The 144,179-nt window shown below is 39.5% G+C and overlaps 1 protein-coding gene across 3 annotated transcripts; it reads right to left on the bottom strand.

The window, feature by feature from the left end:
* Window positions 1-24,683: 24,683 nt before the first annotated feature.
* Window positions 24,684-101,911, bottom strand: LOC121297095 (SH2 domain-containing protein 4A-like). 3 transcript variants are annotated; one of them, XM_041223125.1, is made up of 6 exons: window positions 101,627-101,911; window positions 99,980-100,297; window positions 85,076-85,220; window positions 84,601-84,682; window positions 50,543-50,684; window positions 24,684-25,824 (listed from the first exon to the last, which is right to left on the bottom strand). In XM_041223125.1, exons 2-6 carry the CDS (start codon window positions 100,158-100,160, stop codon window positions 25,589-25,591), a joined length of 786 nt encoding a protein of 261 aa, XP_041079059.1. In that variant the 5' UTR covers window positions 100,161-100,297; window positions 101,627-101,911; the 3' UTR covers window positions 24,684-25,588. The 3 variants fall into 3 exon arrangements, with proteins under 3 accessions (XP_041079059.1, XP_041079057.1, XP_041079058.1); XM_041223123.1 differs by having other exon boundaries at window positions 101,631-101,911; XM_041223124.1 differs by lacking the exons at window positions 99,980-100,297; window positions 101,627-101,911 and adding an exon at window positions 98,221-98,567.
* Between the last annotated feature and the right edge of the window lie 42,268 nt (window positions 101,912-144,179).

The raw sequence follows: 144,179 nt of genomic DNA, 5'->3' as shown, positions 1-144,179 counted from the left end.
TACTGTTATTTAAATCTGTTATTTAAGTAGTCTGATTGTGGTAGTTATATGTTTGACAGGCTATCATCTATTTTTTTTTTTTTTTTTTTTTTGCTATGTACTGTTCTGTGTATAGATTTTTTTTTTATATAAAAAGCACTATATCAATGCAATAAATACATAAATAAATAAATAAATTTATTTTATAAATAAATAAATAATTCTAAAATTATTTTTCTAAAAAAATCTATCATAATACTAAAGTTAAATGTTAAGCTAGATTTTGCTATGCAAGTTGTCAAGTATAAAGTATTGAAACCTAATTCAGCACCCATATGAAAAAATCTGTGCTGGAGTGCTGGTGTGTGGCGTGTGTCGTCAATTTTATCTATACCCCAGAGCTGGTGTGTGGTGTATGTTGTTAATTTTACCTAGACCCCGGAGCCGGTGTGTGGTGTGTGTTGTCGATTTTACCTATACCCCTGAGCTGGTTTGTGGCGTGTGTTGTTAATTTTACCTAGACCCCGGAGCTGGTGTGTGGTGTGTGTTCTTAATTTTACCTAGACCCCGGAGCTGCCACCATACGCCGCTTCCTTCAGTTGTATTTGGTAACACCAAGCTAAGTTATAAAATACTGGAAATGCTGCAGGACTTTAAATGGCCAACTGTCGCTAGGGTGGTGGTTATGGAATGGTACCCAGCCATGTTGATGCTGAATCCCTGGGATGCTTTAAGACCAACTTGACAATATTTAAACTAGGAACTACTAGGAACCAAATGAGCACTGATGTGCTGAACAGCCTCCTGTTGTTTGTAAATGTTCCTATTATTTTCAGTTCGGAGACACCACAATACTTATGGCTTGATTGGTGCTCACCCCCAGTCATTCCTGGAAATGGAATACATTTGCCTATATTTGAAGCAGATCATTATCCATTCAGGGAAACAAGATATTTAGCAAGCAACTGGCAGAAAGAGGATTGAGATTCAATTATTCATTGCAATGTTAACCATGTTTAATTTGGGGATGAAATGATCAGGTAACCAATGAAATATACAGTGCCATGAAAAAGTATTTGCCCCCTGTCTGATTTTCAGCATTTGTTGCGTTTCTGACACTGAATGTTATCTGATCTTCAACCAAAATCTTATGTTAGATAAAACAGACCCTGAGTGAACAAACAAAAGTGCAACCAAATGCTTCCTCTAGTTATTGATCAGTCTCTTAAACACCTTGGAGGAATTTTGGCCCACTCCTTCAGGCAGAACTGCTTCAACTCAATGACAATTGTGGGTTTTCGAGCATAAACTGCTCCTTTCAGATCCTGCCACAACATCTCAATGGGGTTTAGGTCTGGTTTATGACTAGGCCATTCCAAAACTTTAAATTTCTTGTTCTTCAACCATCCTGATGCAGCAAAGCATCCCCAAATCATTTTTGCCCAGTGTCTTTCTGATGGTGGAACACTGACCTTAGCCGAGGCAAGAGAGGTCTACAGATCCCTGGATGTTGTTCTAGGGTTCTTTGTGACTTCCTGGATGATTTTACGTCTTGCTCTTGGAGAGATTTTTGCAGGACGGCCACACCTAGGAAGATTCACTACTGTCCCAATCTTTCTCTATTTGGACAATATGGCTCTGTCACAAAGATGGCTGTAGTGGTTTACGTCAGACCAGAAACAGGAACCACACAAAATAAACAGAGAGATGGAGTTTTGGTGAAGCTGAGCTGTGCTCAGCATTTAATAATTGAACAGACAGAAAATAAAAGATTGTAAAAGACAAACAAAACATAGGACATGGCACTGGCAGCCAAAACAAAGAGACAAACAAAAACAAACTACAGAGACAAACACGGTGAGGTGAAATTATCATATCTATTACTATTTCCTCCATCCCAATCCTGTTCTCCACTCACCGAACACACAACCCCGAGTGAGTGAAAACATGCAGCTTTTATGCAGCTATACCGAGACTCGATTGCTAATCAATCATTCAATTGGAGTCTCGGTACAACTGCACATGAATTAATAAGTGCAATTCCCCATGCTCACATATTATTACATTTTACCTGCACATAAAGTGCTGTGCAATCCTCGTGCCTAAATGCAAATATCCATTTTAAACCACTCGTGTTACACAGACCCATTTATATCTCATGTACCAATGACTATACACCAACATTAACACACTCCATGTAACATACAACACAAATAAATGGGGCACTTTGCCACAAGCTCTGACTGTGATTTCATGGAGCCCCAGAGCCTTAGAAATGGCTTTGTAACCTTTTCCAGGCTGATAGGCATCAACAACTCTTTTTCCAAAGGTCTTCAGGAATTTCTTTTGATCATGGCATGATGTGCCTCTAGAACCTGTGTGCTGACAACTTCACTTTGATGGTAAGGGCCAAAATGAGTCAGATTTATATTGGGCAGGACTGGACAAAATCAGGCCTGATTGTTAACCAAAGTATTGAAACAGCTGACCCTAATTATCCCTTTAATTGGGTTGAGTTAACTAGGGGGGCAAAAACTTTTTCACACTTGAAGATTGCATGTTTGATTATATTGCTCACCAAACAAATGAAAGAAGCACCAAACTTTAGTGTCATTTTTTTCTCTAAGACTCCCTCTGTATACTATGACAACCCACAAAAAGATCTGAACAAATTCAATGTGAAAAATGTGCAAAAATGCAGAAAATCAGACAGGGGGCAAATACTTTTTCACGGCACTGTAGGAGTATTTTTAAATATTGAGCTGAATTACTATCTTAAACGTGTACAGCTGTTACAGTAATAGACTTTGATGCAAGGTAAATGGCATGCCAATGTTACATTTTAGCTTTAATGGTCCATTTATTCAGCGCTTGTCAGGCGTGTCAGGTCCAATTTATTTTCACACGGACTGTTTATTTTACACGCACTGCTTACATTTTTTTTTTCAGAGTAAAACAGTTTTAAAATGCACTGAATCGCAAAAGTACACTCAGTACTGCATCTCCAGTCAAGCCCCACCCATTGTTCGCTGTATTTTTCACATACCTCTTTATAGACGTGCATACTGATAAATCCTCTCCTGATCATTTGTTTTACCACCAAACTCTTCAATAATGTGATCCAAGTTATTATTTTATTACTATAACATCTCAAAAAGCTCTGCAAATGCCTGTGATATTCTTTGAGGGCTGGATGCAGAAGCAGCTATCTCTATATCTCTGTGGTGCAGTTGCTCTATGTATTACTCAGATCCACCCCTTTTTTTCAGCTTCTTTCGGCTCCTATCGGTCTCACCCGGCCACTGAACAGTTTTCTCTGCATTTTTCAGAGAAAAACGACTAGAAACCTGTGTGGTTGACATCTTTTGATTACATCGAACCGGAAAGGGAAAATTGTAATGATGGACCTGGTCCGATATAGGATCACAAAGGGTTAAGAAAGCAATAGTAGACCAACGTTGTGAGGGTTGCCAGTTGACTTAGCGCTGCTGTACTTGTTTAACTTTAATTATATGTGTTTACTGCATGCATTATTCTGCTTGGTAACACACTGTTGTGTTTTAAAATATCTATTAGCGCCCTTTCTCATTCACTAGTACCTGGGGCCGCTTTTTCAAAACTTCTGTAATCGGATTTTTGCATTTGATCTGGATTATATTGTGCAATTCGGTTTTTCAAAATTTACAGAGATCAGGATTACTTTGATCCAAAATACCAGGATTATTGTGATCCTACTGCGGAGGTGGATTTGCTTTTAAATGACCATAGAACATCAATATTTTGTTTAAATTGTCATAGCAAACACACGTTATATGTTAAAATTGAATGGTATAATATTATATTTACATATTTATTTAAATTTTGTAGCCATGTAAGTAAAATGGAAAACACGTATTTTGTGGAATAAATAAAAAAGCATAAGCATGCGCCTTCACATCTGACAGATGCTGGACTACTTACCGACGAGGAAGACAAGGAAGATGTCAGACACACATATCCTTTTTTCAAAAATGTAATTTTTTTATTCAATTTTGACTTAGTTATTCAATTTCTGCTAAGTAGGCATACAATAAATAACCATTATTTGCATGTGTTATATGTGCACTAACATTAAAAGTTTTGTTAAAAAAAATAATATAAAACAAAATCAATAAGATTGTGTATTTAATCATTATTACTACAATCTTATTTATTTTGTTAAATTGGGATATATCATAAATAAGGCCTCTTAAAATAAATAAATAAATAAATTAAGAACTAGTCTATTCAAAAAAATGGATTTCATAATCGTGATCATTTGCTGACTGGATAAATGTAATCCAGCAGTGACATTTTCTGAAAAAACTGATAAAAATGATCCAGATAAAAGTAATCTTGATCACAAAATATAGGTGATAGTAGCGGTGTGATTTTGAAATCTTACAGTTTCAAAGCTTACCTTACTTGCAGCTGAACTGCGCACAAACTTCTTTTTTTTTTGTAGTTGAACAAAATGCTGCTCAACTGTTTTGTTTATTTTTTGTTCTGATTATTAACTAAATCATTTTTCTTAGTACTATCAGGTAGGATCTCCAAGTTCGGAAAGGGTTAATAGTTTTCTTCTCACTTGCAGCCTTCTGCCCTGAGTCAAATGAATCGTGTACTGAGACACACAGCAGGCGTGCGCTGACCCTGGGCTTTGTCTGTCATGCAGACACTGGAGTCTGTCACATGGAGCTCTTATTGTTCCGCACTCAATTGATCTTTTCTTGCTTTAATACTGTGTTTAATTGTTAAATTGCCTGGCTGCTTTAGTTCAGTCAGGCTCAAGCTCTGGCCCTTGCCAGACCCGTTTTCAGACATCCGCAATAAGACAACAGTGCTGTTGTCTCTCAACATACAACAGGGCCTTTCTTTCACATCATGGTAGCTGTGGTGTGCTCACTATAGCCGTCTGTTCCTGACATCCTGAGCGGCATCAGGAGGAGGTTTAATTGGGTTAACTTTGAAGAAAGCCAGCCATTTAGTGTTGGGACACTCTTTTAGTAGCTGCAAAAACATTATATAGTGGTAGCTACAATTATTCAGATATTTTGCCTAAGTTTTAATATGCAGTTTTATGTTATAGTTTATTGTTTTCAACAACATGCACAAAATACAACAATATTTGACTGATATTGAAGAAGGTACATACACAGACATGAATACATTTAATTTACATATGGCTTAAGAAATGTTCTGCATGTGGCGTGGTGTGCAGGGTGAGTCATACAGTCAGGGGAGCACAGGTTCATGACTTGGCTATGTGTAGTCACCGGTCTTTGATGGAGATTCCTGAGGGAGTGTAAAATTGGCAGGCAAAATCGACAGGGACTGTTTCCCCTCATCACGCTCCAGTGGGCTGTGCCAGCCAGGCACCTGGTAAGCTCAGACAGACATCTGCAGGGCTAACCTTTGTCTTCCAGAGGCCAGTAACTCACTGACACCTGTGCTTGAGTTCCTAGGTGTAAAAGAGGAAACTGACTTGGTCGTGGGATCGGAGGAAGCCCACTGAACCTTCAGTTCTCCTGAGCTGTGTGGGGCAAAAAATAATTAGACATCCTAAATTAGGGAGAAAATTGGGGGTTAAAAATTGGGGGCTCTATAATTATAAATAAACAGATATTAATAAAACAAAATGCACATGTTGCTAATTAAAATAATTTATATGAATAATCTTGTCTATGTATGTCAGTATTATGGACAAGATAAAATATGCAATTAACACAAAGGAAGTCATACAAGCTTTTTATTTAGATGCTCTAAATGGGCATCAGCACTGATCAAGAATGTTCTTTACTAAACATCTGGAGTGTGCCGAGTAACAAGTATACTTTACTGGGATAGGTTCTGCATTAAACTACACACACTGTCCCAGCACGTTCTAAATCCATGCTGTGATAAAAAAAAAGAACAGGGTTAAAACAATCGCGCATGGTATGGAGTTCTGCTCTGACATCAATCAATAGTTCATGATCGTTGAAACGGAGGAGTCATTTTTATTGTACTAAATAGCAGGCTGTATATAAAGGTTCTTGCATACACAGACAGAAAGTCACTGCTAGAATACAGTCGGCAGGTCGTCAATTCTTGCATTGTACCTAAAATTGCATATCACACCAGAAAGCACTTTTTCATGAATATTAGTTTCATATTGTGTTTCATAACATTTGCATAATCTACAATATCAAACAGGTAGGCATGAAATAAAAAAGCCTAGATCTGGTAGTAAACACAGTTTGGCAAATAAATGGACACCTACCTGTATGACAGGACATGTAGCACATTTGTTCCCAAAGATTTTTAAAAAAAAAAAAAAAAAAAAAAACAACTTGTAGTTTTGTTGGTTAGAGTTTACAGATTTTTACCTACAGTCCCGTAGTTAAAAATGAAAGATGTCAATCTTTTTCATGTGTATTAGCTTGTAAATGTAAATGTAACATAGCTTTAATGTTAACTTAACCATTTGAGGTCCTATGTTGGACCAGCTCCGACATTACAATTTTCCCTTTCCGGTCCGATGTCAGACTCTGTCCAACATTATCACAAAGACGTCAAGCACAGGTCTCTAGTCATTTTTTCTCCAGAAAGCTGAGAAAACCTTTCAATGACCGAGTGAGACCGATAGGAGCCGAGAGAAACCGGAAAAAAAGACGTCAGATCTGAGCAATACACATAGGGCCCGATCTTCGCGCAATCCCCTCGCTAATTTGTGCCTCGCAAAAAATAGTGCTATGGCACAAAATGAGAGATATTCCAAAACAGCACAAAACAGTTGCAAGACACTGGAATATAGCAGTATTTTGAGCAATTTACAAATCGTGTTTGTGCCTCGCAAAACTTTCTGCGCATTCACTACCAATATAGCAACTGCACACGACAGCCAAGCGAGAATGCAGAGTGATGGACAGTCACCATTAGTAATGGCATTACGCTAACACGCTGCTATCATTGGTGTCGCCACAGTATGTATCGATATGACAGCAGACGAGTCCACACAATATATCATGCACACATACGTACGGACCATTCAAATACACAATTGGCACCATAGCTAGGCACCGAGTTTTCAAATTAATGAACTGATAATGGCAATGTTTTATTGAATACGGACAGTATTGTATCACAAGGAAATACTATATAGGTTTCTTTAAAGGGCACCTGATCCGACATAGCTGTATGTTTTTGAAGCATTTTTTTTTTTAAAAAAGGCTTTGAAGCCTGTCTTTTTTTTTTTTTTCCTAAATGATTATTTTTTTTAATATAAGTCATGCCGTGACAAAGTCTACTATGGTAGCGCACTCTCTGATTTGTAAATGTAACGAGTTCATTCAACTACAATGACATATTTATACAATTAATTTACAGATGTGTAACAACACACAACAAAGGACCCTCCCTCTCCCCTCTTCATCCTTCTCTCAATCTTCATTTCTACACTTTGATGGTAGACATTGGATGGGGATATGCCTGTGGAGCAGTGAAGAAAACATATAACTGTATATGTAAACACACTACCGCTGTCCATCATATCAATACAATACTCAGTGATAAAACACATAACTGATAAGAACATAAGAACATAAGAAAGTTTACAAACGAGAGGAGGCCATTCGGCCCATCTTGCTCGTTTGGTTGTTAGTAGCTTATTGATCCCAAAATCGCAGCAAGCAGCTTCTTGAAGGATCCCAGGGTGTCAGCTTCAATAACATTACTGGGGAGTTGATTCCAGACCCTCACAATTCTCTGTGTAAAAAAGTGTCTCCTATTTTCTGTTCTGAATGCCCCTTTTTCTAAACTCCATTTGTGACCCCTGGTCCTTGTTTCTTTTTTCAGGCTGAAAAAGTCCCTTGGGTCGACACTGTCAATACCTTTTAGAATTTTGAATGCTTGAATTAGGTCGCCACGTAGTCTTCTTTGTTCAAGACTGAACAGATTCAATTCTTTTAGCCTGTCTGCATATGACATGCCTTTTAAGCCCGGAATAATTCTGGTCGCTCTTCTTTGCACTCTTTCTAGAGCAGCAATATCTTTTTTATAGCGAGGTGACCAGAACTGAACACAATATTCAAGATATGGTCTTACTAGTGCATTGTACAGTTTTAACATTACTTCCCTTGATTTAAATTCAACACTTTTCACAATGTATCCGAGCATCTTGTTAGCCTTTTTTATAGCTTCCCCACATTGTCTAGATGAAGAAATTTCTGAGTCAACAAAAACTCCAAGGTCTTTTTCATAGATTCCTTCTCCAATTTCAATATCTCCCATATGATATTTATAATGTACATTTTTATTTCCTGCGTGCAGTACCTTACACTTTTCTCTATTAAATGTCATTTGCCATGTGTCTGCCCAGTTCTGAATCTTGTCTAGATCATTTTGAATGACCTTTGCTGCTGCAACAGTGTTTGCCACTCCTCCTACTTTTGTGTCATCTGCAAATTTAACAAGTTTTGCTTACTATACCAGAATCTAAATCATTAATGTAGATTAGGAATAGCAGAGGACCTAATACTGATCCCTGTGGTACACCGCTGGTTACCACACTCCATTCTGAGGTTTTTCCTCTAATCAGTACTTTCTGTTTTCTACATGTTAACCACTCCCTAATCCATGTACATGTGTTTCCTTGAATCCCAACTGCGTTCAGTTTGAGAATTAATCTTTTGTGCGGGACTTTGTCAAAAGCTTTCTGGAAATCTAAATAAACCATGTCATATGCTTTGCAATTATCCATTATCGATGTTGCATCCTCAAAAAAATCAAGCAAGTTAGTTAGGCACGATCTCCCTTTCCTAAAACCATGTTGACTGTCTCCCAGGACCCTGTTACCATATAGGTACTTTTCCATTTTGGATCTTATTATAGTTTCCATAAGTTTGCATATAATAGAAGTCAGGCTTACTGGTCTGTAGTTACCTGGTTCAGTTTTGTTTCCCTTTTTGTGGATCGGTATTACGTTTGCAATTTTCCAGTCTGTCGGTACCACCCCTGTGTCAAGAGACTGCTGCATGATCTTGGTTAGCGGTTTGTAAATTACTTCTTTCATTTCTTTGAGTACTACTGGGAGGATCTCATCCGGCCCAGGGGATTTGTTTATTTTAAGAGCTCCTAGTCCCTTTAACACTTCTGCCTCAGTTATGCTAAAGTTATTTAAAACTGGATAGGAACTGGATGACATGTGGGGCATGTTGTCAGTATCTTCCTTTGTAAAAACTTGTGAAAAGTAATCATTTAACATATTTGCTATTTTTTTTTCTTCCTCTACGATTTTGCCATTTGTATCTCGTAAACATTTAATCTCCTCTTTGAATGTTCTCTTGCTGTTGTAATATTGGAAAAACATTTTGGAATTGGTTTTAGCTCCCTTAGCAATGTTTATTTCTATTTCTCTCTTGGCCTTTCTAACTTCCTTTTTGACTTGCGTTTGCAGTTCTGTGTACTCTTTCTGCGTACTTTCTTTTTGGTCCTTTTTCAATGCTCTGTAAAGTGCCTTTTTTCGCTGAATATTTTTTTTAATTGATCTATTAAACCATTTTGGCAATTTAGTTTTACATTTAGATTTGTCTACTTTAGGGATATAATTGTTTTGCGCCTCTAGTACTACATTTTTGAAGAACAACCATCCTTCTTCTGTGGGTGTTTTCTCTATTTTACTCCAGTCTACTTCTCTTAGTCTCTGTTTCATACATTCATAGTTTGCTTTTCTAAAATTGTAAAGTGGTTCTCTGACCTCTGTTTTAGTTATTCTATCTTCGTTATTTGAAAAGACTAAATCAAGACATGCCTCCCCTCTAGTGGGTGCCTTCACAAATTGTGTTAGGAAGCAGTCATTTGTCATTTCCACCATTTCTATTTCATCCTTCGCGCTACCCACCGGGTTGTCCCATTTTATTTGGGGGAAGTTGAAATCCCCCATTAGTATGGCTTCTCCTTTGCTACACACATTTCTAATGTCATTGTATAACAGATTATTGTGCTCACCGTCTGAATCTGGCGGTCTATAGCATGCTCCTATTATTATGCCTTTTGAATTTTTGTCTGTTATTCTGACCCATATTGATTCGGTTTTATTTTCTTTGTCCAGGTTTAACACCTGGGCTTCAAGACTGTTTCTTATGTATAGCGCTTCCCCTCCTCCTCTTCTGTCCTGCCTGTCTTTCCTATACAGCGTATACCCATAAATATTATATTCGACCCCATCACTCTCAGATAACCATCCGGTGTGTGCGGGGGGGGGTTGTGGTTCTGTAATATTGTACGTTTGTACTATCGTACCCAACTCCAGAGTGGACTGTTACTCCGACACTATTTGAGCCAGCGGTGCGCAGCTATTGGAATTAGCGCATCGCAATTATCACAAAGATATTGGTATATTCAGACGAAATAGGGCTTTCGCCCAACTAATTTGATTGCGCTATGTGCATATTGAATGTCCACCTAGAATACATTTGCATCTCATGTTTCTAATTACCGACGCATTACCATATTCTAATAGGACCGTATTAAAGGAACAGAAGGAAGGCGGTGTGTTGGACAAAGGTGAGTGCATGTTTCCACACTCGTCTGTTGGGCATGGGAATACGCTTTAAACGTCATTATTATATGAACATGTTATATATGTTATGGAAACAAAAAAAAAGAGGCTTATTTCTTGTATATTTTTGCTGCAAATTGACTATGGTGATGCAGTATATAGATTTGCATCACCATCAACTTTAAATAAACCGGACTTGCTATATCATGCAGCATCGAGGTACAATACAAATACAAAATTTAATACTCATCATTGCATATTATATGATTTGGTAAGCTGGACTTCTTTGGCTTTACACAGGTTGAAGCACTGATATATTCTGGTATATAAGGCTATTCAATGTAAATTATATGAATACCTTATTGCTTCCCATAGTAACCATAGCCTCAGATCTCATTCTTTTTTGCATTTTAAAATCCTAAATGTGCGTACTGAGGCTGGGAAAGGATCCTTTGCCTATTATGCTCCATCGTCCTGGAATGAATTCCAGTCCAAACTAAAACTGCAGACCCAGATATCTTTACTGCAATTTAAGAGTCAACTGCATGATTTTGTGACTGAGACTTGTAACTGTTTTAAGTAGTTGAGTTACGTACTTTTGTGTATTTTGATTATTGTTTTAAATGTGATTTGCCTGTGTCTTAATTCTATTTTATTGTGTACTTGTTCTTGTTGTCCAATTGACTTGCTGCTACCTGCTTGGCTAGGTCTCACTCGTAAAAGTGGAAAAAATTCCGAGTTAACTTAGAGTTATACCGGAAACAAAAAAATAGGGTTATTGCTTGTATGTTTTTGCCGCAAATGGACTATGGTGATGCAGTATATAGGTTTGCATACATATTTATAGTATAAATATATATGATAATGTTTCCAATATATATTATTACATTCAACTCGGTCGAGTTAACATAATTCTAAATAAGAGTTAAACTTTGATTGGCCAGATTACGGTATCCATGGTTTCCAAAAGATCTTTAAGGTATGGAGGTGTGAGACCATTTAAAGCCTTATAAGTTGGCAGCAATACCTTAAAATATATTCTAAAACTAACCGGTAGCCAATGCAAAGATGCCATCACCGGGGTGATATGCTCTTGTCTCTTGACCCAAGTTAAAGCTCTAGCTGCAGCATTTTGTACAAGTTGAAGATGAAAAATAATGTTGTTGTTAGTCCCAATGAAAATACCATAGCAATAGTCAATCGTAGATTATATAAAAGCATTCATTCATCTCTGCATCTTGTCTGGAAAGAATACCTCAGTTTTGCAATATTTCTTAAATGAAAAAAAGGAAATGTTTGTGACATTTTTAACATGTGCTTCGAAAGAAAGTTCTGTATCAAATATAACACCTAGGTTTTTTACTTCTGCCCTAAAATCTGTACAGTACTGATTGTCCTGTTGATATGCAGTGCCTTTTAAACCTGTTTTACTTTGAATAAAATAACTTTTAAGCAGCGCATGTAAAATAAACAGCGTATGTGAAAATAAATTGAACCTGACGTGCCTCACAGGCGCTGAATAAATGGCCTGCTAAGGGGGTCCCGGGGGCCCATGGAGCCGACCTCCGCAGTACGAAGTTCATGCATTACAAAGTATGGACCCTGTCCTTTGTCCTGTCCCGCAGGCCATCATCACTCCCTCGAGGCTAAACCTCTAAATACTAACCCCTATTCTTCACACAGCTCTAGCTCCTGCCCGTGAATTGACTGCAACCTTTTTTTTCTGTTTGCCTATGGTTATAGGTTTGATTATAGGGTATTATTTTTTTAGGGATAGTTTTGTTTTCTGTATATATAGATAGTGGTTGAGAATAAAAAATAAAAAAAAAACCTGCTTACTGAAAAATAATGTATAATATATAAGAACATAAGAACATAAGAAAGTTTACAAACATGAGGAGGCCATTCAGCCCATCTTGCTCGTTTAGTTGTTAGTAGCTTTTTGATCCCAAAATCTCATCAAGCAGCTTCTTGAAGGATCCCAGGGTGTCAGCTTCAACAACATTACTGGGGAGTTGATTACAGACCCTCACAATTCTCTGTGTAAAAAAGTGTCTCCTATTTTCTGTTCTGAATGCCCCTTTTTCTAATCTCCATTTGTGACGCCTGGTCCTTGTTTCTTTTTTCAGGTCGAAAAAGTCCCTTGGGTCGACATTGTCAATACCTTTTAGAATTTTGAATGCTTGAATTAGGTCGCCACATAGTCTTCTTTGTTCAAGACTGTACAGATTCAATTCTTTTAGCCTGTCTGCATAGGACATGCCTTTTAAACCTGGAATAATTCTGGTCACTCTTCTTTGCACTCTATAGCGCACTTTATAGCTAGGTGACCAGAACTTAACGCAGTATTCAAGGTGAGGTCTTACTAATGCATTGTACAGTTTGAGTATATTGTTGAGTTGCTCTATAGTCAATACAATATAACGTATTCTAAAACATGTTACTATGGTTAGTATAATCTAAAATAAAAGGCGTATTCCTAGTTGTCCAAATCTCCCATCGGAATGCATTGGAATTCATTGGAATTTTGACTTAGTTGTAATTATTGGAGCCCCGTAGCAAAAAATAAGCGTCTTTGCTGAAAGTCTTAAAGAATTGTGACCGTACAGCTATAACGTAGTGCTTGCCTTTCCATGCTGCTCATTTGAGGAACAGTCCTGTCATTCTTGCTGTATTTCTGCTCTAAACGCATGGCTGAAGACGTGGTGCACACGAAAAGGCTTCACCTATCTTGATCATTGGACCACATTCTACAACGAGGACTATCTGTATAGACGGGACGGACTGCACTTAAATAAAAAGGGAACCAGTCTACTTGAAGAAAAGATCCTCGAGCAGGTTCAGAAGCATTTAAACTAGAAAGGAAGGGGGGAGAAATCAACCAAAAAAAAGAAGGGAGACCACATCAAAACAAGGACAACAACTCAGGTAAGACAACCATTAAATGTATTTATCTAAATGCTAGAAGTATCAGAAACAAAAATTTTGAACTTGAAGCTACTGCACTAACAAGTAACTATGATGTGATAGGTGCTACAGAAACTTGGTTGTTTGAGAGTGATGGGGACGAATATATTATTTGTGGGTATACACTGTATAGGAAAGACAGGCAGGAAAGAAGAGGAGAAGGGGTAGAGCTATACATAAGAATCAGTCTTGAAGCCCAGGTGTTAAACCTGGACAAAGAAAACAAAGCCAAATCAATATGGGTCAGAATAACGGACAAAAATTCAAAGGGCATAATAATAGGAGCATGCTATAGACCGCCAGATTCAGACGGTGAGCACAATAATCTGTTATACAATGACATTAGAAATGCGAGTAGCAAAGGAGAAACCATACTAATGGGGAATTTCAACTTCCCCCAAATAAAATGGGAAAACCTGGTGGGGAGCATGAAGGATGAAATAGAAATGGTGGAAATGACAAATGACTGCTTCCTAACACAATTTGTCAAGGCACCGACTAGAGAGGATGCATGCCTTAATTTGGTCTTTTCAAATAACGAAGGCAGAATAACAAAAACAGAGGTCAGAGAACCACAGGCACTCAACATGGTCTCATTTGAAGTGCTTTTTTAAACCCCAAAAGTAATGACTAAAGCTAAGGTTTACAATTTTAGAAAAGCAAACTATAAAGGTATGAAACAGATACTAACAGAAGTAGATTGGAGTAAAATAGAGAAAACATCCACAGAAAAAGGATGACTGTTCTTAAAAAATGTAGTACTAGAGGCACAAAACAATTGCATCCCTAAAGTAGATAAATTTTAATGTAAAACTAAATTGCCAAAATGGTTTAATAGATCAATTAAAAAAAATATTCAGCGAAAAAAGGCACTTTACAGAGCATTAAAAAAGGACCAAAAAGAAAGTACGCAGAAAGAGTACACGGAACTGCAAACGCAAGTCAAAAAGGAAGTTAGAAAGGCCAAGAAAGAAATAGAAATGAACATTGCTAAGGGGGCTAAAACCAATTCCAAAATGTTTTTCCAATATTACAGCAGCAAGAGAACATTCAAAGAGGAGGTTAAATGTCTAAGAGATACAAATGGCAAAATCGTAGATGAAGAAAAAAAATAGCAAATATATTAAATTATTACTTTTCACAAGTTTTTACAAAGGAAGATACTGACAACATGCCTCAAATGTCATCCAGTTCCTTTCCAGTTTTAAATAACTTTAGCATAACCGAGGCAGAAGTGTTAAAGGGACTAGGAGCTCTTAAAATAAACAAATCCCCTGGGCCGGATGAGATCCTCCCAATAGTACTCAAAGCAATGAAAGAAGTTATTTACAAACCGCTGACCAAGATCATGCAACAGTCTCTTGACACAGAGGTGGTACCGACAGACTGGAAAATTGCAAACGTAATACCGATCCACAAAAAGGGAAACAAAACTGAACCAGGTAACTACAGACCAGTAAGCCTGACTTCTATTATATGCAAACTTATGGAAACTATAATAAGATCCAAAATGGAAAAGTACCTATATGGTAACAGGGTCCTGGGAGACAGTCGTCATGGTTTTAAGAAAGGGAGATCATGTCTAACTAACTTGCTTGATTTTTTGGAGGATGCAACTTTGGTAATGGATAATTGCAAAGCATATGACATGGTTTATTTTTTTAGCTTTTAACAAAGTCCCACACAAAAGATTAATTCTCAAACTGAACGCAGTTGGGATTCAAGGAAACGCATGTACATGGATTAGGGAGTGGTTAACATGTAGAAAACAGAAAGTACTGATTAGAGGAGAAACCTCAGAATGGAGTGTGGTAACCAATGGAGTACCACAGGGATCAGTATTAGGTCCTCTGCTATTCCTAATCTACATTAATGATTTAGATTCTGGTATAGTAAGCAAACTTGTTAAATTTGCAGACGACACAAAAGTAGGAGGAGTGGCAAACACTGTTGCAGCAGCAAAGGTCATTCAAAATGATCTAGACAAGATTCAGAACTGTGCAGACACATGGCAAATGACATTTAATAGAGAAAAGTGTAAGGTACTGCACGCAGGAAATAAAAATGTGCATTATAAATATCATATGGGAGATACTGAAATTGGAGAAGGAATCTATGAAAAAGACCTAGGAGTTTTTGTTGATTCAGAAATGTCTTCATCTAGACAATGTTGGGAAGCTATAAAAAAGGCCAACAAGATGCTTGGATACATTGTAAAAAGTGTTGAATTTAAATCAAGGGAAGTAATGTTAAAACTGTACAATGCATTAGTAAGACCTCATCTGTTCAGTCTTGAACAAAGAAGACTACGCGAAGGACCTAATTCAAGCATTCAAAATTCTAAAAGGTATTGACAATGTCGACCCAAGGGACTTTTTCGACCTGAAAAAAGAAACAAGGATCAGGGGTCACAAATGGAGATTAAACAAAGGGGCATTCAGAACAAAAAATAGGAGGCAGTTTTTACACAGAGAATCGTGAGGGTCTGGAATCAACTCCCCAGTAATGTTGTTGAAGCTGACACCCTGGGATCCTTCAAGAAGCTGCTTGATGAGATTTTGGGATCAATAAGCTACTAACAACCAAACGAGCAAGATGGGCCAAATGGCCTCCTCTCGTTTATAAACTTTCTGATGTTATGTTCTTATGTTCTTACTCATATGCCTCAGGATGCTATTTTGCCCAAGGAACTTAGCATTCACTCCACTGTAATGTCTTCATCTACACTGAATACACATGTACACAGGGGTCAGCAGGTTTTGTATTTATTTTCACTTGTTTGATCCTTTTTAAATGAGTATGCTCATCAAGTTTCAACTTACAGGCAATGACAAATGAAACAATCAACATTACATTAAATCAGAGACTAGGAAATTAATATATGCAAACTTACCAAGTCTACTAAATGCATAACTGACTGAGACTGACTATAGGTACATGAACTTGCAGGTAAAATTGATTTTTAGTATAGTCTGTTCAACATAGCAGAAATTTCTGCAAGCCCATTAGGAAAGGGGTGTGGTGTTCCTTGACTAGCATGTATTTAATTATTTTGTGTTTAAAATTACATTTCACTTCAAGTAATAACATTGGGCATGAGTTACAAACAAAGAACCTTTGAAATAAAACACTCTAAATGACTCATTAGTTAATTCTTTGTTAATAAATCCTGTTATCTGTATTTGTGATGAATATTGTTTAACTATTGTCCACTAGGGGGGAGTACTGACCCTCCCATTTACACCACAGCGCTCACATTTCCATTTGAAACAAACAAACAAACAGGCAGTTGAACAGCTACACTTATTTGTAAATTGGTTGTTTTAGTTCACCTCTCTGCATTCACATGCTGATCTAGTTCTGTTGAACAGACTGTACGCAGCAGAAATGATTAAAACAAGCCTTCATTTGAATCGGGCTACAGTAGGTGATCAGGGGACCTGAAGTCACTATCATCTCATGCCATTGCCCTCTGGAGTCCTTCAGTGAAACGATTTGGTTTCAAAATAGACCTCAGTGGACCCACAACTGAAAAACCGTCTGTCTCCACATGAGAGGCCCAGGCATGAATGGCAGGCAGGGAGTGTTCAGGGCAGGATTGATCTTACAGAGTTGTGAGGGGAGGCTGTCATGAGACAGGGAGTGTTCCTGGCAGGATTGAGTTTACAGAGCTGTGACGGGAGGCTCTCAGGATGCCAGGGTGTCGACAGTGCCATTGTCCTTCGCCTGTCATGAGACTCTTACCAAAATATTAAGACAAATAAAAGAAACATTTTCTTTAAAAGCACAAGGTAGATGAATATATTTTTATTTGGTTACTTGAGTGCATATGTAAAAGATATAACAAAGCTGTATTGTATTTGCAAGGCAGTACAGTTCATATTTCTATAGCTAACATTAACCCATTGTTCCACTTCTAGATTATAAAAGTGTACAATTAACCCAATAAAATATTTACGACATAAAACCAACAAAAACATTATTTACAGTTTGTTGTTTCCTTTTAAGATATTTCAAGTTCGATTTTTTGTGTAATACCTGGTCACTAATAGATGTTCAGGGGTGGCAGCAAACAAACACTTAAAAGAGTTAAACCTGGCCCTTCCCAGCTCTCTGTTGTAGTATTATAACCCTAGACACTTGGCAGACAGGTATGTTGGTCACTGACAGTGTGGCACACTTACCTTCAATTGCACAGAGCGTATCATTCATATATAACCCTAGATACTAGGCAGACAGTGTGGTACTGTTCACAGATTCTCCACCCTTCCTTATTTTACACAATGAACTAGTCCAAGCCTGTGAAACTGACATGCCTCATTGCTTGCAACGTGTCATAGCGAGCTACCTGCAAAACAAAGAAACAAACATAACAATATAGTGCAACAACTCGATGGTAGCAGTGAAAAACTGACAGAAGTTAGTGAGGTAGATTTATATATATATTATATATAGGATATACATATATATATATATAATTATAAATATATAATATATATATATATATATATATATATATCCCCTAATCATATATACAAATGATTTGGAGAAACTTAGTGCAGCTTCTGTTATTTACCGAAAACGTTTATGATAGGAATATGTTTAATTAAGGTGACAGGTGAAAACACGCAAGGTGAAAAAAAATTGATAGAAAAATGTTTTGGTGAAATGTATCGTTTTGCGACGGTAATCACCGAGACTGGTGTCATTTCAACCTGATGGTTCCAACTTGTATTATCTAGCTAGCTACAGCGCATATGAAACCTATGCATAGCTAGTGGTGATAAACTGTTTAATAAAGAACTGTGTAAAGCAAGAGAAAGAGTAGATATTTATTTTAATACAGAGTCAGCTATATTGACTACTTCTTAGAAAGCTGCTGTATATGCAAGTAATGAAGACATTGGTAGCAAAGTGAATTTAAGTGAGTTTTGCAGCAAAATCTAAAACAACCTGCGCTATTTACAAGTATTATACCTATTTTTAGCAATAAAACAATGTTTTCAAGCAGACCGGTTTCAGACGTTATCCCTGGTTACACTGGGAGGACTCAATTATGGGAGTAAAGTACTGTTCTTTTTCTGTGCAAAGGCATGATAGATGAAAGTAATATATAGTTGTGGTTTTGGCAACAAACAAGTGTGTGTGTGTGTGTGGGGGGGGGGGGGGGGGGGGTTTGAAAGAAACATTTATCGCTACCGTTTCAATTCTCGCCATCTGTGTTTAGAAGAATTTGTCATGATGTTACTCCTTATTTTCCTAAACCCCCGCCCCCCCCCCCCCCCCCCCCCCCCCCCCCCCCCCCCCCCCCCCCCCCCCCCCCCCTTATAGTAGAGATCGGTGCCCCAGTTACTGTTATGTATCATTCATGTTTACTACTCAGTAATTCCCTTAAATGTGTCAGCAGGTTTAAATAAAACTAAACAAACCTATTAATTAATGTACATGAAAAGCTGCTGCCTCGCATTACAACTGAGTACCAGTTAATGTCAAATAACTTCCTCACTGAATGATTTAAAAGCCTTTCACCCTGGCCGCTTATATTTTTACTGCTGTACCAATGCCGTAAACCGACAATGAAAATATCAACTAGCAAATGCCAGTGATTCGTCACGTACACGTGACCTTTCTAGACCTAACTTGAGCTTCTGCCGGGCAAAGTGGATTTTCTTTGTCAAGTTTAATCAGAGGTTACATCTTGCCCAGTAATATAATTCCACATTTCACTGCAGAGATGACGCAATTCTAACAAAACAAGCCAATTTAAATCAGAAGGATTTCATGTCAAAAGGATAAATGAAAGTGTGACAGGATAGTCAGGAGGACAGAGACTCTGAGACAATAAATTGCAGTGAAAGCGCTGCTGTGCTGTTTTAATCCACAAAAATGTCAAACGAAACACAAATCTCACACACAATACACTTACAAAATAACTGGCACAAGGGCCAAAACAAAAGTTTAAACAAAACTGTTCAGGCTGGGCAGAGCGTCACTGAAATTCGTAACAAACAAACACAGTAACACTCACCCCAAAACACCTCCACCAAACAAAGGATTTTCTCCTCTTTTAAAGCATGTGGCTGGAGCCTAATTATCAATTAGCTCCAGCCACATTCTCACGTGTATTTTGGCAGGGATAGGAAATTAACCCCATCCCTACCAACCACCAAAACACCACACAACAATATTTAAAAACAGGGCCCTGCCCTGCCACATTTTCCCCAACTTGTGCGTAGGCACATGGCCCCCCCCTCTGAGGCAGGGCTGGTACCTGCTGTAACGATCAGGTATGCCTCCACTGGGCTCCTCTCAGCAGCACATGTAGAGGCTACTGTAGAGCATCAGCCTTCTGCCCTTCTGGCTCCTTGGTCCATGGCTCCCCTCTGGACTCTGGGAGCAGCGGCTCCTCCCTCTCTGGCTCTCGGGTCGGCGACTCCTCCCTCTCTGGCTCTCGGGATGGCGGCTCCTCCCTCTCTGGCTCTCGGGATGGCGGCTCCTCCCGCTCTGGCTCTCGGGATGGCGACTCCTCCCTCTCTGGCTCTCGGGATGGCGGCTCCTCCCTCTCTGGCTCTCGGGTCGGCGACTCCTCCCTCTCTGGCTCTCGGGATGGCGGCTCCTCCCTCTCTGGCTCTCGGGATGGCGGCTCCTCCTCATACTGCGTGGGGCAGACAGCCACCGTGTGTCCATACGCCCCACAGCCGGGGAACAACTCCGCCGCAACTCTGAGTCTCTAGGGGGTGCTACCCCACTCTAACACCACATGTGACAGGATAGCCAAGAGGACAGAGACTCGGAGACAATAAACTGCAATGAAAGCGCTGCTGCACTGTTTTAATCCACAAAAATGTCAAACAAAACACAAATCTCACACACACAATACACTTACAAAATAACTGTCACAAGGGCCAAAACAAAAGTTTAAACAAAACTGTTCAGGCTGGGCAGAGCCTTCACTGAACTTCATAACAAACAAACAAACACAGTAACACTCACCCCAAAACACCTCCACCAAACAAAGGATTTTCTCCTCTTTTAAAGCATGTGGCTGGAGCCTAATGATCAATTATTCAATTAGCTCCAGCCACATCCTCACATGTATTTTGACAGGGATAGGAAATTAACCCCATCCCTGCCAACCACCACCAAAACACCACACAACAATATTTACAAACAGGGCCCTGCCCTGCCACAGAAAGGTATGACAAATAACAACATATTAAATCTATCAGGTTGATCTCAACAGTTGCTATATTAAATCAACTGTAAGACTGGCGTTGATTGTGACTCAATCGAGGGCTGCTTGTTTTGTGTTGTGCAATCAACATGTTTTATTCCATTTAATCAATACCAAACAACGTAAACTTTCTTAAGGGGAATTACTGACAAAATAAGAGCACCAGAATTCCGTTTACACAAATGGCAGGTAGAGTGCACATACATTGTTCTATGCAGTAGCTGCTCAGATTAAGCCTTAAATGAAGAAAAAAAACCTCACTAGTGCTTTTAATCATTTTGATGTTTTTATTCTTGTTGGGTTCGTCCACTTTGTTTTTCTGTCTATTTGTTTGGCCAAAGCGCCCTTTGTTTTGTGTCTTTTGTTTTGTTTAAATCTTTTGTTTATTATTTAATAAAACTCTGGATGCCATAGCGTCACAGATTCACCGCCCAACCTTTGTTGTTCTTTGTTCTTCTTCTGGTCTGACATTACCCCTGCAAAGCTAGCCTGATCACAAGTGATGTCAGCTGTGGGATGACAGCGCCTCCAAGTGTCAGACCAGAAATACAGCGAATGAATTTATTAGTTGCAAAGGAGTGTTTTTGTTTTGTTTGGGAGAAAAAGAAAAAAAATGTGAAAAAGTGTCCAGAGAAAGCAGCAACCTCCCCAGCAGCCAGAGCAGGTGCTCTGGTTTGAGATGTCTGCGTCCATGGAAATTCGTGACAAGGACCTGGATGCATTTGTGGAGGCCTGGGAGAGCCAGGGGATGGTGCCTCCTGTGCAAACGCTACAGACATGGAGTGGTTGACTGCCCTCTCCCAGATACAGAAAAGGGGCAGTCTCCATGCCAGCAGCTGGAGCCAGAGCGCTTGGAGGTCCAGGAGAGGAAAGTGAGGAGAAGGAGACAGAGAGAGGAAGAGGTGAGGAGGAAGCCGAAGGAGCCAGAAAGTCCTACGCCTGAGTAGGAGGAACCCGAAAGTCCTACGCCTGAGTGGGAGGAGTCAGTGTATCCACAGCCTGAGAAGGGGAATCCCACGGCCCTAAGACCCAAGCCACCAGCAGAGGGAGAATGTCTGCTATTTCTACCTCCACCAGAAGAGGAAGAATGTCTGCTGTTTCCACCTCCACCAGCAGAAGAAGAATGCCTGCTGTTTCCGCCTCCACCAGCAGAGGAATGCCTGCTGGTTTCACCACCTGCAAATGAGGGAGAGCAGCAGCAGTCCCCTGCAAGTGAGGGAGAGCCACACCAGTCCCCTATAACAAAGGTAGACTACACGCCTCTCCCACCTCCATCGCCATGAGGCTACACACCTCCTCCACCTCCACTGCCAGAAGTACACCAGCAGGAGCTGACTCTGCTTCCTTCACCACCATGGGAGAACTGGTTGCAGCTCCTACCTCCACCAGCAGAGGATGAATTCCTGCTGGTTCTGCCTCCACCACTGTGGAAGGACTGCTTGCAACTCCCACCTCCACCAGCAGAGGATGAATTCCTGTTGGTTCTGCATCCACTACCGTGGGAGGACTGCTTGCAGCTCCCACCTCCACCAACAGAGGGTGAATTCCTGCTGGTTCCGCTTACACCGCCCAAGGATGCCTGCCTCACACCGCTCAGGGTTGCCTGCCTCGCATCGCCTGGGGCTGCCTGCTGCTTCGCATCGCCTGGGGTTGCCTGCTGCTTCGCATCACCTGGGGTTGCCTGCTGTTCCGCATCGCCTGGAGTTGCCTGCAGCTCTGCATCGCCTGGGGTTGCCTGCTACTCCACATCGTCTGCGGTTTGCCCACTGCTCCACATCGCCTGGGGAGCTACCGGTTACAGGGTACGAGGGAGAAGTGGAGCTCCCACTGACGCCTCTATGGCCAGGGGCTCCCCTCCCGAGGGTCCGCTGCTGCTGCTGTTGCCTCCTGAGGGTCCACTGCTGTGCCGTCGCCTCCCACGGGTCCAATGCTGGTGCCGTCTCCTCCCGAGGGTCCGCTGCTGCTGTCATTGCCTCCCAAGGGTCAGCTGCTACTGCCGTCGCCTGGGGTTGCCGGAACTGCTTTGCCAGGGGTTAGTGTCAGCCTTGCATTTTCCCAGGAAATACTGTGGCCAGAACCCAACAAGGTGGAGCTGCCGGCTATGAAGAAGGGGGGATGGGTCAGGAGACCATCTCCCCCCCCCCGCAGTACTTTTGCTGCAGGGAATTTGGGGGCCCGAGCCCCACAAGGGGGAGCTGCTGGCTACAAAGAAGGGGGGGAAGGTCAGGAGACCACCCCCACAGTCAACCGGGTGGCAGCCAGGTTTGCCTTGGCCGGAGGAGCAGGCCTGGGTACAGTCGGCCTGGCCGCTACAACTGTTGGATTGGGACGAGGACCTCCCCCTGTGGTCGCCACCTTTGGCCCATTGCTGCCCCTGTTCCTGGGCTGGGACTATAAACCGGGACTTTGGGACTGAGAGGGGAGGTGGCCATTGAGACCAGGTGTGCTGCGCAAAAAGGGGGGGGGGGGAGTGGTGGAGTGTCCCATCCCTTTATGTTTATAAGTGTTTTATGTGGTATGTAGTGTGTTAATGTTGGTGTTTAAGTATAAAATACACTGGATATAAATATGGGTTACGAGCACAAGTGTATAAAATGTATATTTGTATTTAGGCACAAGGATTGCACAGCACTCCACGTGCAGATAAAATAATATGTGAGAACGATGAATTGCACTTTTATTAATTCATGTGCAGTTGTACCGAGTCTCTAATTGAATGATTGATTTGCAATCGAGTCTCGGTGCAGCTGCTTAAAAACTACGTTTTCACGCACTCAGGGTTGTGTGTGTTCATGAGTGGAGAACGGGAGAGAGAAGGAGAGTAATAGTTAACAATTGCTATTTTGTGCTGGAAGCTTCAGCATGGTACTTGTCTGGTTCATCTACTTTGTTTGTCTGTCTATTTGTTTGGCCAAAGCGCCCTTTGATTTGTGTGTCTTTTGTTTTGTTTAAATCTTTTGTTTATTTATTATTTAATAAAACTCTGGACGCCGTAGCATCACAGATTCACCGCCCCATCTTTGTTGTTCTTCGTCCTTCTTCTAGTCTGACATCACCCCTGCAAAGCCATCCTGATCACACAGCCACAAGAGTCGCCAATTCCAGGTTGGCAAGTGCAGTAAAAATAAAACTTCGGACAGCTGTGCCCTGTGCAGAAAGGCGGCATGGAGTACATTATCTGTGTTGACTGTGAACAGCCTTATACTCAGGTAAAGGAATACCCTTTTGTTGAAAAAATGAAAATAAATTAGACTTCGTTGTTCAATTGCTTTTCCTCATCTGATAATAAACCTATTGCTGTTGAAAAGTAAAAAAATGTATTTCTATTGTTTCAGTTTTATAAATATGTACCATATGTTGTAAACCAATGTCTGTTCAGATGTTTATTTATTCAATTAAAAAAACAAAACGAATTACATTAGACTGTTTCTCCTTTCGTTATACTATTTACAGTATTTAGAATACAGCCGTCAGAAAGACTGCTGCGGGGCTTCTAGGTATAAGTATAAGGCCATTTGTGTGCTTTAAATCAGTGTAAACAAATCTGTAATTAGACCTTTTTCATTGTCATGAAAATCTGCAATAGGATATAAGGAAATGGATCTGAAAATCTTTATCATTACTTTCATACCTGCACATGTCTGTAGTCTTTATGTGTAGTTAAGGAGCATGCATTGCACAGTGCTTCTATACTGGCCCTTTACCCCGTTTCAGATCAGATTTGTGTTGTCCCGTGTGTTCAGGGCTCACTATATAGTATTCAGTTTCTGCCTCTCTTGTCTCTATGGTGACCACTGCTGTGCACAGCGGGTTTCATTTGTTCACACTTCCTGAAAGCTGGACCTGTTTTTGGTGGTCAGAGTGTATTTGGTGCTTCCCTGGGGAGGTGACCTTTAACCCCAGGAATAGAAAGATGTGCAAAACAGAAAAGCCCCTCTACTGTTATTACAAGAAGACTTTTAATAATAACGGTGTGCTAATCCTTCCACCAGAGCATTCACATCAAAACTGTCGCAAGCAGCAATTGCTGTGGTTGCAATAAAAGCAGGCATTTAGAAACACAGGGAGGGTGCTTACAATACAACATCATATCTGGTCTCTTCAAAGATTGAAAGGGAACATTGAAGTGAAATTACAGACAGAACAGAACATCCCCTTTCTGCTGTGTGCTTTAAATTAGATCTTAACATCTGAAGTGAATGATATTATCAATAGCACAAAAACACCAGAACAAGACAATGGCCCCAATTTCAAACACTTTAAAGTGTAGTTTTTAAGAAGCACATCACTTGAACAATCACTTCTCATATGGATTACAGGCATGCTTTTTCGGCAAGTGACATCATTTATTTTAGATTTTGCCCAAACAATATATTTTTCAACATTATCCAGATTGTTTTGGTATTTTTATTCACAGATCATGGGTCATAAATCAACTGAAACTAAAAGCACTCCTCAGCTGTCATTCAACTGCATGGTATAGGAAATAGGAATTGTAACCAAATGATGCTGAAATATATACCACGAGACTCAACATAGAAGACATCAAATGTAAAATAATACTCTTGAAACTTCTAGTAACAGTCTAGAACAATTAATGTTATTCATAACATAGACTTTCTTTAAATAAATGGTGTGCTAAGCTTTGTGAAATCAGCCCAGTATAGACAGACAAGAAGACACAGTTGGCATCCATTTCCCCACAGCGACTGGCCCTCATTATTGCATATTCTTTGTCTTTGAATGCAGTAAATCTACAGATACACACATTTATTCCCTTGTACAGTTGGCTGTTGTGAGCCAGACCTTGTAAGGTACATAAAGTCCTTGCTTGTGCTATCACTCTGGAATCACCTGAATCCAGCTGAAGATATTAACTGAAAGGTGGTTGGTTTTGCTGGAAGGGGTGGCTTCACACGAGACAGAGTGTTTTTTCCACTGGTTACTTGTAAATGGTTGAAATTCTTCCGCAGTTCAGCTACCCGGCCTTGGGCCATGGGGTTGTCTGGAGACTGATTGGCTTCTTCACTGTCAGAGCTGAGCACTGGTCTCCGAGCCGCTGGCACAATCTTGAAATCTCGGCCTGCTGTATTAAACAAATAATTATACAATGTAAATACACAGCCATAACTTCAAAATTCTAACCTAAAAGTAAGAGAAAGTAAGTGAAGTAACGGCTTGTGACTTTGTCAGTGTACACACAAAGAACAAAAAAACAAAGTGAGTATGCAGTCTGACCAGCACTGCTTACACTAGGCACCTGGGAGTGCTGGTTTCAGCTGGAGAGCCTGTAAAGATGACTGAAAAGCTGCTTATGCTGGGTAAAATAAATGAATGCAGAATGAACTGGGAAGGGGGATTTGTCTTCCATTTTAGTCCACTTGGAACCACAGTATGTATTGGTTTCCTTGAATAGATAACACTATGTAACACAGTTTTTGTTCCTGGGTAGTAAGTGTTATTTCCTAATTGCTTATGCCTCAAAAGTATAGAAAAATGGCTATTATTCCCCACAAACTTTGCTTTTGTGACCAGGACAGTGATATTTCAAAATATCACTATTTCCAATGGGAAAACAGGCAAACGTGTCTTTTCGTTCACATAAAGTCAGAAAAAAACAACATATGAATCCAAATTAACATGTATTTATACTAAAGTAATACAAAAATTACTACAAAAGATTTAGAAGCGAGTAGTTTTTTGAGATTTACAATTATACTGTATTAACAAAAAAAATAAAAATACATTTGTTACACTGTGTAATCTTCAAACTATTTGATGTTTCATTTTCAGCTTGTCTTAAAATATAATCCTTTGGTTTCTGTTTTCTGTATCGTTGTTTTACAGTTCTGTTAGTTTGCGTTACACACAGGCAGTAAGCAGAAACACACAGGCCCCTTAAACTTGTGGTCGGGTCTCTCAGTCTGAGTGTCCCTGCTGCCACAGCAGCTAGTTATAGATAACAGATTGAAGCTGCTCTGTTTTAGCTCAGGGATCACAATAAAAATAGAGAAAGAGGGCAGCCTTTTCATTCAGACTGAATACAGTAATAAAGAACATTAATAAGGATGATATTTTCATGCTGGACTTGTATCAGGTGCTTTTGTGGGGTTTGCACAAACACGTGTTATTGATTTTTATATTGACAGTTTTGCTTTTCTGTTACAGTAGTTTTTAAATATCATGCTGATTAGAATAGGTCAATTAGGAGTGTTCCTTCTTAGATCCCCCCCCCCCAGGGACTCACAAAAATACGACAATAAATCATTGACCTTTTAGAGTACGTATTTGACTGGGGTTCTTTATTGGAATCTCAGTCACAACATTATCATTTCAAAACAAAGGAAGCTGTCTCACATTTACAACTGAGTACCAATCAATGGCAATTCACTTGCACACTGAGTGTTTAAAAGTCGATTAGAAGGTTATGTTCCTCTCATCATTGATATTGTTCCTGTCATACTGGTGTATCGAGGAATATGAGATGAATATAACCTTCCAATTGGCTTTTAAAACACTGTGTGGAAATAAATTTCCATTGATTGGTACTCAATTGGAAACGTGTAGGAGAGCTTTTTTTGTTTTAAAAGCAACACGCTATGAATGGATTTATTGAATACCAACCGATAAATTCTTCTTAAAGACAATACGAGTAATGAGTATTCTGCAACACTCTCTTTTAGTAATACAACAGGGTTCAGCACTTTCAGTTTGTGTTGTTACTAACTAGTTGCACTGATAATACATCATGACTGAGGGGGCTGAGATAATGGTATCCAAAGTCAAACTAAGAAACACTAAAATAAAATTATAAATGAGTGTCTAATAGTTATTGGTGATAATCAAAGTGAACGATAGGAGAGCATCAGGTATGATTGACACCTGCTTCAATTTGCTATGATTTTTCGCAGGGCCACATTTGCTCAGCTGCTGATCAGAAGCAAAGCTTTCAAAATGATTGCATTAATGAGCCAAATCCCTGAAAACTGTTGCACAATTAACAGGTTTCATGATGTTTCAATAAAGAACCTAGTTCAAAAATAAATGTTACCCTGAAAGGTGATTTATGGCACCTGTGAGCCCCTGAAAAGGAGCAAGACTCATTAATAGGCAACCAAAAGATAGCAAGAAGCACAGCTGCAATTGAGTACACATTCACATAAAAAGGAGTGGAGTCCCAAACCACAGTCACTCCCTGAAACTGCCCTTTTAAACTCTCTGAACTCTAGCAACTGCATCCCAGCTGTTCATATAATTCGATAGTAGTACGCAAGGCAGAGTACGTATTAAAGGATAAGTTTTGATAGTAAATCGCTTGTTTGGGTCCTGGGGACTGTTTCATGAACGTGGCTTAATAAAGCCAGGCTTAATTTAAGTGATCTAGTTTGAGTTAACTCAATAACTTAACCAGCTAACTTGGTTTCAAGAATGTAGATAGAGTATAATTTGATGTAGATAACTCAAGCCGGGTTAACTTTCTGTCAATGCGCGTGGAACCTACCGTTAACACGCATTCTACTGCGGCCTCAAGTGTGTTGGCATGGTAATCTTTATTAAACTGTCCAACAAAGACAGAAATAAGTTTTTTGGACTCTTCTGTCAATGATGCAAGTAAAATGTAGTGGCATAAAGAGACAGTAGCAAAAAAAAAAAAAAATACTACCTACCTTACTCTACCCACTAGGGTGGCTCCAGATTTACCGGATGTTTTGAGACAGAACGGATTTTCAAAATTCCCCTTAAACTGAAAGTAATTGATGTGTAAATTAGCTATACCTTTGATGAGATTAATCCTTCGGCAGAATTGCTCTGCGTAGCAAACATGTCACACTGATCAGCTGCCTCCCATCAGATCTAAAATGATTAGCTATGGATGAATAGATGAGAAACAGGATGATGATTGGGAGAGTATTTGCATATTATTGGGGATTGAATACACCGTGTAACAAATTTTTTGGTAGTAAGTGTTATTTCCTAATTGCTGATGCCTCAAAAGTATAGAAAATGGCTATTATTCCCCATAAACTTTTTGTTTTTGCACTTTTTGCTTTTGTGACCAGGACAGTGATATTTTGAAATGTACCTATTTTCCAGAACATTCCAGATAGATTCAGTGCCAAGTAAACTTGGAGTAACTTCTAGAACTTTCCAGTAATATAAATAGTATTATAAATACAGGGGCCTTAAGCCCACCAGTTCAGTTTAGTTCCAGCTGCCTAAGTGGATACATATCTGCATTTTTCTGAGATGGCATCAAGAGACAGCAATGGTGGCATTCCTGATGGGTCTCCAAGGCAGTTTTACCAAGTTTCCCTGCTATCTTTGCCTTTGGGACAGCAGGGACACCAAGGCGCACTACCACAGGCGGGACTGGCCACATCGGACCAAGTTCTCTGTGGGGAGGAACAAGGTCAAGTGGGAGCCACTGGTGGACCCCCAGAAGGTGCTGATGCCACCACTGCACATCAAATTGGGCCTTATGAAACAATTTGTCAGAGCTCTAGATAAGGAGGCTGCAGCCTTCAGGTACCTTCAAGACTTCTTCCCTAAGCTGTCTGAGGCAAAGGTCAAAGCCGTTGCCTTCGTCGGACCACAGATAAGAAAGATCCTGGAGTGCAATGAATTCCCCAAGAAGCTCATTAGTAAGGAGAAAGCGGCTTGAAACAACGTTGTTGCAGTGGTTCGGGGCTTCCTGAGCAATCACAAGGCCGAAAACTACGTGGAGCTGGTTGAGAGGTGAAGAACTACGGCACAATGGGCTGTAGGATGTCCCTCAAAGTCCATATCCTTGATACTCATCTTGATAAATTCAAGGAGAACATGGGAGCGTACTCGGAGGAGCAAGGCGAGCGCTTCCACTAGGATATACTGGACTTTGAACGTCGCTACCAAGGACAGTATAACGAGAACATGATGGGAGACTACATTTGGGGGCTGATTCGTGAAAGTGATTTACAGTATAATCGTAAATCTCGAAAAACTACTCACTTAAATCTTTTGTAGTCATTTTTGTATTACTTTAGTACACATACATGTTAGTTTGGATTCATATGTTGTTTTTTTCTGACTTTATGTGAACGAAAATGCACACATTTGCCTGTTTTCCCCCATTGGAAATAGTGATATTTTGAAATATCACTGTCCTGGTCACAAAAGCAAAGTTTGTGGGGAATAATAGCCATTTCCTATACTTTTGAGGCATAAGCAATTAGGAAATAATACTTACTACCCAGGAACAAAAATTCTGTTGCATAGTGTAATAATACAAATACGTAAGCATTTTATTTATTCTTAGAATTATACACTTGTTTGATGCACATGGTAATTAAACACCATTATTCATTTTAGTAAAGGCCAAGTGTAATGGCCAATTTACACATTAATTGCTTTCAATTTAGGGACACGCTTGAAATCCCGTTCTGTCTCAAAGGGGCCGGTAAATCTGGATCCAGATGGCCACTCTAGTCATAGTATGCACACACAAATATGTTCATTCTGCTTAGACTATATGTATTTATTTAATCATTCTATCATTTTACAGGCCCTACTTAATTTCTTTACTGATCAAAACTCATGAAAATACTGTAGCCTTGTCTACCGGTATATACCGGTAGCCTATGAAAAGTTTAAAACTGGATTTAAAAGTCAGGATTATTCTTAGTTATCCTGCTCCAAAGCAGGTTAATTTAAGCATGATAAGTTACCATGGTTTTATGCCTGAGTTGTTATCTTATTTTGTGAAACTAAATCAGCTTGAATTCAAAATCTAAACCTGGAAGTTAGCCAGGTAGCTCTTTAAACCACGTTCATGAAACAAAAAACTAACACCCCTTAGGAGCACTAACTAACTTTGATAGGTCTAACTAACAAACCGGACAGCTAAGCCATTTATCGGTCACCACAAATCACCACTACACACCTACGTATTAAACACAATACCTTTTCTCAGGTCTGACCACACAGGTTTCTTCTCAGGCCTTAACCTTCATACAGACTAACCTGATTAAATACCTGCCTGTCTAATTACAGGCAGGTGTCTCTAATTAAATTAGTGCCAGGGGATTCCTGTCCTGACTCACTTTTCAATTTGCCTTGTGTGGTTGTGCAAAACACACATTTAAAAATGACTCCATGCAACACAAACTGACTAACAGAAGCAAGATGTTTTGTGATTTTTTTTTTTTTGTAAATACTTTTTATGCTTTGAACATTTTTATAAATGTTTGTTTCCTTATTAGATATTTTTATTTTTGTTGTCTATATATATATATATATATATATATATATATATATATATATATATATATAATATATATATCTATATATATATATTTCACAAAAAATGAATTTAATAAATTAAAGAACAGTATTTTATATAGAGGGATATTCTATATTTAGGGCTTTTGATTTTCTGTTGTAACCCATAAAATCTGATAAAACATCCCCGATACAAAAAAATGAAATTGGTGGATAGCCAATAAACACAGGAGAAAATTGGAAATGGTTCATCAATTCACATTGACTTTACCTTTTCCCCATTATAAAATAAAACCAACTACAAAAGTAATCATAAATACATTTCCCAGTGCTGCTGGGCAATGTCCCACCTTCCTCACTTGTATCTATCATTGATTCATTCTGAATATTTTAAAACCACCACAACAATTGAGTGACAGCAGTACACACAAAAACCAATAATGTGCCCGTGACCATAGGGATTTCATCGTGGAAGACAGCAAAGGAAAGAAGGTGCAACTTAATTGTATATATATTGACAGAAAAAGAAACACTGAAGCATTTTGGAAAGTAAACAAAAACACTAATTTCATACACTATATCAAAAATGCAAGCCTCCCAAAAAAAACAATTTACATAAAACTCAAAAATAGCTAAAAAAATAAGCACTGAAAAATACTGTACAGTGTGTGACATTTGTATCATTATCATAGTAACAGGCATACAGTATGTATCCCAGTATTTATATTTCATAACATGGAGACCCTTGACTTAGAAGTGCTTCTGCCTGCAGCCTACCTGTTCAGAATCAAATTTGTACTAGCTATGAGTCACCATGGAAACCTTCAAACGGAACCAGTGAGCAGAGAGAGCTGGGATTACCCAGGATGCTTTGTGTGCAGTGAGCACCTCCTCTTCCCTGTGTATGGAATGTAAACCCCAGGGAGAGAGAGAGAAAGAGAGCTGAGGTTATCCAGGGCGCTGTGTGTGCTGCGAGCCCCTCCTCTTTCCACTGTCTGTATGGGATGTAAACCTGAGAGAGAGAGAGAGAGAGAGAGAGAGAGAGAGAGAGAGAGAGAGAGAGAGAGAGAGAGAGAGAGAGAGAGAGACAGAGCTCTGAGCGTGACTCCAATGGCCGCCCTGTTCAGCGACACATCCGTGACTACGCACACGACGAAACTTCACTCCTCTGTCCAGGAGAGCTAAGGGTTACCAGGACAGTGAGCACCTCTCCTCTCCCTACCCCATTTGGTGAGAGAGAGAGAGAGAGAGAGAGAGAGAGAGAGAGAGAGAGAGAGAGAGAGAGAGAGAGAGAGAGAGAGAGAGCTTCCCTGTGTATGGGTAAACCCCAGGAGAGAGAGCGCACTGAGGTTACCCAGGGCGCTGTGTGTGCTGCGAGACCCTCCTCTTTCCAGTTTCTGTATGGGATGTAAACCTGAGAGAGAGAGAGAGAGAGAGAGAGTGCACTGAGGTTACCTGAGGTTACCCCAATGCGCTGTGTGTGGCGACAGACCCTCCTCTTTCCCACTGTCTGTATGGGATGTAAACCTGAGAGAGAGAGAGAGAGAGAGAGAGAGAGAGAGAGAGAGAGAGAGAGAGAGAGAGAGAGAGACAGAGTGCACTGAGGTTACCCAGGCCGCTGTGTGTGCTTCGAACTCCTCTCTTTCCTGTATCTGTATGGGGTGTAAACCTGAGAGAGAGAGAGAGAGAGAGAGAAAGAGCTCTGAGGTTACCCAGGGTGTTGTGTGTGCAGCGAACCCCTCCTCTTCCCTGTGTCTATATGGGATGTAAAGCCCACAGAGAGAGGAGGGTGCTTATTAAATCTCAAAGAAGAAAAAAAGAACACTGGTGTGAAATACCAAAACTCAACCACAGTTAGTTCCGAAAGTGGGTTACAGAGGTCAGAGGACCAGTATGATTTCTGGCAGCTGTGTGTTTCCTGCCTGTATGAGGTTTAATACAACAAGCATTACATTAATTTGGAGTAGTAAACACCTGGCTTGTCTGAATTCTGTACTGCTCTTGGCGGTCACAATTGCATATTGTTGGTGGTCATATTATATGAATCACACTTATTTGCATATTCAGAGCGGACGATTCCTGTCTCTATTCAGTCATACCAAGATATTCTGTAAGCAAGTTGTCTGAGCAGGTAAAACAGGCAGCAACTGCTCCAGCCCCAGCACAACAATTGAGTGCAGCTGTACTCCACTATCTTAATATATCATTGGTTTTCCATGTGTGATTAAATGAAAGGTCAGGCATGTAAATGACATATAGTAGGCTGACTAAAACCTTTAAAAAATGTTGATGGCACTTTTTGTTAAAAGCAACCCCTCATGCTGAATCATTGAACAATAGAGTTTAGCAATTCACATGCTCCATAAAGTGGGTGTAAGTTTCACCCACCTGTCCCTTTAATTAGGGTCAGTAGCCTGGCCAGGTTAAAACTCAAATTTCCATAGTTCCTTGCTATCACCCTCTGTTCATCCTCTCCCCCCATTGGCTCATTCAGATATCCACTCCTCCAATCTCAGAGCTCCTTGGAAGCCAGTACCGGTATTAAAGCTGGCTGGCTAGGCCAAGGAGGACTCCATTTTCTCTTGAGGAATCAATTTACAAACAAACAGCACATTACTTAATTGCAGTGTAACTTTAATTTTATTTTAGATAAATACTAGTGCATCCATTTACTCTTTTGATAATCTTGTACTTTGTCTAAACCTTTCTTTTTTGTTTACACTGTTACTTGTTTAAGTTTAGTTGCTGTTCAAGGTCTGTTTAGGGGTTGTTTTTGTTAGTGTGTTCAGTCACCATTTTGTTCCTGATCCTCCTGATATTTTCCAAACGACTGTTCACCACTCAACCCGGTACTACTCAACAGACTCGCCATTTTCATCAATCTTCCATCATCATCAGTACAGGACATTATTCGAGACTTCATTATTTGTTGGTGAGATTATTCCTTTTCTGTTTGCTGTTTTTTTTTTTTTACTTTGATACTTTGGTTCCTGGAATTTTGGTTTTGTTCTGTTACTTTGGATTACATGAGCATTGCTTCACTGGACTTGTTAGGTCTAAATTTCATTTATCATCCATTGCCATCAAGACTGTCTTTGTAATTGTTTTCCCCGTATACTTATTCATTCACCTTTGTCTCTTTTGCCTGTTGGGGTGTTGGTTTTGTATTGGTGTGGTGTTTGTGTGTGTGGGTTTATTGGAGGCTCACCGGACGCTGCATTCATTTTGCTTTAGTGTTATTTTGTTTGGATGTTTGTTTAGTTCTCTTTACTTTCTTACTCACCTGTACCTTCCACTTAATTAACTGTTCTCTGCAATAAGTTGTTGTCCTTATATTTCATTTATTACATTATAGTTCATAACAATAAACCGTTTGTTTGTGAAATTGACACCTCTGACATCCCTGCTTTTGCTGTCTGTCACTCTTGCTGACTTAGTTATAGATATTGGGCCAATAGTATCTCCTTAGGGAGGACAGTTCAACTGCTTCTCACAAGATCAGGTGGCTATCTTCTGTATCCATGAAGACACAACAACATATCCCACAGTCAAAGTATATTTATCGGTCGAACCAATAAAACATGTTAGTTGAGGTGGCAGAAAGGCTACACCCAGTAATTCTGGGTCGAAACTGGACAAACTATAAAGAACTGGTGAAATTTAATGGCAGTCTCAACCACACGCATAAACATGGCAGAAAAGAACGAAAGGGAAATGATTGGTAATGTTTTTCCCTTTCAAGCCGAAATGTTTTTCCCCCCTGTTCTGTCCAAGAAAAACAATAGAGAGACAGATGAGGAAATGTGAGGAAGCATTAATGAGACAAGGCTGGGGTTTGGTGGAAGCCTGTTACAATGGTGACAAACGGCAGTTAGAAAACAGTGTGACCGAGAGGGCGAGGTTACTGTTTGCTGTTTTTTTTTTTTACTTTGATACTTTGATACCATCTAGGGTAGAGATACCCCCCCCCCCCCCCCCCCCCCCCCCCCCCCACCCCCCCCCCCCCCCTTTTATACCCCCCCCCCCCCCCCCCCCCCCCTAAATATACCGGATATGTGGCACTCAAGCGCAGACATAGTGTTATGGCCAAAATAACGACCCTCACTAGTGCACACTTGGGGACAGGTCCGGTCAATTGAAGGTGAGGATGTTGAAGGTGCTGGGGCACTAGTATTTCCACATTTCATTATCAAGGGGCTATTACTGTAAAAGGTACAGGACAGCGTGAAACAATTACTGGTTCCCCCGTTTTATCGGCCAGAGGTCATGAGGCTGGTGCATGATATTCCTTTTGTGGGGCACCTCGGAGATGACAAGACAAGGGAGTTGATATTGGCTCAATTTTATTGGGTAGAAATTCATAAAGATGTGTAAAAAAAAAAAAATAAATAAATTAAAAAAAAAAAAAAAAAATGTAGCCACATGCCCAGGCTGCCAGCAAGTAGCACCGGGTCGAGTGCGCCCGCCCCTTTGGTTCCACTGCCGATTATTTCCACTCCCTTTGAACGCATCACAATGGAACTGGAGGGGCTGTTTCATTTCACAACCATGCTGGGTACATGGTGCGCCTGCTGCCTTTCAGAGACTGATGGATCAGGTTTTATATCTACATCGTAAATATGCAGCATCATATATTGACGATGTGGTTATTTACAGCTCCACCTGGAGAGAGCATTTGGTTAGGATCATGGCTGTACTTCAGTCTCTAAGGGTAGCCCGGCTGACGGCTAACTTGAGAAAATGTGTGTTTTTCAAAACAGAGACATAATATTTGGGATTCATAATGGGGACTGGAAGGGCGAAACCCATTGTCACCAAGATCCAGGCCTTGGTAGATGAGGCAATCCCCAAAACCAAGACCCAGGTGAGGTCTTTACTGGGGTTAGCCAGTTATTACCGAAGATTCATCCCCAAGTATACCACAGTAGTTAATCCCTTAGTTGACCTCACCAGGAAGAGCACACCAAATTTGATTAAATGGTCAGAGACTCTGCCAGGCCCCCCTCTCTTCACTCCGGACTTCACTAAGAGATTCATCCTCCACACAGATGCGTCAGATGTTGGTTTGGGCGCAGTCTAGTCCGAAATGTGCAGAAATAGAACATCCCATCCTATATACTGTATTAGTAAAAAAAATACTCCCTTGGGAGTGCAATTAATCCGTGGTCGAAAAGGAGTGTTTGGCTATTAAATGAGCCACTCACTCTTTAAGATACTACCTGGTGGGATATTCATTTGATCTTGTCACTGACGCCCCACTGAAGTGCTTAAGCACAATGAAGGACAGCAATGCCTGAATAACTCTGTGGTATCTGGCATTGCAACCCTTCATGTACCACATGGTACACCATGCAGTGAAAGACCACCAAAATGTGGGTCATCTTTTCCAGGAGGTAGATTTAGCCGAGTGTTCCTTTTGGCTCAACTCTGAGTGGTGGGATTTTTGATACAGATCGAATGATTCTTGGTGTTAGATCTCCCTCACAACCTGTGAGGGAGCTGTGAAAAGGGAACAGAGTACCCTGGACTAAAAGACATGACAATTTATTCCCATAAGTAGGTGGAAGTCGGCCAGTTAGAAAAGGGGCAGAGCTACGGTACCCAAACTCAATGACCTGGACGGGAAATGACGTGGCATCCATGGATTGGAGTTGGAGATGTACTTGTTAACCAAGGGGTCATGAGGGAGGGTAAAAATAGGGATCTAGTAATCTGTTCCTTTGTAAATGGTTAGAATACAACCTAAAAGGAGACCCTGCATCTATGGGAATCCTGAGTGTTATGTTTGTTAGTCTGTCTAGTAATGCTGTCTCTTTACTGTTTTACTAAATAACACTAACATGATCCGGAGCTGCAGCCACAGGCCAGCAACAAACCCAGACACCAGCACTTCCTTGTTTTCACTACATACTGTCTTTTCACCATGAGCACTAGTTTCACTCACTGCTAATACCTTGTTTGTGTCTGTGTTACTGGTGGGTGAGGAAAGAGATTGGACTTTTGGTTTTGGGTCAAACCCGCGGTTTACAAACTGAGTGATAAACACCGATCATTGTCTGTCTGGTTATTCAGCACTGCACTGCATCACCTGTAACCACTCACAAGGCCATTTTGAAGTACATTGTGATAAATCTCACCCTTATTCACATGTTATCCCTCTTGCAATCTATTGCTAAATTATCTGCAAAGTCAATGCACCAGTTCTATACTGAGTAATGATTGAGCCTGACCATTGCTATGAAATAAAGTCCCACAATGAACAATAGCCAAGCTTTTTATTCAAGGTAAATGGCTATGATTCTTGATCGTTGTAGCTACTATGGATTTAGTAAAGAGAAGCCCCTTCAAGTCAAACTGTTTTGAAGGAGTTGTTTGTTTAGATTCCACTAGTGCAGAGCTATTATCCCCTGAGATAATGGCTTGGCGATTGTGCATTCATACATCACATTCTACTATGTCACACTTTAAATTGTTGCATATATCAAAACACCTGCTTATTACATTGTGATGACACACAGTATTCAAATGATGTAGCATCAATTACTGGTAGTATCAGATTGTGGGGATATATGATGTTCCCATTCTCTTTGTACTTCTGTAACGTTTTACAAGTTTCCAGAGAACACAAAAAACATTTGTTGTCATCATAATACAACAAAACAGTAACAGACACCAAGGGTCACACCTTTCTGGAATTTGCAGAGACATGAAATGAATGCCTTTGCTATTTCAGTGTAGGTGTGAGATTTGCTTTTGTGAGTTGTGTGTGCATGTACGTGTCTTGATGTTTATTCCTGTGACAGGTGTGATGTTGAAAGCACACTAGACTTTGTTTTACCGCAGTATGCTTGTGTCATTCATTGTAGGAATTAATCTTTCTCTGTATCAGTAGAGACCCATCCCTGCAGAGACAACAGCAGTAGAAAGCTCCCTATCTGGCATTCACGTTACTAAAGTTATTCAAATAATCCAAAGGCTTCTGTTTTAAAATGCTATTGCTTGATGTCTGTTTGCTACAGTCTAATTGCTGGTGCATTGACCTTTTTCAGAAAGCAAGCCCTGTGTATGTTTTTGTTTAAGTTTCCTAAAGGTAATTTTTAGCAAGTAGGGACACAACTCCTCCCTGCCCCCCCTCTCCCTCCCCAAAACCTGGCATGCTCCTGTTTACCTACTGCTGAGGAAGATTATAAATGACACTGTCAATCTCTCTTTAGCTCATGAAACAATACATATTTTCTGGAAATCACGGTACGTGTGTTTCCAAAGTGTATTTATTTTTTCACATTTCAATGGCCAACTTGCAGCAGTATGACATCCCAATTACATCTTCACCCAGCCTTGAATTCAAAGCTCCCTACAGCATTGGCAATGTTTAATACGTAAAACAAGAATAAATGACTTCATAAGTAAATGTTCAATCATACGTGGTATGAACAGAAAGCACAGTGGTTCTTCGTGAGTAACTGAAAAAGAATCAGTCTGAGAATAAAGACATAAACAATGCAGGGCATGGTCCTTCTGAGTTCATGTCATCTCTAACATATTGATTATTTTTACCCACTACAGGAGATCCACTGTATATCGCCTCTCCATCTTCACCAGAATTATACCCTTAATATTTACAGTAAGTGTTTGATTTATCATTAGCAGTAGTCATTATTATAATTATTATTATTATTATTATTATTATTATTATTATTATTATTATTATTAAAGTTTTTATAAGTGTCTACCTCTAATCAAGAGTATTATTATTAGTGTGTTTATAAGTGAGGCGATCTCAAATCACACACTCTTTACTGTGTCAGGTATTGCAAGCAAAGCAAGAGAAAACACACTCGTAATGGGATTAGAGGGAGCCATTGACACTGAGAAACATATTAGGAATCATTCAATCTCAATAAAATAAAAAAAAAACAGAAGAAATGCTGATATAAACTAGAACATGTTGTGGTTTAAACGTTTAGAATGTTTTGTCATTGACACGATCTCAAAGTTTTGTTGAGTAAAACCGTGTAGTTGCTTCTAATAGGTTGCTATTACTAGGCACCTCAAATAAGCAGCCACCTATCTTGAGCAGATACAGTTCTACAGTCCATTTCGGGACTGATGGTTAATTCAGGTTTCATTACAGATGTGTTTTTCAGAAGGAATCCTTTCCCCAGCAAATTCACATTTAGTTATGTTTCTAAAGTCCCCCGGAATGATTAGAGTAGGCCCAATGCGTGGACAGGGTTTTGACGGGAGCTGAGCTTCACTAAGGATATGTTTGTGGCCGGCTCTGAGGTGTGACAGTGCAGGGGCTCTGGGCAGAACAGACGAAGTGGCAGATGCCAATATGTTTGGAATGATCTGGGGGATGGGTCTGAGGTGACACACTGACAGCAGGGCTCTTGACGGCGCTTATACTACCTGTATTGCTGCTGGAGGGAAATGACAGCTGAGAGCCCAGACAATGGACAAAGGAAAGACACATTACACACACTGTGCACAGAACAGTGACACTGGCAAATTTAAGAGAGACAGATACCCTGAATTTCATTATCCATAGCTTTACAATACATGGGTTCAACTGTGTAAATGATTTAGAGAACAGACCTCAAACCCAAGTGCACTGGAGCAGCCATTTCGAAAAGAGCTGAAACAGACTTTAAAGTTATGTGTAAAAAGTTGACAGGATCTGAACAAGACGACAAATTACAGGTATGTTATTTAAACAGTTGTAGCAACGCTTGGGGCTGTAAAACGCTTTCTTTGTCGGAACCCCGACTTACTCTTTAAATAAACCTAATATATTTATTTAGATGCATTTTGATGCCTATATAAAATATATATTCTTTCTCTGTTTCCCAGTTGCAAAACCTACATTTGTATGGACTGAATCTTTAAAAACCCAAGCACCAAGGTAGAGAGGTTGTTGGGTAAGTGATGGCATGCCAGCATGTAGACAAAGAAAGGGCAACACACTGGCTCAAGGTCTTTGTTAAACTCTTCCATCTTAAAGCTTCTGAAAGCAAAGCTCATTTCTAACATGTTTCAGAGGTCAGGGCTGCAGGCTGAATCACAGGATATCTAAAAATAAAACTCCTGGTGGGTAGCTCTTTATTTGAGTAGTCATTTGAAAGAGAGAATGGCTCAGGTTAGGCTGTTTGTCAAACCAATGCCACATTTCCACTTGCATGTAAAAAAAAAAAAAAACTGCTCTGATATATCTGTTGCACCCAGTCGCAAGTCACAAAATACTCTAAAATCCATCCAGCAAGTGAAACAAACAAGCTCCTACATATTGAAATCTGGCACAGTCTCACCGGCTCAGAATAGTCTTTCCTGCAGCAATCAGCCAGATCTTTGTCTTGGTGTGCTGTGACCCTTGACCCACTGAACCATTTGTAAACTAGGTCACTCGGCTTAATTTCCTAAATGGCGTCAAAGACTGATAATCGCCACATCAATGAGAGACTGTCCAACTATTCACATTTACCAAACAAACAGACTGGTTGTGATTAATTAAAGCAGTTATTCCTAGCTATAATATGTCATACCTCCAAGGTGATCTGTGCTGTTGATTCATTTTTAGTTACACTAGTGTGCACATACTCCGAAGACCTAAGGCAACGTTTCCCAAAGTGGGAGTCGCGACCGAAACATGGGTCACCAAACAATCTAAAAAATGTGACATTTAGTGCACACTGTTAAGACTAGAAGGACCGGAGATATACGCATACCTAGAAGTCCTGCAGCAGTCTATCTGACAGCTGTATTCAAAACACAGTAAATAGTATAACAAAAAGTCGGATGTAATAAATTTTTTATTTATTGAGTATGCCAGAAACATCTGAACAACCGAAGCACGCATTTATTTATTTTATTTATTATATATATATATATATATACATACACACACACACACACACACACACGCTACCGGTCAAAAGTTTTAGAATACCCCCATGTTTCCAGTTTTTATTGAAATTTAAGCAGTGAATAACCTGAACTGGTACAAAGGTAAACGGTAAACTGCCAGAGGTTAAAAAAAAAAAAAAAAAAGTTTACGTTACCAAAAACTGAAAAATAATGTACATTTCAGAGTTATACAAAAAGGCCTTTTTCAGGGAACAAGTAATGGGTTAACAACTTACAGCTGTTCTGCAGCAATGGAAGTAAATTAAGCCTTGAAAGTTGATGCTAACAATTCCTACAGGTGTCCCAACTTTTGTTGATTACTTACAAACCCTCTGTCTGTATAAAAGCAGTATTGGAACAGACTGTGTTGCTACACATTATTACACATGAAGCATTATTTGGACAGTATTGTACTGCAGGAAGTAGTATATTGCTATCATAATGGTGAGAAAAAAGCAATTAACAAAGGAAGACAGACAGACCATTATAACCCTTAAAAGCGTAGGTCTTTCCTTTAGAGAAATTACAAAGAAAGCGAAGGTGTCAGTGAGTACAGTTTCCTACACTATCAAAAGGCACTAGGAAACTGGAGGAAACTCTGACAGGAAGAGGTCTGGCAGACCCAAAGCCACAACAGAATCAGAAGACAAGTTTCTGAGAGTCAACAGCTTCTGTGATAGGCGGCTCACAGGACAACAGCTTAACACTGGTCGAAGTAAGCAAGTCTCAGTTTCAACTGTGAAGAGAAGACTATGAGCTGCAGGTTCATCATACAGGGTTTTTGTGCGCCGTCAAGTAGGCGAAAGGATGGTTTCTTGGTGTGTGACACCAACTGTCAAACATGGAGGAGGAAGCATGATGGTCTGGGGCTCTTTTACTGGATCCAGAGTCAGCGACTTGCACAGAGTGAGTTGCACCCTGAACCAAAATGGCTACCACAGCATTTTGCAGCGCCATGCAATACCCTCTGGTATACGCCTAGTTGGTCAAGGGTTCATCCTACAGCAAGATAATACCCAAAACATACCTCCAGGCTATGTAAGAACTACCTTAGAAGAAAAGAACAAGACGGTAGGCTTCAAATCATGGAATGGCCAGCACAGTCTCTAGACTTAAACCCCATCGAGATGGTTTGGTGAAAGCAAAGCAACCTACAAGTGCAACACATTTGTGGGAACAGTACAACAATATTTGATTTCCATTGTAGAAAGAATGCCACAAGTGTGTTTGGCTGTTATATCTGCAAAAGGTGGCTACTTTGGCGAGTCAAAAATTTAGATTAAATTTTGTTAAACAAAACGATTACATGATTTATTTTTTATCTCCAATTGTTTATTTGTTCTATGCTTTAATTTCAGAGTACACTGAGACATTAAACTGTGTAAATTTCAATAAAAACTGGAAAAATGGAGGTGTTCTAAAACTTTTGACCGGTAGTGTGTGTGTGTGTTTATATATATATATATATTATATATTATATATATATATATATATATATATATATATATATATATATATATAAAAAACACTTATTTTACAAATCAAAACAGGAAAATGTAAGTAAATAAACATCTGAACAGATATCGGTGTACAACATATGGTACATATTTATAAAACTAAAATGATACCAATACATTTTTTAATTTTCATCAGCAATCGGTTTTTTATCAGACGAGCAAAAGCAACTGAACAACAAAGATAAATAAACTTAGAAAAAAAACATTTTACAGAAGCGCACAGCACAAGAAGCTAAGAAAAGTTTATTTTTCTTTTTTTCGACAAAAGGGTATTCCTCTGCCTAAGTCTAAGACTGTTCACAATCAACACAGATAATGTGCTTCTCCACCTCACTTTTCTACACACGGCACGGCTCTCTGAAGTTTTATTTTTATTGCACTTGCCAACCTGGCATTGGGGTCTCTTGCGGCTCTCAACGGGGTTCCCAGCTTCAGGTGTGGGTATGCGCTTGGCAGTCTCCCTCTGTTCCAAATGCTTCTTGTGAAGTTCCTGTGCTAACTGTAAAATATATTCTTTCCTTGGTTAATTTTCTCCATGCATTCTTTGTAAAGTACCCAGGAGTTGAAGGCTGCTAGGTCCAATACATTGTAAAAGACTTGATCAGACCACCGTCGGGAGCCAGCTTTCACGGAATACTTCTGTGCCATCTGATCCAAAACATCAACTCCATATTATGTTGTGCAGTAAAACTCCACGGTCTCTCATATTTATTTTCACTAGTCCTGATGCTAATCGACTGACCAAAGCAGCACAGCTGGCAAGCAGGCACCAACCTTCAAAAGGCTGATTGAAAACAATAGACTGTCAGTCATTCATTCAGGCAGAGAGTAGAAATTAATTTGGTAACACCTAAACACATTGCGGACAGTTTAATAAAAATAATACAGTAGAATACCAATCTTATACTCAAAATACAATTGTTTTCTGTGTGGCCATCAATGTGACTGTTCCCGAGGCTTTTAGTTATAATGTAACATATCTCCTTTATTTCTGCAGTTCCGCATTTCATGCTTTGTGAGAATATTTAATATGGACAGAAAGGTCTGCCAAAATGACCGTGGTGGGGCTTCTAGTGTTAAGATTTAGTTTCACTATACGTCTTGTGCTTATATTCATAAAAATATAATTTGCGTACAAATCATTAGCAGTAATTCTGTAAACAATGTATTGTTTTATTACCTGTCTTCTGCTTTAAATATGAACCAAAAAATAAAGCATAAGGTGACATTTTATGTGTGGTTACTTGTGATTTTGAAAACGGTTGTTAAAATGGATGTAAAATGAAAAAAATTCTTGTCCTACTTGAAGCTCAAAGAAACAAACAACAAAAAAACTTTGCAATTACCATCTTACAATAATTTTGTTTCTTTTTTTAGATTGGAGATGAGGATGATCTGCTTCATCATGTGTCATTTGTTGTGTAGTACTGGCTCACAAAAGCCTTAAGCCATTGGCCTCTTTAGACAAGGCATCCAGATTGCGTTGGAAAATGACACAAGTTTTTCCAGAAGAAAGCTGATCAATTATCTAAACAGCAAGACATTCTTAAACAAAATCACACTGTCTCAGGGAAGGAGATGAATGTATCCTACCTATTGCATATTGCAGTTTTTTTTTTTTTTTTGCACAAATGACTGTTGTCGGTATGTTTGCAATGCTTGATTTAAATTGAAAATTAAAACTCATAATCATTATGTTGCAAAACAATTTTAAATTGCTATTGTAACATGGAGGTAAAGGAAGGAACCCAGGCAAGTATTCTAGTCTCAAATGCATTGTTTAAAGTGGCTCTCAAAAGTATTCACCCCCCCCCCTTGGACTTTTCCACATTTATTGTGTTACAACATGGAATCAAAATGGATTTAATTAGGAGTTTTGCCACTGATCAAAATAAAAAAGTCGATATACCAAAGAGAAAAATGAAATCTACAATTTTTTTCTAAATTAATTACAAATATAAACCAGAAAATGATCGATTGCACTCAACACTAAGCGTTATGTTTGGCACAAGAACACCATCCCTACAGTGAAGCATGGTGGTGGCAGCATCATGCTATGGGGCTGCTTCTCTGCGTTAAGCTTAAAAACAAAAAGCTCAATCTCCTGGAGTGGCCCAGTCAAAGCCCAGACCTCAATTCAATTGAGAATATGTAGAAAGAGTTGAAAATTGCTGCTCACCAATGGTCCCCATCCAACTTGACGGAGCTTGAGCAATTTTGCAAAGAAGATTGGGCAAAAATTGTAGTGTCCAGATGTACAAAGCTGGTAGAGACTTATCCAAATAGACTCATAGCTGTAATTGCCAAAGGTGCCTCTACCAAATATTGACTCAAGGGGGTGAATACTTATGCAATCAATTATTTTCTGTTTTGTATTTGTAATTAATTCTATTGCAGTTGTTTTTTTCAGATCCCACATCTGTGTTTGTAGATTCCACACTGCTACAACTTTGACTTTTAGCAGCATAAGGAATGTCATAGTCTCTCAATCCATAAAGCAGAGGGCCCTTGTCCTGAGCACTGAAAAGATTAAGAATCCCTTTCAAACTATTTAGTAACTGATAGAGAATCAGTGAGCACGCAAAGCCTCATTTCAGATACTCCAAAGCTGATGTACACTGAGGCCTTGCTTTGGATCCCCAGCAATCACATCCTGCTTTTAATCAAGACAAGTTGACATCATGTGACGCCTGACAATAATAAGTGAGCAATGCTCTACAGCTTCATATGAACTGTTGAAAAGCTGCTGCTTCATGGGACGACATCATAAAAATGGAGCCAATACACCTCAGTGTTTCAAATATACTGTACAAATCCTAGTATTGCACAGCAAACAGGAGAAACAGTGTTTCAAATACACTGTATAGGTCCCAGTATTGCACAGCAAACAGGAGAAACAGTGTTTCAAATAAACTGTACAAATCCCAGTATTGCACAGCAAACAGGAGAAACAGTGTTTCAAATACACTGTACAGATCTCAATATTGCACAGCAAACAGGAGAAACAGTGTTTCAAATAAACTGTACAAATCCCAGTATTGCACAGCAAACAGGAGAAACAGTGTTTCAAATACACTGTACAGATCTCAATATTGCACAGCAACAGGATAAACAATGTTTCAAATACACTGTATAGATCCCAGTATTGCACAGCAAACAGGAGAAATGGTGTTTCAAATACACTGTACAGATCTCAATATTGCACAGCAAACAGGAGAAACAATGTTTCAAATATACTGTACAGATCTCAATATTTCACAGCAAACAGGAAAAACAGTGTTTCAAATACACTGTACAGATAGCAGTATTGCACAGCAAACAGGAGAAACAGTGTTTCAAATACGCTGTACAGATCTCAATATTGCACAGCAAACAGGAGAAACAATGTTTCAAATACATTGTACAGATCCCAGTATTGCACAGAAAACAGGAGAAACAGTGTTTCAAATACACTGTACAGATCCCAGTATTGTACAGCAAACAGGAGAAACAGTGTTTCAAATACACTGTACAGATCCCAGTATTGCACAGCAAACAGGAGAAACAGTGTTTCAAATACACTATATAGATCCCAGTATTGCACAGCAAACAGGAGAAACAATGTTTCAAATACATTGTACAGATCCCAGTATTGCACAGAAAACAGGAGAAACAGTGTTTCAAATACACTGTACAGATCCCAGTATTGCACAGCAAACAGGACTACCAGTGTTTCTATACACTGTACAGATCCCAGTATTGCACAGCAAACAGGAGAAACTTGCTCAAAGGTTAAAGAGGGTATTTTGCCCTGTCAGACACTGAAATGGACAGCAAGACTTGATACCAGAGAAGCTGTTTGAGGGAGGCAGAGTTGTGCATTCAAACTGGTATTTGAGACGTTGTAGTTTTTAAAGCTAGTAAAACAGATAGCTGATGACACATACACTACTACAGAATACACAGTATAGTTACTACAGAATACAATGAACTACTCCAGAATACACAGTATAATTTCTACAGAATAAACAGTATAACTACTACAAAATACACAGTATTAACTACTACAGAATACACAGTATAACTACTACAGAACTCACAGTATAACTACTACAGAATACACAGTATTAACTACTACAAAATACAAAGTATTAACTATTACAGAATACACAGTATAAACTATTACAGAACACACAGTATAACTACTACAAAATACACAGTATTAACTACTACAGAATACACAGTGGTAAAACTAAATACAATTACAACCTGTTCACTAGTTCAAAATGGTTTTTCCAATGATGAGCTGTTTAAATGTTGATACAAGATTGTGTTCAGTATTGTTTAAGATAATTAAAAAAAGCTTTCCATCTTATAACAGCCTATTTTTCGTGTTGATGGCAGGTTATAACAAATATACTGATAACAGCTTCTTACAAATAACATTTTTAGTGGCGAAAAAGATCCCATCTTAGCACAGGAACCATTAGGGTTACTTGTGCATATGAGCTGCAAAACCAGTACAGATAATCAGACTAAAACCAGGAGTGCCCATAAAACGAGTCAGAGTTTATACTTGTGTATTACTCTTGCTCAGAAAGATCTCCAATTTATACCCGTTACCTGGCACACCCCTAGTAATAACCAACACTTAGTAACTTTCTCAAAAGGTCCTTATTGGATTTCTGTTGGTCTTTTTGTTTCCCAGGCATTTTGTTGTGTCACAACACTGAGTTCACTTCCTGTGTTAACTGAGCAAAATATGCTTATGAAAGGTAGCAGCATGTTTTTTAAAGTCTTAATTCATACACCTCTAAAAGGGAACTCTATCTTCAAATTCTCTGGATTCTTGCCACATAATATGTTTAAGTTCACACACCCTTAGTGCAGTGTTATCTCACGAAATACCATTGTTCACTGATTGGTTTATTAAATCTTTTCAGAACCACTGTCATATCATTGACTTATTTTATTTTCTGATTTCCACAAGTGCACTTCATCGCTACAAAATGTCATGTAAACAAACAGCAAAATGCGCCGCTGTTGCTCTTGCAACACAAAGTTGGAAATTGTTCGAGCTCTTGAAAAGAAAACAGAATCAGACACAAGTCACCAAGCAATTTGATGTTTCCCGTTCTGGTGAGTTGCTTCACCATTCTGTTAAATAATGTGCATGCCTTATATATTGCTGTTGCATTTTGTAACGTGTGTAGTGGTGCTGTGTTAATTTAGTGTGACAGTTTTATTAACATTACGTTAACCCTAAGTTACATCTATTATTTTTGCTTCTGCCACTGTGACAGCCTGAAACAACATCCGCCAGCTAATTTCATGGTACATATATTTTGACCATGTTGTTTTGCTTTAGTTTCATTAATGTTAGCTTGTCTTTTACTTTATCATTACCATTTATTAACATATACTTTCCTATTGTTTTGCTTTTACTTATTCAGTTCGTTTCCTATGTTGATGCACATGGTCATAACAAGTTCGACTTCTATTATATGCAAACTTATGGAAACTATAATAAGATCCAAAATGGAAAATTACCTATATGGTAACAGGGTACTGGGAGACAGTCAACATGGTTGTAGGAAAGGGAGATCGTGCCTAACTAACTTGCTTGATTTTTTTGAGGATGCAACATCCATAATGGATAATTGCAAAGCATATGACATGGTATATTTAGATTTCCAAAAAGCTTTTGACAAAGTCCCGCACAAATGATTAATTCTCAAACTGAACGCAGTTGGGATTCAAGGAAACACATGTACATGGATTAGGGAGTGGTTAACATGTAGAAAACAGAAAGTACTGATTAGAGGAAAAACCTCAGAATGGAGTGTGGTAACCAGCGGTGTACCACAGGGATCAGTATTAGGTCCTCTGCTATTCCTAATCTACATTAATGATTTAGATTCTGGTATAGTAAGCAAACTTGTTAAATTTGCAGACGACACAAAAAAGTAGGAGGAGTGGCAAACACTGTTGCAGCAGCAAAGGTCATTCAAAATGATCTAGACAAGATTCAGAACTGGGCAGACACATGGCAAATGACATTTAATAGAGAAAAGTGTAAGGTACTGCACGCAGGAAATAAAAATGTACATTATAAATATCATATGGGAGATATTGAAATTGGAGAAGGAATCTATGAATAAGACCTAGGAGTTTTTGTTGACTCAGAAATGTCTTCATCTAGACAATGTGGGGAAGCTATAAAAAAGGCTAACAAGATGCTCGGATACATTGTGAAAAGTGTTGAATTTAAATCAAGGGAAGTAATGTTAAAACTGTACAATGCACTAGTAAGACCTCATCTTGAATATTGTGTTCAGTTCTGGTCACCTCACTATAAAAAAGATATTGCTGCTCTAGAAAGAGTGCAAAGAAGAGCGACCCGAATTATTCCGGGCTTAAAAGGCATGTCATATGCAGACAGGCTAAAAGAATTGAATCTGTTCAGTCTTGAACAAAGAAGACTATGTGGCGACCTAATTCAAGCATTCAAAATTCTAAAAGGTATTGACAGTGTCGACCCAAGGGACTTTTTCAGCCTGAAAAAAGAAACAAGGACCAGGGGTCACAAATGGAGTTTAGAAAAAGGGGCATTCAGAACAGAAAATAGGAGACACTTTTTTACACAGAGAATTGTGAGGGTCTGGAATCAACTCCCCAGTAATGTTGTTGAAGCTGACACCCTGGGATCCTTCAAGAAGCTGCTTGATGAGATTTTGGGATCAATAAGCTACTAACAACCAAACGAGCAAGATGGGCCGAATGGCCTCCTCTCGTTTGTGAACTTTCTTATGTTCTTATGTTCTAAGTAATACATATGTATTTATTTATTGATTCATATTGTGTCTTAGAGAACACTTCAACTGTAAGAACGCTTTGCTTGCTTCCCGAGGGGTGTTCTCTTCACTAGACTACTGTACTGTAAACAAGCACACCTCCCATCACAATAATCCCCAAAATAATTAATAAATAAATAGTAACAAATTAATTGTTTTTTAACTCTAGAAGTCCACGGCAGTCATTTTGAGGTTTTCAAATTTAAATTACTCTCTGTGTCTGAAAGTTATGTTGTTGTCTGTTTATGACTTTTCCTAAACGCAGGTATTAAATACCCTGACGGCAGTTGAAAGGAGGGTCATGAAAATGAGGACGTTATAATCTCGTGCACCTGGAACTGCAAAAGCAGTCATTTTGACTGCTTTTTACAATACATGTTTTTATTTTGAACATAACCTACAATATTCTATAGCCTGTTGTTATCTCTACTGGACCTGGCAGCCATCAATTCTAGAAGGAATTCAAAAGGGGAAAATATCAATAGGAGAGATTTCATCTTGAAGCTAGCCACAGCATTTCAGCAGAAACATTTTGATCAGAAAACTACAAAAGCAGCAAGCTGCTGCAGCTCAACTTGGATTCTGCGCTGCACCGAGTAGCACAAGCAAGAGAAAACACATGTTAACTTTCATTTTAAATTCAAAACTATTTTTGTTTTTACAGTTTTGTATGTACATATACCTGTTTACATCTGTTTACACATTAGTTTCTTTTGAAATGTTTATTTTATTATAGTTTTTCATTTTTTGTAGTGCTTTATACGTATTAAGTTAGAAAATAAACCCTTTTATGTGTAATTGCTCATTTAAATATGTCATTTCGCCTGTGCAGATATTTGATATAACATGCTTGAATAAAACTCTTGATTTGTATCCAACTGTATGTCTTTCATTTTAATATTGATGGTGTTTAAAATGCAACCGTCATAATAACTGCTGGCGGTGGTTCTAGGTATGAGTATAACCGCGGCGGTTCTAGTGTTAGAACACTTGATGCAGAAGTTAATTGCCATTGATTGGTACTCAATTGGAAAGGTGAGGGATACACCATAATAACCACAGCATTCGATGTTTCAGTAATCAGTGGATTTAGAATAGATGTCATTAATTTGTGTCATCTCTTAGTCGTGCTTTATGTGCTGTTCCATTATTGAGTAATAACAGAATGGCTAACCACTATAGAAAACAGGAAGATCAGTGTCAATTCTCTAGTTACTATTTTATAATTATCCTTCAGAAAAGTACCCCTGTGCTTCTTCAATAACTGTCAACCTTTTAAATTGGGGTTGCTTACCTTTTTCTTCCTGATGGTCTCTATTCCATAGTCTGAGTGCCAGCGACTGGGGTTCCTTGTGCTGGAGATGTGATCGATAGTACAGCCCTGAGTCCTTTAGTTCTGTAATTGTATCTGCAGTATCCTTTTCCTTTTCTGCTGTCTACAAACAATAAAAGCAACAACAAAGATAAGAAAGCTGCATATAGATTCAGCATTAGCACTTTTCATGTGCAGCGCTTCAGCTCTGCCACATAGCTATTAATGGAATGTAATTAGAAAATTCATCTCACATTTCCTTTAACTTGATTGGGTAGTAGAGGATCTTAAATAATATAAATGCTTAAATATGTTCCTCTTAGATATTTTTGCAAATATTTATGGGGAACATTTTTTTTACTTTAACTTTTGGTAGCTTTTGTAATATTAGAATGGTAATATTTACAAATATACTTTGTTCTGTAAGCCATCTCTCCAGTCAAAAAAAAACGCACTGAAGTTCTCACATGTTCAGAGTCGGCAGCATCACCACTCCTGATTAAGCATCTGTAAACTAATATTAATGTCAATTAATCACAACGGGTTCACTTATTTTTAGATAAAAAATTTTAAAACTCGTTAATCGCCTTCAGTCTTGAGCCTCTCAGCATACTGCAGTGCATTCCCTGCGGCCCTATTTTAATATACTCAAGTGCAGCAACACAGTAAGAGCGGTCATCATTTGAAAAGAAAGTTAGTCAAGGAACTGCATTATGGAGCAAAGCACTAGATGTGAAGGACTGGGGATTTTTTTTTTTTTTTTTTTTTTTTTAACTTTCTGACTGTTCATTGGCTAGAAAGACTGTTCTTGTATCTGTTCCTGTATCACAGAATGCATCACGTCTGCTGTACAACTTGTGTGCTGTAAACATGCCTTCATATCTCAAAATACACTTTCTAGCTTATTCTACTACAGGCAACAAGAACAAAAAACAAATGAAACCTGTCAGTTTCTACAGTACTTTTTTTTTTTTTTTTTTTTTTTTTTTTTTTTTTTAAATTCAGGATCTCTGCAAACCTGGGAATCGAGCTACATCATGTCAGTGTGATACAGGGTCCCACTTGAAAGAAGCCCCATATGTATTTCAGTTAGATGCTGGTATTCAGTCCGTATTCACGTTGGGAGTGACATTCCTGTATAAACCTTGTTTGTAATAACGAGGATTCCTGTGCATGTCTGTGCTGCTCCCTCAAGGGATTATTTCTTTATTATTTTTGTTGTAATACTTACTGGGCTACTCTCAGTGGGACACTCTGTATAAACAATGCTGTTTCAAAGTGGATAGCTACAGATTTTTAATTGTATTTCAATTACCTAATTTATTTTAAAACATACTGTTTAACATTAAGGAACATATAACCATTACTCAATGAGTGCTTTGTTTTATTTAGATATTTTCAAAATAATGTAATACCATTTTTAAAGGAAACTGATAAGAAAATATACAGTTTAATTTGAAAATCAGTAAGGTGAGTAATAAACTGACTCCATTGTGATTTAGCAGCTGGTTCAAACAATTTAACAGCAAACACTGGAGTTTTTCTTTATAATTCCTTGTAAATAAATATAAAACCATAATGAGGGGCCAAGAATATGAATCCAGAAATAAGAAATAAGGATTTTTATGATGGGCTGTTTTTGGATGATGATAATAATAATGTTAATAACAATAGTAATAATAATATCAGTAATAAACTAATTTGAATGCGTTGGATGCAGTACTTGCTCCATATATATATATATTTTAATTGCTTGACAGCCCCTCTCTCTGGTTGAGTGCTGCTCTCAAAGAGGTGAGGTCTCCCTCACGCTGTGTTTGGGTTTTGTCTGCTCCCCACAGGGAGATGGTGATAGGGCGAAATGGTGGAGCAAAAAGTGTAAAAGATAGCTTGACTAGGGGTATAATTACAGTAGCAAGCTGATTGAACATTGAAAGGAGAAACAACATGAACCACACTGTGATTCCTATAAACTATTTCTGAAGGCACTGTGCTATCATTATATTGTCTGTGAAAGGTAATGGCTGCAGATACTGAATACTAGACATCACTGGAGTTATATAATATTAAAACATATATCTGAATCGCATGAGGTAAACAATTGGAGCAGGACTTTCTCTAATCTTTCTAGACTACGTCCAGCAATGCCCATAGGAAAACCCGAATACTGATTTTGAATCCTGTTCATGCATAGTTACGGATCTTGTCAGGTCGTCCATAGGAAGCGTTCTGTAGCAAGGCTGGCTTCAGAGCTCATATACTGTAACTTACCAATATTGCCTGTTAAGGTTTAGCTGGTGAAATAAGGTATTGGCTTGACAAAGCATGTTGATCTTCAGTCCTTCTGACATATACAGTAAGTGGGTTGCATTGGTTAGGTGACAGTTTGGCATTTTAAATTGGGTAGCAAAACTAAATTATTAAATTTAGGGTAAAAATTATTTGATATAGAAAAATGCTGCTAGTCCCCCAAACAAAACAATGCCTTTTTCTTACCAATTTAGAAAGATATTTATTTATTTATTTATTTATTTATTTATTTACTTGTTCATATGCATTGTTACAAGTCTCCTGTTCTGAAATACCTTTTCTGCAGCACAGTACCTTGAAGTGGCTGCATTTCTAACACATTTTAGTGCAGCTGCACACAGGAGGAATAGTGTTCTCTGTCAGAGACACTGGGGACTGCACTAGAATTTCATCCATCTGTGATTGGCCCTCACACCGTCATAGTCAATTTAATTCCAAGCTCAAGTTTTTCAGCCATCTGCTCAAGGGGAACAGTTACCAGCATTACTCCCACTTGTGTTCCACTCAGTGGAGATAGGATTTTTCCAGCAAGACAGCTTTGATTTCTGTGCCGTGAAAGAAAAAAAAAAACAACTGCTACAAAGGCTTTTAATACTCAGTCATGAATCATTTTTCAGGAGGTTTAAAGCTGCACATTAATGACACTTCCCTGTGTAAAACAGAATGAGGCATAACTGTTCTGAATTTCGAACGCAAGGATGCTTCTTGGGGCATATGGGCTTTGTCATGTTTCAGTTGTTTGATTATTTCGTTGACATGACTTGTGGGCAGCTGACCTACAAACTGATTTTTGGTTTTCTGTTCATTCTAGCTGAGTGTGGCTGTAGGCTTGTATTTACAAGCTCCTAAATTTTAGTTAACAAAACCATTCCAATAAATATTACCCCTTTTGCACTTCCATTAGCTTTATAGGTCTCCAATGTGCAGTGTTAAAGAAGCACGTTACAACACCATGTATTCACATTTTACAAACACATTTACAGGAATTGCAAGACAGTTGCTTGTTTTCTCCACACAGGCCTGTACAGTAGTTTGAGCTGCAGCAGCAGATGGTATACTATACAATAATTTGTTTATGGAATAGACAGCTTCTGTGCAGTTTGCATGTGTCTTAGTATCCCCAAACAATGACGTGTATGTCTGTATCCTTAGCTCTTGTAACAGCGGAGGAGTATGTGTGTGTGTGTGTGTGTGTATCCTTGTGTGTGTTTGTTAATCCTTATCCTTAGAGTCAGTTGTACTTCTTCCTGGCTCGCTCCCATGGCATTCTGGGGAACGTAGTGTCCCCACTACCTCTCATCCCCCTAATCAGCCACATTATATACAGTGCCGAGAAAAAAGTTTATGAACTCCTTAGGATTTTCACATATTTCACATATTTCAAACCTAAAATGTTATTAGATCTTAATCTAAGTCCTAATACCAGATAAAGATATAACCTGATTAAACAAATAACACAAAAACATGATGCTTTTTCCATTTATTTATCCACATATGATTCAGCATACAATATCCATGTGTAAAAGAGTATGTGAACCATAAGATTCAGTAACTGATGGCACCCCCTTGAGCAGCAATGACTTCAACTAGCGTTTCCTGTAACTGTTGGTCAGTCTCTCAAATCAGTTTTGAGGAATTCTGGCCCTTTCCTCCTTACAGAACTGCTTCAACTGTGACATTTGAAGGCTTCCTTGCATGGACAGCTCGCTTCAGGTCCTGTCATAACATTTCAATGGGGTTTAGGTCTGGAATTTGACTAGGCCATTCTTCTTCTGCAGCCATTCTTTTGTAGATCTGCTTGTATGTTTAGGATCATTGTCTTGCTGCTTAACCCACTTGATGGCCTGACATTCTCCTCTAGAATCTTCTGATACAATGCAGAATTCATGGTTGTGTCAATGATGCCAAGCCTTCCAGGTCCTGAGGCAGCAAAGCAGTCTCAAATCATCACACTCCCACCACCATGGTTGACGGTTGGCATGAGGTTCTTCTGTTCGAACACAGTGTGGTTTTCGCCAAACATAACGTTTCTCATTGAGGCCAAAAAGTTCTACCTTTGACTTATCTGTCCATAGAACATTGTTCCAGAAATCTTGTGGATCATCTATGTGTTCTATGGCGAACTTCAGATGGGCAGAAATGTTCTTTTTAGAGAGCAGTGGTTTCCTCCTGGCTATCCATCCATAAACAGCCTTCTTGTTCAGTCTTTTTTTGATAATTGAGTCAAGAATACTCACATTAGCCAAGGCGAGAATGGCCTGCAGATCCTTGGATGTTACTCTGGGGTTCATTGTGACTTCCTTGATGATTTTCCGGTTTGTTCTTGGAGAGATTTTGGTAGGATGACCGCTCCTGGGTAGAGTGACTGTGGAATTGAACTTTCTCCATTTGTACTCTGTCTGACAGTGGATTGGTGGAGCCCCAAATCTTTAGAAATGTTTTTGTAACCCTTTCTAGACTGATGAGCATCAATAACTGTTTTTCTGAGGTCCTCAGAGTTTTCTTTTGATCGTGGCATGAAGTGTTTCCACACAACTGTATGATGTAGACCAAACTCACACAAGTTCTGATCTTTATATAGGATGGGGCCTCCCAAACTCACCCCTGAAGACCTACCTAATTATTTAAACACCTGATTCTAATTATCCCATTAATTGAGCTTATATTCACTCACTTTTTCACATATCCTAAATCTTAATTACTCATTTTGTTTAAAAAGACATGGAATTGGTCAATATAAACCCTACTGGATATTTAAGAAAAGTCTTGATTGAAAGGCTATCATGGCAAAACTATGGAATTTCCATAATTATCATTGGGATTCACAAACTTTTTCTCAGCACTGTGTGTGTGTATATATATATATATATATATATATATATATATATATATATATATATATATATATAGAGAGAGAGAGAGAGAGAGAGAGAGAGAGAGAGAGAGAGTGAACTTGCGGCTTGCCACACAGGCTCGCACGGGTTCTTTTCCCTTCAAAGTAAAGACCCAACACACACGATTGAAAGGAACAGCGCTCACGCGCACTTTTAATAAACAAAACAAACACTTAGCTCTTATTTGGAGCACTAACTAAACATATGCAGGTCTCTGACTAACATGCAGGACAGCTAAGCTGTTTACCTGACATATAACACCAAAACAAAACACTAACACAAAACTGCTCAATAACTCTGATCTGTGCAACACAACCCTGCCACTGGAGTATACCAGCAATGCACAGGGAATAAGATTTTGTATGCATTTTGTATGTTTTTTATACATTATTATCACATGTTTGGAATTGCCAATGTCATGTTTATAAATGAATCCTGATGAAGATGTGATTTGCATGGCTATAATAAGAAATACATTGCTCCGTTAGGATGTGTCCACAGTGGCTTTAGGAAGTCAGTTTCCAGTTTCGACTGGTTGTAGGTGACCTTCTTTAGACAGCCATTAATCTAGCTAACAGTGGTTGGTCAGTGTGTAGGATTGTTTCCACTGGGAAAATTTCATTTTGGCCCAAAATAAATCACAACTTGACCTTAATCCTTCCTTTTAATGATGCACTTTCAAAGTAAAAGACAATTATAGCACTGTTGTTTTTACATTCAGTTAGCGTGTTTAATTAATGTCATTTTTGGTGCATTGTGACAATGGGTTTGGCCACAGTAAGACACATGAAGCCTCTCTGTATTCCTGATCTGGGCCTCTGTCAAGCAAGGACAGTCAGTCAGTTGAATCGTGTGCTTTTGAGATTGATGTCCACTGCTTGATGGAACCACCACAATTATTTTACTTATGACCTAAGCTGGATTCTAAAGCAGGTGTCCTGAGGTGCTATACTAGTGAAAAATCTGTCAGAGTGGTGCCGGTAGTACTTTTGAAGATTATTAGTATGGTAGTACTTCTGAACATTGAAAATTAGAAGAAAAAAAAAATGGTGCCGCGCGCTACTTGTCATTAAAGGTATAATATCACTAGTGGACTCTGCATTGGTGTGCTTTAAATGAATGTAGTAGTAGCCATATTATTATTATTATTATTATTATTATTATTATTATTATTATTATTATTATTAATAATAATAATAATAATAATAATAATAATAATAATAATACAGTCAACCCTCTTTATACCACCAGGTAAGTGCCATGGGCAAAAACAGGCAATAAGAGAGGATGGCGTTATAGTGAGGGTCAATAAAAAAAAAAAAATTGCAATAAATCAAAACGTTTTATTATTTTTTTTTTGTTATACAATTAGAGTATCTCCAGGACATTTTAATAAAGCATTAATCTTTTAAAAAAAAAACCTACAGTACTACTACTAGTCTTAACACACGATAAGATATTTGCCAAGCTTTTTGAGATGTTATAATAATAAAATAAAATAATGAATTGGATCGCATTATTGAGGTGATAAAACAAGTGATCGGGAGATGATTTATCAGTATGCATGACTGAAGAGGTATCTGATAAATACAGAAAACAAGGGGTGCTGCGGGGCTGCAGGTGCAGTACTGAGTGTCCTGTTGATATGCAGTGCCTTTTAAACCTGTTTTACTTTATTTTTAAAATAAAATAATTTTTAAACAGTGAGTGTGAAAATAAATTGGACCTGACGCGCCTAACAGGCGCTGAGTAAATGGACCACAAAAGTTTAATGGCCAAATTACTGTGCAAATTCGCCATGGTTAACTTTAACAAAGCCTGTAGCACAATGCATGCGAGCATGGGGATTTCTATTTCAGGTGCAAGGCTGTGTTTCAGTGCAGAGAGGCAGGGTGGCAGCTGCAGGGTGTGAGCGTGGGAGTTTCCATTTCAGATGCAAGTCTGTGTTTCAGTGCAGAGAGGCAGGGTGGGAGCTGCAGGGTGTGAGTGTGGGAGTTTCCGTTTCAACTTTGTGTTTAAATTGACTTTAGTGTTTAAAGTCCTGTGGCAGGGTGTAGTGTCCCCTGTTACTTTGTACTGTATTTAGAACATAAGAACATAAGAAAGTTTACAAACGAGAGGAGGCCATTCGGCCCATCTTGCTCGTTTGGTTGTTAGTAGCTTATTGATCCCAAAATCTCATCAAGCAGCTTCTTGAAGGATCCCAGGGTGTCAGCTTCAACAACATTACTGGGGAGTTGATTCCAGACCCTCACAATTCTCTGTGTAAAAAAGTGTCTCCTATTTTCTGTTCTGAATGCCCCTTTTTCTAAACTCCATTTGTGACCCCTGGTCCTTGTTTCTTTTTTCAGGCTGAAAAAGTCCCTTGGGTCGACACTGTCAATACCTTTTAGAATTTTGAATGCTTGAATTAGGTCGCCACGTAGTCTTCTTTGTTCAAGACTGAACAGATTCAATTCTTTTAGCCTGTCTGCATATGACATGCCTTTTAAGCCCAGAATAATTCGGGTCGCTCTTCTTTGCACTCTTTCTAGAGCAGCAATATCTTTTTTATACCGAGGTGACCAGAACTGAACACAATATTCAAGATGAGGTCTTACTAGTGCATTGTACAGTTTTAACATTACTTCCCTTGATTTAAATTCAACACTTTTCACAATGTATCCGAGCATCTTGTTAGCCTTTTTTATAGCTTCCCCACATTGTCTAGATGAAGACATTTCTGAGTCAACAAAAACTCCTAGGTCTTTTTCATAGATTCCTTCTCCAATTTCAATATCTCCCATATGATATTTATAATGTACATTTTTATTTCCTGCGTGCAATACCTTACACTTTTCTCTATTAAATGTCATTTGCCATGTGTCTGCCCAGTTCTGAATCTTGTCTAGATCATTTTGAATGACCTTTGCTGCTGCAACAGTGTTTGCCACTCCTCCTACTTTTGTGTCGTCTGGCTCATTTAGCTGCAGTTTGGCATAGATAGGCTTAAAATCCCCAACCCCTGCATGGACACTGTTTGATTTGGTGTCCAAGTGAGACTGCAGAAAGCCTAGCTGGGTTCTTTAGGCTGAAAGAACAGTTTCAATGAGAAGCTGGTCCAGCAGTAATGGGACACATATCTGCCAAGGAAAGTGCTCAACAAACACTGAAGTGTTCCTGATTATTCTTACAAACACTACTACAGAGAGAAAGATAGACATGGAATGGGAGAGGCGTCATCACAAATGCAGACAAGTATGCTTTGGGAAGACACACAGACAATATGCAGGTAAGGCACAGGTAGATGAGGGCACACATGGACAGACATTTAGCCCATACATACAAGAATACGTGAAAGAGCAAGAAGCAATATCTATCCAACAATGAAGATGATGAACAAGACCAATAATGGCAACGAGTGTAAGGGATAATGAGAATGCAAGGTAAGTGTATGGGAAGTGACAGTTGATGAGGCAGGCATTGCAGATCCAGGGCTGGGGTGTTTGGAGCCATTGTTTTTTGGTTATGCATTGTCAATGTTTTTTGATGCATATGTGACTTTTGAGCTGATAAGGAAATGGTCACAATACCCCTGAAGTTGTACAAAGAGCATTTTAATGTAATTTGTAGTGATCAAAAAAAGAGCTAAGTTAGAAGCAATAATTGTGTGAATGTTGAGCCCCAGCACCTTTCCAATTGCGTCTATTTGCTTGATGTTTGACACGGTTGCCCCAATTGCTTCTAACGGGCTTTTGTGTTTGATATCACCACTTTAAATGTTAGCCAGCATAGTTCAGGGGGCATGCAGCAAGGGGCTTCCAATTTCCTGTCAATTAGTACCTATTTTCTATTTAATCCCTGATCAGTTGCACCTTTGCTGTCTAGCGTTTCGTTTTTGTAGCAAACGTTCAGACGCTGTCTTTTCGTGCTTCACCGCTAATCTACATTTCGTTGCCTTTCACTGGAGGTCACTTCTCTGCGCAGCGCTCCCAAGATATTATCAAATATTTTCCTACCTGCTCCGGTGCTGCTTCTCATCATTCAGCTTCTCCATTCAGCTGCAGGAGCTCCAGCATTAGTCTTTCCTGCTCATGGACACATATCCAGTCAATTTCATACTCCATTTCAACGTGTGGCGGCTTCAACTGGTCACAACATGCTCCAACAACACTGCTGTTCGGCAACTTTTCCACTGGTTCCTCTCACTCCGTGGCTACCACGGCAACACCCTCATTGCATGACTGCGGGGAGTGGTAAGTTGCCATGGTGACCAGGCAGCTTCATCCGCACTGTGAGCTCCGTGCCTCAGTACTGCAATCTTCTGGCTTGCTGCTGCTGCGCTTTCACAATCTGCGAGGGCTCGTTCAACTCGTCGAATTGTGACATCTAAATACTCTGTTAACGTATTTATGACTAACTGTCCTAAAACATGTAACGAAGATATTAAAATGTAAAAGAATACGCAATTGTTGTTCTACACCGACAAGGATTTTAATTACAAAAACCAAATATATTCTACCCAGCTTCACATGGTTAATTCTAATCATAACCGCTAGGTGGCAGTATAACACCACAAATTTTATACAGTCTCTAAGCTGGTTTGCTATCACTGTGAAGCTTGCACGCTCCAGCTTTTCTATACATTCCTGCAGTTTTTTGTCACTCTGAGGGATTTGCAGGAGTCCCCCTCCTCCTCAACCTTTTTTAGCAACTGACGTTCTCCAATGTCAACTCTTCCCCTCTTCAAGGACCTGGTCATGAAGCAACCTTACTCGGCTGTTTTTTAGATGCTCAGTATCTACCATCAAATAAACTTCCTGCTTCCCTGCATCATGCATCCATTCCTGTGACTTATTCCTGTTCCCAGATTCATGCTTCCTCATCTGGTGCTGCTCCACCAATCTGAACAGCTTCATCAAAGTCATCATTTCATCAACGCGAGCCACTAGTCAGTCATGGAAACATGTCCTTCGATTTATCAACATTCCAGTCAATGTCCTCCTATCTCCAATAGACAATAAACTGCTCCCGACCAATCAATAGGTCTTTCAGATGCCTCGGAGCAACACATTCTTCATCCTCTCTGGTTCTGCAGCGGTCTCAGATCTCTGCAATCTTCATCTCTGCCCAAAAGCAGCCCCATCTCTGGCTCCATCTAAATCTGCCTTAACACTGAAAGACCAATATCTACTGCATTCAGCAGATCCCTACTCTCTGCAGCAGACCACCGCACTCTACCGATGGTAGTCTTCCATTCTGTATTGCAGATCTCTGCTTCAGCAGATCTCTGCTCTCACAGCTGGGCCTCTGCACACTACTGACAGCACTCCATTGTTTTCTTCCTCAGACTTCTGCTCTGTTCAGCAGATCCCACCCTCTACTGTTAATTGCTCCTCACTACAGCAGATCTTCACTCCCTCTTCAGATCCGTTCACTACTGCAGCTACAAAATTCGCTCTAGTTTACTGTTTAAATCTGCAACTGCACTTCTCCAGAGCCTACAATGCTCCAGCCTTCCTCCAATACGTAGATCGTGGCAGCATTCCCACAATCAAGGCTAAAGCTAATCCCCATCTAATCAAAATACAGGGCACTTCCTCAGCAATCCTATTCATATCTCTGCTCATCCTCCCAAATGTTACAGCATTAGTTTGAGACCAAGTATTGCAAACCGCTGATCGATCCTGTATTAACTAACACATAGAAAGGCGGCATCTCATCCTGCCCTCATTTCTAGAATATGGGGCGTAATGGCGCCGTGCTTCCCCAGTAGCCGATTCATGTTCCTTCAGTCCAGCTGCCACCTCAGCCCTTAGTTCCAGCTCTCCTTCTGCCTCTACTTTCGGTATCCAAGTTAAGTCAGTTGGTCCCATTTGCTTCCACAACCCCCATCCAGAATCCTCAGCTTCTCCAGATGCTATTTGACTGAATCCTTCTCGCAGTAACCGCCTTCAATCTGCTCAGCATTACATGTCTGCAGCCCTCCACCTTCTTCAAGAGCACCTATTCTACAGCCTGCTTAGTGTCTTCAATCCTCTGCGCCCAGATTCGAATAATCGTAGCCTTTCAATCAAAATCTGGCTCTCATGGTCCGTGCTGGGGATTCTCTCCAGCTCCCTCCATTCCGCCTGACCCTCTGTGGGATTCTTAAGAGCTTTCCCGCTGCCTCACCTTCCTGTCTGTCTATATCAACATATATTCTCCATTTGCTAATTTTCACTCTTCAGAAAAGCCGCTTCTCCCCCTACAATGATTTACCCATAGAGATCAGCTGCCTCTCGGCCACCTTCCATGCTTACTCCATCACTTGGCTGCATACCTCAAGACGGATCAATTCAGTGCGGTCGGTCCACACAAACGTCAAGTATCAAGTCCCCTATCTCCCTTTTCAAGGTATCTCCACAGCAGGAACCCCCCACCCCCTCCTCAGACCCCCTGTTCATTGATTCCTCTCACTCCTATCATCACTCACCTTCACCCTCGCCTCCAAGCAGGCCTCCCTTCTCTCTTCCACACTCGCCTCCAAGCAGACCTCCCTCCTCTCCACCCTCACCTCCAGAGCAGGCCTCACTCCTCGACTCCACCCTCGCCTCCTCACAGGTCTCCCTCCTCTCCACCCTCGCCTCCTCGCAGGCCTCCTTCCTTGCATCCAGAGCAGGCCTTCCCCTTCTCCGCCCTCGCCACCAGAGCAGGTCTCCCTACTCGACTCCCCCCCTCCCCTTCCCCCCAGCCTGATCACGAATGTGGGGGAGCTGGTCCTCCTCCGCAGTGGATTCCTACATTCATTCATCCTTCCCTGATATAGTTGCAGCTCCTTCTAAAAATGCTAGCATGCCCAGAGTGGGGGCTACCTGTCTGCTGGGGCCACTAGAGGTTTTCCCCTAATCAGCCTAAAGGGTTTTTTGCCTCTCCACTGAGCAGCAGGTATACACATAGTCATATCCCACTAAATTACTAACCATCCTCCTGTTTGTCCCGTTTGTCCATCTAGTCTTTTGTTTGTTATGCGCTGGCTTATGCTGTCTTTTGTTTGTCTCACGGTGTGGGAGATTTGGTGAGGAGCCGGGGGTCCATCCATTTGGGGGGCAAGTGATCTCACTTCCCCGACCTCAGGGCAGGTTTCAGCCTCCCTTGACCTTCAGAGGGATTCTCACCATATGAGTCAGAGAGGACCCCCGGCCACACTTTGTTCTTTTGCAGCTCTTGCGCTTATCTTGCCTCACTCAAGGCTCTGTTCTATACTCTGTCTCAGTTCGGGACGTGGCTACTCATGCTCGAGTCCCATACTAACCTCTATGCCTTGTTTTTATCTCAGGTCCCAGGCAGCGTGAAGTCTCGGCCAATTGGGTCTAACGAGCACCCCTTTACAGAAGTCTTAGACGCTGGGTACCTCTCCCTCTCTATCTCCTTTCATGTTCTGGTCTTCCGGGACCGTCTTCCTCTGAGGGGTGGCTCCGCGAGTCATAACCCTCATGTGTTTTCGGTTGCTGGGTCCTTTGCCACTGGGTCGTGTTGGCATCGCCGCCCTCAGTCAGTGACCACTTTCTGTATCCTGTCTTCGGTTGCTGGGTCCTTCGCCCCTGGGTTAAGTGTCAGCATCATCACCCTCAGTCAGTGACCATCTTTCTATCCGGTTTCGGTTGCTGGGTCCTTCGCCCTTGGGTTGTGTCGGCATCACTGCCCTCAGTCAGTGACCATCTTCTATCCTAGCTTCCATGTCCAGCTTCGCGAGTGGGCCTCGCCTGCTCTTCTATCCTAGGTCTGGCCCTTTCTAGCCGGCACTCTGTCCTATTTAGCACTCCCTTCTGCTTCTTCTGCCCTATCCCTACCCCTCAGCTCACGCCCTGTAAAACAGCTGTTGCGTTTTTCTAACTTGTTTTTTTTTTTTTACATTACCAATGTTTTTGTTACAGATACCAGATCTTTTTTTTATTTCATCAAATATTGAATAAAGTGAGGGAAAGCTATTTAAGAATGTGTATGGTAAATAGACAGACAAGACGAGAAGAGAAATGAGAAAAGATTTGAAAGTAAAATAATGGTAGAAGGGACTTTTGGACAATATTGTAAACATTGTATTCTTTTAGTTGCAAACGTACATCCATGAGTGGTGAAAACAATATGTTTATTTTGGTAGGTACTGATATATTGATATTTACGTAGGTACAAAACTACAATGTTATGAATGGTTAAAAAGGTACATATGCATGTCAGTGCTAAAGGGTAGTATACTAACACATTTTAATGCTGAAAAAAAAAAAACATTATTCTCCTTGTTATAGAGGTCTTATGAACTTAGGCCAATGTTATAGAGGTGTTATGAATGTAGCATCAGAGTGGGTCATAATATTATTCTGGGTATGAAATTAACAGAATTGAAATATACAAAGGGGAATCTTAAACCATTATCTGTGTCTTCTTGGTTTCTGGTCACAAATTCCCCTACTGACAAAGAATGCTTTTAGACAGGTTTTATCTTTACCTATCACTGAGTGAGTCATTTAGGTGCCAGCAGTATCTTGCAGAAGGCAAGCTAGACAGTTCTAAGTATGCCTTGATACTTAAAACAGTCCATCTCATAAATCCAGCTGACGGGCGGAATAGTGGACCAATTGAGAACAATGGGCTGTCTCTGAACGAGAACGACCAACGGGAAACACTCCACATGGACTCGGACACAGTCTAAAATAACCAAACTAACCAATCACAGGGTGGAAGTCAGGAGAACAAAACCAGCTGCGCGAAATTCTAGTGTGCTCTGGACAAGAAAGGTGCTAAAAATTCCATGCGTGCTGCCCAAGTGTGCTCTTTGGAAACAAGGTGTACTCGAGGAGTGAAATGGAAGCTAAACTGCTCTGAAGAAAGTTTTTGAATCATGGGAGCATAAGTGCTTGAATTCACGGAAGGCAAGGAAGAACCAATGTTCTGAAGTATAGCTAAAATCAACTTTGAAGAGAGCCGTAGCTGTTTGGCTTACGAGAGACTGAAACAGTAAACGGAACCAAAGCCTTACAGAAGAATTGCAACAAGAACACATCTACTAACTACATAACTTTTCAATTGCAATGCATTATCTGAACTGAGTAACGTCTGATCAACGGAACTATTCCCATTTGGAAAAACTGTTGGCAACAAAGATAATGTCGCAAGCCATGGAGATCAACAAGCTGATCTCCATTTGAAAAGAACTATTTGTGTATTTATTGCGAGCCTGTATGATGTGTACAACAAAGTACCGTTTTCATTGGAACTTCAGATCCAGAGAGCTGCAGTGTTCGTCAACACAGATCGACGACTTTATATGGAAATCGATAAGTGTTCAACGTGACTAATGTGAAACACTTTATGACTTGACAAAGTAACCGAAGTAAATGCTATCAAGTGGATAAACTGTTCTAGGAATAGAATAAAACTTCCTGTTTTAAAGAGTGTTTAAGAAATGTATTATGTTTGTTGAAATGTGCAACTCAAAGGAGTTGCCTTATAAATGCAGAGAATTTGATCATTGCCCCATTTCTGAGTTAATTTGAATATATAATCAACTGAAGTTGATAACATATTATTAGTCTGGTACGCACGTCTAAACTAAATTAACAGTAAAACTAATTTGCTAAATTAGGTACTGGAATGTTGGATTCCGTTCTGAATGGGAAGTTGAACGGATTCTCGTGCATATTTACATGATCGATTAAAACGAGAAACGGGTATTGAAAATACTAATGCAAAGTAGACACTTTGTGTGATAAGACATATTCAATTGAGAGGAATGGTAGTTCCTCGCCGTTTTCATCATGTTGCAGTGGCAAAACTAAATCACTTAGAATTACCATCTGTACCAGTACCAAAAGTCTGAAACTTTCTTACACCAAATGTGAAAAGAAAACGTAGATACCTGTTTTACACAATGAGATATAAGTCGTCAAACTAAGGTAAAATTGTTATTCTCCTTCCTCTTCTGTTTACTTTTTTAAGTGTAGAGACTATTCAAACAGAAAAGCTAAATAACTGGACATCTACCAATCATGTGATTCCACATGTTGGTCAACGTCAAAATAAACCAGGGAACGCAAGCAGTTTGATACCCACACCATTTATATTAAACAGTGTATTTATATTTTAAAACAGCACATATGGCAGAAAAATTAAATAAATAAAAAAGAATTACCACGGTTTAAACTTGCAACATGATGTGCTTGAAGAGCATACGGCCTTAGCCCGCTGAACCACTGGGCTGCTGTTGAAATGTATTAATTTTTTAAGCTTACATCCATGCCTGATCAGCTTTTGCTGAAAACAGGTTTCTGCTTGGTTATAGAAATGCTCTATTTCCTGTTTGAAAATTTCTGGTTTCCTGTTTGGTAGAATGTAGTGCTCCGATAAGATTGTTCCCCTAAGTACTTATCTAGGATCATTGAGAGTAACAAAAAAGGAAAAATACCTTGTCATTAAGTCCTGACAGCGGGAAGGCAAACTGTACCTAACCATGACCTTATATTACTATATTCTTAAAATCGTTTTCTGAGTTTTTCTCTCACTGATCCTGGATCAGTACTCGGGGAACAATCTGCCTGCACCTAATTTAGTTTCTTGTTTAACACTAGAGAACAGCCGTGTCACACAATACCGATTTAATCGTAAGCAACGCAACGCCCAACGCAAATTTGTCGATTTGTCGAAACTAATTTTTACTTTGAGTTTGTAATGATAATCTATTTTATAAATATATACTTTGTTTGTTAGATTGTAACGTAAGATTGTCGTTTCTTTTGTTTTGGTTTGCATACATTTATTTTTGATTGATTAAATTTCAAGAAATAAAAGTTTTAGGGGCGCATATAATGCATTGGGTAAAAAAAAAAAAAAAAAAAAAAAAAAAAAAAAAAAAAAACTATAATAAAATAAACATTTCAAAAGAAGATATTGTGTAAACAGGTGTAAACTGATATATGTTGATACAAAATTATAAAAACGAAGCAATTATTTACAAAAATAACATAACAGGCTTTTTTTTCACATTAGCCTACTGTACAACTTCAAAAATGAAAACTATAATAAACATTTCAAAGGAAAATATTGTGTAACCAGCTGTAAACTGGTTATATGTAGGCGCACATACAGAACTGTAAAATCTAAATCATTACTTATAAAAAAGAAAATAACTCTGTTCACATTGTGTAACAGGAATGCGCATTCAAGGAAACATACTTCAAAGTAGCCCTCATATTAGCACAATCCACACAGATGTAGCGCTTATCAACTTGTCCTGTGCATTTACCACATACTGCTCTTTCACACTTTTTATTGCATGTAGTTACCTGTCATTGTTTTCTGTTACGTGTGTCACATGATGTGCACTTTATCCAGGTTGAGCTGCGTTTCACTGCCGCTTTGTAGCTTTCTGATTGAAACGTTTCTGCCACAGCTCCGTGGATAGTATCATAAGATGATATTTTCCACCGTGCATTCATTGTACAAAATAAAGAACTTGACGGCTGCCATGCCCAGTACATTGTAAGATACAACAACTGGACACCGGTGATTGCTTTTCAGGGAGAACGAAGTATTGCGCAGATGGTGGAAACTCTCGCTTTGTTTACTGTTCCAACCAGGCTGTGTTTTTTTTTTTTCTTCAACTATTTTTCTAATTACAGTGAAATAAAAATTGTCATTGGTAACATTCATTTTATCTCTGCACAGGTAGGGGTATGGTTCGCGGCCAGCCAAAACTTGATCCCAAATTTAACATGCTTGTTTGACGTATATTGTGTACACCGACACTGTACTTTTGTCGGAAACAGCTGCTTGTCCATGTATTGTTTTATGTTTAGCTTGATACAGGCAATGCTGTTTTCAGTGAAGTCCTTACAAATTCCTAATGCCTGATGAAAATATCAAGATTTCTCGAAAAATTATTCTAATAGTAATATTATAAGACAGCAGACAATATGCTCACGCGTAGATAGCCAGACGGCAGTTCTCCAAAGAATTGATAAGATTATAATAGAGATTTGGATAACACATATCTAGACTTCAAGCGCAATATTCTATTCAAATACATACTGCTGTAAACTCAGCAGAGGTAGAGATAACAAACGGGCTTATACAACAGAGTATTGTAGGTTATATTGACAAAAGCAGGTATTGTAACACGTCGTCAGAAAGAATACTTTTGGCGGTTCTAGGTAGTGCTTATAATTTTTTTTTATTATTATTATTTGTGCGAATCTGACTTTCAAACGATGTCAGGATATTTAATATATCTATAGCCCTGCTGCAAATTTGCGCTATTCCTTGAAATAAAAATGTTGTATTTCTTGTAACATAGTTAGAATGCACCGGAATCACATTTACTAGCTTGCTACACCTAAACGCAATTCTATTGGACAGGTTTTCCGTCTGAACCAATTAGCCAACAGATATTGGAATTTGGGGGTGGGACATAGCATTTTGATTGGGTTTGTGCGAGAGAGAGAAGGGAGGTTCGAGAGTGTGAGGAGAGAGAGGCGCAACGTGCGCGAGAGAAAGGAGGTTCGAGAGAGTGCGAAGGAACAGTCGCAACGTGAGGGAATGAAAGAAAAGTTTTATAGTAAAATAATTATTATCTGAACGATATATTTTGTACTTTATTAGTAGAGTATAAGAGGCAAATATATTTCAGTAAACCAAACGTTTGCTGTGGATAGTCACCATTTTATGGTATAGTCTTTTTTTTTTGTTTATTATTAATTTTCTTTTCTGCTGGCGTCTGGAACAGCTGCTGAGACCCAGATAGCACTCGGGGTGACCAGGAGAAAGCCCCCAGTACCTCTGGCCACGTTGGGAAAAAAAGATTTTTCAGCTGTCGTTGTGTTTATTGTGTCCTACGAACTTACCTTGGAAGCAAGAAACGGAACTGTATTGCTGGTCGTGAGTACTGCTTGCATTCAAAAAAACGTTTTTTGAAAGTTTAATTTTGTTGCCTATTTGACATAAATGGGTGAAGGGGCATTTTGTTTTTTTATTATTGCCACTATGTACCTGAGCGATGGTTCAGGCCTGCAACGTGATATTTATTTTATATTGGTGTACGTGTTCAGTACACGTGAGTACACTTGTGTGCATGTGTGTGTGGGCCCACTGTAATGCAAGAGTTTAATAATTTTGCATAGCAACGCATATTATTTAAGAGTACATATATTATTTGTAATATTGATTGTATGTTATTTATTTTAATACCTAGCCTTTGTTTATTGTGTGTTTATGTTATTATTGAAAATACCTTATTATTGCGCATTTGAGTAAATTGTTTACTTATTTCTATTGCTGTGTGTTGTGTGAGTGGATACTGGGGTTAGTATTTGATAGTAATTCCTATTAAGGGGTGCACATGTATTTAGATGTCCCTTACATAGGTGGAGGCACCGCATTAAAGAAACAGTACACATATATTTCTAACAGATAAATTATAATTTAAATAAGTATTGGGAACCCAGGCCTCGTCACTTCTCTACAGTGAGTTAGGTGTTGTGTACTCCAGACACTAGCAGGAGTGGAGGGGCGTTACATATCTATTTAGGAAAAGTCAAGAACAGACCACTGCTGATCTTTAACACACTCAGAGTATTGACAGGCACGGCTGGACTGACTCGCCGTTGCCACCTGTTGGCGGTAGGGGAAAGATGAATTATTATCATTGTGTTTCATTATTAGTTATTGTATATCCCATATCATTATTATATCATCTATAAATCGTTTTCATACAAAATTAGAATTAACAAAGAGATTCCTATTGATGTCATAAATTGATTCTTTTTCCCATTTACCAATAAAAAGATTGGCAAAATGTAGAGCAAATGGGGACCCAATAGCTGTCCCTTTACTTGTTGATAAAATTGATTTTCAAAAATAAAATAATTGTTTTGTAAAATAAATTTAGCCAGATCAAATAAAAAATGAGAGGGGAGAAGAAGCATCCTATCTTCAAGAAAGAATGACATAGCTTGTAAACCTGATTCATGGGGAATATTTGTATATAAACTCTCTATATCAAAACTCACCAACAAACTATTTGATTTTACTTTCAGTTTAGAAAGACAATTTATGACATCCCTCAAATCTTTCAAGTATGATGGTAATTGTTCAACTTTTTTTCTCAAATATACATCGACAAATTTGGACAGATGTTCAGTTATTGAACCAGAAACAATGGGCCTTCCCAGGGGATTCTGCATATTCTTAAGTATTTTAGGCAACATAAAAAATACCCGTTTAAGGGGGAATTTAATTGACAGAAATTGAAATTCTTGCTTGGTTATTCAATTATTATGTCTGAATTTGTTCCCATTTCTGAAGGAACACAGGATTATCTTTTCCAAAGGCCGGTTTTTTATCTAACCGTAAACCTTGTGGAATGCATTTAGCCTGACAAAGTTACTGCATGCCAGAATAACCTCTCCTCCCTTTCACGTAAAGATTTCTATGTCCTCACCAGGACGTTGATGTTAAATGATTTTCCACCGAACTCTGTAATCGGATCAAACAGTTCTGTGTCCAATAAAATATTAACAGCTTCTTCTGTGTAGCTGAAACATGTTGCTCTTACATTGGTACTCAAGAATATAGCTTTAAAAATGTCAATTTTTAACAAAAATGTTGATACTCTTTGTCCTTATCTTTATCGAAGGAGAACCCATGCTATACAGTGTGATTTATTCAATGATTCTACACATTGCGCTACAGCTGTTCTCCAAAACATTTAATTTCTATCATCATCCTTATTTAGGTGCTGCCAAATGGAACAAACATGTAAACTATTCGACTTCTTGCAATTGCAAAGAACAAATTTATGGTGCACACAATATAGTGAATTCAATATGCTTTATTGCATTAAAAAAGAATAAATAAATAAAAATAAATAAATAAAATCTAGTGCCTTCATCAGGATAGCGTGTCAACTTTTTTAAGTTTCTGAGAAAATTACATCTGAAGAATATATTTTGCCCTATTGGGAATGGATTGAATGTCTCGCATACAATTGAAGAGAGTGATACAGAAATTACAAGAGAACCTTCTGGATGTAGACATCATTCTGTGTTTTTGCCTAATGCTAATCGTAATGCCAGTATTTAGACATATTCTAAATTAGTTGAGAGAGATATTGATAATCTTGTAAAAAAGTGACGATATGTTAAAAAGAATTGTAGTTCACAAGAAATGTATGCTCTTAGACAACTTTCAGAGCTTAATGATGTGATTATAAAACCAGCTGATAAGGGGGGTGCCATAGTAGTCCAAGATTTGGACAATTATAGGATAGAGGCATTAAGACAGTTATCTAACTTAGATCCCTGGAGCCAGCATTACACTTCAGCAATCAACACCAGACAGAAGGATATTTACATCATCAGATGGAAAACAATGTAAATGGATGGAGATGCAGATGGATCACATTAGTTTTCTGCAAAGCTACATCATAGTTGGAGCTTATCATGGCGAGAGCCGAGTTCAAATCAGCATGAAGTTCAACATCTACTCTCATGTAATGGAAATCATAAACAACTGACTTGTGATCCGACTACTAAAATTAAGGAATGTATTGATGTAATCTTAAAATTGGCATGTGAAAATAATTGGATAATGAAGCAAGAATTTCAATTTCTGTCAATTAAATTCCCCATTAAACCGGTATTTTATATGTTGCCTAAAATACTTAAGAATATGCAGAATCCCCTGGGTAGGCCCATTGTTTCTGGTTGTGGTTTAATAACTGAACATCTGTCCAAATTTGTTGATGTATATTTGAGAAAAAAAAAGTTGAACAGTTACCATCATACTTGAAAGATTTGAGGGATGTCATAAATTGTCTTTCTAAACTGAAAGTAAAATCAAATAGTTTGTTGGTGAGTTTTGATATAGAGAGTTTATATACACATATTCCCCATGAATCAGGTTTACAAGCTATGTCATTCTTTCTTGAAGATAGGATGCTTCTTCTCCCCTCATTTTTTATTTGATTTGGCTAAATTTATTTTACAAAACAATTATTGTATTTTTGAAAATCAATTTTATCAACAAGTAAAGGGAACAGCTATGGGGTCCCCATTTGCTCTAAATTTTGCCAATCTTTTTGTTGGTAAATGGGAAAAAGAATAAATTTATGACATCAATAGGAATAGCAATCTCTTTGTTAATTGTAATTCTGTACGGAAATGATTTATAGATGATATAATAATGATATGGGATGGGGCAGAGCTTGCACTTCATGAATTCCATAAATGCAAGTTTGAAGTTTACTATGGATTTTAATGAAACACATATTTTTTTTTTGGATTTACATGTCTATAAAGATGAATTGGGTTTTTTAGACACATCAAATTATCGAAAAGATACTGATAGGAATAAATTGTTAAGAGATTCGAGTTTCCATCCTAGACATTTCATTAATAGTATTCCATATAACCAGTTTGTGAGATTGTGACATGGACAGGGATTTTTTAATGCATCAGAAATTATGAAAAAATGTTTTCTAGAACGTGGTTATGACATTGCTAATATAAATAAAGCCATTAATCGTGCAGCTATTAAACCAAGGCAGGAATTACTTCCTTCTGACTTAAGTGTTAAATAATTTAACGATACACCAATTTTTATGACTAATTTTTCAACACAAGCTCAAGATTTGAGGAGAGTCATCCTTAAACATTGGAATTAAACAAACTGATCACACTTTAAAACAATTTGTGGAGATACCTCCAAAAATAGTGTTTAGACGGGCCTGAAATTTGAGAGATTATTTGGTTCATAGTGATTTAAAAATGATGCCGCAAAAGACATGGTTGGACAATCATCCCAAAGTTAATTATAAATGTGGTGACTGTGCTGTGTGGAGTAATACTGTAAATTCTGATTCGTTTTGTCATCCTCACAGCGCAAAAAGGTATCAGATAAAGCAATTCATTAATTGTAGTACCACGTTTGTTGTATACATGCTGGTTTGTCCATGTGGAAAATCGTATGTGAGGAGGACAAAAAGAACATTAAAACAGAATTAAAGAATATAAAACAGTGATACGTACTGGCAATCTGGAATATGCTATGGCAAGACATTATATACAAGCTGGTCATGGGTCATCATCTACGCTAAGATTTATTGGTATAGAAAAAGTTAATCGTCCTAAACAAGGTGGTGATCATTTCAGTGTACTGTTGAAACAAGAATCTTTTTGGATTTATATTAAATACCTTGCATCCCTTTGGTTTAAATGACTAACTAGACTATAGTCCTTTCATATAGTAAGTCCTTAAAGCTGATGCACTTTAGCACATTATAGTACTTTATTTATGAATGGGCTTGTAAACAACTGATTTGTATTGTTCATGTACATGTGCAAATTATGAAATTGTGTTTGGTAATGGATGATTGATAATCATGTATGTATAGTTCAATGTGTAATTGTTTTCACATATTTCATTGTGGTTAAAGTGTTCTGCTTGTTAATTGTCAATTATATATAATTCCTGTGAAAAGTTGACACGCTATACTGATGAAGGCACGCTGTCCCGATGAAGGCACTCTTTTAATGCAATAAAGCATATTGAATTCACTATATTGTGTGCGCCATAAATTTGTTCTTTCCAATTGCAAGAACTTGAATGGTATATATATATATATATATATATATATATATATATATATATATATATATATATATATATATATATGACGGACCCCACTGGTGGACTAGTGTATGAACTATCCTTAATTTAAGAGTGCAGAAAATATAAACCATGTTCACAGCGCTGTATGGTGCATAACCGTAGAACTGTATAAGAACAGTAACCGCAGACACAGGGACAACACACACACACATGATGTTTCTCACATCATATCACAGTGCCTACTTTCTGATGTTCAGTGTCGTTTGTCCTCAAAACACTGTATTCACCACACTAAATACAACTCAGATGATCGTTTCTTTCCATAACTCGCTATACACCAGGCTCCTAATTTAGCAAAATCCGACATATCCACTGAGTCAATCGGCGTACAGTATCACAGTTGTGTGACCCTATTATGGCTGAGCCCAGGAGGAGTATATTAGCGTATTTAATCTTGTAAATTGTGATTTTATGATTAGTGATGAATAATTTTAAAAAAATGCAGGGAAGTCAATTTTCTAACAGGGTGTAGCAGTGGTGAATAAGCATTCACAAATAATGCTTAGAAAACTGTCACTCGATCAGAACTGTGAAACCTCCCGTCATTTCCCTTGCAATGCCAACCCCACTTAATGGTGTTTTCCGTTTGAGTTCTTGTTCTGGGTGGGATGAGAAGTTTATCAATTGAATTTACTGAAACGTGTTACATCTTCAGAAATAAGTGTAATGTCATTTTACAAAAATATGGAGATTTATACTTGGTTACGACCCTGACTGAAGATGTCGTTAGCAAAGGAGGCCGGTTGTACTAACGATGTCAAACAATAGGTCACTTTTTACTAAACATATTAAAACTAAAAAACAAACAATTACCATAATGAACACTATCATAGTATGTTGCTTAAAACATAATAACACAATATTCATAATAAAGTTTAGTTCTTATTTATAAACAGTAACACGTTTAAAGCTTGGGACTCTCTGTCTGTAGTAATACTAGTACTAATACTAGTATTTACAGTATAATCGTAAATCTCGAAAAACTAGTCGCTTCTAAATCTTTTGTAGTCATTTTTGTATTACTTTAGTATAAATACATGTTAATTTGGATTCATATGTTGCTTTTTTCTGACTTTATGTGAATGAAAAGACGTTTGCCCGTTTTCCCATTGGAAATAGTGATATTTTGAAATATCACTGTCTTAGTCACAAAAGCAAAGTTTGTGGGGAATAATAGCCATTTTCTATACTTTTGAGGCATAAGAAATTGGGAAATAACACTTACTACCCAGGAACAAAAAAAATAAATAAATAATTGTTCCACGGTGTAATAGGTGCACAGGCGGAGATTCTGTGAATGCTGCAGGGCTGCAGCACCAATGGGAGAAAATAAGGTTCTGCACAGTGCATATAAATAATCTGTTCTGTCAAATGCTTCACAAGCAGAACTATTATTGCAGCGTGTAAAAATATAAAATCCATTTATTCAGACTTCTAGCTTTCTAGAAAAGATCTGCGTTTCCCTTGTTTTTTTTTTGTATTTGTTTTGCTGTCATTAGTATCTATAGTAGATACAGAGTCCGTCAGTTCTGACAGATTCTACTGTAAATGCTGAAGTGGTTTTCTCCCATTGCTAATTAAAAAAAAAAATAGCCAACTAGCTATTTCATCCCGAGGGCTCAACCTGCGTCATGCCTACTCTAGATGTCTGTAACCAGATCCAGACTGCCCTGCTTGATCGTATGACTGGAGAGGACATTGATCTCATGGACTGTGGACTCCCCTTTTAACTTTCATTCACCGAGTCATCACAAATGTTCAGAAACAGCAAAAGCCTCAATCTTGTAAGAGAACACTTGCACACACATCCATTCAGAGGTTTGAGCAACCCCAGTTTCACTTCATGCTATGCAAACACAACATTGCAGTTCCTTCTTCACTTGCAGCCTCTGAAGGATTTATTAAAACACAGTCAACAAGAGGCTATCAGGAGCTTTGTTAACTATGATCACTTGCCATCCACTGCATGTCTAACTACTGGGGATATTTGTCACTTCTTAGGAGAACCCTTCAATAGACGTGAGCAGCAAGATGTTGCAGTTTCTCATGAAATTGTCTGAAATTTCTCCTGAAGTATCTTGCATGTTTTCAGTCACAATAAGCGAACTTATTCAGTCAACAGGAAGAAGGATTGCACTGCAAACCAGACAGTACCGTTACAAAGCGACACAATGCTTACTGTTATGCAGAAGAGCAAAATTACTGTGGACATCAGGAATGCCCAGTTATCTTCCATTATCGTACACCAAGGACAGGGTGTTACATCAGGACAGTATGTGTCTTTTTTTGCTGTGGGTGCTACTGGAAAATGGGGGCATGCAAATGATGCACTCATTCAAGTCAAACCATGACCAATAAATGCAAAGGACATGGAGTTGGCCTTTTATCAGGAGATCGAATGCTTTACAAATGCCTTACATTGGCCTAACTTCATAACACCTCTAGAACAAGGAGAACAATGGGTTTTTCAGCATTAAAATGTGTTAGTTTACTACCTTTTAGCACTGACATGCAGCTGTACTTTTTTAACCATTCATAACACTTGTTTTATACCTGCGTAAATATCAATATATCATTACCTATCAAAACAGACATATTGTTTTCACCACTCATGGATGTACATTTGCATCTAAAACAATACAAAGTTTACACTTTCAATATTGTCCAAAAGTCCAGGCCCTTCTACCATTAATTCAAATATTTTCTCTTATTACTCTACTTATTACTCTCTTGTCTGTCTGTTTGTTTACCGTACATATTCTCAAATAGCTTTCCCTCACTTTATTCATTATTTGAGCAAGTAAAAAAAGAAGTGATATAACAAAAACAATATGTCAATGTAAAAAAACAAGTTAGGAGAAGCAATTAAGCCAATCTTGTCAAGCATCAAGCAAATAGGCACAATTGGAAAGGTGCTGGGGACCAAGATTCACACAATTCTTACTTCTAACTGCCTTTTTTTGATCGCTTTGCTCCACTTTATCGCTCCATTTGAAATGCTGTTTGTATGACTTGAAGTGACTGAGACACACACACACTGAGACTATTGTAGTGTGTGTGTGTTAGTGTTTATATATGTCTGTGTGTGTGTGTGTGTGTGTGTGTGTGTTAGTGAGTGTGTATGTCAGTTTGTTGTGTCCCTCAGTGTGTGTGTGTGTCTGCCTCTGTGTGTCTCAGTGTATGTGTGTGTCTCAGTCACTTCAACTCGCGGTAAAGTGGAGTGAAGCGATCAGAAAAAGGCGTCAAGTTAGAAGCAACAATTGTGTGAATGTTAGGCCCCAGCACCTTTCCAATTGTGCCTATTTGCTTGATGCTTGACAAGATTGGCCTAATTGCTTCTCCTAACTTGGACTTTTGTGTTTGATATCACCCCTTTAAATGGCGTTACGTTTTTCTAACTTGTTTTTTTACAATGTTTTTATTATAGATATTAGTATATTAACCATGTATGCTAATGACGTTATGGTCGTTGTAATCGTTTGACTATGGAATCAGTGAACTGTATACTATTCACGCATATCTCTAACCAATAGTCTTTCCTTTCTGTAATATTAGATTAGTTGTGCACCCCTTTTTATTCTTAAATAAATGATTGTTTTTAGGGCTGTCAGAGTTAACGCGTTAACGTGTGCGATTAATTTCAAATGTTTAACGCCGTTAATTCTTTTTGTCACAATTAACGCTTTTTTTTTTTTTGAGCCTTTGAACCATCGATAGTTAAAATACAACTCCACGCTCTCGCGCTTGTTTGTCAATCGACTGCTTGAATTTAGTTATAGCTTTGCTGACGAAATAAGCTTGAATGATGGAGAAAGCAGCTAAAGGGCTTTTAAACAGTCAGTTTTACTACAAAACCCTTACAGATGGGTCTTTGGATAATCGCAAAGTTATTTGCAGCTACTGTAAGGGTGGATTTGTGTATCACCGAAGTACATCGAGTCTGAAGTATCATTTGCAAGCAAAACACAAGAATTGACGCAGGCAGCAGTAGTAAGAGGGCTAGCAATGCAGGACAGCAGCAGCCTACTCTTTTAGAGTTTGTGCGCAGGAGGCAAATGGACGAGTCAACGAGCAGCAGGCTAACAAACTCAATAGCAAAGTGGATAGCTGCAGCTTGCAGGCCAGTTAACGTTGTGGAAGATGACGGCCTGAGGGATATCATTCGGATTGTATCGAACGACTCAACATATGAATTACCATCGAGAGCCACAATCGTTACGAGGATACACGAGCTGTACGAAAACGAGAGGGTTAGAAAGTGGAGGAGTTGAAAAATACACAGGCTGTTGCCCTCACTGGAGACCACTGGACATCGATGAGTAACCACAACTTCCTCGGGGTTTGCAGCGCACTACATCAATGACAATTGGAAACTGCATTCACACGCTTTGACCGTCATGAAAACAGGAGAGACACAATGCTGAAACCTGTGCTGAGCATTTCATGGATGTAGCAAAGCAGTGGAACAGACAGTGCACGGAACATGATTGCAGCTGCGAGACACCTGCCTTTTGAACACCGGCCTTGCACCGCGCACAGTCTGCAAAGGTCAGTCACAGTGTCCCTACAGAACAGCGGGTTTGACAATACCCTAGCCAAATGCCGAAAAGTAGTTGGGCATTTCAAACACAGTCCACCAAATGCTGCAGAGCTAGAACAGCAAGTTGCAAATGGGCAAAAGAAGGAGTCACTTGCACAAGACGTCACAAGATGGAATTCCACTCTGGAAATGATCAAACATGTGCAAAAAACCAACAACCACTGAGGGATGCTCTGGCACAACAAAAAACAAATATCGCCATGCCAACCAGAGCTGAACTGGAGAAACTGCTGAAGCTGGAGGCACTACTGGTGCCTAATACTAATACAGTTATACTAAGTGTGTGTATGTGAGTGAGTGAGAGAGAGGTGTGTGTGTGAGAGAGAGAGAGAGAGAGAGAGAGAGAGAGAGAGAGAGAGAGAGAGAGAGAGAGAGAGAGAGAGAGAGAGAGAGAGAGAGAGAGAGAGAGAGAGAGAGAGAGAGAGAGAGAGAGAGAGAGAGAGAGAGAGAGAGAGAGAGCGCGCAAGAGTATTTGTGTGTTTCCTTGTGCAACAAGCCTCTTACAATTGACAGAAGTGATTTAATTATCTTCCATTGCAGGTACTTGACTGAACTCCTGGGAGGAGAGAAGTACATTTCCTGCTCAGTGGTGTTGCCTGCTTTGTGCCACCTCTCGGGTGATGGAGAGGTCAGATGATAACCCTGCCTACGTGGTAAGATTCACGACAACATTCACAACAGAGAGAGAGAGAATCTCGCATTTAATGCCAAAAGTTTGCATACCCCAGTGTGTGGAAATATACATATGTTGGGGATTTGAACTGTAAATGACAACAAGCACACATGTTTTCTAACCTCATCGCTCAGGAAGTAGGCCTATTAACATTGGGGGCATGAAAAGATGTAAATTACAGTGAACTTTGGTTCTAAAATAAATGCTTTAAAACTTTCTGATACAGATTATTTTGTGTTTCTTTCCCCTACAGTAAAACACAGTATGCCTTTAACATAACACACTGCTTTTTAAATGGAAAGTTGTTTATTTAGGGCCAAATTTTAGCACATTCAAAAATTGTGATTAATCACGATTAACTACAGAAAATCATGCGATTAATCACGATTAATTATTTTAATCGTTCGACAGCTCTAATTGTTTTATATTTCTGACATGTTGTGTGGATGTCAATTGTTGTCAAGGGAATCAGCAAACTATTATTGTATGCTGCCTCTGCCTCCACCACCAGCAGAGTTTGAATGCCTAATGGGTCCCTGTCCACCAGCAGAGGGTGAATGCCTGCTGGGTCCCGTCCACCAGCAGAGGGTGAATGCCTGCTGGGTCCCCGTCCACCAGCAGAGGGTGAATGCCTGCTGGGTCCCCGTCCACCAGCAGAGGGTGAATGCCTGCTGGGTCCCCGTCCACCAGCAGAGGGTGAATGCCTGCTGGGTTCCTGTCCACCAGCAGTGGGTGAATGCCTGCTGGGTTCCTGTCCACCAGCAGAGAATGAATGCCTGCTGGTATCACTTCCCCCACCATCACGAGGAGCAGGAGCTGCCTCTCCCTTCACCAGAAGGACCAGGACTAGATGCTGGCGGTCCTCAGCAGCCCTTGCATAAGCTGCTGAGGGAAGCACAGGGAAGAACCGCCTGGCCGCAGTGGCCGAGAAGAGGGACAACACCCGCACCCCAGCTTGTCCTGACTCCCGGTCTTGCTTCGCCCAAGGATGCCTGCCTCGCTTCGCCCAAGGATGCCTGCCACGCTTCGCCCAAGGATGCCTGCCTGGCATCGCCTGGGGTTGCCTGTCGCTCCGCATCGCCTGGGGTTGCCAGCCGCTCCGCATCGTCTGAAGTCGCTGGAACTGCTTCGCCAGGGGTTGCAGTCAGCTCTGCTTGGCCGCAGGGGTCAGTGTGACCGGAGCCCCACCAGACGGAGCTGCCGGCTATGAAAAAGGGGGGAGAGGTCAGGAGACCACCTTCCCCCGCAGCAGTTTCGCTGCCGGAGATCTTTGGGGAGGTCTGGAGACCACTAAGCCCAGCAGCTTTTCCGCTGCTGGACTTGCCCCAGTTGAAGGAGTCAGGGAGCTGACAGCCTCACCATTGGTAGCATTTCCGCTGCCAGTGGTACAGCGGGAGGAGAGATTCGTCCCACTGTCAGCACGTCTGCTGACAGCATGGCCAGTAGCAGCCTGGCTACTGGCAACATTGCCTCCCATCAACCCCTTAAAGTCCCTGTTCTTGGCCCTGGACTTTGAGGGAGACTTTGGGGATTTTAAGGGGGGAGGTGGCCATTGAGGCCATGTGTGCTTTGGGGGGGGGGGGGGGGGGGGGGGGTATATGTGACGAAGTGCCTGCCCCTGTGTGTATTTTCTGTTATGTGTTGCGTGTGGTGTGTTAAATGTTGGTGTAAAATCATTGGTACACGGGATATAAACGGGTCTGTGTAACATGTTTAAAATGTATATTTGTGTTTAGGCATGAGGATTGCACAGCACTTCGCGTGCAAGTAAAATGTAATATGTGAGCACAGGGAATTGCACTTTATTTATTTACGTGCAGTTGTACCGCGACTCCAATTGAATGATTGATTAGAGGTCGAGTCTCGTTACAGCTGCATAAAAGTAGCATGTTTTCACATACTCTGGGTTGTGTGTTCGGTGAGTGGAGAACGGGATAGGAGACGGAAGTAATAATTGTAAAAAAATAATAAGTAGTTAAATCTGCTCACCGTGTTTTGTCTGTATAGTTCGTTTTGTTTGTCTTTTTATTTTGGCGACGTGCCGTGTCCTGTGTTTTTGTTTGTTGCAACCGTTTATTTTCTGTTCATTCATTAAATGCTGAGTGAGACCATTCGCTCAGCTCCACCAAACTCCACCTCTCTGTCGTTTTTATTTCCTCTTTCTGGTCTGACGACACCCACTCCGACCGTCTTTGTGACAGTCTGTTATTAACAATTGGATGTTCTTAAGCTGTACGCCTAGAGACTAAGTTATATGTAAATAAATTGTATACCAAATTCACTACATGAACTTAGACCAATGTAAGGCATTTGTAAAGTATTAGATAGCTTCGTAAAAGGCTATATCATTTGCATGCACCCATTTTCCTTTAGCACCCACAGCAAGAAGAGACATATAATGTCCTGAAGTAACACCCTGTCCTTGGTGTATGATAATGGAAGCTAATTGGTCATTCCTTCTGTCCACAGCAATTTTGCTCTTCTTCACAGCACTACACTTGGCATTGTGTCGCTTTGTAATGGTAATAAGTTGGTGAGAAACTGCTCACTACTATTGAAGGCTTTTCCTAAGAAGTGACAAATATCCACAAGTGATCATACAAAGCTCCTGATAGCCTCTTGTTGATTGTGTTTTAATGAATCCTTCTGAGGTTGCAAGTGTAGAAGGCACTGCACTGCTGCATTTGCATAGCACAGCAGTCTGGATTTGGTTACAGGCATCTACAATAGGCATGACGCAGGTCGAGCTTGCATCTTTGTCATCTAAGTCTTTCATGTGTTTGTTTCTTGTAGCTGGAAATATCTCCTCTTCCATAGGTATCAAGCATAAAGTCAACAATCTGCAATCAGCTTGGTTGGTGGCTCCGAGTCGGGCATGGTTAAGGAGGTTACCAAAAGTTCTGTCCTGTTTCTGGAGCATTTTAAGTGTGAGTTGGTCATACGCAAGCAAATTCCACAGATCCACATATCCCAGTCAGTTTGTACAATTCCTCTTGAGTAACTGGCACATAAGGTGGATTCTGATGCCCAGATGGAAGCTGCTGCAAATCCCCCAGAAGTAAGATGTTGATTTTTCCAAAGCAGCCATCATCTAACTTACAAACCTGCAGAGGATGGGGGTGTTTGTTTCAGTTTGTTGTTGCAAAATTTAGCAATGTGGCTGACATTTATTAAGGTGCTTGTGCATGTCTTCTACATTTTGTAGAAGAGGTTGTGCCGCCACATCTTTGAATTCAGCCATTGCCTCTGCAGCCCGTAGAGGAGCAAAGTGAACTTGATTTTCAGGTCCTTCTATTTCAAGGTCATTGTTCTCTTCAGCCTCAATTGCAAATAACGTATCACGTTTTGCATCTAAACTCTTCATATATATATATATATATATATATATATATATATATATATATATATATTCCCAATTGTGGAGCTGCATTTGTGTCATATAAAAATGTGAGAAACGTCATCCGTTTGTGTGTGTCCATCTGTCTGCGGTTACTGTTCTTATACAGTTCTACGGTTATGCACCATACAGCGCTGTGAACACGGTTTATATTTTCTGCACTTTTAATAGGACGGTCAATTGTAATTTTAGATTTTAATAAAATAAACAATGAACAGTTTTTTGCAAACAGTTTTTATTTAACTTCAACATCTACAATGAAAACACTCCAAAAAAATGTTTTTAAACATTTAAAAAGGCTTTTTAACACACCAGAATTAGCTTCTTGTTTGACAGGCCGCCATCTTGTTTTTTTTTTTAAGCACCTGTCAGTCCTAAGCTTTCATAATGAAGATCGCCCATTTATTTTTATTAAATCAGTTACATGTTTTTTTTTTTTTTTTTTTTTTAAAACTTTACTCCGAAGTGATTGGCAGTTTAAAATGTGAGGATGTAAGTTTCATGCAAAGAAGCAGTCCTCCTAAAAATCGGGCACCTTCCTGTCTGACGTGGGGTTTTGTCGTATATGCGTGGCACCGATGCAGCCGCAGGTGAGCCGAGTCAGCTGTGCACTAAGTCCTCCCAGCAAATATGTAAACGTGTCATTTTTAAAGCGTACATCAAAACCTAGTTATTTTTGGCTTACACAAAAGAGGACATATTTGAATTGTAAACAAATAAAATGTATGTAAATATAGTGGTTTTTTTAGTAATACATTGTAGGTGTTATATATCCATGATATCAGTAATTCATGTTTTGGCTTCAGACAAGAAGTCACTGAAAAAAAAATAGTAAACAAACCATGGGCCTGTTTGCAAAGTTGCTACACACTTTTAAAAAACAAAAAGGTAAATAGAAGAAGAAGTAGAGTTTTACCTTAGTTTTTGTGTAGACAAAACCCTTTGCTATTAAACCAGAGACTCAAAGACCAAATCAGCTCTTCCAGGCTTGCATTAAATTTGTAGTAACACAATAATTCCATTAAAGCTGCAGTGTTCCACAATCATTAAGTCTGACTTAACATATTCTTTGGTATCAGAGTTTAGCCTTCTGAGTGCAGACACATTAGGGGATGTATCAATGCAAGCTTCAATTTTCAGTGATATAGAAACAGTGGCAGTCGTGAAAATGTTAGACCGCTTTGTGCTTTAATTAGGCATCTTAACAACTAAACAGTCTCGTTTCCAACTGTGCATTTTACTATTTGTGGGTATGTGTTCCATTCCTCTTCCTACTGTAAATACATTGTATATGTGACCTATTAAAGTCATCAGTTAAATTAGACAATCACTACTTTGCCTATTTTGACATTTTTCCAAGATTTTCAGTAACAGTGGTTTGATGTCATATGCACAACAAATCAAAACAATGAAAGCAATGGGGTGTTTTAATAAATGTGCACACGACTGTATGTGAGACAAACAGGCATGCTCATGCCACTACTTGCTGCAGGTGGAGGTTATGAATGAGAAGAATGATTACAGTTTACAACAGAAAAAAAAAAAAATTCCAAAAGAAAGTTTTTAATAAACTAATATTAGATAACCTTATCAAATATTAAATACAACATATTCATATGTCCATTATCGAAACTACCCTACCAGGAACCAGTTCTTTTTTAATCAGAAAACAATAAAAAAAAAATCAGAACCTCCTAAAAGTAGCCCTGTGCTTAACCCTTGTGGTCCGACATTACAATTTTTGCATTCCTGTCCGACATCAACAAAAAGACGTAAAGCACAGGTCTCTAGTAGTTTTTTCTCTGGAAAAAGCCGAGAAACCCTTTCAATGGCTGAGTGAGACCAATAGGAGCCGAATGAAGCCGGAAGAAGGGGGGGGGGGGGCGTATCTGACAGACCCATGCACCACAGAGATAACACAGACATAAACAAAGGAGGTAGCTGCTTCTGCATCCAGCACTCAAAGAATATCACTGATATTTGCAGAGATTTTTGAGATGATATAGTAATAAAATAATGACTTGGATCGCAGGAGTTTGGTGATAAAACGAGCGATCAGGAGAGGATTTATCAGTATGCAGGTCTATAAAGAGGTATGTGAAAAATACAGCGAACAAGGATGGATCTTGGCTGGAGATACAGTATTGAGTGTCCTTTTGCGATTCAGTGCCTTTTAAACCTATTTTACTCTGAAAAAAATGCATTTTAAACAGCGCGTGTAAAGTAAACAGTGCATGTGAAAATAAATTGGGCCTGACGAGCTGAATAAATGGACCGAAAAGGGTTAAACTGCAGCTTTCTGTCTCTGGGTCTAATTCCTGCAGGTAGCTAGCCTGGGCCGTGATGCACCCCTGTCATACAAGCCCATTAACCCCAAACATACCAGTTGAACATTTTCTTCAGTTAGACATTAGGGACACATGACAGATTACCAGTCCAGTCCCAATTAGCAGCAATAACAAGTAATTATTAACCATAACGTCTAACCTGAAAATTAAGCTGTATTCCGTCTTCCTGAGGAGTGTTGATTTGGCGCTCTGTTTTTTGAAAGGTTTCCGAAACAGGAGCTCTGTAACAAGAAGAGATTGCATGTCTTGAGAAGTTTATATGCACAGGACATGATTATAGTTTACATTCACAGGGCATGCGCTGTAGTTTTCAAGATGTAATTGGCTTTATGCAACACCGAATCTAAAAACCACCTCCACTCTATAATAATGTGTCTTAATATTTACTTAATATAAATACAGTGGAAAAAGGTTTCCAAACTTCACCAAACCAATCATCCGGGGCTGTCAATTCTATTGATATAATATTGGTACTGGGGGAGGTGTATGACTGGGAAGAAAGTAGAACTCTTTAACCTTGCAGGACTGTAGGCCACACATGGAGCCACCGCTGTTGATGGAAACATTTACAGTCCATTTTCAAACGTCTTTAACCCTTGAGTAAAGCACTTTACCTTGTGTTGTCGTTATTTATCTTTCTCTTGTCATCTATCTGCGAGCAGATGAGGTCATACGGCTTGACCCCTGCCATTTCTCCAATGACACAGACATGCACGTCCCCATCTTTCCCAAGAAGCCAGCTCACAGACTTTGTGGAAGCTGCAAGAAACAACACAGTCAAGGCAAGGTCACAAGAAAATAAGAACAAGAGGAGGCCATTTGGTCATCTAAGCTCCAGTTCCTAGTGGTTGAGTGATCTTAGCACTTTGTCATGTTAAAGGATTCAAGTGATTCTACCTCAGCAGCATGACTAGGTAACCCATTCCATCCTCTCACCACTCTCTGTGTGAAGAAGTGTCTCCTTCAGCAACATGACTAGGTAACCCATTCCATCCCCTCACCGCTCTGAAGTGTCTCCTTCCCTCTGTCCTAAGTCTGTCTCTACTTAATTTCCAACTGTGTCCTCTGGTTCTGGTTTCTGTACAGTAAAACAACAAAAAACACTGCTGCTATTGCCCTCAAACTTCTCACATATGTTGAGGAGGGGGTGTGCAATTACACATATCGTGACATGACATTTAGTAAATATTAAAAGTGGGCTACGAGAGTAATGACATTGGCAACAATTGCAGCATCTGCAATGGAAACAGAAAGCAAGCATTGTAGAAATCTTCCTTTTGGTGCGTTCCCCTTTAAGAGAGGCGAGCTGTGTAGCAGTGGAGATTCAATACACCAGTTAAAGTGTTTTACTCTTTTTTTGTGCAATGTGTTTATATGATAGTGCACATGTTTGCCGACACTGGCAATGTGTTTTTGTAGCTTTTAAATGCATTTGAATTTGAATTAAATAAAGCAAGCTTCATAAATGCAATGCTCATTTGTTTAAAATAGCCTTAGCAATACTCAAATCAAGCTTCTTACTGGTTGTGTTGGCAACATCAAGAAAAAGCGCAGAGTACTGTGTCAGAGTGTGACGGGGAACTCCCCGTCTATATGAACAAGTTTGGAACTGGCAGGGAGGGGGTTAAATTTCTCCCTGCCAGGAAAACGTGAGAATGTGGCTGGAGCCCTAATTGAATTATTACACTGTGTAACAATTTATTTATTTATTTATTTATTTAGGTTCCTGGGTAGTAAGTGTTATTTCCTAATTGCTTATGCCTCAAAAGTATAGAAAATGGCTATTATTCCCCACAAACTTTGGTTTTGTGACCAGGACAGTGATATTTTGAAATGTACCTATTTTCCAGAACATTCCAGATAGATTCAGTGCTGAGTAAACTTGGAGTAACTTCTAGAACTTTCCAGTAATATAAATAGTAGTATAAATACAGGGGCCTTAAGCCCACCAGTTCAGTTTAGTTCCAGCTGCCTAAGTGGATACATATCTGCATTTTTCTGAGATGGCATCAAGAGGCTGCAAGCATCCGGCAGACGCATTTTGCTATGTATGCGGCCAATTTATCAAGACAAGAGCGAAAAAGTACTCCGTGGAAGCATCTGCTAAGATGTGTGAGGCCTACAAGGCATATTTCGGCCTGCCTGTCGGGGATCAAGACAAACCCTGACACCTCATTTCACCTGCGAGCACTGCAAAAAAATCTCTGGAAGGTAAGAGGGACAATTTTTTGGAATTTTATGTTATAAAATTTGTTAAAATTTTTAAAATTGTAAAAGTTTTTAATTTTAAAATGTTTTACAATTTTCAATGTTATTGAAAAAATATCATATATGAAAAATGTTGCGAGAATCTCTTACACATTAGTCATGGGTGAAATAAATGTATTTTTGTAGGATGGTACAGAGGGGAAAAGAGAGCCATGAAGTTCGCTATCCCAAGAATTTGGCGGGAACCCACTGACCACTCAAGCAACTGCTACTTCTGCATGTGGACCCTTCCAAACGTCGGACTGGCAAGAATGCACCTGCTATCACGTATCCAGACCTTCATCCATCGCCCCGGTGCCACACTGCCATGAGCTCCCCGTACCCACTCCTCCGGAGAGAGAGCAGCCGTCTTTAGAAGAGAGCAGCAAGTCAGAGAGCGAGGAAGACGTTGTAGATCCAGATGACAATTTCAGAGGTGGAGCTGAGGAGAGAAACCCATACTACCCCAACCAAAAAGACCTCAACGACTTGATTAGAGATCTTGGTCTCACCAAGTCCAATGCCGAGCTTTTGACGTCTAGGCTCAAGCAGTGGAACTTGTTGGATGAAAGTGTGCAAGTCGCAGATCAGAGGAAGCGTCACCAACCTTTTTCCAGCTTCTTCACCCGTCAAGATGGGCTCTGCTTCTGCCACAATGTGACCAGTCTGTTCGAGGCAATCGGAATCGCCTGTAACCAGAATGAGTGGCGCCTCTTCATTGACAGCTCATCCAGGAGCCTCAAAGCCGTGCTGCTCCATAATGGTAACAAGTACCCGTCTCTTCCCCTGGCTCACTCAGTGCACCTCAAAGAGGATTACAACAGCATCAAGACCTTGCTGGACGCCTTGAAGTATGATGAGTATGGCTGGGAGGTCATAGGAGACTTCAAAATGGTGGCATTCCTGATGGGTCTCCAAGGTGGTTTTACCAAGTTTCCCTGCTATTTTTGCCTTTGGGACAGCAGGGACACCAAGGCGCACTACCACAGGCGGGACTGGCCACAGCAGACCGAGTTCTCTGTGGGGAGGAACAAGGTCAAGTGGGAGCCACTGGTGGACCCCCGGAAGGTGCTGATGCCACCACTGCACATCAAATTGGGCCTTATGAAACAATTTGTCAGAGCTCTAGATAAGGAGTCTGCAGCCTTCAAGTACCTTCAGGACTTCTTCCCTAAGCTGTCTGAGGCAAAGGTCAAAGCCGGTGTCTTCGTCGGACCACAGATAAAGAAGATCCTGAAGTGCAATGAATTCCCCAAGAAGCTCACTAGTAAGGAGAAAGCGGCTTGGAACAGCTTTGTCGCAGTGGTTCGGGGCTTCCTGGGCAACCACAAGGCCGAAAACTATGTGGTGCTGGTTGAGACTCTGGTGAAGAACTACGTCACAATGGGCTGTAGAATGTCCCTCAGAGTCCATATCCTTGATGCTCATCTTGATAAATTCAAGGAGAATGTGGGAGCATACTCGGAGGAGAAAGGCGAGCGCTTCCACCAGGATATACTGGACTTTGTAAATCTCAAAAAACTACTCACTTCTAAATCTTTTGTAGTCATTTTTGTATTACTTTAGTATAAATACATGTTAATTTGGATTCATATGTTGTTTTTTTCTGACTTTATGTGAACGAAAAGACACAAATTCACCTGTTTTCTCATTGGAAATAGGTAAATTTCAAAATATCACTGTCCTGGTCACAAAAGCAAAGTCACAAAAGCAAAGTTTGTGGGGAATAATAGCCATTTTCTATACTTTTGAGGCATAAGCAATTAAGAAATAACACTTACTACCCAGGAACAAAAATTGTGTTACATAGTGTTATTGATTAATTGGGCTCCAGCCACAGGGGATAAAAGCCAAGGGAGAGGCCCTGGCTGGCAGTAGTTAGAGGGTGAGTGTGTAGAAAGTAAGTAGTAGAGTAGTAGAGTAGTAGTGTGCAGTGGTGTGTTTTTTGTTTGGGGTGTGTTTTTTTTTTGTTTGGAGTTTGTTTTTGTATTGAAGAGTTTTGTGTTTTTTTTTTTTAAAGAAAGGAATATTTTGTTTAAACCTTGGAACCTGACTGTTTCTGTGAGTCCATTTTTGATTATTTATTTTGGAACCTCTTTTCTGTTGGCCCTTGTGCCTGCTTATTTGAATATTTTTGTTTAATAAAATAACTTTATTTTTTACTTTAATCTGTCTCTGAGCCTCAACACTCTGTCATCCTGCCACACAGAGATATTAAGAAAGCAGAACTAGGGAGACAGGGACTTCAAAAGTTAAGAAAGAAGACATCAGTTGAAGGTTATTGTACGTTTACCGTTTTGATATATTTTTTTTTTTTTTTAAAAAAGCTTTGCATGGAGATGACTTATAGTAAACATAGCAACACTGTATTAGTAGTCTAATGAATCTTTTTTACGTTTGTTTAGTTTTGAAGCAAATAATGTCCCCGTGCTCAAAGCAGCTTGCTTGTTTTTATTCACTAACATTTTTATTCACTGCATTTATTCTGTTTATGCAGCATATGTAAATTACATTTTCTAAATGGAGGAAGTACAGAAAGATTAGAAAAGCTTGTCTATCTTTTGACTGATTAAGAGTTTCTCTAAAAACCATGAACATTAAGCTTGGACTGAGAACAACATCTTAAACATAAGACATTAAAAACCTCAACAACATAACAGCTTAAAAATTATTAATCAGCCACATAGAATTATATATCTCAATAGTGGTAACTTTATCTTCCATCACTAGAACTACTGTTTCCAGATTGAACCATGACTTGATGTTTGCCAGGGCTGGGGGGCCTTCGATCTAAGCGTTGATTTTCCATAGCGGTGGCTAAAATTAAGCCCACAATGCACTACTCCATTATGCAGATTATCTTTCACGGTCATGGTTCAAATCCAAAACACTGTGATCAGAAAACTGCAAAAGCAGCAAGCTGTTGCAGTTCAACTTGGATTCCGCACTGCACCGAGTAGCACAAGCAAGAGAAAACACATGTTACTTTCATTTTAAATTAAAAACGACTTTTATTTTTAAAGTTTGTATGTGCATATACCTGTTTACACAGTAGTTTCTTTTGAAATGTTTATTATAGTTTTTCATTTTTTGTAGTGCTTTATACATTTTAAGGTAGAAAGTAAACACTTTTATGTGGGGGGGGGGGGGGGGGGGGGGATCATTTCTTTTTAGAAATGATCAAGGGCAGACAAGGGGTTAGTGTAATTGAGCATTTCCACGATTTGAAACTGTTTTTAAGTTCTGTGCAGCAGTTAAAGCACAATGCATCTGTACTGGGGATTGAAAAGAAATAAAGAGACCAATTCAAGAAGTTAATGAGTAAAGTGTGGTCTTCTCTTAAGAGTAGTCATGTTTAAGTTCACTCAGGCAGCTTTTTTCTTTCTGTTTACTGGTTTATTACCTATTGTACATGTTTTTCTGTTTCTTCCTTCAGACATTAAATGTAGGAACTTTTAAATATAAATGGGGGAAGAGAGAAGCTATTTTTGATTACCTGAATCAAAAGAAAATTGGTGTCGCTGTTCTCCAAGAAACCACACTAATGATACAAATAAAGCAGACTGGATTCAAGAGTGGGAGGGAAAGACTTTTTTAAGTCACAGCACCAATTTTAGTGCTGGAGTTGCCATTTTATTTTCTAAGAGTTATGTTTTTGACTCCTTTGCAGTGAGTGAGGTGGTTGAAGGATGCTTTATTAAAAGTGCAGGTGTGTATAGGCAGAGCCGTAACAAGACATTTTAGCGCCCAGGCAGGCAATCATATGTTCAGACTATGTTAGGGGTGCACCAACAGCTGACAAGTGAAAACATTGAGAACCGCAGAACAACGTTATTACTGGAATGGCAATGCATTTAAGTCATTTTTCTGCCCCCCGTGGCTTTACGCCCTGGGCAGCTGCCCCGCTCGCCCACCCCTAGTTACGGCTGTGTGTATAGGAACAGAATGCTGGTGTTTATTAATGTCCATGCACCAAATGATGGGAAAAAAAAGAGTGCAGTTCTTTCAGATCCTAACGGGTTTTAGCACAAATTCAGTCTGAGGAAGCGATTTTATTAGTAGTAAATGACCAGCTGGACAGAAACAGTTAAGAGCCTCACTCCAGGTTGTCAGAGAGCTGCTCAGTGTTTTAACAGCTCATGAGATGATGGATATATGGAGGAATCAGCACCCCCAATGTTAGACAATAAACTTGGGCAAAAGGGTCTCCAGGGCTGATATCCTTAGCCAGATTGGATAGATTTTTAAAGTTTTATTATTATAAGTCCTCCTTTTTCAGTACAGAGAGGGATCTGCCAAGGATGCTCTCTGTCTCTCTGGAATGCTATATTCTGTCTCCATTAAGCCTCTCATAAGACAATTAGACAGCTCTTAAGTGGTGTCTCCCATATCAGGCATTTAAAGTGGTAGCCCGTGCAGATGATGTTGCTGTGCTAGTGACCAGTAATCAAGACATAAAGGATTTAACATTGTCAGGAAGTTTGTGAAAAAAATATCATCTGCCTGACTTAATTGGGGAAAAAGAGAGAATGGGAGGGTAGCAGACTGCTTGATCTACCAGGGGGACTCCAATGGAATCATGAGGTGTTTCAATATCTTTGGGTGTTTCTGGGAAGAGAGGGTGTAGCATTAGAGAACTGGGAGAGAGTGCTAGATCATGTGAAGGGAAGATTAGAAAAATGATGATGGCTTTTGTTAAAATTATAGAGGCATAGTCTTGATAATTAATAATGTAGTTGCTTTAATGCTCTGGCACAGACTAATGTGTGTGGAACCTCCACCATCTCTTTTAAAGGAAATCCAGAGATAATATTAGAGTTTTGGGTTACATTGGGTGAAGCAGGGTGTGCTCTATTTGCCATTAGAAGAAGGGGGACAAAGCTTATTTGATATTAACAGCAGAATGGCTGCCTCTAGAATGCAGACTCTACAGAGGTTATTGCATGCTACTGACCCTCTGACATGGAATGACATTGCTTTTGCGTTCCTTCATAAGGTGAACTTTGATAGGCAGCTTTTATTAATGAACACTAGCAGGTTGTCCTTGTCCTATTTACCTGTTTTTTATCAGGAGGTGTTGCTCACTTGGCATATGTTGGCAGTGAGAAGGGATTTTGAGTCAGTAGGGCTACACTGGCTCTTGGAGGAACCTTTAATATACAATCCTGCTCTAAAGTATCTAATTTTAGAATCTACAAAGCAGAGCCTCCAGTGTTTGAGCATCAGGCTGGACCAATTATTTACCACAAAGGTGACCAGTTTGTACACCGCCTGAGTTTTGGACCAGTTTTGGAGTTTCTGTTTTAAGTCAATAGAAGAGAAAGACTTGTACAGGTTACATGTGAAAGTAGCTCATTGTAAATCTCTGAGAGAGTTTCCAGATACATGTTGGAGAGAGAGGCTAAGTGTAGAGGAGGTGGTAAAGCCAAGTTGGTGGAGTCTATATAAGCCACCACTTCAGAAAAGAGTTGGGGATTTGCAATGGAGAATTTTACATGCCATCGTGGCCACAAATTATTTTCTGGTGATCACTCAGCCAGTAGAAGAGAAGTGTCTGCATTGTTTACAGAGAGAGACAGTGTTTCATTATTTTATTTACTGCCCCAGACTTCAGCCACTGTTCAGGATATTATCAGATCTGTTTTTGGGACTGGAGGTGGAATTCTCAAAAATGGTGTTAATCTTTGGGGTGATATATTCTAAGAAGATAAAAAAAAAAAAAAAATGTTAACTGTCAAACTTTTTATTGGGGCATACTAAATTACCATAATTATAAGCAAAAATGTCCTGAAAGGTATTGTACTAAAGTGCTTGTGGCATCCAGACTAAAGCTGGAGTTTGCGTATTATAAATTCACCCACCAGATTGAAATGATTCAGCAGGTGTGGGGAATTGGGGGGTGATGTGTTCAGTGGTGGTGGGGAGATAATAATGGGATGGTAAATAGTTAGATATTGTATGCTTATCGAAAAAATCGTGGCATAGGTCGGACTGGCATAAAAGTCGCTACCGCCTCTTTGAAACTTCAATTTCAAAAAAACCTTTAGAAAAATACACTTTTACAATGGATTTTTTCCTACCTGCTTAACACTGATAAATAAAGAAAGAAACACAGGTTTATTTTGAAATAACTCTTGTTTGCAATATTTTGTTCCATTGTCTTTAGTTAAACTGCTAAAACTATTTCGTTTTTTCCAATTTTTTTTAATGCCGAAGTAATAATTAACAGAGCACAAAATTAAGTTGTACATCCCACATCACATCTGTATTAACCTATTTAGTTTTAGCTTATCAAGTACCCACAAGTTCAATACAATATCTTCTTTGCTTTACTTTGAATTTCTTTCCACAACCATACTTAGAAAATAGTTCCCGCTGCATTGGCTTTTATTAATGAGTTGTGTTAACTCAAATTTAACCACTTCAACACCATGACTTACGTACATACCAGTGACATGCGGTCAGGGTAGGCAAGGTAGGCACTGCCAAAAAAAAAAAAAATTCAATTGTGTATGACTGTTCATTACTTTTCGTTGTCACAATGCATTTCTTCATAGTAGATTTTTTTTTTTTGGTAATATTCAAAATTTGATGAAAAGACGAGAAAAGACGCTCTGTCTTTCCCTACCATTGAACTTGAACGTAAGCCGATCTACTCAGTCGCGCATGCGCATTCCAACCTTATAATGTCAGCAATGCGTGCGAAAAAAGCACAGCGCATCGCTGCCTTAACTGTGTCACCTGACTACACTAATTTCATTGCACAGTCAATATTGACACAAGCGTTCTTGTGGAAAAAATGCTGTGAGAACAACCGTTGTAAAGGCACAGACCTTCCCTGCCTTTGGGGGCATGTCCTTGAGTTACCGCTCTTTAGCAAAAAAACCAAACTATGCTAGCAAGTCTAACATTAACCGATCCGAAAATGAAAAACGCTATATGTCAACTTTTTCAAAACTGGATTACCAAGCGAAGCAGTGGGTGATAACGAATGGAAGGCCAACGCCTGAGCTAAAGGACCTACAACAGTGAAAGGGACAAAAAATTACAAGATGGTTTAAGACCGACTGGTATGAATGGAAAGACTGGCTATGTGGCTGTGCATCAGCTAATCACCTCTACTGCTTCCCCTGCTTGTTGTTGTTCTCCACCAGAGAAAACGTGTGGACAAGAGCAGGCTACAGAGACTTGAACTACCTGCCAGCTACACTCACTAAACACAAAAAATCTGTTGCACACATCCAAAGCCAGATAGATCTGAAAACTTTTGGTAACACACGGATCGATCTAGCGGTGGATGAACAGCGAAGAATGAACATCAGCATGCACAATGCAAAGGTAAACCAAAACCGTGAAATTCTGAAAGATTTCATTGATGCGACATGCTACTTAGGGAAACAGGAGTTAGCCTTTCGTGGCAGTGACAAGAGTAGTAGCTCCTCTAATCATGGCAACTAGGTGGAGTTAATACATATGTTTGCTAACAAAGATGACAATTCCTCTTAATCACATTCCAGAGGTTTTCAATGGGGTTCAGGTCTGGAGATTGGGCTGGCCATGACAGGGTCTTGATCTGGTGGTCCTCCATGTCAGGAAGCAGAGCCAGAGACAGAAGCAGCAGTTTAACAGTGCTTTAGCACACTTATTTACCAAAGGAACAAAGGAAAAAGCACAAAGTCCAAAACAAAAGATTTAAACAAAACATTTCTCAGGCTGGGCTTTCACCTTCACTGACTAATACACAATTTATCCCCAATACTCTACAGCACGCATCACATTCACTCAAACTCCCTCTCCCAACAAATGAGTTCTAGCTGCTTATATGCAGCTGTGGCTAGAGCCTAATTAATCACCAATTATTCAATTATTCCCTCCAGCTACATTCTCAAGCAGAGTTGGTAGGAAGAGAGTAATTCCTTCCCTGCCCACTCAAGACAACACATGTACAGGGGCTCTGCTCTGTCACAGATCTGCTTTAGTTAATGAGTATATCTGGGGATATACTGTGGAGTCTGTCAGTACAGCATGTCATGCTTACATGTGTGTTAGTTATGTAATTGAAGAGCTTCCTCCAATTCTTGAGTCTTTGTTTTTTTTAAAGACAAGACTGCTTTAATTAAACTGTCAATAAAATGGCACATCACTGGATTTCCTCACTGGACTAGTAAGATCTGGATTTAGAAACCAGAGCAAACAAGTCATTTGTTTTCACCAGAGAGACTGGCGCTCCACCCTGCCACAGTGTAAAGAATGCTGAAGCTCACACATGTTAATGATGAGCTATCTTTACAGGAACAGTGAATCACTGAACAGCAAGATCTGGATCTATCTGTCTGTTTAGGTTAGGTTTGCATAAGAACAAAACACTCCTTTATTTTCTCGAACCTCCCCTGATTGCATGACTCACCTTTAAACCCCACGGCCATGCTATTTTGAGCCACATCATTCTGAAATGTACCCTATTCTGCACTATATTTCCTTAAAAACCAGGCTGTCCAATATATATATATATATAGATATATATATATATATATATATATATATATATATATATATATATATATATATAATAAACATGTTTGATTAATGTCACAGATCCATAAATACCTGCTATTGTTCAGTCAGCACTAATGAGATGGAGCTTCATCATACCTGTACACTGGGCCAAAGGGATTTCCCTGAAGCATTTACACAAGTTAATGGTTTAAGGTGGATGACACTTCTGCTGTTGTCATCACAAAAGGGAAAGTCTCATTGTGTTTGGTTTGCACAAGCTCTCAGAAGAGATTATATTTAAAACAAGTTTCAAAGTCATGTAGTGTACGAAAGCCTTTTTTAAAACATTTTTTAAATAAGTAGAATTTTACAGCAGTGGTACCAGCCATTTCTAAGGTAGGGAACACATTGTCCTTTAAATATGTCCCACTGTTATCTTTGAATCATAATGTCTGTATTTATACAATGCTTTTTGCACCATTAGAGTTCCACCTGCTCACAGCCCTACTAAACTGATGTTATGGCCTAATAAGGTAAGAACTTTTTAAAAATGTAAATACAAATATTTTAAACCTGTGTGGTACATCTTAAATGTGTGGTTTCCCAGACCTCACTGAGCACTAATTTGTAATAATAAGGTTACATTAGGTAATCCGAGGTTAGTGCTAATCTGGGTATGTGACACTGGCCTATGGGAGATTTTATATTTAAAAATTACATGCTCGAAATGTTTAATCTAATCATAATATTTTAATATCATATTATGTGTGTTTTCAATGAAACGCACAGTTGTCACACTTGTAGAGGGGGCAGAAATTAAAGTTTCACACCCCTAGTGGACATTTCTAAAGCTTCTGGGAGTCTTTCAGAAGCAGCCTCTGTGATTGAAAAATGCCATTGGTTAGTAATCCTGATTAAAATGATCATAGCGAAAATAGCAAAAGAGAATAATATTAAACCCACATAATAACAAATTGAGCAGACAGAGGGTATAAAGCACCCCTTTAAAGATGCTATTCACTTGTTACTGAAAACATGCAAAGTGCTGCAAATGCTTGGTATCTCTGTGGGCCTCTACTCCTGGAGCCAGTAAGCTGAGACAGTCAGGTCAGGAATGCTGCCAAGGGTTTGTGCTTTTGTTTTGAATGCTGACTTGGGTACAGTGGGCCCTTCCTGACATAACTTTATTACCTTATAAGTCCATAAAAAGTCTGAGAATGCTCATATCAGCTGACTAACATGCTGGGACACATAGTCTCCCAGCTGATGAGTACAATATCTTATCACTAAAGCGAGCTGAAGAACACTCACACATCTACTTCAGAAAGTGAAGCACTTAGCTACAAATGGCTAACACACTGAGTGCTGCTTATTATAGTATATCGGTCGTCCTGCCCAGTAAACTGGTACATTGTTTTCATGTTTTCCAAATCAGTCCTGTTTTAATTTGCTCAGGTCCTGTATTTGTCAGAATATGGTTCTCTTTTTGAAAGGGTAGTGCCTTTTGAAAACCATTGAACGCTTTCATTTTTAATAGAAACAAACATGTTGACAAAACAGAAGGCAGGCCCTCTAACAAAGTGTTTGTCTATCAGCACTTATGCACAAGACAGCCTTATAAAAGCTTATCACAGTAACTGTGCAGTTTTCCCATGGTTATACTATACATTTACCACAGATTACCATGCCTTGTCATTCTTTTTTTTTATATGCTTTACCATACCTCTGGGTTTTACAATGCTTTACTATGCTTTGCTTGCAATAAATTGTTAAGCAAAATCATAAGTGTTTGATTATTATAGTTAATGTTTAACAAACAATAAACCGGTGTGTCTAGTGTTGTGAGTGAGACACCTAGCTGACTGGAAGAGGTGGAAACGTGGGTCCCATCAGCAGAAACTACCTGAAGGAATGGAGACAAACAGACTGTCAACAATATATAGTGTAGTAGAGTAAACAGGCACCCCAGATTGAGTTTGACCCTGCCAGTGGTGCACGGTTCCTGTCCTGTATTCTGTACTTTCTTATGTCATGTTTTGTTGCATTTCATCCTAATAATCTTCTATTGCTTAGGTGGAAGTGCCATAATATATACCAATTCTGAAGAGAGGAAATCTATATTCTACCAAGAAAGTCAGATCTTCCATCCATGAAGCATAAAAAGGAAGTTTTTACTAATGACACCCACAGCATAATACAGTGACAGTACTCACGCACACATAACCAGAATCACTGCTGTAGTGTGTGCTGTCGTGAAAGCAGTGTCTACTTACATAATATTGAATCTCTCCCATATAATACATACTCTAATTGTGCATTACAATTCACTATAGTAAACTGTACAGGATACTGCTGTGTTTTTAGACTCTTATTATCATTTAAATGCTTTTTAGAAGGAAATTCACTTTTATATGTTATGACAGTCCAGGTATGGATGACAAAGTCACAGCTGTATTTTAAAGACTGTTGTCTGAGTCCACGCTGGTCTTCAAAGTTTTTAAATAATATATATTTTTAAAACAAACAACCTTGTTTTGCAGTGAGTGTTGTTAAAGATAATCAGCTAGTATACACATTTCTGATAATTTGCCATATCTTATTTTGGAATGGGTGTTGTTAAAGGTAATCAGCTAGTATACACATTTCTGATAATTTGCCATATCTTATTTTGGAATGGGTGTTGTTAAAGGTAATCAGTTAGTATACACATTTCTGATAATTTGCCATTTCTTGTTTGGAATAAGCATTGTTTTTTCCTCTTAACAAATTACCGGCTAATGCGGAAAATGCAAACTACAGAAAGCAATCAAAATGTTTCACAGAAGCATGTGATGCAGTCTAGTCTTTCCCACGCATCCCGCAGATCTACACAATCCCACACATCCTGCAGATCCACACAATCCCACGCATGATCTAGTACATACCTGGAATTCTTTGTAGCTAGCATTTAAAACAACTGTATAAATTAACAGCGGGAGATCTGACAGCAGAGAAAAGCTACTGGAAGTCTCTTTACCTTGTTTTGGCTTCTGGCTGTTTAGGCATTCTCTTTCCTTTTCGAAGTTCTCTTCTCTTTCTGTCCACCGCCTCACCTGTTCCTGCCTCATCTTCAAAAACAAGATCTTTTTCTGTTCCTCATTCAGAGCCTCCAGAACATCAGGGTCTATGTACATCTCCTTTAAAATCTGCTGCAACATTTTTAGAACAGTGGTGTGGCCTTTCTTTAAAGGGGATCCTGTAAAATTTTAGGAGGCCAGTCAGGTTTCTTTAAAGCTTTCAGAAGTGTTTTCATTCCTCTTAGCCTCAGATTCTGAGTTTGGAATTGATTGGGAACCTAAAGAAGATAAAATTAGAAACAAAAATTATAATCTGTAGCTTGTGTTTTGTGTTGTTTTGGCAAGAAGGGAGCATGATGCAATGGAAACCCACATGTGACAATGATATCTTTATAATAAGTACCCTGTAGTAGAAGTGAATGGAAACACTCAGCAGTGATATCCACTCTCCATAGTATAATAAGTACCCTGTAGTAGAAATGAATGTAACTGCTCAGCAGTGATATCCACTCTCCATAGTATAACTATTATAAAGCTGGAATTGAGGCATTGCATGCAGTTTGTACAACAGTGCATATGCACAGTTCTTTTGCAGCTTTCTGTGCGCAGACATGAGGTACTGGCTGTTTTACCATACACTGTACATGCTTTCCCATGTTGTGCTTTCACTGTTATAGAACTCAAGGTCAGCCTCTGTCTCAAACTCAACTTTGGGGCTTTTTATCTGGGCTTCAAACCTTTGAATTCTGAACATTGTTTAGTAGTAAAAGACAAACTTTAGTCAAAAAGAATATATACCAATTCTGAAGAGAGGAAATCTATATTCTACCAAGAAAGTCAGATCTTCCATCCATGAAGCATAAAAAGGAAGTTTTTACTAATGACACCCACAGCATAATACAGTGACAGTACTCACGCACACATAACCAGAATCACTGCTGTAGTGTGTGCTGTCGTGAAAGCAGTGTCTACTTACATAATATTGAATCTCTCCCATATAATACATACTCTAATTGTGCATTACAATTCACTATAGTAAACTGTACAGGATACTGCTGTGTTTTTAGACTCTTATTATCATTTAAATGCTTTTTAGAAGGAAATTCACTTTTATATGTTATGACAGTCCAGGTATGGATGACAAAGTCACAGCTGTATTTTAAAGACTGTTGTCTGAGTCCACGCTGGTCTTCAAAGTTTTTAAATAATATATATTTTTAAAACAAACAACCTTGTTTTGCAGTGAGTGTTGTTAAAGATAATCAGCTAGTATACACATTTCTGATAATTTGCCATATCTTATTTTGGAATGGGTGTTGTTAAAGGTAATCAGCTAGTATACACATTTCTGATAATTTGCCATATCTTATTTTGGAATGGGTGTTGTTAAAGGTAATCAGCTAGTATACACATTTCTGATAATTTGCCATTTCTTGTTTGGAATAAGCATTGTTTTTTCCTCTTAACAAATTACCGGCTAATGCGGAAAATGCAAACTACAGAAAGCAATCAAAATGTTTCACAGAAGCATGTGATGCAGTCTAGTCTTTCCCACGCATCCCGCAGATCTACACAATCCCACACATCCTGCAGATCCACACAATCCCACGCATGATCTAGTACATACCTGGAATTCTTTGTAGCTAGCATTTAAAACAACTGTATAAATTAACAGCGGGAGATCTGACAGCAGAGAAAAGCTACTGGAAGTCTCTTTACCTTGTTTTGGCTTCTGGCTGTTTAGGCATTCTCTTTCCTTTTCGAAGTTCTCTTCTCTTTCTGTCCACCGCCTCACCTGTTCCTGCCTCATCTTCAAAAACAAGATCTTTTTCTGTTCCTCATTCAGAGCCTCCAGAACATCAGGGTCTATGTACATCTCCTTTAAAATCTGCTGCAACATTTTTAGAACAGTGGTGTGGCCTTTCTTTAAAGGGGATCCTGTAAAATTTTAGGAGGCCAGTCAGGTTTCTTTAAAGCTTTCAGAAGTGTTTTCATTCCTCTTAGCCTCAGATTCTGAGTTTGGAATTGATTGGGAACCTAAAGAAGATAAAATTAGAAACAAAAATTATAATCTGTAGCTTGTGTTTTGTGTTGTTTTGGCAAGAAGGGAGCATGATGCAATGGAAACCCACATGTGACAATGATATCTTTATAATAAGTACCCTGTAGTAGAAGTGAATGGAAACACTCAGCAGTGATATCCACTCTCCATAGTATAATAAGTACCCTGTAGTAGAAATGAATGTAACTGCTCAGCAGTGATATCCACTCTCCATAGTATAACTATTATAAAGCTGGAATTGAGGCATTGCATGCAGTTTGTACAACAGTGCATATGCACAGTTCTTTTGCAGCTTTCTGTGCGCAGACATGAGGTACTGGCTGTTTTACCATACACTGTACATGCTTTCCCATGTTGTGCTTTCACTGTTATAGAACTCAAGGTCAGCCTCTGTCTCAAACTCAACTTTGGGGCTTTTTATCTGGGCTTCAAACCTTGCCTTAATTCTAACATTTGTTTTTAGTATAAAGACAACTTTAGTCAATCTTCTGTGAAATGATTCCTAAATTATCATACTTGTTGTTGTGAATACATCTGACGAATATATTAGACACTATATATTTAATCGAAAACAAGTTTGTTTCCATAGGTATTTAAATATATTGAAACATATATATATATATATATAATATTATATATAATAAAATATATTATATATATATATATGAAAGGACAAGGATTAAGCTTTGCAAAAATAAACTTTGTGCAATTTTTTTTAAACAAATGTATGCATTTTTACCTACTTTATTCCTGAATCTGTTTGTATCTGTGTCCCAGTGCTTTTATCATTTCTCTATAGAAGATTATCATATGAAAGCTTAAAGACAGACAGAAACCTAGACAGGAAATTGTGTGGCCTGTTTTGTGTGCCAATTCAGTCACACAGCCCCCCACCCATCCACTTCACACACACTCAGACACACAAGCAAACACAACATGTCACCACAGTCTGAAGGTAACAAACAGTACAATAAAATACAAGCATCTTTCACAAGACACCCACGCCCATACATTAGCACTTATTGGCCTAGTATTTGCAACTTATTAAACACATTCTTCTCTTTTAAAGCAGTTGGTGTGAATTTCTTTGTATAACAAACAAGACAACACAAGGGGGTAACAATCCTGTCAGTCAAACAAGAGGGAAGCTGCCAACTACAGTTAAGTTACTTTTTAATTCTCACTAATCTTTGTGCTTATAGCACTAAGAAGAGCCTTCTCTTTCACGATCACTGTCAAACACACAAACACACAACCGACAAGCTCTTGTGAAAATAGTCAACGTGCAAGTGTTAGATGCTTACTTACGGAAATCACAGCAGTCCAGACAACAACCTGAACACATCAGCAGAGTTGCTATCCGGAGAGAATGCAGAGCAGATGTATTTTCATTCTTCTGTAGCTGTTCTGGCTAATGACGTCATGGCATTCCATGTGTTCTGAGTAACAACCCTCTCTTTCAAATGTGAGGCAGAACAATAAATTACTCAGGAAATGGAGCTGGGCTCGAATAGCTTTGGGATTAACTAACAACCAGCATCCTGTAAAACATAGAGCAAATCATAGAGCTGTGCTCTGTTTTAAAGCCAGCATTTTAAAAAGTGATGCAGTTGTGCACGATGAATGTCTTTTACTTCCCTGTAAAAAAGAAGTCACTTTGCCTGTTCTTCCAGTTCTTCTCAGTGCTTTTGTTCTCTTCTTTCTCTGCTGTTCCCAGGGTGTAGGCATGAAGCGTTAGGGAGTATGTGATAAGCAATATCTTGCAAGGTCTTACTATAGCCCTTCTATAACATATTTAAAGTAAAAATGTGGCATTAATGATTGTCTAGTAACATGCAGAATATTGTGCATAGCTCTTAATTATAAAAGTGTGTTTATATATATATATATATATATATATATATATATATATATATATATATATATATATATATATATATATATATAAGACTGGTGGAGAGCATGCCAAGACGCATGAAAGCTGTGCTTGAAAATCAGGGTTATTCCACCAAATATTGATTTCTGAACTCTTCCTAAGTTAAAACATTAGTATTGTGTTGTTTAAAAATGAATCTGAACTTATTTTCTTTGCATTATTCGAGGTCTGACAACACTGCATCTTTTTTGTTATTTTGACCAGTTGTCATTTTCTGCAAATAAATGCTCTAAATGACAATATTTTTATTTGTAATTTGGGAGAAATGTTGTCAGTAGTTTATAGAATAAAACAAAAATGTTCATTTTACCCAAACACATACCTATAAATAGGAAAACCAGAGAAACTGATAATTTTGCAGTGGTCTCTTAATTTTTTTCCAGAGCTGTGTGTGTGTGTGTGTGTGTGTGTGTATATATATATATATATATATATATATATATATATTGTGATGATGTGTATGTACCAAACGTCAATTTGGAGGCTTTTGGACCCTGGGGATAGCCACACACATTGTATGATGACAAATGTAACAATTGCTTAATTGTATAGTTAATGTAACAATTGCTTAATTGTATAGTTAATGGGCAAATGCTGATCAGATGCGAGTGATCAAGTTGGGGTTAAAAAGGTTTTCAGTTGGTGTGTTCAAGAGAGAGAGAGAGAAAAGAAACTGAACAGTGGAAAGGTGTGTCGGACAAAGAAAGAGTTTTCTGTTAACGAAACAAAGGTACGGGTTCTGACAAAAGTGCTTGAATGTGATTTGGATTAGGTGATTTATGGAATTAATTTAAACAGGGGAACAGGCTTACCCTGCCCTGCATTAGCTAGAACTACTATTAACCAGTTTAGTTAGCGCCTAAAGAAGGGCTAGGTTTTGTTTTTGTTTTGTGTTTTTGTTTGTTTGAAACATCAGTTTGCTAATAAACGTATGCCACGGTGTTTAAAGAGCACTTCCATTGTATCGTGTAATAATTAAAGAGACAGACACCTGTTTGAAAGAACAACACGGACTCCGGCTGAAACGGTCAGAATGCATCACAATATATTATATATATATATATATATATATATATATATATATATATATATATATATATATATATATATATATATATATATATATATATATATATATAGTGCCTATAGAAAGTCTACACTTTTTTCACATTTTGTTATCTCAGTTTCATACATGGTGGAAGCGTATTTGGCACAATTCATAGCTGTGAGTCTGTTAGGATAGGTCTCTACCAAATTTGCACACCTAGATTTGACAATATTTGACCATTCTTTATAAAACTGTTCAAGCTCTGTCAAGTTCCTTGGGGAGCATTGATGTACACTAATCTTCAAGTCACACAAATTTTCGATTGGATTTAGATCAGGGCTCTGACTGGGCCAGTCAAAGACATTTACCTTTTTGTTCCTTAGTCACTCCAGTGTAGCTGTGTCTGTGTGCTTTTTATCGTTGTCATGCTGAAAGGGGAACTTCTGTCCCAGTTTCAGCTTTCTTGCAGAGGGCATCAGGTTTTCCTCAAGGACTTCTCTGTACTTTGTCCATTAATTTTCCCTTCTCTCCTGACAAGTGCTCCAGTCCCTGCTGATGATAAACATCCCCATAACATCATGCTGCCAGCACCATGCTTCACAGTATTGTTAGTGGTCTTTGGGTGATGTGCTGTGTTAGGTTTGCGCCAAACATAACACTTTGCATTTAGGCCAAAAAGTTCCATTTTAGTTTAGTCAGACCACAAAACTTTTTGCCACATGGCTGCAGAATCCCCTGAGTGTTTTTTTGCATATTTCAAACAGGATTCAAGGTGTGCTTTCTTGAGTAATGGCTTCCTTCTTGCCACCCTACCGTACAGGCCAGATTTGTGGAGTGCTTGGGATATTGTTGTCACATGCACACTTTGACCAGTCTTGGCCATAAAAGCCTGTAGTGCAAAGTTGTCATTAGTCTCTTGGTAGACTCTCTGATCAGTCTCCTTCTTGCTTGGTCATCCAGTTTGGAGGGACGGCCTGATCTAGGCAGGGTCTTGGTGGTGACATACAGCTTCCACTTCTTAATAATCATCTTGACCATGCTCCAAGGGATATTCAAGGCCTTTGATATTTTTTATACCCATCCCCTGATCTGTGCCTTTCAACAACTTTGTCCCGGAGTTCTTTTGAAAGCGCCTTGGTGCTAATGCTTGCATCTTTGCTTTGAAATGCATACACAGCAGAGGGAACCTACAGGCACTGCTGAATTTATCCTGAAATCATGTGAATCACTAGAATTTAACACACTTGTGTGATTTTGAAGGTGATTGGTTACACCTGTGTTAATTTAGGAATGCAATTACAAGGGGGGATGAACACTAATCCAACCAAGCTATTTCAGTTTTTATTGTTGATTAACTTATTACAAATTTCTAGAATATTTTATATATTTGTAGATCAATGAAAAAAAAAAAAAAACAATTCTAGTGCATTTTAATTCCAGTCCATAAGGCAACAAAGGTAAAAATTTTGAAAGGAGGTGTAGACTTTCTGTAGGCACTGTGTGTATATATATATATATATATATATATATATATATATATATATATATATATATATATATATATATATATAAAAGCTGGCTCTTTGAGCTATATATATATATATATATATATATATATATATATATATATATATATATATATATACAATAGGACACCAAGTGATACATATAATCCTGAATTTTTTGTGGTTCAGGGTTGTTTGTTTAGGAATGGATCTTGTGTGTTGTTTCTTTAGGAATGGATCTTGTGTGATGTTTCTTTAGGAATGGATCTTGTGTGATGTTTGTTTGGATGGCCCAAAAAAAGGGCGGAAGCTTCCAAGTACCTGTCCTGGTGTTTGAATTAATCATATCTAATTTCTAACTAAGTAGATATCTGCAAACTTTTATTTTATATGACCTGTGATAGAGCCCATTTCCATGAACTTTTAGCTGTTCTAAGAAAATATAAATCTATGCAACAAACAAATTGGATGAGGAGAATTTGAAATTGTGTTGCTTTATTGATGTTCCTAAGAAAAACTATGTTAATCATTTCATATCAGTCACATTTGTCCATTTGACAAAATCTAGGACACTATCCTTGTAAAATGCGTAGAACCTTCCCATACAGAAAGAACACATTTTCAATATATAATAAATATATGCAATGTAACAGTTTAAAATGTTACATATATGCATCGCATATCCATATATTGATGTACATATATTCTTAATATGTTTTTAAATATAAGCAAAATAGGAACATGCATGACCGAAATTAAAGATTAGTATGCAACAAATTGTTATGTCATATAAAGATAGATAAATGTATATACAGTCTGCACAGTGTAATCAATGCACTGACTGCACTGTGCTATGCAGCCTGTCTGCACAGTGTAATCACTGCACTGACTGCACTGCGCTACGCAGCTGGTCTTTACAGTTTAATCACGTACTCACTGCACAGACTGCACTGTGCTATGCAGCCTTTCTTGCTCTGAAAAGCAATATCCATTCATCATTTGAAAATACTGTATCCCAATGAAATGATGTATACAGCATTACACAGAGCCAACTGTATATAGTCAATGCTTAGAAATATATATGCCTGTGGTTGGTTAAAGCCTCATCGTAGGAGCAAAAATAGATTTAGCCATTGCCTTCACATCCTTACACCTCCAGCAATAGTCCCAGTCTGTCATATGATTGCGTCACATCACTGTCATTCCCACCCCTTTTCAAAGGAACACCTTCCACCTCCACTCCTAAACAACAAGATAAAAATGGTGATTCTATGACCTAACAGAAAATGAATTACAAAACATACTACAAAAGAAAGAAAAAAAACATTTTCTGTTATTTATTTATGTTGTTTAGTTATTTACGTATCAGCTAAATTTAAACAAAATAGTGTAAAGCCATAAATATTTGCGACCAAAATATATGGCAAATCACACTCATAAAACCTATTTTGCTCAACCTGTTGCCCTGGTAGTAATATTACTTCATTACATCTACAGCACGAAGATATTTGTGCCAAAAATGTTTACTTCTCTTTTCATATATGAAAAAGGCTTGCAAATATTTATGGTTTTACAGTACTACAAAGTCATATTTACTAGCCAACCTTGCCTCTCTTATTATTTTCACCGATTCATATATTAAATATGTACTGCAGACTCAAAGTGAACATTAAATGCCCCTCGTCAGTAATTTTCCACTATAGCCCTCCTCTCTAGTCCATATTTACTTTATATATATATATATATATATATATATATATATATATATATATATATATATATATATATATATATATATATATATATAGATATAGATATAGAGAGAGAGAGAGAGAGAGAGAGAGAGAGAGAGAGAGAGAGAGAGAGAGAGAGAGAGAGAGAGACTTTTTTGACTTTTAGTACTCCTTTATTAAATCAATCATTTACAAAAAACACAAAAAACCTTTGATTATAAATAAAAAAATAAAAACAAACAGGCCATCTCTCTGGCTCTGGGGATCAATCAAAATCTAACTAAGAAAAGCTTTTTATTAAAAACACTAAACACTACAAAAATCTATTTTTTTTTTTTTTAATAAAAAAGTATTCCCTCCACTAACAAAATCCAAATGCTTATACCACAAAAGCTCTTTAGTACCAATTTTTACACATTGAGAAGTAATTCCTCCTCCTCGCTGACCTCACAGAGGGCATTGTTAATCCCCCACTTCATTTTAAAATTCTCTTAATCCATGGTCAGTTTGTAAAAAGCAAAATCAATTTTTATACTTCTGACCACCAACAGCCTCCAAATACTCAACACATTACTCGCTCCAGCCCCGCCCCTCCTAGCTTTATGAGACTTCAGTATGGCCAGTTTCTCTTCGCCTACAATAAAATTTGCCAAGCAGCAAGTGGCTCTTCTATTGGCTGAATATCTGAAACCAAAAACAAAAATCAACTGCGAGAACTCAAACCCAAAGTGACCAATATGTTCTGAATCAAATCAAACAGGGGCCTGAGTCTCATACACTCAGTGAATGTGTGAAAAACAGTGTCCCTCTCCTCACAGAAGGGACACTGTTCTACTATTTGGGGATCAATCTTATTCACAAAGGAGTTGCTGGCGATGATCTTGTGTAGGATCCTCCACTGCAAATCCCCTGAGCGCTTTGGAATAGGGGGTTTATAAAAGGACCTCCAAACAGGAGCGATAGAACTGGGGACAGACAGGTGTCCCCTCCAGACAGTGTCCAGCAAATCCCTAAGCTGATTAAAAACATACACCTTAAGGCATACTCCATACAGCTGTTTTTCTCCATAATACTAAAACAAAGTTTTTTAAAATTCCTGAATGATAGCAGCTTCCCATCCTGCTCTTCCCTCCCCTCACAGACCCAGGGAGTCACAGCCAGATCAGGGAACACGACCGGCTCCTCTGGCAACTGAAGCTTTTGTTAAAAAACAATTTATCAAGAGTGCAAACCCCGGAGAAAATGAGTCTCTCAACTCCTTCAGGAGCCTATGAATGACTTGGACTGAGCAAAAGCCCACCTGTACAGTTATCTGCTCCCCAGTCCTCCACTGGAAAATGTTAAGATCCATCAAATGCCCCAGCCTTGTAACTCCAGCCCCTGTAAAGGTAGAGAAAAAGCTGTTTGAGGAAAAAGTCTGACAGGGGAACAGCGGGTTAAAAAAAGGGTTCTTCCATTAACCAAAAATCACACAAAGAATCTTCTATTTGTGAGGCTCTGAAAATGCTCTGAGCATTAAACACACTCTCATAGTAAGAAGGCAAGTTAAAAGACCTCAATCTGCTGCTCTCCAATAAAAACAGGTGCTGGTCAAAACTCATCCTTCCTGCTGTATGGAGGATGGAAAAAGTAAAGAATCTCCAGCCCACACTGTCTGGAGAGTGAAGCAGCTTCTTTGCTGCCTGCAACTGAAATGCTGCCACTCTGCTGACCAGATTCATGAAAACCACCCCAAAAAAAATCAATTAAGCATTTCTAAATAGCCTCTAAAATCCCTTGTGGTGGATCTAAACAGACCAACCTATACCAAAGCACTGAGGCCACCAGGTTGTTTAAAACCAAGACACACACCCTGAAAGAGAGCTGGGGCAGCAGCCATGCCCACTTGTGCAGCTTCCCCTTCACTTTCTCTATCATTCCCTCCCAGTTTCTTTTCATAAAATCATAATTCCCAAAAAACACCCCCAGTGTCTTCATCCTTGTACGGTTCCACTGCAGCTATTGTGGAAGTTGAGGTGGCCCCGTGCCCCGCCAATTTCCAGATAACAGACTTTCACATTTATCCCAATTAATATGAGCTGAAGACGCCTTCTCAAACTTATTCAAGCATGTTGGGAGAGCTTTCATATCCTGACCATTCTTTATCAGAACTGTGATGTCATCAGCATATGCTGTGAGTTTCACTACTGGAGAGCTGGCACTGCAAGCCCACTCAGATGTTTCTTCAGCTCATATAACAGAGGCTCTATAGACAACGAGTACAGCAGCCCTGAGAGTGCACAACCCTGCCAGATTCCTCGATGTACTGAGAAAGGCTACTGAGAACATTATTGATTTTCAACACACTAAACACATTGTTATATAACAGTTTCACATATAAAATTAACCTGTCTCCAAAACCAAACACTTGCAATGTTTTAAAAAGATAATTATGATCAACTCGGTCAAAAGCCTTTTCCTGATCTAAAGGAAAAAGCCCAATATTAATATTAAAAAGTTTTGCTACAGTTAAAATATCTCTGATTAAGCACAAGTTATCAAAAATACATCTGTCCGGGATACAGTACGTTTGGTCCAGATGGATTAATGCATCCAAGTGATCTTTTAAACGATTTGTTAATACTTTGGAAAAAAAATTATAGTTGGAACACAAGAGAGCTACAGGACGCCAGTTTTTTATCTCGTTTTTTTGGCAGCAAAGTTACAACAGCTCTGTGGCAGCTCAATGGAAGTTCTTTTCCTTCAGTGCTTTCCAACAGTACTTTAAAGAAATCCTCTCCAATCACTGTCCAAAAACACTTATAAAATTCTATAGGCAATCCATTGAATCCTGGAGATTTCCCATTGCTCTGCTGGATGGCGACTGTAAGCTCTTGTAAAGACAGGGGGGAGTCCAAGTTGAGTTTCCCAGTGTCTGACAGCCTGCGAAGGCCCTGGTGCAACTCCTCGGCTGCCAGCTCTTCACACTCCTCGCCCTGGTACAGCTGGGTGTAGAAACGCACCGCAGCTCTGTGGATTTCCTCTGGATTGGCAATTTCCACTCCGCCTGGCAGTTTTAAACAGTGTAGCTGTTTTTTCTCAGCAGATTTCTTCTCTAACCCCAAAAAGAAACTAGTGGAAGCATCCATATTCTTCATCTGTGTTAACCGGGTCCTGACCAGCGCCCCCTGCACCCGCTGCTCCAGCAGACTGCCCAGACACTGCTTCTTTTCTTTCAATCTCTGTCCTAGCCCGGTCCTGCTCTCTCCATCCAGACTCATCTGTAGATCTAAGATCTCTTTCTCCAACACACTCATAGCTTGCTTCAAAGCTTTAGTGCTATTAGCTGTATATTGCTGCCAGAAAATCTTAATCTGAACTTTGCCAATATCCCACCATTGTCTCAATGAATCATAAAACACAATCTCTCGTCTCCAACTCTCCCAAAAAGAAAAAAAAAAAAACAACTGTTTAAAATTGGCATCCTGAAGTAATTTACAATTAAAATGCCAATAAGAATTGTGATATGTGGGTAGAGGCAATAAAAACTATTTGGAGAAATACTGCTCCTAACAATCCTATTAATACAGCTGTGAGGTGTAAATCTGGTCTAATCTTGCTACAGAAATTTGATTTGAATTCACCTTTAACCATGAATATTGTCTGTCTGTGGGGTTGAGCATCCTCCATACATCCTCCAATTTACAAGCAGTTAAAACCTTGGAAAGCTCCACCCCTGACTGCAAGTGAGGCTCTTCATGCTTCCTATCAACTACATGATTTAGAGTACAGTTAAAATCACCTCCCAATACCACAACGCTCTCAGAGCTACAAATAGAAAGTGCCTGAAACTTTCCTATATTAGGAGTGTATATGTTTAAAAAGTTAAACAGAATATTCCCAATTTTCCTCTCCACTCTTAAAAGGTGTTCCGGTACAATTTCCTCTATTAAACTTGGTTTGACTGTAATCCCTGGAGAAAATAAAATTGCCACCCCCGCACTAACATTAGTACCATGGCTCAGGATAACCTCCCCCTTCCAATCCCTAACTCAGTGATTCTGGTTCTCTGAATCAGTGTGCGTCTCTTGTAAAAAACAAACACTCGCTCCCTTCTGTTCAATAAACTCAAACAAAAGCGCTCTTTTCTTTATGTCCCAATACCCACTGGCATTAAGAGATCCAATCTGAAATAATGTCATTGAGATTGTTAAATATAAAACAGAAAAAACAACACATTTTGAAAAAGTTCTATTAGAAAAGCTAGCCAAATTAAAACCTGGTTTTCCTTGAGCGTTGCAGTAACAAACGTTTCGTGCCACTAATGAACTTTGAAAGTCTGAAGCATTTTTTTCTGATCGAGTTCCTCCATTGTAGACTTTTTCATCAATACATTACTAGAAACCACAAACAACTTTAAATTAGAAAAGTACGACGGTACGTTTACAGCCCTTTTCCCCTTTGTGATGTCTAAAAAATCACTTATTTGTTTCAGTGTATATAAATTTTTTTTGCTATGGTGACTCACCGAGATGCTCGAAAGCAGCAAGGAGTCGGACACCCCCCCGTCATCTTCAAGATCTTCGCCGACAGAAAACTCTGCTTCCTCCATTGTGTCCCAGTCTGCAACAGCAACTCTTTCTCCCTCTTGCTGAGGCAAGGAGTCAGCCAGGAAAGAAACGGTAGCCATGACGGGCTGAGACACGGTGCTGCCACTCACCTCCCTCCCCGAACCGGGAACCAGCACAGACCCAGACTGAGATCTGGGTCCATCTCGACCGCCAGTCCTCAAGCCCTGATCCACTGTGACAGAGGGTAGAGAACCATCGCCGCCGGGGATCTTAGACTTGGAGCTCCCTCTCCCCGCAGCCCTGAGTGGAGTGCCATGTGAGACGGACACAGGGCCCCATACTGACTCCCTCTCATCGCTCACAGGGAGGTCTCCAATATATGGCCCTGTGGAAGGGTGGTGGGTAATTCACTGACACAGGAGACAGACAGGTGGATTTGGCAACACCGCACAGGGGTGCTGTTTTTCAGTTTTTCCCGCAGATGGCGCAGTGGGTCCGTGGTCTGATTTACCAACGATGGTAAACAGAACCACGGGCATACCAAGCGATGGTACACAATACCGGCGCCTTGCAGGTGCTCAAAGAAATAACAACGAAAACAGAAGGCAAAAATAACAAAGGACACAAAATAACACAATAACAAAACTACAAATAAAAGGTGCTGCACTCTGCAACAATATCCCGGTCGCCGCTGCCCGTGTGACCCGGATCTCTGTCCTACACTGCCGGCTACCTAGCCTGCTCTGTTATATTTTTAAGGGGTCCGCTCTCATTGTCTCACTGTGACACTTCCGTGTCTTTTTCTCTCCCGGCTGGTTCTCGGTTCGTGACCAGCGTTTCCGCACTCTCAGCGAGTCTATAAGGGCAGAGCTGAGGAGACAGCAGAGTGTTATTTATAGGACCAACAATCACCCAAGACTCGCCTCTCAGCCATTCAGAGAGGGGGAAAGTCCACACACCCACTTTCCCACCTCCCCGTGTCACTGCCATGACTCACAGGCGGTTGTTGGGCGACTGCTGCCCTCTTCCTGCAGCCCGTGAACACGCCAGCAGAGTCAGCACAGATCTCTCCCTGCTACAAGCCCTTTCGTGATTTTTTTTGCCACTAATGTAAACGGCTCTTCTCCATTTTGTATCTCTTCGTTGGCAGCTACTACTCCCGCTGACTCTGCCGCCGGCAGCACCTGGTTATCAGTATCTGCCCCGTCAAATCTTTTTTTCCGCGGCATTGGTTCCGACTTCTTCAGCCCCGACTCCTCCTGTGCCCCTTGAACAATCTCGGCTCCACCATCCTTGTCCGCACCGTCAACAGGTTCTTTCCTATTACAAGCCCTTTTTAAGTGACCATATCCCCCACAGTGGAAACATCTCATTGATTCTGAACTAATATAAATAATATAGTCCTTGCTTTCTACTGTGATCTTTACTGAAAGGTCTAAAACATCTTCCTGTCTTTTCATTAGCAGAAAAGTTTGTCTCCTAAAAGACATGACGTGTTTAAAATCAGGGTTTTTACACCTCAACGGGACCATTTTTATTGGGGCCATAATTTTTGCCTTACTGGCACAACTCTCTCTCTAGTACTTCATTCTTAATAAATGGAGGCACAGTAGATATCATAATCTTTTTGGAAGTGGTAGATAAAGGTAAAGCAGACACAAACGATTCTCTCACCCAGAGCCCACTCTGTACAATTTTATTAACCATTTGTTCTATGGCCTTGTTCATTCGAGAGGCTGACTTAATATTTTCAGCCCCAATCTATTTACCCACAGCAAGCAGACACTCTTCAACAGACACTGCATCATCAGGAATACATTTAAACCCATGTCTGCAGGTCATAGACCCAAACCCCTCTACTTGTGACCCCATATATAGGCCACAAGCTGACAAAAAGTCAGCTCAGGGAAAAAAATAAAAAAAACAAAACACTTATATTTTTTTTTAAACTCACTTATTGAGAAAAAAAAAAAACCTAAAAGTCCTCCAGAGCTCCTACTCACAGCACTTCTGTACTCACCAACCCTCAAGCTCCTCCCACTACCCACAAACAAGAGAGAGAGAGAGAGAGAGAGAGAGAGAGAGAGAGAGAGATTTTAGATTTTTACTTGTACTTTATTGATAAAAAAAATTGAAATACAAGATACAAAAAGTGATTCAATTACAGTGTTTGTTTTTTTCTTCCCTGAACCACAAAGTGCAGCAAAACGATAAACACATTAACTCAACACAGCTCTTCATCTTCTAATTCACATAATGTTCCATTTATACACCAGATCATTTCAAACCATTCAAGATTATGCATTAGTGTATAAAAATTACAGTCAATTCTCACACAGATATGATTAAATAATAAGAAAATCATGTCTTAAATAACCTTCAACCATGTTTTTCCTGCTCTTATATATTGCCATTTTAGCCTGTCTTCAGATAAGATTTGCTATTTGATCAATGGACTTATTCTTTTTTGTAAATCGAACACCAAAAATAAAGACTGTTTCATTAAAATGTAGGCTAAGATCTTTAAAAAGTACCTCTACAAATGTAAAAAGTGCTTGTAAATGGGTGCATAATGCAAAACAATGAAAGACATTTTCTCTTTGGGTACAGAATGGACAGGAATCAGACACTGAAGGGTTAATAACACTAATAAAAGAGTTAACAGCGATGATGGTGTGTAACACCCGCCACTGCAGATCCCCTGTCCTTTTTTGTTGAATGGTCGTTTGTACATATTGCTATAGTCACCCCCCACCCCCCAGTCTGTCTCTCCAGTGTGTGTCGGGGAGCTGCCTGAGCTGTGCTTGGTGCTGGGCCTTCACACATGAACTGTACAGGATCTTACCTTTGACAATGTCCAGAGGGAGTTCTGTTAGCCAGCAGAGGTCCCAGGGGGCTGCCGTTTTGGTTCAGTGCCGGGGACACGAGCAGTCTTGGAACTGGGGGCTGTGGCTGAGGGATCTGATGATCCACAAAAAAAAAAACCCCGAAGGTAGAGCAGCACAGATCTTATTCAGGAACCTGTCTACAGAGTGCGGCAAGCTCAACCCCAGCACCGCGGCCAGGCTCTCCGGACTCCACCAGCAGCACTGTGGCAGGCCCAGCAGGTGGTGCAGCTGTGTAACTCCAACTCTTACCATTAGCTGAGTGTAAGCAGGAAGGCTGCAGACCTCAGATTCTAGGCTTGAGTTATATATAATGGGCATCTCTAGAAACCAGTGCAGGATGAGGGGGACCTCTTGACCATGCCCTTAGCAGACTCCAGGCCCCTAGCAAGCTCTGGTGGAAAATGGGCAGCCTTGATGCATTCAGCCTGTTGGTATCAATCTGAAACAAACTTATATCGAGCTGGAGCGCCCCCATCTCTCCCAGCAGGGTGCAGGTCAGCGTTCTCCAGGGCACAATGTCAGGACCATACAGCAGCTTTAGCAATGACTGCAGACGGAATCAATCAGCCCCTGTCCCCCCTCCTCCTTGGGCCACCAGATTGTTACTAATGAGAGCCCTTCCTCTTTATGACAGCTTTGGGAGCAGCCAGTGCCACCTGCCCAGCAGCCCCTGCACCTCCTCCAGCACCCCCTCCCAGTTCTTTTGCATGCTGACCTCGTCCCCCAGCTACACACCCAAGTATCTGAAGCCTACCCCACTCCATTGTAATCCTGCTGGGAGGGTCAGGGGTCTGCACTCTGTCCATTCTTATAAGCAAAGCACTGCTCTTTGCCCAGTTTATTTTCTCCAGATGACACAGCCCCACAGTCTCTTGAAGCAGTGATTAGACCCCTGACATCCTCTTTCCTCCTCACTATCACCAAAATGTCATCAGCTTATGCGGAGACTCAAATAGGAGCGCTGGGACAGTGGGAGAGACAGTCCGTTTATGACTCTCCTCAACTTGTGCAGCAGTGGCTGAATTGCAATAGGGTACAGCATCCCCGACATAGAGCAGCCCTGTCTGATTCCCGTCTGCACTTTAAAAGGAACACTTAAGCCACCATTAATTTTCAGCACACTCTGAATGTCACCTTACATCACCTGAATCATGGCTAAGAAACCAAGGTTGAAACCAATGCCTTCATTGTACTGCACAGATACTGGTCTGTCAAAAGCCTTTTCCTGGTCTAGAGAAATCAGTCCAGTATTGAGACCCAATAGCCTAGAGACGTCCAAAATAACCAGAATCAGAAAAATATTATCATATATTGGTCTATTTGGTACACAGTACGTTTGATCAACGTGGATGACATACCCCAGCACCTCTTTCAGTCTCTTGTACATTGCCTTGGACAGGATTTTATATTTGGCACACAGCAAAGCGACAGGTCTCCAGTTCAGAGGTCCTCCTTTTTTGCCAGCAGTGTGACAACTGCTCTCCTGCAGCTGAGGGACAGCTTGCCTTGGGCCAGACATTCTTTGAATACTGCCAACAAGCCCTCACCCAGCAGGCCCCAGAACGTTTATAAAATTCCACTGGGAGCCCATTGATGCCGGGGGCTTGCCGTTGCTCAGCTCTTGCAGAGCAACCGAGAGCTCCTGCAGCATGAGCGCCCTCTCCAGGCTGCCCTTCTCCTCTTCAGGTACCTGTGGTAGATCTCTGTGTAACCTCTGTGTGCCTTCCACATTGTCCTGCATTGTCCTCACTGGAGAACAGCTGAGAGTAAAACTCTACCACTCCCCCTCGGATTGCTGGTCCTGCCCTGATGCTGAGCGCAGGCAGTGGATCAGCTTGCTCTGACCCCGTTTCTTCTCCAGACCAAAGAAATACCAGGTGGGAGCATTCACCTGTGTCACATTCTAGAGCCTGGATTGAATGAGCTCCCCCTGTACTTTTGTGTCTAACAAGTCATATAATGATGCCTTTTTGGCTTTGAGGACATCAATCTGCCTGATTTGTAATGGACTCCAGGTCATGCTGGTGAGCCACAATACATAAGAACATAAGAACATAAGAAAGTTTACAAACGAGAGGAGGCCATTCGGCCCATCTTGCTCGTTTGGTTGTTAGTAGCTTATTGATCCCAAAATCTCATCAAGCAGCTTCTTGAAGGATCCCAGGGTGTCAGCTTCAACAACATTACTGGGGAGTTGATTCCAGACCCTCACAATTCTCTGTGTAAAAAAGTGTCTCCTATTTTCTGTTCTGAATGCCCCTTTTTCTAAACTCCATTTGTGACCCCTGGTCCTTGTTTCTTTTTTCAGGCTGAAAAAGTCCCTTGGGTCAACACTGTCAATACCTTTTAGAATTTTGAATGCTTGAATTAGGTCGCCACGTAGTCTTCTTTGTTCAAGACTGAACAGATTCAATTCTTTTAGCCTGTCTGCATATGACATGCCTTTTAAACCCGGAATAATTCTGGTCGCTCTTCTTTGCACTCTTTCTAGAGCAGCAATATCTTTTTTATAGCGAGGTGACCAGAACTGCACACAATATTCAAGATGAGGTCTTACAAGTGCATTGTACAGTTTTAACATTACTTCCCTTGATTTAAATTCAACACTTTTCACAATGTATCCGAGTATCTTGTTAGCCTTTTTTATAGCTTCCCCACATTGCCTAGATGAAGACATTTCTGAGTCAACAAAAACTCCTAGGTCTTTTTCATAGATTCCTTCTCCAATTTCAATATCTCCCATATGATATTTATAATGTACATTTTTATTTCCTGCGTGCAGTACCTTACACTTTTCTCTATTAAATGTCATTTGCCATGTATCTGCCCAGTTCTGAATCTTGTCTAGATCATTTTGAATGACCTTTGCTGCTGCAACAGTGTTTGCCACTCCTCCTACTTTTGTGTCGTCTGCAAATTTAACAAGTTTGCTTACTATACCAGAATCTAAATCATTAATGTAGATTAGGAATAGCAGAGGACCTAATACTGATCCCTGTGGTACACCGCTGGTTACCACACTCCATTCTGAGGTTTTTCCTCTAATCAGTACTTTCTGTTTTCTACATGTTAACCACTCCCTAATCCATGTACATGTGTTTCCTTGAATCCCAACTGCGTTCAGTTTGAGCAATCTCTAGGGCTCTCATTGACTCATTGATGCTCTTTGAGACATTCACAGTGTACTGCTGACAGAACTGGCGGATCTGCATTTTCCCCACATCCCACCACTGCCTTAGTGAACTAAAAGAATGAATCTTTTCTCTTCACCTCTGCCAAAAAATACTAAAACACTCTTAGTAAAACACTTAAAATGAACATCATGTATTAAAAGTGTGTTAAAATGCCAATAAGAACTCCTTGGTTTTAGGGCTGGAATTAAAACATTACAAATTACAAGACAACGGTCTGATATTCCTGTGGGGGTGTAACAGGATGGCATGTGTGGTGACATCATATAAATAAACAAAACACTTTGTAAAATAAAACAGCACAGTAGCCTAAACAAACAGACAATAAACAGACAGACAAATGAGTAGTACCGTGCTGTTTCTCTAGCACATAGAGACTACATAGTAGTTTCTTTTAGTTTTTACCTCCTCTCCACACCCGTTCTCCACTCACCTAACACACAACCCCGAGTGAGTGAAAACATGCTGCTTTTATGCAGCTGTACAATTGCACGTGATTTTACTTAGTGCAATTCCCCGTGCTCACATATTATTAAATTTTTCCTGCATATGAAGTGCTATGTAATCCTCGTGCCTAAATACAAATATACATTTTAAACACTTGTGTGCATAACCCATATTATATCCCATGTACCAACTACAATACACCAATATTAACACACACACATATACATATACATTACATTGAATACACACAGTGACCCCCACCCGACAACATTGCCCCCCCCCCCCCCCCATCCTCCCCTTGTGCGTAACACACAAGACCTCAATGGCCACCTCCCCCCTTAAAATCCCAAAAGTCCTTGTCAAAGTTTTGGGCCAGGAAGGGAGGCTTCACTGGGCCCATGGCTGAAAATGTTGTCAGCTCCCCTGCCGGTAGTAGCACAGCTGACAGCATGGTGGTCCACTCCCACAATGGGCAGTGGAAAGGCTGTTGAGGAAGATGGTCTCCTGACCTTTCCCCCTTCTCAGCCAGCAGCTCCCTCCTGTGGGACTCCAGCCACAAGAACTTCTGCAGTGAAATTGCTGTGGGGGGAGGTGGTCTCCTCACCTCTCCCCCCTTCTTCACAGCAGGCCCTCTGATGGGGCTCCAGTCACACTGACCCCTGCGGCCAAGAAGAGCTGATGGCGACCGCTAGCGAAGAAGATCCAGTGACCTGGCGAAGGCAGCAGCGGACCCTCGTGAGGCGAACTCGGGAGGGGAGCCCCTGGCCATATAGGCGGCAGCCGGAGCTCACCTTTCCCCTCGTACCCTGACAATGTGGAGACAGAGGCAACCCCAGGCGATACAGAGCAGCAGGCATCCTTAGACGAAGCGAGGCAGGCATCCTTGGGCAAAACGAGGCAGGCATCCCCGGGTGGTGATGGAGTCAGATTAAGCTGGGGAGCGGGTTTTGGCCCTTTTCTCTGCCACTGTGGCCAGGCACTTATTCACTATGCTTCCCTCAGCAGGCTATGGTCCTGGTCCTCCTTCTGGTGAAGGGAGAGGCACCTCCTGCTCCTCTCCCCCTGATGGTAATGGAAGCAGAGGCAGCTCCAGCTACTCTCCTCTTGATGGTGGGGGAAGGGATACCAGCAGGCATTCATCCTCTGCTGGTGGGGAAAGTGATACCAGCAGACATTCATCCTCTGCTGGTCGAAAGGGACCCAACAGGCATTCACCCTCTGCTTGTGGACGGAGACCCAACAGGTTTTCACCCTCTGCTGGTGGACAGGGACCCAGCAGGCATTCTCCCTCTGCTGGTGGAGTTGGCGGAGGCAGAGGCAGCTCCTGCTGCTCTGCTCCTGGAGGTGCAAGGCAGCATGTAGTCTCCTGGCGACAGAGGTGGGAGTGGCATGTAGTCTCCTGGTGACAGAGGTGGGAGCAGCATGTAGTCTCCTGGCAACAGAGGTGGGAGAGGCATGTAGTCTACCAATGTGGCAGGGTACAGGTACAGCTCTCCCTCACTTGCAGGGAGCTGGTGCGGCTCTCCCTCACTTGCAGGGGGCTGATGTGGCTGTCCCTCACTTGCATGGGACTGGTATGGCTCTCGCTCACTTGAAGGGCACTGCTATGGCTCTCCCTCACTTGGAGGGGGCTGATGCGGCTTTCACTCTGGCGGGGCTTCTACCACCGAAGCTGGACTCTTAGGAGGCATTTATTTATTTATTTATTAATCCAGGAAAAAAAATCCCCATGCAGTACCTGCTCTGGCCTGAGTCCAGGAGGCAGTGTTGTCCCAGTTCTGACACCACGTGTAACAGGATGGCATGTGTAGTGATGTCAGACCAGAAACAAACACACACAGCACTGCAAGGGGATATGGTGAGTGAAATGAATGTGCTGCTGTGCGATTTATACAGACAGACAAACGAGTGGACGAACAGACACAAACAAGTACCGTACTGGTTCTCCAGCACGTAATAGCAATTGTTATTTACTTTGTTTCTTTTAGTTTTTACCTCCTTTCCACACCCATTCTACACTCACCAAACACAAAACCCAGAGTGAATGAAAACATGCTGCTTTTATGCAGCTATACCGAGACTCGATTGCTAATCAATCATTCAATTGGAGTCTCGGTACAACTGCACATGAAAAACCTGTATTATATCCCGTGTACCAACTACAATACACCAACATTAACACACTACATGCAACATATAACACAGAAATACACACGGGCAGGGCAACATTGCCACAGGGGGTTATAAAACAAGATGTATAAATACTAAAATGGTGTTTAAAACAATAAAACTGGTTGAATCTAGCTAGGGAGAGGGTGTTATCCAAAACTGCAACCATGTATACAGTCTTTTTATCACCATTAAAATCCCTCCACACATCTACTAACTCTCACTTTTCCACAGTCCTGAGCATCTCCCTGGCAGACTGGGTGTGAGGCTCCATGTGGTTCCTGTCTAACTTATCATTTGTAGTCAAATTAAAATCCCCTCCAAGAAAGAAGATCATCTTCAGAGTTAAAATTGGACATTGTAGTATTTAAAGTTGATAAAAACTCCACTCTCCCTTCTATCTGTAGGCACATAAACATTAATACAAACTTTTTGTTTTTTTTGTTCGACGACAGCTGTCACTACAATTGGCCGTCCCTGAATGATGTCATCAACAATGAAAGAATGGGGTTTAAAACCTTCTGAAAGTAAAACCACAATTTCTGCACTCCAAGAAGAGGCATGGATTAAACTCCTTAATCCACTCTGTCTAATTATTAAAATCACTGTGTTTCTTCTTAAAAGGCAACATCAATCTATTTTTGTTTTAAATGTTGAAGCACAGCAGCTCTTGTATTTTTGTCTCTGCACCCGTTAATATTCAAGCTGCCTAATTTTAGTTCACCCACTGATATTAAAAAGGGAGAAAAAACAGAAAAAGATAACAGAAAAACAGATGATAAAAAAATGGACATCCATTTAAATTGCTGTTTTTTGACTACACCTTATCTTATTTAAAATATTATTAATCCTCCACCCATCCTGATCGCTAAAATTTTCAATGCCTGAGTATTTCTTCATTAAGTGTTAACTGAATTAACAAACAACTTTATATCAGGGAAATGGTCTTGAAAAACTACATTTCTCTTACCGTTTGTTTTCTCTAAAAAAATCCTTAATTCTCTTAAGGCTGTACCCTCCCCCAAAATCCTGACTTGCCGCAGAAGCGACAGAAGAATCTGTAAATCCCCCCCACGCCATCGCTATCCTCAGACCAGGAGGATTCCCCGCTGTTTGCCCCGACCATGCTGGCTCTGCGGCGCTATGTGGTCAGCTTCCCCTCAGAGTTATCTGGCTTTTAGGGGTTTTTCTTTCTGTGCCGTCTGATCAATACTATTGGTGGCAGAACCTTGATTTGTTGTTTTTTTTGGTCACTGTTTCATCAATTGATTTCCTACTTCTCTTTTTGTTTCTTTCGCATTTTAAATTCCACCTCCATTTCTGTCTTTCCCTATCCACTGTTTACCTGCTCTGTTTCTGCCTGTGAGCCAGTCGGCTCCTGGGATCCCTCAGCTTCATTGTGCCCATCAGCCTTTGTGTTTACCACTGGCTGTGCTCCTACAGCGCTACTCTCACCTACCTCTTCTCCTTGAACCTCTGAGCTACTGGTCTGACCACCAGCCAGACTCTCAGCGGCTGCTTCGCCACCCCACTCTGCCTGCAGTTTGGGATGCTGCTGCAGACCGACCTCAGGAGCTGCGTTTCTCCCTTTAGCACTTGGGCCAGCCTCAGCCTCTGGCTCAGCCTCTCCCCGCTCATTTTCCTTATCTTTCTCAGGACAGTTTTTGACAACATGTCCCTCACTTCTGCACCTGAAACACTTCATGAAGTCCGAAGTAACAAATATAGCATAATGATAATTTACAATTTTAAACTTCAGATTTAGATCTTCATTTATATTATTTGGAATCATTTATAGCTACCTTCTGAACAATGTGTTTCAGCTGCGCAGCTTTACACCCCAGCGGGATTCTCTCGATCCCGGATGCAATTTGCCCGTGCCTGGCTAGTTCCCTCTCTAAAGTTTCATTCTTTAAAAACTGGGAAACATTTGATAACGTTATCTTTCTTGCTGGAGCAGCAAGGGGTAGCACAGGTGTAAAAGTGCCTTTCAATACTATACCCTGTTCTACTAAGACATTTCCCAGCTCTGTGCTGGAGAGAAAAAACACAATTGCACCGTTTATTTGGGCGGCTGGTCTAATGTTTTCACATTTCACAACCTCCTATACTGCCAACATATGCGTTTCCAGGGGGCAAAATTGCTCAGGGGCGATCTTAACTCCATGCCTACGGGTACGTTTTCCTTTTCCCCTGAATTTATGAATTGGAAAGGCTGACAAAAAGTCAGCCCTCTTCTGAAAACAACACTCAGCACTTTAAAATGATATTTTGTAGAACAGTAAAAAAGTCAGAAAGAAATTAAACAAACAAAACAGAGCACAGACTTTCCTCACAGCAGCTCATTCAGCAACTCTGTCCACACACTCCAAGCATGCACTGAGAGAGAGAGAGAGAGAGAGAGAGAGAGAGAGAGAGAGAGAGAGAGAGAGAGAGAGAGAGAGAGAGAGATGCACCAAGTGCAAAAACGTCTGACATGTAAAGTCATGATAAATTTGTACTGATTCCAACATGTCAAAGGAAAGTAAGTACAAAATGTGCAAAAATGTTGTACATTGTGAGTTAATGTACTGATTCCAACATAAAAATAATGAGAATAAGAATTTCCAATATTTTTTTTCTTTATTAAAAAAAAAAGAAGTATCAAATGTATAATAATCTGCACAAAATAACTACAAATACACACCCAGCGTCTACTTTTGAATTAATATTTTTATCAGACAACAGAAACATAGCTTAGTTACACAAGACACAATTAAAGCTAGCGTAGCACCTGTACCTTCCATTGTAGCATTCTACTAAGGAACAACCCTTGAACTTAAGAGTGAAGGCAGGGAAAGACAAGCCTCAATGGTCTCTTCTTTAACTTAGCCATTCAATACAAGTTTATTCTTTATTTTGTCCCTTTTTAGGCATGTTTTGTATGTTTTTTATTTTGATCAGATACAAGCCCTGTTGTTAAGTAAGAGACACATGTACCCTCATGTGTTATACTTCAGTTCAGTTATGAAGAGGTTTTATCAACAGGTTTCTGGTGTTTTTATATACCGATAACATTTCACAGGAAACACTTAGTATACAGACCTGATATATTTGTTGGCCTTATAAAGTAATAACAGACATCATAAATATGTAAACATAATGCAATATGCTCTAGTCCAACCACATCCTACACCACAAACAGCAAAACCTACCTGAAATAATATTTTGTTTTATATAGTGAACAGCATATATGTGACTTTGAGAGTGGGAGTGAAGAGGATCTACAGTGATAGCCCTTGAGAAGCTATTGTGGGGTGGAAAACAAAACTGAAATCTATTTATAATTATCCCTCGCTGGATAAGTCACACTGCATTGCACACATGTGAAGTATTGTGAACAGTTGTAGCTATCATATACACTATAGCCTGAAGGGTGGGGAAGGACAACAAAGACTCCAGTGTGCATCTACCCTACGATTACAGAAGCTTTTCTGTTAATGGAAAGCTTGTGTCCTGTGGTCTAGCAATGCCGCTGATGAAATGCATGTTTTTGCCACGCTCTATCCTCTAGGCAAAAGGAATACATATTATGAGGAATTAAATAATATAAGTTTACTTTCATCTTTCAGCTACCACATTGTCCCTGCATTGAGATGCAGTCTGTAGATGCCAAAGTGCTTAGCCTCTACTATAATACTGTAGTGTCGTGACAATGGAGCGCCTGCTAATGCATATCTACGACACTCCTGTCAATGTAAACCTAAGCACTTTCCAAACTCTTTTCTTTGTTATGGCTTACCGCTTATTGTCTACAGTAGGCTAATACATCTGTTGTTTATACTTTTATGAAAGCAATGTTACAATGAACGATAATTAAAGGAAAATACAAGGCTCTGTGCGAACTGGTAACCCTGCACACTGTAAGCAAATGTGTTAACCACTATAAAAAAGAACCAGACTCGTCTACACCCCCCCCCCCCCCACACACACACACACACATGCACACACACCCCACACACACACAATCCCCCCACCACCACACACACACACACAGACACACACACCCACACCCACTGAACATCAAAAAGACTTTTCGACTGGTGCCACTGCTTTGTGATTTCCAATCTGAATAATCCTCTTATTGTAACGCAAGTTGGCAAAACGCCTGTTGCTATTGCTTTGAATGCTTATTTTTTTTTTTTTTACCTAAGCCGGATTCATCGGTCTGTTTTTAGCCACAGCCAAGACATGAACTCCCTTCAAAGAGTTTATGTTACGAGAGCGCATCTTTTAACTGCTACTATCTGTTTTGTTTTGAACCTGTTTAAGTAAAGGTGCCTATCATGGAACGGATGAGAATGAGGATAATCGGATAATAGATTGTCTGACCCTGCCTTAAAGGGACAGTAATTTGATTTTAAAATAAGTGTGCAACCCCGCATGACTTACCTGCAGCTGCCCTGCAGCATATACAATAGATGAGTGACATCATATACGATAAATGGGTGACATCATATATAACAAATGAGTGACATCATATACGATAAATGAGTGAGTCATCATATACAATAGATGAGTGACATCATATACAATAGATGAGTGACACATCATATACAATAGATGAGTGCAGCAATGTGTCCCGCCCCTGTGCGTATTTTTGTGTTACATGCTGCGTGTTTATGCTAATGTTGGTGTATTGTAAAGTGCATGGGGTATAAAGTGGGTTATGAGCACGAGTGTTATAAAGTGTAATTTGTATTTAGGCATAAATCACTTCACGTGCAAAGTATAATTGTATTGATATGTGAGCAAGGGAGCGCACAGATTAGTTCACATGCTGGGATTCAAGTGAATAATTAATTGGTAATTGAATCATATTACCAATATATATTGAATTATATATATATAGATGCATGAAGCAGTCACTTGGGGTTGTGTGTTCAATGAGTGGAGAACGGGTGTGGAGAGGAGAGAACAAAAAGAAACAAAGTAAGAAAGTAAATATAAGTTGCTTTTACTCAGTGTGTTTGTTTAGCGTTCGTCCACCCTGTTTGTTAGTGTCTATTCATTTTGTTTGTCTGTTTATTTGGGCCTCAAGTGTCGTGTGCTGTTTTGTTACAACCTTTTTTTCTGCTTAATAATAAACCGCTCAGCAGCGCTTTCATTCACAATTTCACCCATCCGGTCTGTTTGTTTCCTGGTTCTACGTCACCACTCAGCCAGACTGCCACAATGAGTGATACATCATATATAATAGATGAGTGACACCTCATATACAATAGATGAGTGACACATTATATACAAAAGATGAGTGACACATCATATATAATAGATGAGTGACACATCATATACAAAAGATGAGTGACACATCATATATAATAGATGAGTGACACATCATATACAAAAGATGAGTGACACATCATATATAATAGATGAGTGACACCTCATATACAATAGATCAGTGACACATCATTTACAAAAGATGAGTGACACATCATATACACATAGATTAAATGTTTGAGTGGCAAAATCGTAGAGGAAGAAAAAAAAAAATAGCAAATATGTTAAATGATTACTTTTCACAAGTTTTTACAAAGGAAGATACTGACAACATGCCCCACATGTCATCCAGTTCCTATAGTTTTAAATAACTTTAGTGAGGCAGAAGTGTTCTAGGAGCTCTTAAAATAAACAAATTGGGCCGGATCATCCTCCCAGTAGTACTCAAAGAAATGAAGTAATTTACAAACCGCTAACCAAGATCATGCGCAGTCTCTTGACACAGGGGTGGTACCGACAGACTGGAAAATTGCAAACGTAATACCGATCCACAAAAAGGGAAACAAAACTGAACCAGGTAACTACAGACCAGTAAGCCTGACTTCTATTATATGCAAACTTATGGAAACTATAATAAGATCCAAAATGGAAAATTACCTATATGGTAACAGGGTACTGGGAGACAGTCAACATGGTTTTAGGAAAGGGAGATCGTGTCTAACTAACTTGCTTGATTTTTTTGAGGATGCAACATCGATAATGGATAATTGCAAAGCATATGATATGGTTTATTTAGATTTCCAGAAAGCTTTTGACAAAGTCCCGCACAAAAGATTAATTCTCAAACTGAACGCAGTTGGGATTCAAGGAAACGCATGTACATGGATTAGGGAGTGGTTAACATGTAGAAAACAGAAAGTACTGATTAGAGGAAAAACCTCAGAATGGAGTGTGGTAACCAGTGGTGTACCACAGGGATCAGTATTAGGTCCTCTGCTATTCCTAATCTACATAATGATTTAGATTCTGGTATAGTAAGCAAACTTGTTAAATTTGCAGACGACACAAAAGTAGGAGGAGTGGCAAACACTGTTGCAGCAGCAAAGGTCATTCAAAATGATCTAGGCAAGATTCAGAACTGGGCAGACACATGGCAAATGACATTTAATAGAGAAAAGTGTAAGGTACTGCACGCAGGAAATAAAAATGTACATTATAAATATCATATGGGAGATATTGAAATTGGAGAAGGAATCTATGAAAAAGACCTAGGAGTTTTTGTTGACTCAGAAATGTCTTCATCTAGGCAATGTGGGGAAGCTATAAAAAAGGCTAACAAGATGCTGATACATTGTGAAAAGTGTTGAATTTAAATCAAGGGAAGTAATGTTAAAACTGTACAATGCACTAGTAAATCTTGAATATTGTGTTCAGTTATGGTCACCTTGCTATAAAAAAGATATTGCTGCTCTAGAAAGGGTGCAAAGAAGAGCGACCAGAATTATTCCGGGCTTAAAAGGCATGTCATATGCAGACAGGCTAAAAGAATTGAATCTGTTCAGTCTTGAACAAAGAAGACTACGTGGCGACCTAATTCAAGCATTCAAAATTCTAAAAGGTATTGACAGTGTCGACTCAAGGGACTTTTTCAGCCTGAAAAAAGAAACAAGGACCAGGGGTCACAAATGGAGTTTAGAAAAAGGGGCATTCAGAACAGAAAATAGGAGGCACTTTTTTACACAGAGAATTGTGAGGGTCTGGAATCAACTCCCCAGTAATGTTGTTGAAGCTGATACCCTGGGATCCTTCAAGAAGCTGCTTGATGAGATTCTGGGATCAATAAGCTACCAACAACCAAACGAGCAAGATGGGCCAAATGGCCTCCTCTCGTTTGTAAACTTTCTTATGTTCTTATGTTCTCTCATATACAATAGATCAGTGGTTTTCAGCATTTTCATCTCAAGTATCAGTGTTTCCAACAGCGACCATCAGATGTACCAGTAACTATGTGCAATCTTAAACTCCTGTCGTAAAACCGAGACCTGCCCCATTACAACCAGGTTTGTTGGGTCTGTACTCACATGTTTGTTGCCTCATTCTGCTGAATGGTTAATCTGTGCAGCTGATGACCGCAATGAACTCAGCATGTTTATATTTTAAATATTTTTCAAGTGTTGTGTATTGAATTAGTGATCGCACCTTTAATTGTGTACAGTTGTAATATGGAGAATAGCATGCTGCTGTTGGTGAAGTCCTGATCTGACAGCATGTAACACATACAGCTCTTCTGATTTACATACAGTTTATTTTTCAGTAAAAAGAGTTCAAATTGCAGTGAATTTGTTCTGCTATATCTACATATTAAATAAACCACAGCAAGCACATTGTCATATAATCTGAGAGCTACATTTAGTAAATGGCGTTTTTTTTTTTTTTTTTGTTTTTTTTGTTTACTGCAATCAGGTAAGCTGCAGTACACAGTATCCTTCCTAATTGCAGTCCCGTATATCTGTGTGTTGTGCTTTCACATTTTTTAAATGGTCAGTTTGAGAAATAAACAACAGCTGACCCTGCTTTAGTACAAAACTCACGCTACATTCTGTTTTACATAATGGTAATGGTGCTCTTAGATTACTGTGCCTGCATAGAGATATTATCAGCTCATCATCTAACTATGGAATATTGTGCAATTAAATCATAAACTCCTGACGGTAAACAATATAATGAAATCTATTATATCTGGGGTGAAACACACAACAGATGGCAAAAATCCATTTGTGTTGACTCAGAACACAGGTTCCCAGTTTTATTTTCAGGGTGCATTTTTACTTTTTAGCCCGCAGAGGGTGCTGTTCACCGTGTTCTGCCTACCAAAGATGGTAAAAGCAGAGACACGGCAATACCACAGATGGTACAGTTCAAGCGCGGACGCACAATAATCCAAAAATCAAAGGCGAAAGGAAAAAGGAAAAGAAAACACAGTAATCAAAACTATAAATAAAAGGTGCTGCACTTCAACAGTGTTACCCCAGCCATCGCTACCTGCACAGCCTGAGTCTCTGTCCAACCCTGAGTGTTCCTCAGCCTTCTATAAAAATACACAGGGGGTCTGCCCACGGTTTCCCTGCTATTACTATGTTTCTTTATCTTTTTGATCTTTTGGGTTTCGGTCCCAGCTTCTCTCTGTCTCGGCTCGTGACCCGAGCTTCCGTCCTTCCCAGTATGTCCTAAAAGGGCAGACCTGAGGAAACAGTAGAGAGTTATCTTATAGGGCTAACAATCTCCCCAAGACCTGCTTCCCAGCCACTCAGAGAGGGAAAGTCCACACATCCCCTTTCCCCCCTCCCCGTGTCACTGTCATGACTCACAGGTGGGTATTGGATGACTGCTGCTCTCTTTCTGCAGCACTATGAACACACCAGCAAAGTCAGTACAGATCTCCCCCTGCTACAAGCACTCTACGATTTGACTAGCGAAAGATAACGTTGGTTTCAGCGAAATAACTTGATATGGTAACCTTTTCACTTCCTTGTTTGTTTAATTCTTGTGCTTTTTGCTGCATTACAGCCCTTCGTTAATTATTTTCTTTATTTTAAATTTCCACTGCATTTTGTTAATGGTACATGTGCAATACACAAACCTGAAGTGTATTTTTATTTGTTCCTGTTCTTGTTCTGCTACATTTTTACACAACAGTACTCACAGATGTTTGGTCACCATCACAACTTTTGTGATGGGGTAAAAGCCAGAACTAGATGGAACAGCCTGGAACATTACTTTAATTAATTCAATTGCATTAAAAAGCAGCATAGAAACTTACACACATGTGAGGAGAATATTTTACTGAGTAATAATGCTTTAACCCTTTCCGGCCCAGATCCCTCTTTTTATCACCAAAAGCTCCTAGAACATGGGGTTCCGAAGCTGCACAGAGTATGAAAGTTATACACACAATACAACTAAGTGAGAACAACATAACACTATTATAAAAACCCACCGAACCGACTATAATTGCCCATTCCACATTATAAAGCATTTAACTATTAATAAAACTGCCCGGAACACTGTGTTCTGAAGCTGCACTGGGTATTAAAATAATACACACAATACAACTAATTGAGAACATCATAACACTGCTGAAAAAAAAAATATCGAACCCATCTTTCATTTCCCATTCTGTGCAATAAACAGCTTGATTTAATAAAGCTGCCCAGAAGCTGCATAGGGGATGAGCAAAAAATACAGCTGACACATAATACAGTGAGTAAAATACTTACAAAAACTGTCCAAAGTGATAACCGACCTTTTAATTGCCCATTCCCTACATGCAATGGGTTAATATGAATTGACCTACTGCAAATTCAAGAATGGGTTTTCAGCCGAGTGGATGTTTGTTTATTTTCACTGTCTAGTAGACTTTACACACTACACTTTTGAGCCTTGACAGAAACACCTGCAAAGAGTCATTGATTAGTACTTTAATACTGTAGTGGATTGGAAGACTACATTTGCCTACAAATTCAGTGACGATAGAGAATATCATGTTATTGACCAGATCTTGTTTTTACTGATTAAGCACTAAAAGTTTTAGCTCCTCCTCCCTCCTCCTGTTACATTAGTAAATGTGCCTCTGTGCACAGATTATTATAGGCTTGTGACAGAAATACAATGAACCTTGATTGTAAATCTGCCTCCCGACCTGTGAGGGTACTAGCAATTTTTTTTTTTTTTTTTGATGGGCTGGCCTGACAGTTCTTTCCCCAGGTCAGGAAGTCGGTCAGTCTGGAAAAAGGTGAGACTCCATTCAAGAATGTATCGACCTGGAAGGAAAACAATAAAGCAGCCGCAGATTGTAAAGGCAGCTGCATTCCTTTACCAAGGGGTCTTGCGTCACAGCATATAATAGGGGGGTGGAGAATCATAATAAGTTCCTTCTCTTGGTTTGTGAACTTGAACCTGAAGGACCATGAGAGAAGCAGTAACCACTGCTGAAATAAACCTGTGTTTAAAGAATGTTTATACATTAGTATCTAAACATGTGGAGATTTTTCAGAGGAAGCTCAATGGATTAACAGGAGAAAAAAAAGGTGTTGAAGTCTACAGCACTGTTAACATGAAGGCTACGGAGGCTTCTGACCATGTGGCTTTACACGTTGCCAAAGCTGGTAAGCCACACAACATAGGTGAGAAACTACTACTTCCAGCTGCAAATGATATGTGCGTGGTGATGATAGGAGAGAAAGCAGCATCACAGCTAGAGTTGATCCCACTTTCAAACGACACAGTTTCATGCTTCATTGAGGAGATGGCCACTGATGTAAAAGATCAACTCCTAGAAAATGTTTGTCAGAGCCCATATTTTTCAATTCAGATAGATGAGTCTACCGATATATCCAACGCTGCACAGCTACTGGTGTATATTTGTTTTGCTACAGCAACAGAATTAAAAGAGGAATTTCTCTTTTGCCATCCACTTCCAACACAAGCAACTGGTGAAGAGCTTTTTAAACTATTTAATGGTTTTGTCCAAGACACTGGCCTTGATTGGGATGTTGTTTTGGAATTTGCAGCGAATGAGTCTATGACAGGACGGCATAGCGGGCTTGTAACAAGGGTACAAGAAGTGGCCCCCACAGCAACCTGGAGTCATTGTATGATCCACAGACAAGCATTGGCTGCTAAGAAGATACCAGAGGAGCTTACAATGTTCCTTCTGTTGCAGTGAAAATTGTAAACTTTATAAAGTCGCGCCTGGTTAATTCAAGGATTTTTGCCGTTCTATGCGAAGAAGTGGGGGCAAACTTCACACAGTTTTTGTTACACGCAGAAGTCTGTTGGCTGTCGAGATGCAAGGTGCTGACAAGACTATGTGAACTGCACGAGGAAGTACATATTTTTCTTGCAGACAATAACTCTCCACTTGTACAGCATGTCTGTGACACCTGTTGGATATCCTTGTTGTTATATCTGTCTGACATTTTTGAACAACTGAATTCTCTGAATGTGATACTTCAGGGATGAGATGTAAATGTTTTCATTGCTACAGATCGGATAGCAGCATTCACTAACACTTGAGCTGTGGTCTTCACGTATGCTGCAGGGATCTGTTTGCATGTTTTCAACACTGGAGGACGTTGTGGAACAGAGCTGATCTGTCAGTTGACAGTATCAAGGACGTAACTGTTCAGGGCCTGCAGGAGCAGTTTCGTGAATACTTTCCTGAAGTGGGAAAAGACAAATGTGATCAGTGGATCAGGAACCCTTTCACCTTTAAGCCGAACCCCACAGATATGCTGTCTTCAAAAGAAGAGGAAAGCCTTATCGACCTGTCAAGCGTCAAGGAACTGCAGCACAGATTTTCACAAATGCCAGTTGCAGACTTTGAGTTATCAGTGGGATCTCAGTTTCGTGAATTAGCAGACCAGGATCTGAAAGCCCTCATTCAGTTTTCATCCACCTACCCATGCAAGTCCGGATTATCAGCATTAACTGCAATCAAATTAGCGCTCCTGGCTTTCTGTTAAAGATGACTTATGTCTCTTCTTTTCTACACTGCAACCCTGAATTCCACAACTTTGTACCATGAGGAAACAAACACACCCCTCCCACTGATAAGGTAGGAGTGATGGATATTATACTGAATTAATCTATCATTGTGTGGTGTCATATTTCTTAAAATGTTTGTGAAGTTTTATTTCAGCTGCTTCCGTCTTTATTGTTTTTGAACTTAAGATTAATTCTGAAACTCATATTGATCTACATTGATCAAATCCCTTCTAACTTTTATTCATTATGTTGCAACATACAGTAGGATTTCCAGTTTGTTGTATTGTTTTAGTAAACAGGGGGGTACAGTCATTTTTTTTATAGCTCAGGGAGCCTCACTATGACAAAGTTTGAGAACCCCTGCAATAACGGGACTATTATTTCGGGACCAGTCCAGAGATTATAAATGTAAGTAATACAGGTCATTGTATTACTTACCAGTATTATTATTTACTGTTTGTTTCACGATCAGGCACTGGGCTTAAAGTGTATTTTTATTTGTTCCTGTTCTTGTTCTGCTTTTTGAAAATGCAACTGTTAATTTTAAGCTACATTTTTACACAACAGTACTCACAGATGTTTGGTCACCATCACAACTTTTGTGATGGGGTAAAAGCCAGAACGGTTAAACAAACCTTTTGCACCTGGATTACAATTGTCTGTCTGTTCTTTGATCACCTGCATCTGCACACTATTAACCACTTTGCCACAAGACTACCATGTAATTATTGGACAAATTGTCATGGACTTAGCTAAAAATGACATAGAGAGTGAGAGCTGAGAGTTAAAAAGGCAAATTAGCTAGATATTCAATGGAGCTTGGGTAAGGTGGCCCAGTGGTTAAAGACAAAGGAGTCATACCATTTGGTTCCCAGTTCAAATCCCAATTGTGATGTGTGTGATCCAGAGCAAATCATTTAATCTCCTTGTGCTCTGTCCTTGAGACATAAAACCAAGGTTCTATTATAAGTGACTGTGATGCATAGTTCACCCCCTATGGATAAAAGCATCTGCTAAAATGACTAATTAATAATAATGAAAAATTAACAGACAAAACTGCTTGACACAGAGATGCCAGACTGTGCACAACTTCCCATTCAGAATGGGTAATAACTAATTGCTTTGACTGCTCTGGCTTAATATTGTTTGATACTGTATTGGAAGTTAAATAGTAAAGGTTTTGTTGATTGATGGGCTACACTTGCATTAAGTGTCTGATTATTACTAATACCTTCCGGGAATGTTCTAAAACATTATTTTATTCCAAGAAACCGTATTTCAGGGGTTCCAAACAGTATACAAAGAACTTTTTAACAACCATAAATAAACATTGAAATCTTGAAGGATTAATAAGAAACCCTAACACTCCCAAAGAACCCCCAGGGGTTCTAATCTATATAGCCTTCTAATACTGGTTAATACACAGGTTTTGTGCATGGCTACACATTTGAAAGCCATATATTCAATTAGACTTCAGCAGTAAATACCTTGTTGGTGATTAAACATTCCGCTAGTTAGTAGCAATAAAGGTCATACTGTAGCGAGGGCTAAGATGGGTTTAAAATATAATTTATGAGAGCCGTCTACGTTGGTTAAAGATTTTAGGTTGTTAGCACCAGGTCATTTTATTATCTTGCCAAAGTACAACACAAACATAATAAAAGTGCCAGGGATATAAAATAACCATTTATTTAAAACACAATTTCGTTTCAATTCTCATATTGCGCAAACTAGTGCTGTCTGTTAGTTAGTGTTTCAGCCGAATACTTCATTCAATTCGATACGTTGTTTCAAGGGTTCAGGCCTTCTTTCTCAGGAATTACACTTTTACATAGTTTAATATATCAGCAACTCATTTAGATCAAGAATACATTGTTTCATTTCTCTCGTATTCAGACACACACACACACACACACACACACACACACACACACACACAGCACTAAACAAGTCGGGAGGTTCCCAAATTAAACACAGATATTAAAACAAAGCAAACAGTGCTCAACATGAAAGTAACAAAACAAAAATAAGGCAGGCTTGCCCTTGGAGTCAGGGATGGTAGCAGAGCTTTTTTTTTTTTTTTTAAACCGAGTTCCTCAGAAAAAGGGCCGTCAGCTACAGACATCTCACCGCTATGGATACCCAAAATGCATATCTCACAAACGAGTGCTTTCCAACTTCACACATACATTGTCTCTTAATCGCTCAGTTGATTCTTTACAGCCATCCCCTCCAATCGTAACTCTCAGGGTCTTGTCTAACACACAAAGGGAAACATTGTGAATCTTTTCCCGGCCAGCTTTTTAAAGGAAAGAAAAAAGAAGTTACGACATAAAATAAAAAATTATCCAAACACACGAGGACTACTACAGTCTGGGGAACAGTCTTTTCCCACTACACTTCCACTGCTGATTCAATTTTACAAGAAAATATACATAATCGACAATATGCAGGGGAGGATATGCATACACAAGAATAACATGTTCAATTCTAAATAATAAAAATGTGCATGTAAAAAAAATAAACTAAGTGCAAAATATCAATATTTATAAGTGAAAATTCAAAACAAAAGTACATACAAATACAAACAAATCCACCCTGTTCCAATACCAGGCAATAAAGAGAAGTAGCTGCCCTAGCTTAAAGGAAAAGAAAAGAAGCAAATTTACCCTCTCGTCTCTTTACAGTAGGGTTAATTGTGAAACTATAATGGAAAAGCTATTTAATATTATATTATTATAATATTATTATTATTATTATTATATTATTATTATTATAATATTAAGTCTCACTTTTTCACCTGCCAGTACGGTCATGCAGAGTGTACTTTCTGGCCTGACGACACCCTACAGATGTCGTTCAGACAAGTGGGCAGAACCAGTCTTGGTACAGTTGCCTCCAAGACTCAGTCCGGTCCGGTCCCTCTGCTGAGACTGAGAAAAAATGTATATATATATATATATATATATATATATATATATATATATATATATATATATATATATATATATATATATATATATATATATATATATATAAAAAGACAATGGCAGAAGACGCCATCAGGCTGAGGGACTGGATCCAGGACAATGCTGGGCTGGAGACCCCGTCTATGCCCATAACATTCAGGGTCCTGTGGTTCTGAGACAGGAAGCGATGGGAGGCTTATGACACGGAACACACACCAAACACCCTGGAGGAAGGTATGATGTTGGTCGTCTGCTACCTGGTGGCAGCTATAAACAGAACAGCAGCCGATGTAGCAGAGTCTCCAGCACCCAGATGGGGGGACTGCGAGAGTCCTGGGGATGTGCTGGATCTGGAGGATCCAGCCTGGAAGCCATTAATGGCTCTGCTGCCAGTCCGTAAGCTGTCTGCGAGGGAACCTCTGGTTGTGATGAGGCGGTAGGAGGTCCGGAGACCACCAACCCCAGCAGGAGTTTTGTTGCTGGAGATAGTGGGGGAGGTCAGGTCATTTTCGCTGCAGGAGGTACTGTGGCTGGAGCCCCACAAGAGGGAGCTACTGGCTACGAAAAAAAGGGGGGGGGGGGGGGGGGGGGGTTCTGGAGACCACCAACCCCAGCTGCCTTTCTGCTGCTGGAATTGTCCCAGCTGAAGGAGTCGGCCTGGGAGCTGTCAGCACGTCTGCTGACAGTCTTACCCTTGGCAGCATTTGCTCTGCCAGTGGTACAGCAGGAGAAGAAACTTGCCCCTCTGTCAGCACGACGCTGACAGCATTGCCAGTAGCAACCTGGCTACTGGCAACATTGCCTCCCATGAACCCCTTAAAGTCCTTGTTCTTGGCCCGGGACTTTGAGCGAGACTTTGGGGATTTTAAGGGGAGAGTTGGCCATTTAGGAAACATTTGGGTCCGACTACAATTTACCAGCGAGAAAAATAGCAGCATCTGATGCTTTCTCTGCCCATATGAGAGTGACGCTGTCCAAAAATACCCAACAAATAAAAAATAAATTAAAGTGTACAGGGGAGATCTGTGCTGACTCTGCTGGAGTGTTCACAGTACTGCAGGAAGAGGGCGGCAGTTGTCCAACAACCGCCTGTGAGTCATGGCAGTGACATGGGGAGGTGGGAAAGTGGGTGTGTGGACTTTCCCCCTCTCTGAATGGCTGAGAGGCGAGTCTTGGGAAATTGCTAGCCCTATAAAAAAATGCTCTGCTGTTTCCTCAGGTCTGCCTTTGTAGACGCGATGTGTGTGCGGAAGCGCTAGTCGAGGACGGAGAAACCAGCTGGGAGCAGAGAACAAGCCAAAGAGTGACAGCGGGGAACCCTTGGGCAGAATCCCGAATTATTTAGAGTTTAGAGCAGGCAGGGAGCCGCTAGAGTAGGATGGTGATCCGGGTCGTGCGGGTAGCGGCGACCGGGATAAAGCTGCCAAGTGCAGCACCTTTTATTTGTAGTTTTATTACTGTTTTATTTTTCCTTGTTCTTTTCACCTTTTGTTCTCTGTATTATTTAGAGCACCTGTGAGTGCACCCGCAGTTAATTCAACTTACCAGCTTTGGTATTACCGTGGTGTTGTTTATCATTGTTGATAGGCAGCCCACGGACAACAGTGCCCTCTGCGGGTAAAACAGTGAAAGTGCCGAAAATAAAACTGGGCACCTGGGTGGTGTTCCAAGTACAACTGTTCTGTCTCGTGTGTCAGTGTATTACCCACCACCCTTCCAAAGCATGAAGAACAGAAAGGGAGTATCAGTCACAATGATTTATATGGTGTGTATGAGCTTCACTATGCCCTGGAAGGATTTGTCTGTCAGTGTTCCCTAGTCCCTGAAATTCGCTGTAACTTGGGCTCTTCCAGAAGTTATAGGTATTTTTGAGGAGGTGACAAAGTTGAATTCAAGTACACTTCTTTTATATGACACAATGTTTCAGCTTGGTGACTTTTATGTGCCCCCCTTAATATAACAAGCGCACAACACATGCCCATGAGACGTTCTTTTCATTTCATTCATTTCTAGCAAACGACAGAGAAGCAGCTATTGTAAAAACGATTGGAAATGCTATTCCAAGTTGTACACGTGGTTTGGTTTATTTGGTTTACATTATAAAAGACGTCAAATTCTGGGTTTCAGCTCATGAAGGAGGGAAAGTTGACATGGAAGTTTACACCAACAGTGTTTTGATAGACTGTGAGAGTGAAGAGGAATTTCTGGATTTGTTGGAAAACCAAAAGGTAAAATGGAGTGCATCCTTTCTCAATTACTTTGATTAGAAACCCAGAAAGGACATCTTGATAAAGACTGGCAGATGGCTGTTGCAAGAACGAGGGATAAGAAAACCAGTGGAATTACAACAAATGTATCAGAAAGCATGAATACTGTGCTAAAGAGGCTAAGCTGAAGGAAGTGAACATGGATGAAATGGTGTTGGCTTAACTCCTTCTACAAACATTCTACCTGAAATAAGTTTTGAGAGGACAGTGTGACATAGGAAATTATTATCTCTCACCCAAGCATGCCGACAGAAAAATAAATCCTAATACTATGAATTCCCAACTGATTACGTGCCTGTAGAGGAGAGTGTGGGCTTAATAAAACAGGAGAAGTGTAATACAGAATATGTGCTTGGCTCAAAAGGAGATCGCAAATCACAAACCATGGAAGGTCTAACTGATTTGATTGTGAAACAAAACCGAGTATTTCTACAAGCACAGTCCGGCTGCTAATTATTCCCATTTGAAATGTGTTCTCAAACATGCTGCCACATACTGGCAGCACAGAAGTCAGTAGGTAAAAAGCAACCCACGAAAAAGGTTGCATACTCTCTAAAAAAACTCAAGATGAATGCAAGAACAGGCAAATCTGGGAGAAAAATAAACTGTGGATGCTGCTGATAAACTGCAGACATCAGCAGCAGCGGATTCCCTTCTGATGTGTGACCCCAGAATTGATGCTGCACAGAAAGACATCAATCAGTGGAAATATATGAGAAGTGGTTGAGTCCAAATACATTTGTTCCTAAGGAAACAAGTGCATCCTCCTTAATAACAGTTTTCAAGCTCTCCTAAAACCACAACCATAGTAATACAAGTTCCATGAGAATTCCTAACAGGTTATCCATGCATGAAGAGTACACGAGTACAGAACATTTACATTAATGTTGAAGACATGAAGTTTCTCTTGAACAATAACTGGCTAGTGACACTGTCATTGAGAGCTTCTTGCTTACTAGGGCTTCCCTAAAGAACGTCACTGAAACGAACATTGATGCAAGTGTTGTCAACTCATTTATCATTCGCTCGATTGAGTTACAAGGATACACTTCAAGTGTCCACAAGTTTGGCATAAAATCAGACATTACAGAAAAAGACATCTGGATCATCCCCACAAATGTACACAGTTGTCTTTGGATACTGTTGCTTGTTTTTATGAAGTGGAAGATGATTCTCTACCTAGATTCAAAACATGACCTTCCCACCAACTACATTCATATACTGCAAACATTAATAGATGTGCAGATGGATTCAAAGATCAATTGGTCTGAGTGAATTATTCATGCGCCAGGTAACCTACCAGTTCAGCATGATTCGTCCAGCTATGGAATATTTGTATGCCTGTTTGCACATATTTTGTGTAGTGGATCACTGGTGCCATTCCCTGTTGACACGGTTCCTCTACGGCAGTGGATCGCTACAGAATTAATCAGAGAAAGAACATTTCTCACGCAATGTAGTTTAATGCAGGAAAAAATTGCAGAACAAAGAGGGAAATGAAGCAGCAAGTCAGGAGTGATTTCAATATGCCCATTTCCAGAAACGCACCCAAGGGATCATCGTCCACTGTGGAATTCTTATCTACAGCATTAGAAGAATATTACACTACAACATGGTACATATGCTTCATGGGAAACCTATGTAAAAAAACCCAAGGAGGTCACCATGATTCTGTGCCAGGGAGTATGTCAGGACTGGTACCATCTGTTTTGCCTTGGGCTGACTCTTCCCCCCAGTGGTCAATACAAATGTCCAAAGTGTTGACAAGAATATACAAGAATAGCCAATTTACAAGCATGCCCTTTTGTTGCAAAAATTGACAAAAACATTGAATTGAAATTTGAATTTTATTTGATTATTTATGTATTGTATTATAGTTATTCATTTGTTTGTTTATTCATTTATTCTGTTTTATTTATTTATCTATGCATATGACACAATGTGAAAACAAATTTCTTTTTTTGAAGAAAAGGGGAAAAGTATCAAGGTTTCTATATTTGAGTCTCCTGTGTAATATTAAAATCTAAACTGTTTTGCTTTGTTAATTTTTTGTTGTACATGTTGTAAACTATATAATTGTGTTTGCTTGCCTTTGCACTGTATCCATTTTGTATCAAATATATGTCATATATGAATATGTTGAATACATTTAAAGACATTTTTTCTCATTGTAAAACCACCAAAAAGCTACATACACGTGTTATTATTTTTTTAATCACCTATAACTGTTACAGTTAGGGGCTACCAGCAATTCCAGACCTTTGCAATTGTTCTACTTGTGAAAATACTGTTATTTTATCACCTCCTTCCCTGCAAAGCACAAAGAAGACCTCATTATATTCCACTATAAAGAAAAGAGAAAAATGATGTTAAAAATACGGTTCTGTTAAAGTAAAATTAATGACGCCTCGGGCCTTATCACCACCCCATGCGTGGTATATAGCATGGGAACCGCACAGCCCGTCGTGGTTTATACCTTACATATATTGAAGATCATATAAAACCAAAATAAATACACAGTTTTATTGTCCAGAATGGGCAGTTAAAGGCGGGTTTGGTGTTTTTTTTTTTCAGCAGTGTTGTTGTTCTCACTTAGTTGTATTGGGTGTATCATTTTCATACTCTGTGCAGCTTCAGAACCCCGTGTTCTGGGCGGTTTTGTTTATACAGCTGTTTTTTGCACAGAATGCAAATATCTGTGCAGAATTGTGAATTCTGTAATAATTTCTGCGATCGCAGAATTGCTGATTCCTTGTAGAACTAATGATTAAACCTGTTAGATATACGCAAAATAAAATTAAAGTAGGCGAGTAGAAAACATTCTTATTAAGTACTGTTTCATACATACTAACATTCTGACAATTAAATATAGTTAATTATTGAACACTTGATTTAGTATGTTTGATGTTTATAAATAAGGGTTAAATTAACGTTTGGGGAGGGGGGGCCCACAATAAGGTTCTGCACCAGGGCCCCTCTTTCTCTTTCTCTTTCTCTGCCACTGCCCATGTTCCGGGCACTTTTGTTTATACAGCTGTTTATTGCATGGAATGGGAAATAAAGGTCAGTATGGTGTTTTTTTCCAGCAGTGTTATGTTGTTACCACTTAGTTGCATTGTATGTACCATTTCCATGCAACTTCAGAAGCCACGCAATGGGAAATGAAGGTCGGTTCAGTGGGTTTTTTCAATAGTGTTGTAGCACTGTTGCTACATATGTGGGTGTAAGTTTCACCCACCTGTCTCTTTAATTAGGGACAGTAGCCTGACTAGGTTCAACTCAATTTCCCATAGTTCTTTGCTTTCACCCTCTGTTCTTCCTCTCCCCCCATTGGCTCATTCAGATATCCACTCCTCCAATCTCAGAGCTCCTTGGAAGCCAGTACCGGTATTAAAGGTGGCTGGCTAGGTCAAGGAGGACTCCATTTTCTCTTGAGGAATCAATTTACAAACAAACAGCATATTACTTAATTAACAGAGTAACTTTATTTTAGATTACTACTGGTGCATCCATTTTCTCTTTTCAAAATTGTGTACTTTGTCTAAACCTTCTTTTTTGTTTATACTGTTATTTGTTTAAGTTTAGTTGCTGTGTAAGGTCTCTTGAGGGTTTGTTTTTTGGTAGTGTGTTCAGTCTCCGTTTTTGTTTCTGATCCTCCGTATACTTTTCAAACGGCTGTTCACCGCTCAACCCGGAACTACTCAACAGACTCTCCATTAATACGGTCGTTATTTTTTCATCAACCTTCATCCATCCTCATCAGTACAGGACTCTGTTTGGGACTTCATTATTTGTTGGTGAGATTATTCCTTTTCTGTTTGCTGGTTTTTTCTACTTTACTTTGATATTTTGGATCCTGTAGTTTTGGTTTGTTCTTTTGTTACTTTGGATTTCATCTGCATTACTTCACTGGACTTGTTAGGCCTAAATTTCATTTATCATCCATTGCCATCAAGACTGTCTTTGTAATTGTTTTCCCCATATACTTATTCATTCACCTTTGTCTCTTTTGCCTGTTGGCGTGTTTGTTTTGTATTGGTGTGGTGTTTGTGTGTGTGGGTTTATTGGAGGCCCACCGGACACCGTATTCGTTTCGCTTTAGTGTTATTTTGTTTGGATGTTTGTTTAATTCATTACTTTCTTACTCGCCTGTACCTTCCACTAAGTGTTATCTGCAATAAGTTGTTGGCATTATATTTCATTTATTACATTATAGTTTACAACAATAAACCATTTGTTCGTGAAATTGACACCTCTGATGTCCCTGCTTTTGCTTCTGTCACTCTTGCTGACTTATAGATATTGGGCCTCTCCTTAGGGAGGACAGTACAACTGCTTCTCAGTTGTGCAGAGTGATTGTTACAGTGTTATATTGTTCTCGGTTGTATTACTTGTATAATTTTCGTCGTCTTTGCACCTTCGGATCCCAGTGTTCCGGGAGCTTTTTGGTTATAAAAAGAGGTTTCTGGGCCGGAACAGGTTAATGACATTGCGTTATTAATCGGTTCTGATTGCTAAAACTGTGTAATTTTTTATGCTGTTTTTTTTTTTAAAGCAATTAAATTCAATAAAGTACTGTTTCTCGCCGTTCTGTCTCATTCCTGCTTTTACCCCATCCCACAAATTTTTGCTTGAAACTGGGGTTCCTGTATTCTACTGTGTTGATACAGCAACTCTCAATCAGATTGTTACCTCCATTCTCGCACTTCAGTTTATTAAAACATGTGTTATGCATTTTTTGTTTTTATACAGACCAACATAATTTTGCATTCGTAAAAATGGGCACTGCAGCATTTTTTTTGTCTAACCCCTAAGAAACAGCTGTCAAAATGTTTGTTTTTTTGTTGTTGCATTTGTAACCATTTTAGTTGCAGTCTGGAGCCCTGCAGCATCATTTCTAATTTCTCTGTGACTCAGTGGTACAAACCTATTGATACATGATGATGGTGCGACTGAGGGAGCATTGTGTTTTGAGGAATCATATCGTCTTAAAGAACTGTCGGTGCATACCAATGGCAAATCTGACACGTACCAGTAAAGGTATGCGTACCACAGGTTGAAAACCACTGCATTAGATGAGTGAGACATCATATACGATAGAAGAGTGACCTATACAATAGGTGAGTGACACATCATATACAATAGATGAGCCAGGCATCAAATTCAATAGATGGGTGAGGCATCATATAAAATAGATGAATGACACATTATATACTGCACAATAGGTGAGTGGCACATCATATATATTAGTTGAGTGAGGCATCATATACAATAGAGTGAGAGCATATACAATAGATGGGTGAGGCATTTGTTCTTCATTTTAATCCACAAATGGATTTCTACGATGGTAACAGCCAAGACCGCTACCACAGTTTTTTGTATGTGTTTGATATGGGAAGAGGATTTCTTCAGTGATACTACATATTTAGTAAGCTGGGGGTTTGGAGAATCTCTGCATGTTTTAATATGTTCCAAAGTCTTTCAGATAGTGTATTTCAATCCCAAAAACAAGATCTGGGGGCAGTGTTGCAGATGACAGGTTAATAGTTACAATCTGGTCTACCAGCATGTAGAGGGAAGACATATTTGAGGGCTCTATAGAGACAATAGTGGTGCTTTCAAATTTAAAAAGTCCCCAGAAAATGATACAGAAAGTGAATATAAAGAGAAGAATAATCCACTAGATAAAATAAGTGTGATATTTCATAAGTTCTGTCTTTAACCATGATTCAAAGTCAGGCTCCTTTTGGACGAGCTTTTACTGTACCAGATGCATTAAAGTGATTTTGTGCAACACAGGATACTCCCTCCTTAGTACACTCTCTCAGGCATCTGTCTTTGTTTGAACACAAACTGGGCATTGGATCCCACAAGATACATTCCATTTAGTGTCCACACAAAATCTCTAGCATCTGCTTCTCAGTTATCTACTCATCAGGAATGATTGACCATGTCATAGCTGCTTCCGGTCCATATTGGGAGAACAGAGTGATAAGTTGATTTTTTTACATATTTTTTCACATGCTACAAGTGCAATACATTTCAGATTCTATTTTTAAGCAATCAGTAGACAGGGTGATATTAAAGCCAATAAAAAATATGCTTATTTATTTAGTTTACATCAAGTTTAATTGTACTTATCTCCAAGGATACACCGCATGTGAAAGACCAGCCGGCAATCCACAGTGGTGTGAAAAATGTCATGTGCGGCTGAACATTCAAAAACTTCCACTAACAATAAAATTGTAAAGTTATATTGATGCATTTTGCACTACACATTGAAAGTGCTGATGATGTAAATAATAAAAACAGATATCTAAAGTAAAGAAGGAAAAAAAAAAACTTTGTATGGCTTTGTTTCAGAAATGTTACTTTAAATCTAAATAGGCTATGTAGGAGGTCTAAAAGGAAAAACAAATGTCATGTTTTAGATTTCTTATTTAAAGCACTTTTTTAAAATATACGAAATTTACAGAACTTCAGCTGGGATGCGTTTTAGGGCAATGTACACTGTTGGATACAATTAATAACTTTTGAAAAACTTTACATGTTAAAAAAAAGTGAAATGTTCATTTGTGATCTGTATGTACAATAAATACAATTAAAACATTTGTCCTTATGCATAATGAGTATGTGACCTTTTCAGGGTTAAGATTCCTATTTAGCCATAAAGACAGTGCAGTTCTATATTTTACAATGATACTGTGTGTGTAGATGTATTCAGATGTTATCTACTCCCTTGCTTGCCATATTATTATTATCTCACCTTCAAATTACACAGGTGTCCTAAATAGAAATGAATATATGACTGAGCAATATTCTTAGGCCCTAGTTAAACATAACCAGGGGGAAAAAAAAAGCTTGGCACTGCATCAGCAACATTCCCCTGTCACTACGTACAGTAGGGGATGCTATAGCTCAAGAGGTAATAAAAGGGCCTTTTCCCCCCAATGGTGTATTTGTTGAATACAATTCAATCTATCTCACAACTTTAAAGCACTCAGAATTCCAGTCTACTTCAAACATACAATGTATTTACTTTTTCTAACATGACCATGCGCCAATAGGCCTATTGAAAAAATATTGTAATGCCCGATGATATCCTCCCAGTAGTACTCAAATAAATGAAAGAAGTAATTTACAAACCGCTAACCAAGATCATGCAGCAGTCTCTTGACACAGGGGTGGTACCAACAGACTGGAAAATTGCAAACGTAATACCGATCCACAAAAAGGGAAACAAAACTGAACCAGGTAACTACAGACCAGTAAGCCTGACTTCTATTATATGCAAACTTATGGAAACTATAATAAGATCCAAAATGGAAAATTACCTATATGGTAAC

This window comes from Polyodon spathula, chromosome 22, assembly GCF_017654505.1.
Source record: "Polyodon spathula isolate WHYD16114869_AA chromosome 22, ASM1765450v1, whole genome shotgun sequence".
In the NCBI taxonomy this organism is placed as follows: Eukaryota; Metazoa; Chordata; class Actinopteri; order Acipenseriformes; family Polyodontidae; genus Polyodon; species Polyodon spathula.
The sequence above is the reverse complement of the archived record's forward strand: the minus strand, read 5'-3'. Positions and strand labels throughout refer to the sequence as shown.

Bases quoted from the DNA above. Each gene is read 5' to 3' on its own strand.
- LOC121297095 (XM_041223125.1), bottom strand. From the start codon at position 100,160: ATGTTGCAGCAGATTTTAAAGGAGATGTACATAGACCCTGATGTTCTG. The intron at 85,221-99,979 runs GTAAAGAGACTT...TGTTTCTTGCAG, and splicing joins CAGCCAGAAGCCAAAACAAG to CTTCCACAAAGTCTGTGAGC. The intron at 84,683-85,075 runs GTAAAGTGCTTT...TTCTTGTTACAG, and splicing joins ATAAATAACGACAACACAAG to AGCTCCTGTTTCGGAAACCT.